At 41.4% G+C, this 144179-nt stretch overlaps 6 protein-coding genes and 1 non-coding gene across 10 annotated transcripts in view; 4 read left to right on the forward strand and 3 right to left on the reverse strand.

Annotated features, from left to right (window-relative positions):
• Positions 1–7842: 7842 nt before the first annotated feature.
• On the reverse strand, positions 7843–7914 carry TRNAD-GUC. The gene has a single exon. It is a non-coding gene; the product is annotated as a tRNA-Asp (tRNA).
• Positions 7915–8168: 254 nt separating this feature from the next.
• LTA4H (leukotriene A4 hydrolase) lies at positions 8169–24426 on the forward strand. The gene is made up of 19 exons (XM_033161996.1): positions 8169–8361; positions 10026–10156; positions 10678–10798; positions 12854–12922; positions 16093–16197; positions 16359–16411; positions 17272–17344; positions 17936–18076; positions 18293–18316; positions 19228–19298; positions 19416–19527; positions 20019–20163; positions 20251–20354; positions 21002–21072; positions 21777–21831; positions 22588–22686; positions 23030–23112; positions 23745–23849; positions 24009–24426. The coding sequence occupies exons 1-19, from the start codon at positions 8209–8211 to the stop codon at positions 24151–24153; spliced, it is 1860 nt and encodes a 619-aa protein (XP_033017887.1). The 5' UTR covers positions 8169–8208; the 3' UTR covers positions 24154–24426.
• Positions 24427–27025: 2599 nt separating this feature from the next.
• On the forward strand, positions 27026–45397 carry HAL (histidine ammonia-lyase). Its single transcript, XM_033162141.1, has 20 exons — positions 27026–27325; positions 28436–28496; positions 28648–28675; positions 29125–29199; positions 29453–29525; positions 29670–29736; positions 29942–29979; positions 30058–30183; positions 30765–30904; positions 32519–32566; positions 33388–33535; positions 34293–34388; positions 34999–35057; positions 35305–35385; positions 36192–36257; positions 36354–36519; positions 41633–41767; positions 43295–43403; positions 43520–43589; positions 45155–45397. Exons 1-20 carry the CDS (start codon positions 27079–27081, stop codon positions 45308–45310), a joined length of 1989 nt encoding a protein of 662 aa, XP_033018032.1. The 5' UTR covers positions 27026–27078; the 3' UTR covers positions 45311–45397.
• A 916-nt stretch (positions 45398–46313) lies between these two features.
• AMDHD1 (amidohydrolase domain containing 1) lies at positions 46314–55514 on the reverse strand. The gene is made up of 9 exons (XM_033161454.1): positions 55280–55514; positions 54715–54821; positions 53369–53433; positions 52648–52925; positions 51244–51469; positions 49594–49718; positions 49074–49167; positions 48074–48234; positions 46314–46656 (listed from the first exon to the last, which is right to left on the reverse strand). Exons 1-9 carry the CDS (start codon positions 55414–55416, stop codon positions 46551–46553), a joined length of 1299 nt encoding a protein of 432 aa, XP_033017345.1. The 5' UTR covers positions 55417–55514; the 3' UTR covers positions 46314–46550.
• Positions 54792–73751, forward strand: CCDC38 (coiled-coil domain containing 38). 3 transcript variants are annotated; one of them, XM_033161452.1, is made up of 16 exons: positions 54792–54866; positions 57355–57421; positions 58725–58807; positions 60188–60356; positions 61733–61800; positions 62420–62583; positions 63662–63742; positions 64457–64668; positions 65499–65612; positions 68151–68238; positions 68614–68686; positions 69236–69387; positions 71052–71199; positions 72336–72550; positions 73254–73347; positions 73590–73751. In XM_033161452.1, the coding sequence occupies exons 2-16, from the start codon at positions 57376–57378 to the stop codon at positions 73695–73697; spliced, it is 1815 nt and encodes a 604-aa protein (XP_033017343.1). In that variant the 5' UTR covers positions 54792–54866; positions 57355–57375; the 3' UTR covers positions 73698–73751. The 3 variants fall into 3 exon arrangements, with proteins under 3 accessions (XP_033017343.1, XP_033017342.1, XP_033017344.1); XM_033161451.1 differs by lacking the exon at positions 54792–54866 and adding an exon at positions 56175–56294; XM_033161453.1 differs by lacking the exon at positions 54792–54866 and adding an exon at positions 56176–56294 and having other exon boundaries at positions 71064–71199; positions 73590–73750.
• A 100-nt stretch (positions 73752–73851) lies between these two features.
• On the reverse strand, positions 73852–78457 carry SNRPF (small nuclear ribonucleoprotein polypeptide F). Its single transcript, XM_033161455.1, has 4 exons — positions 78330–78457; positions 77904–78029; positions 74960–75024; positions 73852–74045 (listed from the first exon to the last, which is right to left on the reverse strand). Exons 1-4 carry the CDS (start codon positions 78330–78332, stop codon positions 73979–73981), a joined length of 261 nt encoding a protein of 86 aa, XP_033017346.1. The 5' UTR covers positions 78333–78457; the 3' UTR covers positions 73852–73978.
• Positions 78458–104943: 26486 nt separating this feature from the next.
• Positions 104944–144179, forward strand: part of NTN4 (netrin 4) — a 39277-nt gene continuing 41 nt past the window's right edge. Inside the window, exons 1-10 of one of the 2 annotated variants that reach the window (XM_033163356.1) lie at positions 104944–105363; positions 111367–111896; positions 127957–128235; positions 134280–134406; positions 135133–135321; positions 138777–138990; positions 139902–140017; positions 140495–140563; positions 141769–141939; positions 142261–144179. The exon at positions 142261–144179 is cut by the window's right edge and continues 41 nt beyond it. In XM_033163356.1, coding sequence (XP_033019247.1) covers positions 105240–105363; positions 111367–111896; positions 127957–128235; positions 134280–134406; positions 135133–135321; positions 138777–138990; positions 139902–140017; positions 140495–140563; positions 141769–141939; positions 142261–142394 — 1953 coding nt within the window. In that variant the 5' untranslated portion in view covers positions 104944–105239 and the 3' untranslated portion in view covers positions 142395–144179. The remainder of the gene's footprint in view (positions 105364–111366; positions 111897–127956; positions 128236–134279; positions 134407–135132; positions 135322–138776; positions 138991–139901; positions 140018–140494; positions 140564–141768; positions 141940–142260) is intronic. The other variant, XM_033163357.1, reaches the window with a different exon arrangement.

Consider the following 144179-nt stretch of genomic DNA (forward strand, 5'->3'; position numbering starts at 1 on the left):
GCAAAATATGTTCAATGGTGGAATGGACTCCCTCTGGAGGTTGTGGACTCTCATTCAATTGAGGTTTTTAAGCAGAGGTTGGATGAGCATCTGTCATGGATGCTTCGGTTGAGATTGCTGCATTACAGATGACTCTTGGGGTCCCTTCCAACTGTACAATTCTATGATTCTCCCAGTGGCAAAACACACACACAAGTACCTCTCCTTTTAATGGGTCGTGAAAACTCACAAACCAACAAAATTATGTCTGATTAATGTCTCTGACCTATACCATTATGGGCCATTTCTGGAATCCATATGCAATTTCATCAGTCGTTCCCCCCACCCCACCCCCAGCTTCTTAATCAAAAGTGTTACTTTACTGGTTTCCTTTCCAATATACTTTGACAGTCAGGCAGCATGAAGTCTGTCTGGCACAACAGCTCCACTGTAGCAATTAAATGTCTGCCAGCCAGTCAGCCGACTTCCTGAGACATATTTCCAGTGTTGGAAAGTATACATTGTGTGGTATATTAGCACCTGAGTGTGCTGCTCCAGTCCGGTTCCTTCAGTGGTGCCAGTGTTTGTGATAACTGATACACCTGAGCAAATAAATGTGTGCTATTTTGTGCAGTTTTAAAATATATAACACGGTACCAAATGCATATGTAATGTTATACATTTGCCAGCCAGACACCTCTGGATTCTTTCTTCCAACCTGTATTGTTTTCAATCAGGAGTAGCCAACAAGGTGCCCTCCAGGTGTTGCTAGACTACAACTCCCATCAGCCCCATCCAACGTGACTAGTGGGCAGGGATGATGGGACCTGTAGTCCAGCCAATATCTGGAGGGCACCAAGTTGGCTACTCCTGTTTTAAGTGGAGACACATTTTGCAGCCTGGGGGGTGGGCAGGGGAGGTTCCTAGTAATGTTTACCTGGACTATTAGCTCTGAATTTTTATACCAGTTGTAGCTATGAGAGAGAAACTACTTCCCCAAACCCCATAGAATGGAGGCAGAAGGCCAGTGGGAAAAGAAGGTTGAGGTTGCAATAACAATAGAAATGAAATTTTCTTGGGGCAAACTTGGCTTAAATGTGGGTGTGCATATACCAGTAATGCAGGGTGGGGAGCTGGGTGACATCCAGATGTTGTTGGACTACAACTCCCATTATCCCTTATCCCTTACCACTGGCTAGGCTGACTAGGGCTGATGGGAGTTGGGTCTCCAACAATATTTGGCGGACCACAGCAGCCATTTAAAGCACATTCAGCACACCTTTAAGGCACATGGTTTCTGCCAAAGAATCATTGGAACTGTAGTTTGTTAAGGGTACTGTGATCTATAGCTCTGCTACATTTCCCAGGATTCTGTGGGGGTGTTGGGTGTTTTAAATGTGCTTTGAATGTATATTGTGGATCAGCAATTTTGCTGAATAGTCAGGTGCAAGTCTTTCCTGAGCTGTGGTCGGAAAAAAATGGCCGTGAGGAAATAAGTAGGGACAGGAAACCTGCTCCTCCTATCTATTAACAGAATCTTAGTCCACTTCCTAACCAAGATTTTTTTTTTTTAAGCTACTTAAGTCTGGTTAATTACATTAGTAGTGCAGAATGTACTACAGACTATAATTCACCCTACTAGCATAGTGACTTCCTTCATATATAAGCTTCGTTTTTCTTTTAACCACCTGCTTATGGGTTTCATTTACCTCAGTACACGCCACAAACTTACAAAACTGGCCTTATTTAACACACTTGCAGTAGAGATCAGACCTTACAACAAGTTTCAACTCTAACACTGCTTAGCTTGCCTTTTTTTTTAAACCGCCAGTTAACATTGTTTAAGTATTCTTGATGAAGAAGCTGATAGAAATGTGCAGGAAAACCTGTTTGCCTGGATAACAGTAACGCTGAAGAAGTATCTCTACCAGAAACTCAATAAAGTAAACAAGCAGCAAAGGGCTACAAAGGACAGAGAGTACAAATGGGAGCAAATTTGGGTGAGTGCGGCTTCCCTCACAATCTAGGCCAGCCTCCATGGATTTGTCATGGAGGGCTAAAATCTTGGTGACCCTGGGTCCTACCTCAGCACTGAATTCCATTTTACTGAAATTGCATATATTTATTATATTGCTAGGCTACTGGTCACCCCAATCTCTGTCGAGAGGTACGCAAGATTAAAAGAGGTCTTGGAACTCAGTTCCTTTGGTGGAAATGAGGTGTGGTGAAGTCCACAGTGTCTTTGAAATATGATTTATTTACACATATTTCCACTGAAAGCTTTCAATGGAGAGAGATTTCACGGCATCCACATCTCAGGAGGAGCCCAGCCTTCGCAGCAGCCCAGCATTATCCCCCAACCTCTAAATTTCAAAGGGACACGTTTTTCCTGTGTGACACCATGCCTTGCCTGTTAACCCTCGCAACCTCCCATTCTCAATTTTGCTATTGTCTCCTGTTGTCTTCTGCTAACTGACACACAGCTGGGGGAAAGACAGCACCCGCTTGGGGCTACTTGGAAATGCTTTTATTTCCCCCAACGGCCCTCATCCCTGCCCTGGAATATGCAAAGCCCTTTTCTGTTGCTATTGCTGTTGCTATTGCTTTACTGTGGATGCTCTTCTGCATATTCCATGGCAGAGACAAGTAAGCAATGGGCTATGAAAAGCAATTCCTCAGACTGCATAATAATAAACTTATTATTCACTTCAGATGTGGATGACTGTGAAAGGAATCTGACTTGAAATACAGAATTGTACACTAAAGATCTTTCCAGGGATACTAAAAGCTTGCCACATTATTAATATTTTTAAAAATTCTAATAGTCTACCCAAAGGTTTTAAACCTGGAACACAAATAAGAATTACTGCACATTCTAAGTTTACCAGATTCTTTTCTTACTGTTTCCAACTTCCAGCACAGAGCATCATTTTTAACTGTTGTGGATAATCAGTCCAGTCAGCTTCAAACCAACCAACTGCATAGCAGCCTGCTCTTAAGTGGAATAATCCCCCATTTGTGCCAGTACCACAAGATAAGGGCATTATTGCCTTACATTGTCTATAACCTTTTCTGACTCCCATTGTATTACTGGTAATAAATATGTAAGATTTTTGCTGGCTTTCCTGATACTCAGTTTGTGCTGTGTGTTTTTATGGTTTCATAGCTCACTGAAGGGAAACAATTTGTATTTCCCTGTGAAAATTTGCTTGCAGTGTTGTTTTTAAATACTGTATAAGGCTTTAAAATATTAAGAACTGATGGGGGAAATACTATTGCTGCATGTCACATTTGCTTATCAACTGTATATTTTGGCAAGTTGTTTGCTGTGCATTTGGACACCTCTTAAGATATTGTAACCGAATCTTGCCCGATGGTTGCTGATATCAAAGAGAAGATTTTTGCCTCCATTTGGATATAATTGGATGTAATTCTGCATCAAGATTTGGAGAACCGAAACTTTTAAAACTGTACTGATATATATATATATATTTATTTTGCTTCTTAGCCTTCCTGAGCAATGCCAGGCACTAAACTGCTAGTTTTTAATACTGGTAGTTGCATCTCATTCTCTTCCACATCACACATATCACAGAAAAGTGCCACACATTATAGCAGAGATGAAATTCACACCAGGATTTTGTTTTATTTCCTATTCCAAATTTATTTATTTTTTAAAAAACTGAATTAGTTTTGAAACTATTATTTCCAACTCTCTCCTCTATTTTCACAAAGTACAGTGGTACCCCGCTAGACGAATGCCTCGCTAGACAAAAAACTCGCTAGACGAAAGGCATTCGCTAGCGGAAGGCTGTCTCGCAAGACGAATTTTTCAATGGGCTTGCCTCGCAAGACGAAAAAATTTCCGATTTTTTTTTTCTTTTTTTCGTCAAACCGCTATTCTCTCGTTGGTGCTTCACAAGACGAAAAATTCGCTATACGACAGCACTCGCAGAACGAATTATTTTCGTCTAGCGAGGCACCACTGTATTTGTTTGTTTGTTTGTTTGTTTGCTTGCTTGCTTATTTGCTGAAGCATTGACAATGGTACACCCTACTGGTTGGCAGCCAATTTATGCAATGCAGACCGGGGTGAAAATGACTTCTTTGTAAGTGGAATTGAATCTGAGATAGTTGCTGTGTAGCCCTTCAAACAAGCCAGGACTGGAAGCAGCTGTAACAGAGTTATTCTGAATCTTTTCAGTTTCCTCTGCAAATAATAAATTGCAAATAATACTTGTGAAGATAATACCTGTGGTTGCAAAAGTCTCATGCAAAACATTTTGGACTTCAACTTTTATTATACTCTTCTAAATATATAAATGAACCGTGTCCTGCTCCCTAGCAAGTCTACCTTTGTACCTGGACTGCGAGGTGTTTAACTTGTACTCCTGCTTCTCCATTGCAAGCTGTCTCAAAATTAAGGTACTTTTTGAGTTCCTTGTTTCTATTTGGCTTTATTTGATTGTCATGCCATCCTGTTAGCTGGTGTCTGAAAGCCACCTTGTAGTTATAATTGCATTTGACAGTGGCAGGAGAGACAGGAAATAAAGGTGCCTGCCCTGGTTTGCTGGTTTTTAAATAAGACCTCTATGATGACATTCAGGTTTTTCTTATCCTCCTATTTTGACTGGGCTTGCATATAAACAGCAGGTGGTTAAGTAAGTAACAAACCTATTTTTGCTGCTAAAATTATCTAGCTTTTGTTTTGGGGGAGGAAGAAAGATGGAATGAATAAAGTGTGATGGTTGGGGAATAAACCAAATGTATGTACATATCTCCTTTATTTCACCAGCTTCCAACTTGGAAGACGTGGTTCTTATTAAATGCAAATAATATATTATATTTGGTGGAGGCTGCTGCAACCACAAGTGTTATCAATGTGTCTTCTCTCTCTCTCTCTCCAGTAAAGGTCTTGTCACATGGGGGGGGGGGTCAAATTTCTTTGAACCAATCAGTAACTGAAAGAATTAGGACACAGGAAACTGCTTTGGGCTTATAAGACTATTGAACTCTTTTGCTCAGTATTGTCTAGTGACAGTGACTTCCAGGCATTGAGAAAGGAGTGAAATTGCATTTTAATATTTTGACTAACATTAGCTTTTGAATTTCTTTTAAGAGCTTATGTCCCACTTTCCCCCACTAGGTGGACTCCTAACAGCTCACAATATAGTTTTCATGGAAGAGTTCACAACCAATACAGAATCTTAGAACTGTAGAGTTGGAAGGGACCCAAGGGTCATCTAGTCCAACCCCTTGCAGTGCAGGAATTCTGCTCCCAGCCATCCCTGGGTGTGCTTGAACCACCAACCTTCTGGTTAACAGCCAGAGGCATTGACACATTGTGCCGCAGGAGAATTTGTTATCCCAGAGGGGACCCAGAAGCAACTTTAGTCCACATTACTTTTTTAAAAAATGGGTTGCACAACGCAAATTTATAAGTGTTTTGTTGTATATATTTCAACAATCCCAAAGTTTGAGAGTCAGTAGCACAGCTGTTGTAAAGATGGTTGTGAACAACCCCACTAAAGAAACTAATAGTGGTTACCCAGACCTCATTGCTGGTTGCAAAGGGGCACCCATAAAAGCTTAAACTTCAGGGTCACAAAAATGTAGGTCTACCATTGTTAAGAGTGGTTTAAGTTCATATGGTGGTACACTGATGTGACTGCAGCATTGCCTAAAGGAAAAGTAAGATGAAATGTGCAGCAGCACCTAAAAGCGTGATGCTCTGATGCAATAGTAGTTCCAGCTTGCATGCAGAAATATTGATGCCTGCTTAGCACTGTTGTGGGGCTGCCCCTTACACTTCAGCATGGAGGACTGAGGTAGCCTAAGATTATGTGGAGCAATGTTGAACGTCTGATCCCTGTGAAGCTTCAGATCACGTCCTAACTGGTTTGCTCTTGTGTAAGCTTTCAGAGGCAACGGACAGCAGTGCCGACCATCACACCATGAGGCAATGATACGATCAGATGGAACTTACTATGGTGCCTCTTTATGCTTGCACAACACCCCATTGCACTAGCAAGTAGCCAGCCCCCAAATACTCTTTGCAATGAGAACGGGATGCAAATGTTAAAATAAGTGATTAGAAACGGACCGTACTATAAATATGCAAGTCTGCTTGAACTTGTGATGCCGCATGCTTAAAGATCAGCATATATTTTAATGCAGTGAAGCAAACAAGCTAAATACAAAGGGACGTACCACAAGAAAAAGGAAGCTATCCATAATTCTGAAGTCAGGAAATTAGTTCTGAGGAACTAAAACTAATGGTTTTGCAATGCATGGTCTTAGCACAGAAATTTCAACACTGTAGATGAATAATCAACTCATGCAGAAAGCAAGATTAAGTAAGCAACTGGCAATGAATATAATGCTTTTCATATAAAGCTAACACAAGTAAGCCCATTAATTTCTATAGCCAGATGCGTGTGTGTGTGTGTGACAGAGAGAGAGAGAGAGAGAGAGTTCCTTAATTTTCCTAAACTAGCATATCTTTGAACTGATAAAAGGGCCTTAAGAGAGAATAGGCTTCCATTTACAAGTTTCTCAGTACCCAACACCTAGGAAGAGACTCAGGTGCCCATGTTCAGGCCCTCCTTCCTCACAGTGACTTCACTTCAGAGAGGCATAAATAGCCAATGAAATGAACACATGACAGATAGAGCATTCTATTGACAGCTTGCATGATAAACTTTTACAATGTTACAAAATGATACAAAAATTACAAAATGTTACGAAATGATACAAAAATTACCCAAAGTCAAACAAAACCAGACTCAACTGTTTACTTGTGTGTGTGTGTGTGTGTGTGGCATCATTTTATTTCTTACACAAGGAAGCCAAAAGCACCACACAGCAACCTTCATTGCCCTACATCTCAATCTGGCTGCCTCGAGTTTTCTTCTGTGCTGAGGACTCCAGTATAACATGGATTTTCAGACCTGCTCACAGATGTACCTATACAGATAAAAGAATATTTTGTCTTTTGTTGTTGTTGTTTATATTTGTAATTTGTGGCTAAGATCAAGTGTAGAACCTTTCCTTAAGAAACAAATGAATATAATTTATTTAAACAAGCAGACCTGATCCAAAGATCCATGTGGTTATCTATGAGCTGGGCACACAGGAATCTCTGTATGTGCTAAAAATCAATGATTTTAGGAAAATTTATAAGGATTGATGTTTTTAGATATGTTGTAAGCTGCCCAGAGTGGCTGGGGAAACCCAGCCAGATGGGTGAGTATAAATAATAAAATTATTAACCATTATTATTATTATTATTATTATTATTATTATTATTATTATTATTATTAACAACGGAAGAAGAGTCCTCCTCTACATTCAAGTTCCATCCCAAGCCACTCCGACAGGTGAGCCACACAGTCCAAGTGGACAGTTGGAATCAACTATCCGTTTGCCACGATTGTGAATACTTTTAATAATTAATATTCCACAATTAATTTTCATCACCGGTCATAATTATAAATTTTGAAAACACAGTAGTCTTGCAAAATTCCCCCATCCCTGATGAAACAGGATGACACTTCTTTAATCAAGTAAAATGCGCTAGCACTAAATCTCAATCTAAAATATGAATTCACTTAATGATGCCACCGTAGGTTTCCTGTAATCACTTGAGGTATGAATAATGAACTTCTATTAAAAACCTGCTTTTCAGGTTAATATCATTAGCCATTGCTGTAAGCATTGCGAGTGCAAAACCGGCACTTACTCTACCAGCAGAGACAAGTATTAATAAACCAGTAGGTGAATTGTACATGTTCAAAATAGTTGCTGTATACTGTATTTTATATATATAGACAGAACAAGGAAAGAATGGAAAAAACATAGCACCTCCCCGTCGGGGAATCGAACCCCGGTCTCCCGCGTGACAGGCGGGGATACTCACCACTATACTAACGAGGAACCACTTGACCAGCCCTCTTCCTCTATCAATTTAAATTCTTCCTCCGGAGAATTCGCGGCGTGCCATAGGATAACCTATTCATCCAAACAGAAGCCATTGAACGAGGCTTTGCCGTAGTGGGTTGTGGGAGTAGTAGTCCCGCCCTCCGTATTTTCCTTAGGCTCTTCCCATCTAAAGAACTGACTTTCCCAGAATCCCTTTCCCTTGACCCCGCCTCACGGGGCGGGGCCTGTAGCCGGCAGACCGGCTCTTAAGCGCCGTGGGTCGCCTCGCGTGAAGGCGAGAGTGCAGCCATGGCCGAGGCGGACCCCAGCTCCTTTGCGTCGCCCGGCTGCTGCCGCACCCACCACCTCCACCTGCGCTGCCGCGTGGACTTCGCCAGCCGCTCGCTGAGGGGGACCGCGGCCCTCACCGTGAGGGCGGAGAGAGACAGCCTGCGCCGACTGGTAACTCCTTCCCTAGGCGGGCAGGGCGGGGCGCGGGGCTCTAGTTCTGGAGGGAGAGGGGAGGACCGGCCGCCCTCCGTCGTGGAGCCGGCAGGAGTGCAGGCCCCTCTGTGGGGCGGAGGGCGACGGCCGCCCCAGAGGGAAACCGGAAGGGACCCCTTGGAAGCCGCACCTGCCGGAAAGTTACTAGGTGACACCTTCTCCTTTGACGCCTCCTTAGTCCTCTCCTCCTCTTACCTGTGGGCGCGTTTATCTGGGAGGAACCCAGCGGAGCTTCCTTTGGAGCAGTGGTTCCCAACCTTTTTTTTGGCCATGCTCCTCCTAAGTATCTCTAAAATCCTGATCCCTCCTCCCGTGACATATATTTCTTATTATTCAAAAATTGAACTATTCACGTGGAGGAAGCCTAAAATGCCACTAGCTTGGTCTAAACAAGCTTCCAAATTGCCCCTCTCAAAAATCAAATTGCCCCCCCCCCCGTGGGGCGTGTACCCCACATTGGGAATCACAGCTTTGGAGGAAACGGGCGTAGGGGTTGTGTGCAAAGCTGGCTTGGGCTTCTGTTTTAAGTTGGTTTGCCTAAAGCTTAAAGCAGATGCTCTGAGGCTGGCGACTTTCTCTTGTGGCTGCAGCATTTGCATTTTGTTTCCTTGGAAGTTGTACTTTGTCACGCTGGTATGGTAGGTGCTTGCAAAAGCAAGTTCCTCAAGGGCTTGTCTCTCTCTAGAGAGAAACTTAAGTGACAGAGTCCTTGATAAAGAACAGGCGGCGATTGCTAAAGTCCTTCTGTTGATTTGAAGATTGAGAGATTGCTGGATGTTCTAAATTGTAAACAAAGATCCAAGCCAAGTTTCTCAGTAAAGGGAATCAAGGCTTGCATACCAGTCTGTCAGTTTCTGGGATATTGTCCCTATTGATTACACAATATCCTAAAAATACTTAATGCACTTCAGGGACTGATATACTTTACTTGGTGCTGCTGTTGTGTAAATAAATATGATTTATAATAGTTTCTTCTACAAGCTGACTCTCCTGGCCACAGAAATGGGTTACACCTGGCCAAAATAAACTTAAGCGTCTTTGTTTCATCAGCAGTTTAGTACTTTGGAACAATGCAAGTTTCTGTTCTTTGTAAGTACTTGAAGGCACAGAGACTTAAAGTTGTGGAATGAACAGAACATTTTAAGTGAAATACAGCTAACTCTACATACTGTGTTTTCCTACATCTTAAAAACAGATGTAGAAAACTGGCCACAATATAGCTGTAGTTGTGTAGCTCTGAAGCAGATAATTGTTTGTGTTGTGCAGATAAAGCTTTGCAAGATGCTTGTCTTGTATTCATATAGCACTTAGAGAGTGATACCACTGACTATTCTGAAAATTGAGCCGGACAATGCAATCAAGTGCTGCTCATTCCCCTTTGTCTTGTCAACGTAATCATTTTGTATGACTATGAGGAAAAGCCTGTTAACAATATGCAAGGAAAGACTGGACTACATTTTGGAGCCTTTGTAAATGTCTGCTTCTCTATTTCTTTTGGAATTTATGAACAGATATAATTTATATTGGCCATTTGGCCATTTAAAATATTGAATATATTGAAGATTCAATTTTCAGTATATTTTAGTGTGTTTGTCAATAATAGCTCATGAACTCATTTACAGGTTTTGGACACAAAGGATCTAAAAATACACAAAGTGGTTGTCAATAAACAAGATGCACAGTTTGTTCTTGGGGAACGTCATAGCTTCAAAGGAGCACCGCTGGAAATCACGCTACCTTTTGAGTTGGGAAAGTATGTGTGTTCAGTTTATCCCCCTTTTCTGGTCTCTGAATGAGCTTATCTTAAAATGTGCTAGATTAAGAGGCCACGTCATGCTAAACAAGCAGTTGTGCTTGTGTAATATTGTAGCATATGGCATTATTCCAGATTTGCAGAAATTTGCTTAAGAGTCTGGCAAAATATGCTTACTTTGGCCCATATAGTTTTTTTCTTGCTATTTTTCTTGTTATAAAATCTGATAGGACTTGTTCCTTGAGGTAGATATGACTCATTGTCCTGAAATTCTAATATACACCAGTCAATGTATTTGTGAGTTGGGGGGCCACTGTTGCTCATGCACGAACAACTCTGCCCACTACATATTCTTCATTAACATAATTAAATTGCTTGGCGTTAGAATTTTAAGAAAACGGCTGCCTAAGTTTGTCCCTAAATTTGCAGTTACAATTTAAAAGTTAGAACTTTCCAAAGATGATGCAGAGGTATCACATTTGACCTGTTCTCAGAAATGCACCCTATTGCAATATTCACAGGGGGCAAGATGTGGTTGTAGAGATCACTTTTGAAACGTCTCCAAGGTCTTCAGCACTCCAGTGGTTCACTCCAGAGCAGACATCGGGGAAAAGGCACCCATTTCTCTTCAGTCAGTGTCAGGTGAGCAAACGATTGTTTTCCCACGTTGCCTATAGTTTTGTGTATCCTGCACTGCTTCCGCTTGGCCAAACGGTGCCTGTCAACTGAAATCGCTTGAATCAAGACTGTCTGCCACAGACTCTCTTAAAGTATATATCACACAATCTTAGTGTGTTGGGGGAGTGAGTAGCAGTCTGTAAAGGCTCTCAGGATCCTGTTCTGATAACTTCCCAATGCATAGTGGATACATTGGCTGGATGCAAAGGCATAAATGGCCTTGGTTATATCGGAACTGAGGGACTTGCATTTCATCTCAAGAAATTGCACATTCTGTAAAAGAAGTTTTATGACCTGGTGGGTAAGAGAACAGGGTCATTGTGTCTTGCAAATCTTGTGTACTATCTTCTCAATGTCAGACATTTATGGTTCAACACATTTGTATGAACTATAATACTAAGTGCAACTGTTAATAGGGTTGTAATTTTTTACCAAAGGTAAAAAATAAGGTGATAATAGTGTTGAAAAAGATTTGCAAAATGAAATCGTTTAGATACTTATCAGTTTATTTCAGCTTTAAGCTCATAGCAAGACAAGACAAAAAACGCAGGAACAGCAATTACACTCACACAATTAAATTTAAAAGGAAATTGGTGACAATAAAATTAGTGGCAATAAAAGACTTAATAAATATACAAAATGTGCATGTTACTTCCAAGCAATCTCGATTTCAAATTCCCACCAACAATCCCTTACGTCTCTTGAATGTCAGAACGGAAGTTAATTTTTTTTGCCATTTGTAAGGTTACAGACTGGTCAGTATCTTGCAATAAAAAAGCAACAAGAAAGCCAGTCGGGTGCCCAGACAATTTTTGTATTAATGGTAGCACTAAATTCTTCCGGCCAGCCTCATATAGAGGGCAATTAAACACTACATGGTAAAGTGATTCTATCATTCTGTTATCACAGGAGCATAAAACCGAAATTTGACCCCTAGAAAATCTATGAAGAAGGCAATTTGAAGGGAATACATTAAAACACACTTTGATAAAAGCAAAACTGTGACTGGCGATAGAGAGGGATGATAGATAGGTTGGCACATGAGATGGCGCAGCAATTCCCAACTGTCTAGGGGAACATGTCCCCCCACCAAGCATATAATTACGTTGCCACTCTATATCGTCCAATCTTTGATTAATATATTTTTTGGCTGTAGTAAAGTCATAATTCAAGACTTCTATGGGCGAAATTCCAATAGATGAAAGGTTTTGATACTTACAACATCAAACCATTTAATTTCCACCAAAGTCTATTAATGATGGAGGTGTTGTCTAGACTTTCCCTGTGGTCTTCTGGAGATGAGCAGTAAAGGGAGAAAACTTCACCCATTTCCTAAAGTCCTTGTACTGGAGTATGAAAATAACTTAGTAGGACTATTCCTGTAAGGAGCTTGCTTTAGATTGACCCATTAGGTGCAGGATGAAGGGTATGCTACCAGGTAAATTCAGAGAAGCTCATAGAATTACACAGGAACAGATATGGTAGGGAGGGGAATGCTTGATAGTTGCTGAATTTTTGGATATAACACTTTTTGGGGGGGAAAGTCTAGGAGATTTCCTGTTCAGTCCCGTCCCCCCCAGTAGAAAACCAATATCACTAGTTACTGCCTTTTTATGATTACTTGGAAGCATGTATGTTGTATAAAGTTCTGGAGGGTGCTCTGTTGTGACATTTTTGAAGCAATGTTTATAATGTGGTGAGGCAATCACAAATAGTACATGTGCTTGTGATCTTACTGGTCCACTTGCCTTTCAAATTTCAAATTCCCTTCTAAACTAAGGGGCATTTGATTGGTGCACTGTATTAGGGAATGTAAAATGTATATATGAATTTGAAGCAGGCACATGAACCTAATAAATTTGTGCCTGGATGTGGTTACTTGGGGGTATTATGCTTTTAATGGTAGCAGTGTAGTGCAAAAATTTTAAAAAATGTAATATTAAAAAAGGTGTTCCTTGTGCATTACTATATCTGCCTGTAAGAATAGCAGCCTATAATCTGTATCACTTTGTTTTTTAGGCCACACACTGCAGAGCTGTTCTTCCCTGCCAGGACACTCCTTCGGTGAAGCTAACATACTATGCAGAAGTAGGTGAACCTGAAAGCTCTGTACTCCTGAGTTGCAAACTTGGCTCCCTTATTTAGCAGTCATGCATAATCTCAATTAGTGCATTGGTATTCATTAAAACCCTGCCACCAAACTGTGCAACTTGAGTGAACATGAAGACTAAAAAACTGAAAATGTATAGCGAAAAACTCCTGCATTCTTTGCATGTACCCAATTGTGTTATTTTGTTCGTAAAGCTTTGGTGCAAAAATATAAGTTCTCCTACTTTATAAGATTCCAGTTGGTTGCCTTATCATGCTCTATCTGGAAAGTGCCACTGTCTTTCAACAAATAGATGGGGTTTGGAGAATAACTAGGTGTTAGTACAGACCCGGATGCACCGCATGCTGATGTCACTTGCACATGTCGCAGGGCGTGTGGACACCCCATGGTGTGTGTGCAGGGCCACTGTAGAACGGGGGGGGGGGGGGCTCGGCCCCCATGGCCCTGCATAGATGGCGTGCCTGTACAGACCAAACAGTAAGATTCTTGCTTAATCAAACTTGTCCATTTCTATAAATCATGGCTTAGGAAGCCAGGATAGTTATTTGATCTGGAGCCACTCTTGAATATGCAGAAAACCAGTTGGTTAGCCTCCATTGTAAGAGGGTGCTATGGGATAGGTTTAGACAGATTGAATTTGCAATGTTGGAAATAAAATAATACCTTGTTCCATGGAGGATGGCCCAGCAGGTGAGAAACCCTGCCATCTAGTGCCCAAAGGCAGCAAAACTGACTTCTGGAAGCAGCTAGTCTTGTGTGTCCCTTTTCCTGCCTTTTGTCCATGGTGGTTTCTCTTTTTAGCTTCAATTTTTTTTCTTTCAAGTGGATTTTTTTTCCCTTTGACTGCTTCTCTCTCCTGGGTTTGGGTGAGTGTGGAAGAAATGTTTGTATATGAAAGTGACTGTTTGAATCCAACAAGCACTTGTCAAGCTTTCTGTTTGTTCTAGTACTTGGCAGAAACTGCTTAGGATTCATAACACAGGAATCTTAACAAATCAGCTAAAGTAAATCAGCTGAGTAGAAGTTTTTCCCACTATAAGCTTACGGTAAAACCAATTTCCATCTTCAGGGAAATCCCTAAAGAAAATGTTGCTAAATAAAGGAGGTTTGGAGATGTTTGTTTTCGCAGCCTGAGGAAGCCAAGCTCTCTGGCTTTGAAAACTTTCTTCTGAAATTGTGTTTATGCTCCATGACATAAAAGTCCTTTGAACAATTGAGCCATTCTGGGTAGAGCTTGTTCTATTTGCTTATCATCAGACTTGCATGGCAAATTTGCATCAGATAATTAGGAACATATGAAGCTGCTTCATACAGTATCAGAATTTGGGCCCATCTAGCTCAGTATCGCTTGCATCAGTTTCAGCCCATAGCCACATTCCTATCTGTACAACCTTCTGGCGGCCACATGCTAGTGATTGGCAGGGCTGGAGGCAAAAGTGGGCAGAACAATGTGAATGTTACCTTTGCACAGTAAGCTAGTTTCCTTTATACTTTTACATTCCTCTCTATCCTCCATCCATGAAAGCTTTATCAGAGTTTGAGGACACATTCCAGCAAGGCAAAAACAGTCAAGGAGGTTGCAGAGAACGTCTGGTCAGGGGTGTTGCTCAGGAGGGTGTGGCTTGGGGGTGGCTCTCCTAGCTCTCATACAAGTGACTCTCCCAGTCCTGCCTGGACTTGAAATTGTAAAGCATGTTCTCTCTCACTGTGCCACAACTTCTTCCCTAAAAGAATGGGCACACTGACAGCAGTCATGTGGCTGCATCTTCAACATCTCAGACTGATCTCAGGGCCCTGTATCAGTAGAGAATGGTCACAGACAGGTTCCATGTAAATTAGTTGGCCAAAGCCTGAGCCTCAGAAGCAGGAGCCATGGAGTGCCTTGAACTCATTGCTTTCCTGAACCTGAAAACAAAAGAGGATCTGGCAGGTGACAAGTCATGTATAGACTGGACCACATGACATCTCCCCAATCTGGCCTTAAGAAAAATCTGAGGAAAGCAGGCATGTTTTTCCAAGATCCATGCAAATGTTACCAATCAAAAAGCAGAGAACATTTTACAACCTAGTTTTGTGCAAACTGTCTATGCTGCAGCCTCAACCTAGCAACTTTTCAAGTTGCTGCGGTATTGTTGTTTGTGTTAATTGCACCTTAGGACACACTTAAAACATTCAAGGGTATAATTTACCCTTGCCTATAAAGAATGCTGTAAGAAAGAGATGTATATAAAGTTAAGTTTATTGGAAGTCAGAATCTCTTGCTTACCAGCCCCAGACACTTTATTACTCATAACCAGATGGCAAAGTGACAAGTTTTGCACCATTTGTGCCAGATTTGTCATGATAAGCACTGAAATAGCTGAAGAAGGAGGTTGTGAGAATGCAGCTTCAGCACTTAGAACTCCAAAATGTGGAAACTGCTGTGGCATTACTAACATAGCTGACTCAACATTTTCACATCAAATCCACATGTTCTCCTTGAGAGTATCTTTCTTCATGCATTGCAAAACATATCGGAGGTTACTTTTGTCAGAAATCTGGAGAGGGATATGTTGGTGGTTGGTTGCTCAATGTTGGGTGCAGGTTCCCAAGCCTCTGTCTTATGGGCTGTTAAGCCCTTGCACAGCTATTTTTGTTAAAAATAGTTGATAGGGAAAACAAAGCAGACCAGGACCATGGGAGGCAGTTTTAACCTTTTATCCTCTGTCACACTTCCAGTCTAATTTGGGGCAGAGGACCTGCAACAGTTCTTACCTGCCAGAAAGTGTTTTACTTTCCACACAGCACTGCTCAAAGTGTACATCTTATGGGTGTCTTTTTGCAGGAACAGTCACTGTTCATTCTCTCCAAGAGATCAGTATGTTACAGGGAACCAAAAGGTCAAAATTGCACATTGGCATGTGTTACTTGTGATCAAGTGACTTGATGTTTGTCATGACACTGGGGAATGTGTCACTTTAACACTTCTGAAAAACCCAGATGTGAACATGGCAGAAAATAGGGGAGCTTGCAGGTAAGGCGAGAAGTGAATTATTTCTGACCTGCACTGCTGCAGAATTGCCATTCTAGGGTATAATTGCCTACAAGTTGTGAAATAGTTAACATATTAAATAAAAACAAATACAGATATATTTTTGTACTTCACTAGATATCGGTTCCGAATGAACTGGTGGCACTTATGAGTGCCAAGAGAGATGGAGACTTGCCTGACCCAGAAGAAAGCACAAGGAAGATATACCGCTTCATACAAAATGTAAGCCGTTATGCACTTTCAGCCCACAATGGTTGGTTACATAATGTAGATATGCATCATTGCATGGAGCAATTGGATAACTTTGGCTTCAGCCTTTTAGGTGTAAAATATGTGACGTGTAGCACTGTTATTGTTTCTGTTTTTCTCTCCTTTGGGGTTAGGTTCCAATACCCTGCTATCTGATTGCTTTAGTTGTTGGTGCTTTGGAAAGCAGGTGAGTATTACTCAATAACTGTAGAAATTCCTTGATTTGTAAAATGTAGAAATTGCTTGAGCTTGTCCTCTCTCAAGGGCTCAAGAGTGGGCTGCAGCCTATTTATCAATATTACTACAGTGTCACTTTGGAGGATGGTAAAAATGATTCAGTAGGATTCATATCTGAACAGGAATCTGAATGCACACTTCATCTGTTCTACATTGGCTGCTAACAGAATATTATAGTTCAATCTAGCATGTGACAGGCAAGACAACTTTCTTCCTTGCCTTTCTAGCTTTTGTATGTAGTGATTATAGAATGGGCTGTTTTGGAAGCGATTTCTAGAATTAGATGGTATTTCTTTTGTTGCTTCCTCACTGAAGAATATAGTTGAGCTCCTGGAAGAAGTAGAAGTTGCAAGACAGACGTGCAGAAACTGATTGGTACATGCACATTGTTTGGGCAATGCATCTTTGCATCAGTGCTTCCAGGAGGTTACTCCAATTGTTGGGCTTCAGAATACTTAAATAAAGAGGAGTGTGAATATCATGACTAAGTATGACAAAGACTGGCAGGGAGAACTTGCTTGCAAAAGGTAAAGTGTTGAAGAAGGGTTTGATGAAGCCCTGTCACCTTCTCCTAATGCACAAACTGGCCAGGATATGGACTTATGTCTGCACCAATCTTTGGAACCAGAGGCAATTAAAGGAACTGTTCACATCAGCTATTACCTTTCAATAATGCTTTTTACAGCCACTCGCTTGCCCCAGCTGCTAAAATGTCCACAAACAGCTGCATTGAAATTTTCGCTAAGAAATAAGCAACCAGGAAATCCAAGATGGTATTCCTGGTTTTTCTGACTGAATTTTGTTCTTCAGAGAGATTGGCCCCAGAACTTTGGTGTGGGCTGAAAAGGAGCTTGTGGACAAATCGGCACATGAATTTTCAGAGGTTAGTGAAAATTATGATTATATGACTTTGGTATATTGTGAAAAGATGAATAGCTGGTAGAGGCAGTGACTATTTTAGGTACTGTACGTCTAATTTACATGTAGCTGCCGATGCACGGGTCCTTTGGGACCTGGAAGAAGGCAGAACGGGCAGGGCTCAGTTGACATTCATGGGGGCTGGGAATGGAGCCCCGGTGCTGACTGCATTCCTCAGCTTCAAGATAGTCTCAAATGATCACTCCACAACTGTCACCTGCATATAAGATGACTTGAAAGGGATTGTATCCTACCTGTATCCCAGTTGTGCTTGTATTAATTCAAATTGCCATATTTGTGACAAGTTTGTAAGTTCTTTCCCACTTCTTAAACTATGAAGCCATTTGTATTACCGCTATTTCCCCACTAATAATGACTTTACAGACTTCCTGAATTTCAAGTCAGGAGGGACTTGGTTTCTATTGTCTGAGTAAAATTCATTCTGTATGAACAGGTCAGCTACTATCCTGCCTGTGATGTATCTTATCTCACTAATTGGGCATTACCTGCATATATATTAGAACCTATCTCAGTTTATTGACCTCTTTGTTTTCAGACAGAAGCCATGCTGAAGATTGCAGAAGACCTAGCAGGTCCTTACGTATGGGGTCAATACGACTTGCTAGTGTTGCCACCATCATTTCCATATGGTGGTATGGAGAACCCCTGCCTCACTTTTGTGACTCCCACATTACTGGTAAGTGTGTCTCCCTCTCTTATGGATTACATTACGTAGCTTTCCTTAGGACATCAAATTAAAGCCATTTAGACTGAGACTTGCATGGTGGCTTTCATTTTGCTAAAGATTCATGAAGTAACTTTAACTTAGCCTGAATTAGAAAATGATAATATATTAAGCTTTTACCTGACATGGATTAGAGAGGTAACTTTTTAAAATCTCTGTTTGCTGCAGGCTGGTGACAGATCATTATCCAATGTAAGTATAAGTCCAGCTGTACTCAGGTATTTATACTGAAGGTGCTCTTTTCCCCTGAAATCTAAACAAGGTGCCTGAAACATTAGGTGCTGTGTATGTTTTCTAAGCAGTAATCATATTTGGAATAGATGTAGACCCACTGAAATGAATGAAATTTATTTTAGAATTTGACTAACATTGGAGATCACCTATTTCTCATTGTTTACTTGTCTTGTAAGTTTTTAAACTTCAGTATTAAGAAACTGAAAACGTTGCAGCTTTATAGAGTTCTGCACAATACAGACAATCTGCTCAGTTAACACTTAGACCAACTGTTCTCAAAACATTACATGAATTAAAAAAAGACAACAAATTATGGTGAATTAACAAGATGACAATAACAGCAGTGGTAGTAGCTGCTGGAGTGGAGGTTGCTGGTGATCTGGAAACAAGATCTATGGAGCCTCACTGGGATATTGTACATTAAACCTGCCTTTCTTGGAACAAATGTGGTTTTATTTTTATGTTGTAAGTTGTTTTGGGACCCTCTTCTGTGTGTGAGAAAGGCCAAAGAATGGATCATGGAGTTGTTGGTGCTTCTTTCTTTCTTTTTAAATAAAAAGGCTTCTCTATTGAAACCATAATAAAGCTGAAACCAAACAAATTTTAAAATGTTAGGTTAGATGCCACTAAAATGTGTAACAAATTCAACAGTATTTTGCATTTTGGGAGTTGATGATTAATTTCAGTGGAGGATAACCCAAATGCCTCCATGAAAACAGAAGCAACGTCTGCATAGTTATTACCATGTCTGCATGGGGACAGTTTAGGGCATCTTTGCCACCTATGTAGCATCCTCTTTTCTGTTACGGATATGTGTGTTTGTGACAAAAGAGACCACTATGTGCTTATGCCACTTCTAAACATTTCAGGTTATCGCCCATGAAATTTCTCATAGCTGGACTGGGAATTTGGTAACAAACAAGACCTGGGAGCATTTTTGGTAGGTGAAATCCAAGTGCTTTTAAGACATACTTGGCTTTTCTTTTGGCGTTTGTTTTACTCATTAAAAGATTTCTCTAATTTACAGAAATAATGACTTGTGCGCTTGGTGTTTCAGGCTAAACGAAGGACATACAGTTTACTTGGAACGCAGGATTGGTGGCCGGATGTTCGGCGAACAGTTCAGGCATTTCCAAGCTCAGGGAGGCTGGAGAGAATTGCAGAATACGGTGGGTGCTTCTGGTTGATCTGAAGATTAACTTACACATAACTTTTCTTCAGAAACACTAAGCACATGTAAAATTAAGAGCAAATTTATTGCTTTTGTCTGGTATTGCAGATAGAATTAATTTCTGCTCCATATTGCAGTAATTATCATTAGAAAAGTTCTATCCTGTCTTTTGGCCTCTAAGGCAGCTTCCAGATTAAAAAGCACAACTTCAGTAAAAATTGGAGGGAAATAAACAGTATATCAATTAAGTAACAAACCAGCAATATAAGCATGGCATAAAATCAATGGGTAAGTTTTAAAATACATTCCAGTGCAGGAGATGAATTATAGGGAGGGCAGGATACAAATATTTTGGTACCCTCCGAAAACACACAAGAGAAGCAACCTGGCTTCTTTTGGGAGAAAGTTCAGCAATCTGGTTGCTGACAGGTAGAGTTCTGTTACAACTTCCAAGCACATCAGTTTCCAGCAATATGTGTCTCTTTCTAGATAAACACCCTTGGAAGCACAAACCCTGTGACTCACCTGATCCCTAATCTGAAAGAAGTAGATCCTGATGTTGCATATTCTTCTGTTCCGTATGAAAAAGGCTCTGCTTTACTACTTTATCTAGAACAGCTTCTTGGTGGGCCAGGTATTGTTTAATTTACTTTTAAATATGTGTGGCTTTTTTCCTGCTGCAGCACTTTATTTCCAGTTAATGCATCTTATATGTTCCCAGATGTGTTCATTGGCTTCTTGAGGGCATACATCCAGCAGTTTGCATACAAGAGCATAGACACGGAAGACTGGAAGAATTTCCTGTACTCCTACTTCAAGGACAAGGTTAGGTGCTAATCTTCCAGTTCAAGATGCTGGATTGTAACCCCATCAAGAGCAGCCAGCCTCCGATCCCTTTGTCTATGCAACAAATGTCAGCAAGAGTTATAGTGTCATAGGAAAGTAAACTTCCACCTAGAAAAAAATTGTACTGCAGGTACCCCTCTCTCCTAGAAGTTCCCATATTGCAGAGATAGGTGTACCTCTCCTGATTAGCTGCCTGCTTGTGTTTATCATGCAACAACAGTGTTAATTGAAAAATTTAATCAGACAATGAGTCATTTCCCCTCCCCCCAAAAAGTCCTCTTTGCTGAATGATTTTTTGCGGGCTTAGTCTTCTGAAGTCTGTAGCTTTCAGTTTCATAAGGCCTTCTCAATTATGCCATCTTTACTCTGTCATCAGTGCGGCAAAACGCTGGTAGAACCACACATTACACTGGTCTTGTTATATGGAATTAAACATGAAAGGAGTAGAAGAAACCTCAGATTTCATAATTCAAGTTATTCAAATCATTTCATTGTAAATGTGATTCCCATTAAAATTATCAATGAACAGTTTAAACAAGTCTTCAAAAATATTGGAATCAATATGAGTTTCAAAGAAATAAAACAGTTCCAAGATTTTGGATAATTTTTTGGTGTGTTCATTTTAGGTTGACCTTCTTAACAAAGTTGACTGGAATGCATGGATGAATACTCCTGGCATGCCTCCAGTAAAACCAACGTAAGCACACAATCTTTTTTCTGTAACATTTCTATTTGTTTTGAAAGAGCACCTCTGTATATTTAATAATAATCATGTTTATTTAATTATAATACTTATAACATTTAAATTATTAAATATATAATTACAGCTATTTATATAACTGAATTTATTAGAATTGAATATTCCAATTATATATTTAATAAAAATATATCCTTGATTATATTAGATCCTTAATGTAAACACTTTTCCTATTTCTTTTTAATTTTTTTATTTATTTATAGTCAATTATATATATATTCTTCCTTTATTTAACTTGATTTGATCCTTTTGGACTGGGGTAAGAAATGTTTTAAGTATGACTATAGCAAATGATCTAAATGCAGCATAAGCGTGTCTCTTTCAATAATAAAAAATATTCCTCAAACACCTGCACAATTTTGGTTATGCCAATTTCTAAATGCGTCTGCTCTATAAAATGTCCCTTTAGACTACATTTTGTGTTTTCTACTGTGGCTTGTAACAGTAATATAGTCTATTCTGTTTCTTCAAAGCCAGATGTGATCAGTGAGGAGTATAAAAGAGAGCTGCTCATAAGCTATATTGTAGCAGCTGGCAAGATAAAATTTGGATGTGTGCTCTAGATACAAATGCATGTGTTCTGTGTATGTTCAAGATACAAACATTTTCTAAACAAGACATACTCATTTTTATGTCTTCACCAGGTATGATTCAACACTGTCAAATGTTTGTGTTGCCTTGAGTCAAAGATGGGCCAAAGTGAGTTAATGTCTCATGTATATAACATGTTAAACACATTTTGAGTGAATTGCTTGTAAGTGTTGTATTTTGCATTGTCTTTCAACATGCATAACTGGGGATTCAGTGCAATGTAGAATTTAGTAAAATCCATTTACAATTGAGGCAAGCTTCAGGTTTTATTGAATTTTTTATTTTATTTTTTTGTAACTTCAGACTTCATTTTTTTTTTTACATGAGCTTTCAAACTTCCCTTACATTAGAGGCATTAAATGTGGTATAGGGGGAGATAGGGTGTTGGAGGTTGGGCAGATCAGATAAAGAGAAGGGGCTATTGCTCAAAAGCTATGGCATCTTCTGAACCTTCCTTCAGGGTCATGGCTGCTGTCTCAGCCTGCCTCTCTAGTCTGGTGCTGTTTTAAGAACAAGTTAGTCATAATACAGTACCTTATTCATGACTTGATTATGGATCGGGGGATAGATAGAGGTAGGTTGGGCTGATTTGATCCACTTGTGCCCATCTGGGTATCTACTGGCACATCAGCTGAAACGTCACTGTAATTCATAAGGATTCCATGCAGATAGCATTCCTCCCAACAGAAAAGAATCCAGAGCCCTTGAGTTATTCTTTTGACTTTTATGTATCCAAATGGGGTTTTCTAAACAAATTAAATTCAAATCTTAACTTCTGGTGTTTAGAATCAAAGACAATTTTTTCCTGCAATTTCTTAAAGGCCTGCTTCTCCCAATTTCCTCCTAAGTCTGCTTGTCTTATAGGCCACGGAAAACGATCTTGGCTCCTTCAGCTCAGCTGATATAAAAGAGATGTCTTCACACCAGCTTATTGAGTTTCTTGCACTACTACTGCTGCTGGAGGTAAATATAGGCAAAAGGTTTTTTTTTTTTACCTTTCAGGATAAACGTTTGTGCCACCATCTTTCTTGTTGCGTTTCCAAGTTTGTAGAGTGAAATTTAGCGGAGGTTGGCATCCATTTGTCTCGAGAGACAATAGAGGAGTGCTGTTGGAAGGTTTGTTGCTTACAACTTTGGTCTGTGTATCATTTCAGAAACATGTCCTATTGTGCGGGCACAATGGCTTTTTGCTTCAGGGGTGAACTCTAGAGCTGGTGCAGTTATTTAGAAGTGAAGAGTCGTTGACTTGATGTTGCTTTTCTTCCAACCCCTCTGTACTTGTACCCCTCTTGTTTTATATTTTTAGAATCCTCTTCCAGTGAGCCATGTAAGACGAATGCAGGAAGTTTATGACTTCAATGCTGTGAACAACTCTGAAATTAGATTCAGGTTTGTAAAATGTAGGAATATTCTGAAATTTTACGAATGTAATGGATTGATCCTATATAGTAGTACATTTTATTAAATCTGCAGTTGAATTGCCTGTTATATATAAAATATAAATGAAAGCACAAGTACATAGAACTGAGCAGTGGTGTGTGCGCACATTCATACCTGAGGTTGTAGAACTGTGGAAACAAATAATCCTGTTCGTTCCTGGTATAGATCCCTGAAAGTAGTTTTGAATACTTTCCCACCAGGAACAGCTGGTTGCAAAGTTCTAAACTTACCTGTTTCTTTAGAGATACATGCAAGCATGTGGTTTGTGGGGCCCTAACATCTTGCCAATGAGATCCAAATTCATTGAATAAGCAATCTTAGATGCAGAATAAAATACGCAAGCATTTTAAATATATATAAGTTTAAAGATTATTACTTACACTCCACATTTCCTCCAAAGAGCAAAAGGTGGTATAAATGGTTTGGTCTTCACAGAATCCCTGTGAGGTAGATTAGACTGTGGCAGTGACTGTCCCGAAGTATCCCAGGTCTTAGTCCCAACTCTTTGGAGACTGCTTGTTGTCAAACTTGGATTTTCTTGATCTTGATTTAGCTAACTAAAGGCTAATTCTGCTTTTCAGATGGCTGCGCCTCTGCATTCAAGCCAACTGGGAAGAAGCAATTCCTTTGGCCCTGAAGATGGCTACGGAACAAGGCAGAATGAAATTCACTCGTCCTTTGTTTAAGTAAGACAATTACCTCAGCAGGCAGGCAGTGGTTCAATATAGGAAGTTCTCTGCATCTTACATGTTAAATATGTACAAAGTGGTTCTTCAAAGATAAGTGGTACTTATCTTGATTTTTAAAAAGTCGTTTTAAAATATATTTTGTGGAATCTATTTCAGGGACCTCTATAAATTTGACAAATCCCGTGCTCAAGCTGTCAGCGCTTTCCACCAGCACAAAGCTTCCATGCATCCAGTGACTGCGATGTTGGTAACCAAAGACCTGGGACTTGACGGACAAACAGCCCAACCTCTGCAGACTTAAGGATAAACTCTGATAAGAAAATGACTTTCTTCTTCCCACTCCCTCCGTGAAAAAGAATCATTGTAACTTGCATGTTTGATTACTGAACTAGCTTTCTGTTCTGATGCTGAATCAATAAGCCAGGCCTCCCCCCCCTCCTGATTATTCATGCTGGCATCTCAATCTTGTGCCTCATTTAAAATTCTGCAAAACAGGGAAAAAATAAGTAGCATTCATAGTTTTGCTACATGTACTGCTTTATTTGAAGCAATAAATCTTCTATGATAAATCGGATCGTCTTTCCATATATTTAATTGCTTCCAGTATACAGAGTACGGACATGCAAAAAGCTGCTGTCTAGCCCTTGCATTCCCAGTGGTGGGTGGGACCAGAACTGGTGTTGGGTGTGAAACACAAACATGCATTGCACATGCACTTCCCCCTCCATATATATATACTCTCATGCATACCCTTCCATTCCATTCCCTTCTGTCTCCATCCCCCACCAAGCACTCACCATCCAGCAAGCTGATAGCCTGCAGCAATCCAGTTGCCATAAGGAGAAAGAGACGAGGGACCAGGCAGACACATGCAGATGCTAAAGGCCTGAGTATGCAACACAGTGACTTTCCACCATGCTCTGTTGTGAAAGGGGGGGGGGCATGGCCTGAATCAGAAGGTTCTGCAGGCCTGATCTAGTCTCAAGGCTGCCCATTCTCCACCCCTCTCAGAGATCTTAACATTGGACGATAAAGCAGTTAAGTTTCTGAACTCCATTTGATCTCACTTGTCATGTTCTCGCCATGGAGGTGACTTAATCTGTTTTATTGTATGTAAGCCACCCTGAACATTCTTAATTGAAGTTTTATTTTTTAAAATAAATAAATAATGGCAACATCACTTTCCCACTGTTTTGGAAATTCTGCCATATTTGTTACTGAAATTTCCTTGTCTACAGAACTGAGTGGCTAGCAACAAATATGAAATAGCAATAACATTTAAGACCTGAAAGTGCTACATAAATGTTCAAGGTCCTTTACATGTATCACCTAGTTGTAACCGTTAACAGTTCTGTAAGGTAAGTCGGTGGTATTCCTTATTGCAGCATAAACACTATTCCCCCCCCCCCCAATGCATTGCAGAATAATAAAAGTACCAACAGGCATGAAAGCAACTTAGGCAATTTCTGACTAAGTTGTTTTTATATCTGATTAAGTTAAGAGCAGTTCAGTGAGAGCAACCACGTGTACTTACATAATACAGTGCCCAAAAGACACATCTGAATTAATGATTAATACAGTTAGCCCAACTACAAACGACTCTTGTTCAGGTTGCTGAAGTCTAAAGGTTGTTAAGTTGCCATGGTTGACTAGTGTAGATTTTGTAACTGGGATTGCAGTAGCTAATAGAAGTAATAAATTGCAGGTCGCATTTCTGCAGCTTGTCCCATCTTCTTGATAACAGTGTGCAGTGGCATGTATGGTTTGCTAAACGTGCTGGCTGCTGTTAGTGGCGCCAAAGGCTGAGAATCATGAGATGTGTCCAAGGGTAGCATCTACTACTGGGGACACAAGTAGTGTTGGCGATGGAACAGCAGAGAGAAGACACGAGTCCTTGAGGCTATTACATTTGTCCCTTTGTGATGAAAAGTGGAGTGCTGGCATGCAGTCTCTTCCACTTTCAAACTAGTAATGCACATAGCATGTAAGAAAGACACCCACCAGCTCTGACTTTGATGGTGAATAATGACATTCCCGTGCTCACTGACTTCTTTCTGGTGCACATGCAGAACCCAGCTCCAGTGCTGCCATTTTTGGTCTTGATTTTTTGAGATTTTTTCGCATTGCCAGATGCCTCTGCAGAACCTTCAGCATGGCTTATAACAAGCATGGTAAACCTTTCACCATTGCTTTTGCCTAGCTGGAGTGTGTCCTTGAACTATGATAATTCCTCTTGTTCAAGTGAATTGAGGTGTGTGTGTGTGTGTGAGAGAGAGAGAGGAGAGAGAGAGAGAGAGAGAGAGAGGCTTAAATGCAGTCTGCTCTGCAAGGGCAACAGATTTATTTGCCCGCTATTGTCAATGTGGTCCCCTGAAGACTTCCTCTAAAGCGGGAGGGGGAGGGGAATAACTCTTAAGCTGGAAAAATGATCCACATCCCTGACTTGCAATCTATGAATAAAAACAAAGTACAGTGGTACTTTGGTTTGCATACGTTTTAGATTACAAACACGTCAAACCCATAAGTCTGTGTCCTGGTTTGCAACCTTTTTTTGGATTACAACCTTTTTTTTCCTGGATTATGAACAATTTTTTTTGGAGGCCCCATTGGCAAAACAGGTTTACAAACAGACCTCTGGAACAGATTATGGTTGTAAACCAAGGCACCACTGTAATGGATAAAGGCAGTAGAGCCATATTTGCTATTGGGAAGCAGCATAAAATGTCATCTGCTGCCTAAATAAATAAATAAAATTTGGAAGGGTCCATGGGTCAGGTTCAATCATGCATCCTGCCCCCAATGAAAAACATCTGAAGCATCTTCCTAAAACTGAAAACAGCTTGTTTGCCGAACTTATCAGGAGATGAAGCTCTATATAGTGAACTTAGTAGGGCAAGGTTGGAGTATGGATGTGGGAGTGTGCAGCGTCCGGAATAAATGCCAATGTGTACATAGCTTTGGATCCGTCTTTTCCCGTTTCCTCATTGCTTTGTTGTGATAGGGGTGTGTCACCTGTGTGTGTGTGTGTGATTTGATATTTGGCTTAAATACACATGCTTGTTTGCAGAGTGAGGAAACTTTCGGGTGGGTAGGTGGGTAGCTTTTTGGCCTTTTCTGATTGGGACAGTGGAATTCAGTCAGATGGCATGTGCTGCAGATTGCACACCTCTGAAGTACTCACACCGACCCTCCGCAGCGGAGGGACAAGCCCAGGCGTAGGACAAGCATGCCAAGGTATACGGTGCATGTCCGAGGGGAATGGCTTGCCGTGCCTTGCCGGAGTGGCGCAAGCACAGTGAGGTGGCTGGGGAAAGAAGCCGTGAGGCGTTACATGAAAAACAAGCCTGACAACGGAGGCTTTGGTTCTGTGGAGGAAGTACAATTCTACGTTCGCCGTTGCAAAGGCCTTGGATTGCTGGATCACGACGATACTTTAGAAGATGCCCTCGAGGACAATGAATTTGTGGAAGTTGGTAAGTAAGCGGAAGACCAGATGCCACGAGTTGCAATGTTTGCACATATTAAGGAGAAGTTCATAAAGGGAAACGCTTGGCAGGAAACAATGAAAATGTTTTGATATTCTGATGGGAAGTCTCTCCAAACGCCATCAGTGTCTAGGGGGCACTAGCATGCATTTTAAGCGTGCAGTATTTCAGCCAGTTATTTTCACAAGGGTTGCTTAGAGCACTGTTTCCATTTTCCATGTTGGTAGGCTGAAAGAAAACTCCACATGTATCCAGATGTACATTGGACTTAAACTGGGATGTCTTCTGCAGCTCACTAACTGTAACATCCCAAAATCGAAAATTCTTTCTAGTAGCACCTTAGAGACCAGCTGAATCTGAAGAAGTGTGCATGCACACGAAAGCTCATACCAGGAACAAACTCAGTTGGTCTCTAAGGTGCTACTAGAAAGAATTTTCGATTTTGTTTTGACTATGGCAGACCAACACGGCTACCCACCTGTAACTGTAACATCCCAGACTTTGACTACAGCAAACAGAGGAAGAAAAGAAGCAATTGCTTCCATTTTGTGTTGTGTTATTCCTCCTCGTTTCCAACTCGTTGCCATACGTAAATTAGTTGATAGGGTCTTTGAAGCAGTAGCTTGTGGGTCTTTCTGCTTCTGCTGTAAAGCAGCAGGCACCCCCACTGATATGGATCATATAATAGATTGATCACATCCAGGCCTCGTTGATATGTTGCTTACATACTGGAGTTGCTGGTTAGAGATCAGAAGTGCCAAGAGACTTAGGAAGCTGCCTCACACCAAGTTGGACACTTGGCTCATCTTGCCAGGATTGTCTACACTGACCAGCAGCTACTCTTTGGAGTGTCGGGCAGTTCCCAGTTCTACTTGGAGATGCCAGGGATTAAACTTGGGACCTTTTGGCATGTAGAGCAGATGCTTTCCCATAGTACCACAGCTTCTCATGTGGGAAAATGGAATAAAGACGTTTAGGAGCGATTCCAAATGCTTAGCAAAATACACTTCTGATTACAGGGATAGCCTGTGAAAGCATAACTACACCGGCCAGAGAATAAACAAAATGTCATTGATGGTTGTCTCTCTTTCCTTTCAGTGATACAAGGAGATGTAATGTCCCCAGACTTCATTCCATCACAGCCAGAGGGTGTTCATATGTATCCTTGTTAAAAATGTGGTGGTGGTCTATTGTTTTTCTGATGCCTCATAAGTTGAGGGCACTTAGTTTTTGCATGTTGTCTCTCCTATACCCCCAAATGTGGACTGATCTTGTATTACATTATATATTTTTCCTATATTGTACTTCAGATATAGTAAATATCGAGAACCAGAACAGGTATGGAGCAAGAGTAACTTATGAAGAACTGGTGTTTGAATTATGTCTTTCCCTGTCCTTAATTCTCCTACCTATGTGTTAAGTTATAAGTCTGCTATATATACTATGCTAAATGCTATGTACCTGTACTCCTATTTAACATGGTGGGATTTGCTTCTGAGTAAACATTAGCAGGTTTGTGCTGCACAATAAATTGTAACAAAATAGAACTTTTTTAAAAAACAAAATCAGTTCTGTAATGCAACATACAACATAGTCACATATATTTCAAGTGCTGAAAAAAATTAACTGCAATGGTTCTTTTAAACACCTTTATCATATGAAAATGTGATATTCCCATTGTAGCAACACTGACTGTACAGAGACATGAATACTGTGTCCACATAGTGCAACTGGTTATTTATGTCTATCCATGTCATATTATCTTCTAATGCTGTTCTTTTATACAGTATATTTATTTAGATGGGAACCACTTGACAACACAGGATTTAGTCAATTTAGGAAAGGGGCTGTATAAGATTAAGGTGAGTATTGGAAAGATTATACCGGTAACTCTAAAATACCCAGGGGTGAAATTTAGATGATTTTAGACCCTGGACCTTTGACACCCCTCCTCTTTTAGCCAGCCCTATTGTATCTGGGGGCCCTTCTGCATGTTTTCCTGAGCGGGGCCCTAGACATCTGCCCAAATGTCCTACAATGACAGCACCCCTGTAGATACTATATTTGCACTTCAGCTCAAAATAAAAATATATATAAAGGCAATTTTATTTCTAGTTAACCCCTGAAGCTGAAACTAAAGTCAGAGAATCAAGAGATGTTATTGAAAGTATTGTAAAGGAACAGAGAGGTAACCATTAATTACTTTATTTTTTTTAATTGGGTGTGAGCAGTTGGGAATACTGCAATATATAAAAAAGAGATTGCATATATTCGATTAAACTTTTTTATTAAAAATGCAAGTAAAGCATTTGTTTTATCATTCTTCTTTCAGTTGTCTATGGAATTACTACAGGTTTTGGGAAGTTTGCACGAACTGTTATTCCAAACAGCAAGCTATGGTATGTGTCTTTTTTAAATTTACAAAAGAAACCTATAGAAAATGCAGCCAAACAGATTCTAAAATGTTTTATTTAGTGAAGTTACTTTCCATTGTGTAAAAGTTCTGTCTGAAATTTAATTTGTTCAGTTTTTGAAAGAAATTTAAAATTTTGCCTGCGGTTGGAACTAATTGTATTGTGTTCTTTCTCTCTCTCTCTCTCTGAGGGAACTTCAAGTGAATTTGGTTCGGTCACATTCTGCAGGTAAGGAAGAGCAGATCTTCCAGATGCTTTCCTACAATTTATTATAGGTTATACTGAGGTGGTTGTTTATCCTTGCAGGTGTTGGGAAGCCTTTGATTCCAGAGAGATCTCGTATGCTCTTAGCTCTAAGGATCAATGTCTTAGCAAAAGGATACAGTGGAATATCACTAGAAACTCTTCACCAAGTCATTGAAGCATTTAATGGTAATGTGATCTGTGCTATGCCAATTTTTTGCAGAGTTTAGCTTTCAGTGCAATGGGCATAATTTTGAAAGGGGATGAAGCTCCCATCAAAAAACAAATGCTGTCTCTTTGTGCCAAAAAAATGCAGCAACTTTCCCATTTGTACCTAGAACTGTGCAAAGAGAGGAGGTGACATCCTGCACATTGCAGTTTGACCTGAACCTGCAGCTTCTAAAGAGAGATTGATTTCAGAATATACTTTTCAAGAGGTATTAAGTAGTGGGTGGACATAGCAGACGACACAGTCTGCTCTGGAGCTTAGGCCGCAGTTGGGGACACAGCAGTGGCCTAGTGTGAGAACTTCAATACATAACACAAGGCCTATGCAATGTGTTGTGGATTGTCTCCTTGAAAGGGGCAGTGCCATTTGGGATATTGGTGGTCAATAGAGTGTTGTAGCTATGAAAGGGAACAGGCAAGTTTGGTTTGCATAAGGCACTGGGAGTAAAATACACTGCTAAATTTCAAGGGGCAGGGTGAATTGTGGTATGTGTATTTCTGTAACCAAGGATTGCTTCTCCCTCACCCTCCTGTTCTTATAGCATCCTGCCTGCCCTACATCCCTGAGCAAGGGACTGTTGGAGCCAGTGGAGATTTGGCACCTCTTTCCCATCTTGCTCTGGGACTCATAGGAGAAGGGAAGATGTGGTCACCAAAGAGTGGATGGGCTGATGCAAAATATGTAAGAGACAATGCTCTGCTAGTTCCTTTTGGTTTGCTGAAACATTCGTGAGAATGGTGGAAGGTGAAGAGGGGTGTCTTGTTCTGATGCTTTGCAGATTAATGATTTCTAATAAATTTAGGCTTCTTACAATGCAATCCTATAAGTAAATGTAGGGTCTCAGTCCTAGATTTTAATGGGGGAAAGTTATTCACCAATTATAACAGATGTGCAACAGGGAGACATATGAGGGCTTTTGTGTCACAAACTGAATGTTCAGAACTTATTTTTAATGTGTGCATGAGTGGCATGTGACCATCCACACACTGTCCGCTGCCCCGCCCCCCGGCCTCCCACAAAGTCTTAGAGTTTTCATAGATTGTCCACTTTTTCTTTGATGGAATGTTTCTAAGCTATATTTTCTGCCCTCTCCCTTCAACCACTGCTCCCCACTTTACGTCCATTCTGGGCATGTGCAATGGTATTTCTGTACCTGTGTACCTTTAATTCCCCCCCTCCCAAAGGAAGAGTGCAAGAGCAAAAATTTGATTGGGATTGCATCCAGTCTTTCGGTAGTCTAATGCTACTGATTGGTATGTATGGAGAACTGCAAGCTGAAGAACTGGAACAGACAGCAGTAGAAATAATCTATCCAGAATGTATTGCTGGCTTTGTAGCATGATGGGAGTGGCAAGGTGCCCTTCTGTTGTTCAGTGACAGTGACTGAGTGCTGCTCATGATTTTCTGGTAGCATGAGCAAATGATCCTGCACAATGTCTACCATAGTTTTAATATAGGTGTAGTAACCCATAGACAAAGCGAAGGATTTGTGTATTCTTAGCATGCAAATCCTGGAACTTTACTGAAGCTGAAATGTTCTGCCAGCAAAGGGTCTGTTAACTTCAAATGGTTTCAAGTGATGAACATAAATGAATTCTGACAGCAACTGTGGTAATGTTTCCTTATAAGCATGTCCCACTGATTTAACTGGGACTCACTGCCAAGTGAGCATGCACAGAATTGCAGCTCAGAAGGAAACATGGGGTCATGTTTTTAATTAATGTTTATGCTGGTAAGGCGATATAGGGAGAGGCTTCCTAAAATGAATATGTTGTTTCCGGCGCAAACTAGAGGAACTGCTTGAGCCTGAAAGGGCATGTTAAAAGAATGCAGAAGTGGGATTCAATGTATGGAACTGAAACTACTACTAATTTAAACCATTAGTTTTTTTAAACTATGGGTGTCGTAACATCCTTGAAACCACTTCTTCAATTCTGCTCGGGCATCTTCCTTCTCAGTAGAGTAGTTAAAAATATTTGTTGTTGTTGTTCAGTCGTTTAGTCATGTCCGATTCTTTGTGACCCCATAGACCAGAGCATGCCAGGCACTCCTGTCTTCCACTGCCTCCCGCAGTTCGGTCAGACTCATGTTGGTAGCTTTGAGAACACTGCCCAACCATCTCGTCCTCTGTCATCCCCTTCTCCTTGTGCCCTCCATCTTTCCCAACATCAGGGTCTTTTCCAGGGAGTCTTCATTTCTCATGAGGTGGCCAAAGTATTGGAGCCTCAGCTTCAGGATATTTATAGGGTAACAAAAGATAAGCCCAATAAGTTTGTTACTGATACTGTTTTACAGGTGCTAGAAGCTCATGGACTGAAACCAATTACATTGAAGCCCAAAGAGGTAATAAAATGCATAGAATCTCAGCAATGGTCCAGTAGGCGAAAGCATGTACTATGTAGCTAGACAATGTCATACGTACCCTCCAATATTCTGATGATTAAAATCGGGATGCACATCTTTTAGTGCCAAACGCACATGCGAGCTGGCTGGGGCTTCCCCGCCCCCGTTACCACCAGCAAGCTCCTTCAGCGAGCCCCAGACTGGCTCCTCCTCTTCCCCATCACCATCCTTGTCTTTGTCTTCTCCTGCATCAGCGGTGGTGGCCTGGCCTGCACCAACCAGCAGCTCCCTCTCCTCCCCCTCCATGGGCTCCAGCTCAGCATCCTCCTTTCGCGTGAAAGATGCGTATCTTTTGGTGTCACACTCTCATGGGAGCCAGCTGACTCTCGAGAGAGAGAGCAGCACCAAAAATGGAGCATTATGGGATCTAACCAGAAGCTGGGGTGGCTTCTATAATTCTGGGATGTCCCAGTCAAATTGGGATGCTTTGACAGGTATCGTATGGTGAGGGGAGCATTTCTAATTTGCACTGTTCCCTAGATGGCAATTTTACGGTGAAGCGGCTTTAAGTCAGGAGAATCTTTTTCACTCCAGTGGCCACAATTGTGGGCGGGGCCAGGGCAGAGCAATGGATGTCAACTCCAAATGTCCCTATTTTCCAGGGACTGTCCCAGAGTTACGAAAGTAATGCCAGCTTCTCATTTGATCCTGGAATGTCCCTATTTTTCCCAGCCGTTGCCTGTGAGGGGAGAGGGGGGGAAATGCACGTGTCTTTATACGGAGAGAGTCACTGAAAATTAATGCTTTCTATTTCTTTGAAGGGCCTGGCTCTTATAAACGGGACACAAATGATTACTTCTCTAGGATGTGAAGCAGTTGAAAGGGCCAGTGCAATTGCCAGACAAGCTGACATAGTGGCTGCCCTCACACTAGAAGTTTTGAAGGGCACAACAAGAGCTTTTGATACTGGTTGGTATTGCATTTTCTAAGGCTGCTAGGTCACTTTTACAGAACATACTTAAATCTGGGGCTTTGTGTATTTGCTTTGTCGCATCTCCAACATTTCTGTGATGATGTGATTCTGATCTTCACGGTGCCAGCAAATTGTGACCATAGGAAATACCAATGTCATTGCTTTTAGTGTCTGCTATGCCCTATGGAAAACGGTTTAATTGATCTATACTGCTTTAAAGCCCGGTCATATATACTAAGCTCCAACATCTCATTCTCCAAGTGTGGATTCTTAAGTAGCCAAAATGGTGCCATCCACACATAATAACCAGGCACCGATAGGCTTAGGAGAACCACAGAGTTTGCAGAACCACCCAAAACAATCTAAGTGAGAGAGACTGAGCATGTTCAGTGTCACAGAATGTTAGCTGATATGGGCTGAGAGGCAATAGAATGGAATATACTGGAAAGGGCATGGCTGGCTAGAATCCTGGCCACAATCACTCCACACTGTAGCATTTGTTGCAGGTGCTACTTGCACTATATATCTTGCAGGTCATATCTCTTCAAAGGAGCAGGGAAATGCTGCATATGTATTAAATGGCTACATTTTAGGGTTTTATCATTTGAATTTAAAATTTTGCTGTTATATTTCACGTAACTATAGTCCCAGGCTTAAAACACCTGTCTAAATGTTGCTTGCAAAGCTGTCCTTAATTTGAAGAAAGAGGGGATAAGTGTTATGCTGTAACTCTCTATCTTTATTTTGAAACAGATATTCATGCACTGCGACCACATCGAGGGCAGATAGAGGTGGCTTTTCGATTCAGGTCACTTTTAGATTCTGATCACCATCCCTCTGAAATAGCAGGTGAATGGCCATTTTGGGTGATACATACTTGGCATATTCGCTTAGAAAAGAAGCTGGAACAATCTGATAATTTCAACTCAGTTTATTTTTAAAATGCTGTATCTAGCCCTCAAAAGTATGTAAGAAAAAATAATTAAGTCTTGGGTATAATTTGCTAAAGGCCAAGAAACCAAAGGAATATCTCTTCTTCAGCTGGGTAATGGTTTCAGCCCCATCCACATAGTTTTCGGCACTGGTCCAGTCACAAAAAAGGCTTTCCTTGAATTTTGCTCCCCCATTTCTTACTAAAAAGTCCCAAATATTAAAAAATATGAAATTGTTCATTAAATATATCCAGCTGTCAGACTTCAGCCTGACAATACGCAAATCTCATTTCATTTTCTTTTTTAAATCTTGTTTTGTAAAATGTTTAAAACAAAATACACTGTAAGTGAATCCAAAGCTACAAAAGTGGAAGCAGATTGTAACATTTCACATTATCCAAACATGTGATACTCCAGGGCAAATCTCATATTTTGACTTGGCACTAGAGAGGTTTAGTATTAAAATAGTAACCTTGCTATGTTTTCTCCTTCTTAAAAGAATAAGTTTTCATTTTGCTGTGTTGCAGAATCTCATCGATTTTGTGACAGAGTACAAGATGCATACACACTGCGTTGCTGCCCTCAGGTAAAGCTGAATGTAAACTTGGTTCTGACACATGTAGCCAGGAACTCAATTATCACTTGCACATGTAAAGAAAATGGTTCAAATCTGTCAATGAGCTGAATTCTATTCTTGTTAACAAAAGTAAGAACTGTGGAAGGGCAAAGCTTGGAGGTCTCAGGAGCAGGACAGAAATAAAAATAGGTCTGTATTTAAAACATTAATTTACAAAGATGCAGGATATGTGGCTAATATCTGAAATTTCTTTTAGGTTCATGGCATTGCGAATGACACAATAGCATTTGTCAAGGACATAATCACCACAGAACTCAACAGCGCAACGGACAATCCTGTATCTTTTTTGTATAATTCTGCTGCCTGAGTCAAGTGTATGTTTCACACCATTCCACATGGGCCTGTGGCTTTCATTGTTTCTGTAGGAGCTGTCAGACAAAAGTAATCCTGCATACAGGTTGTAAGTTTTAAAGCCTATCATCTTTAAAGCCCTAACCTAAACAGCTTAGGACAAACAAAATAAAAAAATTCCTTCCAGTAGCACCTTAGAGACCAACTAAGTCTGTTATTGGTATGAGCTTTCGTGTGCATGCACACTTCTTCAGATACACTGGCTACCTACCTGTAGCTTAGGACAAGGATACCTTAAGGACCATCTCTTCCCATATGAGCCTATTTGCTCATTATGATCTACTGAGAGGTCTTCTCTATAACCTATTAGTATTGGAGTGTGATTGGCAGAAATGTGGGAGAGTGTGCAGCCACACCTAGCCTTTGGAACTCCCTGCCTCAAGAGGCTTATATCAACTCCCTCTCTGGTCTTCCACTGTCCCATATGAACTCCTTGCAGTTTGGTGGTCCAGATGAAAAAAAAAGTATTTTGTTGACCCTCTGGAAATATGTGTGTGTGTGTACACACACACACACACACACACACACACACACACACACATATATATATATATATATATATATATATATATATATATATATTATTGGTTTAAAAACATGTTTAAACATGTGCCTTTTTTGTAATGGAAAAGTAGAATAGAAATAGTTCTAACAAATTCAATAATAAATTAATAACTTGGGCTTTGCTATGGTCAACCTCACTACTGCTGAAGCCTTAATGTGTTCCTTAAGATGGTTTTTGCTGAGAGGAAGGAGACAATTTCTGGAGGAAATTTCCATGGTGAATACCCTGCCAAGGTAGTTAACAACATTCTCCCCCCCCCCTTTTTTTTTTTACTTTTTACAATTTAGGGCTTTAAAAACCATCACTAAAAACCAATATATATCTTTCAGGCTCTGGACTATCTTGCAATTGGGGTCCATGAACTTGCTGCAATTAGTGAAAGGAGGATCGAACGGCTCTGCAACCCATCCCTCAGTGAGTTGCCGCCATTTTTAGTCACAGAAGGAGGTCTGAACTCTGGATTCATGATTGCACACTGCACAGCAGCATCCTTGGGTGAGTACAAAATGGCTGAAGGGGCTGCCAGAGGGATTGAATACACGGACCTCTCAATATCCCAGAGTTAATCTGATGCTCTGACCAGTCTGCTTGCATTTCCCTCTCAGGTATTTGAGTCTTGGGCTATATACACATGGCCATTACACTTGGGGTGTGTCTCCTAATTCCTAGATCCAGCATGAATTCAATTGCTGGAATAGCCCGATCATTTCTAGAATGCCAAGGCATTTAAATTAATCACATGCAACCAGTACGTTACAAGACACTACAGGATAGCTCTAGATATTCCCTAATTTCCTGAGTAAGCAGATTCAAAATTTAGTGGAGGGAGCACACTGGAGACAGAGTTAACAGTAATGTGTACAGTGGTGCCTCGCAAGACGAAATTAATTCGTTCCGCAAGACTCTTCGTCTTGCGGAAATTTCGTCTTGCGAGGCACCTTTTCCCATAGGAACGCATTAAAATTTAATTAATGCGTTCCTATGGGGTAAAAAGTCCGGGGGCCCCTCCCGACCGGCACCGGAGCCAAGCCAAGCCGCGTTTTAAGACTGCAGTGAGCGAACAGCAGCGCTGCTGTTCGCTCGCTTCAGTCTTAAAACGCAGCTCCGCGGCTCCGGGAGGGAGGGAGGGGGCCGTGGGATGATGCCCGACATCGGGCATGATGCCACGGCCCCCTCCCGACCGGCACCGGAGCTCCGCGGTGCTGTGTTTTAAGACTGCAGCGATCGCTGCAGTCTTAAAACGCAGCTCCGCGGCTCCGGGAGGGAGGGAGGGGGCCGTGGGATGATGCCCGACATCGGGCATGATGCCACGGCCCCCTCCCGACCGGCACCGGAGCTCCGCGGTGCTGTGTTTTAAGACTGCAGCGATCGCTGCAGTCTTAAAACGCAGCTCCGCGGCTCCGGCAGGGAGGGAGGGGGCCGTGGCATCATGCCCGACATCGGGCATGATGCCACGGCCCCCTCCCGACCGGCACCGGAGCTCCGCGGTGCTGTGTTTTAAGACTGCAGCGATCGCTGCAGTCTTAAAACGCAGCTCCGCGGCTCCGGGAGGGAGGGAGGGGGCCGTGGGATGATGCCCGACATCGGGCATGATGCCACGGCCCCCTCCCGACCGGCACCGGAGCTCCGCGGTGCTGTGTTTTATTTATTTTTTTTTTTTTTATAAGAATTTATTGGGATTTTTCTATAACAAACATAAACCCACACCCACACCTACAATAAACAAATGCAAAACAAATAAAACAAATACAAACAGTGTCAAGCTTTCTTAATGCATCTTTCTAAAAAAAAAAAATTTCTAATTCCATATCTTGACTTTTGACTTCCCCTGCCTTTTCACCTTCGAGTTTGTATCCTTAATCTATTTTATAACCATTTCTCCTACAAAAAAAAAACATTAACTACAATTGTATAATTACATTCAATTATATCTTCAACAGTTGCTAAAAATGCATCATCATAATAATACCTTACCATTTAATCTTCTAAATCCATAAACTTAATCCACTTAAATTCACTTTGCTTATACTCCACCTCATAAATCTTCTCAAATCATTCACATCTAATCTATCTCTTCTATCCTTAAGGTTGCTGCTAGTAACATAAAAACTTGAAATATCTCCTTTCATGTTCAAATAAGAAATATAACAAAAGGTTGTTGACAGTATTCACCCTCCGATTTCAATTTACCATATCAGGCTGCTTAAAGTTTTACTTAATGCTTCACCCCACTCCCCCTCTGTCCATTATTCTTCTCCTAATGGCATCAGCACTGAACTTCCATATCTCTTCCCTCTCCAAGCGTCCACAGATCCAGGCACAGTCCAAACCTCTCCTTGCCGCGAGTTCAGAGGTGTCCATCTCATCATCTCTCAGCTTCTTCGGTTCTTTGTAACATTCCTTTTCTTCTTGTAGATACCTTAATTCTCTGTCCCTGGCCCCCGAGCTCACACCTCGGGGACTGGATATACGAAATCTTAACGTCGCCTTGGGGCTGCCACCCCCAAAAAGCGAATTTCTTCTCCGAAGTAGCTCATTCATTTCACTCCATCTTTGCATCCATCCTCTCAGCTCTTTGGCAAGGCTTTCTTCCAAAGTATCAAAAGTTTTGTAAGCCTCCTCTGTGGGCAATTGGTTCCATTTCAGACCCCCACACAAGACTTTGACTTTTCTATAAAGCAGTTCCACCTTCAAGGCAGTGAGTCTCTGTTCGTCCGTTAGTCCAGAGTTCAGTGCCAGTTCAAGGACGAAACCCAGCATACTGGCAGAGGAGGAGGAAACGGGTGTCATATTTCTACTCCCCTCTTTGTTCGTCGCCATTTTCCTGAACTGGAGCGCAAATACCGCAACTTTAAAAGGAGATATTTTCCTCTAGTTAACTTCCCAAAAAAAAAAGTTTGCCAGTCTCCTGTGTCAATTTTAAATACATTGTAACCAGTTCTGTAGCAGCAATCAGTCAAATTGGTTAGATTCTTGAGCTCGAAGGGAGGGAGGGCAGGCTGCCATTCTCCTTCCCCCCGGATCGTTCCAAAAGCACGATTTCTGATCAAATTCTTTACTCACGACCACCGGGTTCTTTTAGCTCCATTCTTCACAGGTAGAACTTGGACGCTCACCGCGGGCTCTGTCGCCGCATTTGCATCCCGGTTGGGGCATGTCCCCGAAGCCCGGCTCCGTTTGCCCTTCACCCCCACTCCCCCTTTACAGGGGGGGCAAGGGAAGGGTTCAGAGCCTCCGCGGGCGCAGCCGGGGAGCCCAGGGTGCGGGACGCTCTTCCCGCACCCCAACCGGAGCCGCGCGCTGCGGTAGCGCGGCTCCTAACCCCCGGGATGGACAAGGCGCTTCGGACCCGAAGCAGCCTTCGACCACCCGACGATGGCGTCGCCGCCGGAAGTCCCGCGGTGCTGTGTTTTAAGACTGCAGCGATCGCTGCAGTCTTAAAACGCAGCTCCGCGGCTCCGGGAGGGAGGGAGGGGGCCGTGGGATGATGCCCGACATCGGGCATGATGCCACGGCCCCCTCCCGACCGGCACCGGAGCTCCGCGGTGCTGTGTTTTAAGACTGCAGCGATCGCTGCAGTCTTAAAACGCAGCTCCGCGGCTCCGGGAGGGAGGGAGGGGGCCGTGGGATGATGCCCGACATCGGGCATGATGCCACGGCCCCCTCCCGACCGGCACCGGAGCTCCGCGGTGCTGTGTTTTAAGACTGCAGCGATCGCTGCAGTCTTAAAACGCAGCTCCGCGGCTCCGGCAGGGAGGGAGGGGGCCGTGGCATCATGCCCGACATCGGGCATGATGCCACGGCCCCCTCCCAACCGGCACCGGAGCTCCGCGGTGCTGTGTTTTAAGACTGCAGCGATCGCTGCAGTCTTAAAACGCAGCTCCGCGGCTCCGGGAGGGAGGGAGGGGGCCGTGGGATGATGCCCGACATCGGGCATGATGCCACGGCCCCCTCCCGACCGGCACCGGAGCTCCGCGGTGCTGTGTTTTAAGACTGCAGCGATCGCTGCAGTCTTAAAACGCAGCTCCGCGGCTCCGGGAGGGAGGGAGGGGGCCGTGGCATCATGCCCGACATCGGGCATGATGCCACGGCCCCCTCCCGACCGGCACCGGAGCTCCGCGGTGCTGTGTTTTAAGACTGCAGCGATCGCTGCAGTCTTAAAACGCAGCTCCGCGGCTCCGGGAGGGAGGGAGGGGGCCGTGGGATGATGCCCGACATCGGGCATGATGCCACGGCCCCCTCCCGACCGGCACCGGAGCTCCGCGGTGCTGTGTTTTAAGACTGCAGCGATCGCTGCAGTCTTAAAACGCAGCTCCGCGGCTCCGGGAGGGAGGGAGGGGGCCGTGGGATGATGCCCGACATCGGGCATGATGCCACGGCCCCCTCCCGACCGGCACCGGAGCTCCGCGGTGCTGTGTTTTAAGACTGCAGCGATCGCTGCAGTCTTAAAACGCAGCTCCGCGGCTCCGGGAGGGAGGGAGGGGGCTGTGGCATCATGCCCGACATCGGGCATGATGCCACGGCCCCCTCCCGACCGGCACCGGAGCTCCGCGGTGCTGTGTTTTAAGACTGCAGCGATCGCTGCAGTCTTAAAACGCAGCTCCGCGGCTCCGGGAGGGAGGGAGAGGGCCGTGGGATGATGCCCGACATTGGGCACGATCCCACGGCCCCCTCCCGACCGGCACCGGAGCTCCGCGCCGCCGAGTTTTAAGACTGCAACGATCGTTGCAGTCTTAAAACGCAGCGGCGGGGCTCCGGGAAGGAGGGAGAGGGCCGTGGGATGATGCCCGACATTGGGCACGATCCCACGGCCCCCTCCCGACCGGCAGCGGAGCTTACCTTTTCGCTGCGGTCGGGAGGGATGTTGTCCGCGTCTGCCATTTTGGATCGACTGCGCATGCACAGTCGATCCAAAATGGCGGACGCGGACATCACCCCTCCCGACCAGAGCGAAAAGGTAAGCCAGCTTACAGTGGTACCTCGCCAGACGAATTCGTCTTGCGAAAAACAGGCATAGACGAATTCGTCTTGCGAGTCAACTAAAAACTCGCAAAACCCTTTCGTTTTGCGAGTTTTTCGTCTAGCGAGGCATTCGTCTTGCGGGGTACCACTGTACATGGCCCAAGTCTCTGGTTTAAATCTCTTCTCTGCCCATTTATTCTCTAATTCAGTCTTGGCCTCTCTCCCATTGGCAGCACAAGGATACCTTGCAGGGTCGCTGTAAGCATTACTGTGATAAACATTGCTGAGATAATGTATAGGAAGCTTTGAACATGTAAAAAGAACCCTGTTAGGTCAGACCCAGAAGCTCATCTGATCCAGGCAGATGCTTATAGGAAGCACAAATACAGGGCATGAAGTACACTTCTCTCCCCTGTTGTCTTCCTCCTTGGCAATGTGAGCACTTTTGGAGTGTCCTCTACATTGGGGGAAAAGAAGGTTTATGGATCCTATATATTGATATTACGCTGCTGATCTGCGCAGAGCACTGTTACAAAAGCGTTTCTGGGTTCCCCGTTTCCCTTGCTGACGGCTGCTCAAAGTGGGGCATTGTTTACATGGTGGTTTGCCTCAGAGGCTACCATTTATTCAAACTGGACTTTTGCAGTTTCCGAGAACAAAGCCTTGTGCCACCCGTCTTCTGTGGATACTCTTTCGACCAGTGCTGCCACAGAGGACCACGTGTCCATGGGAGGATGGGCTGCAAGAAAAGCACTCAAAGTCATTGAGCACGTTGAACAAGGTAAAGTTATAGACACAATTGGATATTAACAGTGGTCACATCTACGCCACACACTGAAAGCATAGAGCTTCCCTCATAGAATCCTGGGAACTGTGGTTTGTTAAGGGTGCTGGGAATTGTAGCTCTGCGGCGGATAAACTACAGTTCCCATGATTGTTTGGGAGAAGCCATGTGCTTTAAATATGTTTTAAATGTAGAGTGTGGATGTGACCAGTGTTTCATACCACCTTAAGCACACTGACTTAGATGCAAGCTTCATGGAAATCGATGGGAATTGCTTGTATTTTAAAAATACATTAGACTGGATTTCACACTTACACACACACACTGTAGAAATAAGATGAAGATGATAATAAGTAGGATCAAATATAAATCATAAAGAACAAATAATTTCAGAAAATATTACAGAGGAACTGCTGTGGATTGTCAATAACAAGACCGAATACTAATAATTGCCTGCATTATTTCATGCCAAAGTGTTTAGGGTCAGAATGGAAAGAGACTTAATGCACGCCCCAAAATTATTTAAGAGATCAGGAAAGGCCCTGCAGTACAACAGAGTGGAGCAGCCTCCCTCGGTTGGCTTCTTGAGGGAAAGATAGATGAACGCAGGAATTGGTGTCAGTGCTGCTGCCTGTATTTTTAAACTAAATGTGGGGCTCTAGTGGATTTGGGGCATTTGGACTTCAACTCAGGCAACAAAAATTCTTAGACTGACACTGTAAGAAGCGATCCTGGTTCATTGTGCTTCACTGTATAGATCAGTGGTTTTCAACCAGTGTGTCGTGGCACCCTAGGGTGCCACGGGCAACACGGGCCTCTGTCCCTCTTTCCTTCCCTTCCTCCTTTGATGCTCTCTTGCGTCTCTGCCTCCCAAAGGTTTGCACAGCTGTTTGTTGCATCAGCTCTGGCTACAAGCTCCACAGATGAATGGTGCCTCTCTGGGGCTGGCCAGGTTGCCAGGAGCTGAGGCGACCTCAAAGCAAGCAAGCAGGCAGGCGAGGGAGCCCAGCCAGCCAGTCCACCAGCCCTTGCTGTTGGGAACGGACAGACAAGTCCTAGGCCCCTGTGGCAGTAAGGCAAACTAATCTGACTTCTGAACTTAGGAAATCCAAACCACAGAGAGATGTTAATTCTTCTGCCTTTGATGCATCACAATTCCCCTTTCCAAGTCTTTGAGTCCTGTCTCAGTAAAACTGTTCTAGAATCTTTGCATGCTTTTCATATCATGCTTTTGTGTATATAATCGTTCACATGTGCATATATCTCTGCACAGAGTGCCACAATATTAACACACTCCATAGGAAAGTAGATTTAAGTTTCTTTAGTCTTTTACTTGCATCTAAATTCATAGAACCATTTCAAATATAAGATTCTGCATTTCATATATCCAGTCAACCCATATTAACAATGTGCCCATTTGATGGTGAGCACTAGTCCTAAGATCTCATCCTCATCTGTTTAGATCGAACATTTTAAAAATGACCAGAATTTGCCATGGTTTTTTATGTTGTTTTTGTTTACTAGTATTGGCTGTAGAACTCCTTGCAGCATGCCAGGGCATTGAGTTTCTACGCCCCCTGAGAACTACGACCCCATTGGAAAAAGTCTATGACCTTGTGCGCTCTGTTGTCAGGTATGTCAAACAAACACTTGCCCAGAGACGGTAACTTCTGAGAACATTGGCCAAACATTAACCACTTACCACCACTACTAGCAGATTTAGAAGTTGTTCAATTTGTCTCCTTTCAGGCCTTGGATGAAAGATCGCTTCATGGCCCCAGACATTGAGGCAGCTCACAGACTGCTTGTGGATCAGAAGGCAAGTGTTGATATTGGCAGCTAATGGAGTCTGATGAGGAGACTCCATGATTTTTAAAACTTCTTCTGTGTGTTTAGTTACTTGCTGCATAATATGTGCCCTCATGCTTATGATTTATTCCAACATTCTATGTGGAAGGAAAACAAGCTTGTACCAAGAAGACTTAATTCGCTATCTAGGAAAACAGGTTTGAGGAAACCATATCTTTATGACACTTGTTCAGCACCACAAGTCTACCTCCAAACATTTGAGTGATTGGGGTTAGAGAAGCAAATCACGCTTATCATAAAGTGAAAGACGGATTGTAGCTGGGCAGGCGAACCATGTTTATTTATTCAAAATATTTCTTTCTCACTATTCAAAGCAGCTCACAAATCAAAGAAATTGAAAGCATGCAATAAATACACAATAAATAAATAATTAGCAGAACAATAAAGCCAAATATTAAGACCAGAGCCAGGTCAGATTAAAACAGCATCTAAAAAGCCTGGAAGAATAAAAGGTCTTCACCTGGCAACAAAAATAACAAAGCTTGGATTCAGGTGAATGGGGAGAATCTTCCAAAGACAGGGCAGGGTGGGAGGCAGAGATGATTGGTGGTGACCTTTGATTGATCCTTTTCAATCTCACTGATGATGGCAAAGGGACTCAAAGGAGGACCTGTTAGGAAGTTTAACATCTGGGCAGGTTCATGTGGGAGCAAATAGCCCTAAGGCACAAGGGGCTTCAGAGGTCAAAGCCAACACTTCAAAATGTGCTTCGTGTTGGACTAGAAGACTGCGCAGTTGTGTTACAAATGGGAAGTCATATTCTGTATGTCTGGCCATAGACCACATGGAATCCACAGCTGAATTAACATGCATGTCTGCATGAGGCTTGAGCTTCTGACAGGAAGTTCATATTAAAGAAATGAGAATATTGTTTTTGATAATTCTGTGTTGAGTGTGTGTTATTGTTCAAGAAGAACATGTTGCACGTTCTCCATCTGGCTAGTATACATACTGCAGAGCCATCCTTCAGCATATCTGAGTCCCCGACAGTCTTCTAAGGCCAAGCACAACCTCTAGATATATTTTTCTCAAGTTTCAGTTCCAATATGTGAGAAGGGGGCGGGGTGGGAATGATAGCAGCCTCTTGTGCTGTATTAGGCATTTGTTTGCTAAAGTGGGCCCACCATAAAATGCAGCTCCCTCTTCGCCTACCTCCCTTATAGAGCCACTAAATCTGTATGAAATGTGGAGTCTGTGTCGGTCTTGTGTTTCCTTGTAGAGTGTGACGGAATGGAGTATGGAGGCAATGTACATTGGACACACATCAGTCCTCTTCAGAAACCACCACCTGGGCATGCCCACAGGGCCTACTTTGTCCAGATGTTTGCACTGTATATTTCTACTGAAAGCAGTTTTTTTTCTAACTTGTACCAATGGATTTTTTTGTATATGATTAGGATCATATATGAGAAATGTTGTCTGCCAACATTTTGGTCCAAAAATCTAAATCTTTGCCTTTTGCTTCTGACACTTCTCTCCCTCCCTCCCTCCCCCCCTCTCTCTTCCTACCTGTAGGTTTGGGAAGTAGCTGAGCCATACATTGAAAAATACAGAAGGGAGCACCTTCCTGAGTCCAGGCCAATCTCCCCTACTGCCTTTTCCTTAGCAGCAAGTGAAAATGCTTCACGCTGTCGCCACCAACATCATAGCGACTCAGAAGAATTTGATTAAAAGCAAATACAATCAGAAACGAACCCCAGTACTTCAGTTGATAGCAAAACCTGCGCGTTTTTAAGAACTCCCATATTCTGTACTTTATGCCAAAGGCCAAAAAAAAAAAAAAAGATCCCAAAGCCGAAATATTCGTGGGCATTGAGAAAGTGCCATATCAGTTTGAATGATTTCACAATGGATGAACTTTGTACAAAAACAAGGTGAATGTTAAATTTATCTGTAGCAAATGAGTGGGTGCAACAAAACCTGTGCAGATGTGACTCATTTTGTGAGTTAAGTTAACCACACTAACATCAAACTATAATTTAGCCAACTAAAATTAGCTAGCTTAAAAAATTATAAGAACAATAAATCTAATGTTGCAATCTTTACAAAGACTCCTCTCCTTATTGCATTTATATCTCACCTTTTTCTCCAAGGGGCACAAGATAGGATACATGGTTTCTCCCCACAACAACTCTGAGAGGTAAGTTAGGCTGGGAGTCAGTGACTGGCCCAAGGTCACCCAGTGAACTTCATGGCTAAGTAAGGATTTAAACCCTGGCCTCCCAGGTCCTAGTCAGAGACTGACAACTACACCATACCAGCTTTGGTCTCTTACAAAACAAAAATTAAAAAGCCTGATTCCTGGGCCATATAAATCTTGCTTTGTGAAGTCATCTCTATAAACAACATATCATGCTGTGGAGAGGAGGTTGTTACTCAAAGGAAGCACATGTTCATAAACCACCTTAGGTAGATGGAAGTAGCTGGGTAGTTATTCAAGTCCAACCCACTACATAAATGTTATCTGTGAACTCCCTGCAGTCATCGGGGCCTGCATCCCAAAGGCCTACTGACCACTGTGAGAACAGGATGCTGGACTAGATGCAGCAGAACTCTCCTCATGTTCTTAACTCTCGTTGTGAAAAACTATGAAGCGTATGTAGGCACACTGCAATGCAGAGCTTTGGTTTCTTTATACAAGAGGACCTTCATTAATGAAAAAAAAACCAGTTAATTGTTTGCATACATGTAGGTTTATTTTCTAGTGTGCCATGAAACTACCAGGCAGATGAATATGGCCTAGTGTTCCTCATGCAAATACAAAGAAAGAACTAAAATAAAAACCGGTGAAATTATTGAGCTTTGACCAGTAAGGAAGTATGATCTTATAGATGTGAGACCCTGCTGATTATCATCCCGTGTTTGCTTCAGGGAGTCTGGCAACTGCTGTATTTCTTCTTTCTGGAATTCCTCAGTAGCCCAGAACACTGTCGTTTTGATAAACAACTTTTCCTTTAACAATTACGTATTCAATCAGTTCTTGATGGCCGCCAAACTGGTAAATCAAGTGTTCCCATCTAAAGATTTTAAAAAGGTTACAATTATATTTTAGAAGAAAAAAAACCAATCTCTCATGTGCATAGGACTAAAATAGAAAGCATGAGAGATAAGCTGCATGTTCAAAGTAAATAAACAGTACAGGCAGAATAGTGTCAACCATGCCTCTTTGCCCATTTGGCCCTAGGTGCACAATAGGGATTTTTGTTGTTTCATATACCAGAGTTATATGCTATTATCAATTAAACTTGATAACTTAAAACTGGCATGCAGCAGTATCTTTTATAGCAGGGGGCGGGGGAACTGGATCTAGCTGGTGGGATGGATCCCTAATTCCTCACTCTCCATAGGCAAACTTTGACAGGTGGGTGGGACTGATCACTAGACAACCACCAGATAGCATCAGGTGATTGACACCTGCAAAATTTCAAAGGAGCTCAATCACTGTAACTGTTGATTGGCAGTTACAGGGACCCCCATTGAAGTCAGTTTGGGTCCTCCAAACAAAACAATTTTACCTCTGCAGTGGAAGAAATGCTGTATTTGGAGGAAGCAGTTTGAATCAAAACAGTTTCTTCTAAATTGAGATAGTAAGTCCTTCAGCTGCACAAGGGTTACATGGCAGTGATCATCAGCAGGGAGCCAAGCTTGCAGAAAGAATAATTGGGAGCTCACATTAAGCTCCTGGTGGTTCTTTTGTAACTGCCCCACACATAACATCACCTTCAACATCAGGAATGTGGCAGGAGGAGTGTTTTAAAGCATCATGTGTTTTAAAACATAATGTGTTGAACCATTAATAGAAAGCAGGAGCCAACTGCTATCAATTCATATGCCTGTTTTGTAAAGACATTGTGAATGTTTGTAGTCATTTATTTATATGCCTTCTTTTGGGGGCACAGCCCACTCAAGGTGACTCGTGGCATATTAAAAAGCACAATAAACACAAATAAATCTAAAACTGACAAGTGCATCAACATTAAAACATACTTGAAAATATAGATCAGTTTAAATAAATAACAAAAACTGATGATATGTTTAGTTTGCAACTATAGATGATATGAAATTTGGACTCTGGCATGGTGCCAGAAATTGTTTCCTGAACAATTCAATGTTTATTTTTAACGAACAACTTTCAACTGACATGGCTATAAGAAAGACTGAAAAAAGTCTGAACTGGGATTTTAAAAGCATATAAAAGTATGACTTTAAAAAAAAAAAAAAGGATTGAGGTTTCCCTTTACGTCTGGTCAACATGTTCTGTATTGGGAGAAGACTCGAATACTGCACTTGGATTGAGTAATTATTGCTCATCATAATGTCCCAAACATTGCAGCCCAAACTGCATGATGCATTTAATTTATTCCGAATGTTAGATTTTCATTCCAGCTTATGCAGAGCATTAGTTAGGCCTTTCAGAGCTATTTGCATCCTCACCTTGGTGAGTTGATGATAATGAGGTCTCCTTGCTTGCCAGTTTCTATGGAGCCATGCATGTGCGATTTCCCAAGAGCAAAAGCCGCATTGATGGTGGCAGCAGCTAAAGCCTCTTTCATGGACAACTTCATGTTTACACAGGCCAGGTGCATAACCATGAGCTAATAAGAGAGAAGTAGTTAAGCCTGAAGTTACAACGTAGGAGCATAGAAACCAACAGTCTGTCAGCCATTGCCATGCCATCTGAAAGCCTGAGTTCACTGTGACAGGTAAAATTAATTTAACTGTAACGTTCTTCAGCTGTTCTAACTGCAGGTGGGGCTGTGGAGGCAAACTCGCTAGCTCCCTGTTGCCTTCTGTGATCTGGAGAACAAATTCCATGGACTTTTGAGAATCCTGGTTCCTCAAGGTTTTAAAAATGAGTGGGTGGACTCCACAAGCGCAGAAAGCCTCTGCTGCAGACAGTTTCCCTCTAAAGATAAAGATAAAGGTACCCCTGACCGTTAGGTCCAGTCGCAGATGACTCTGGGGTTGTGGCGCTCATCTCACTCTATAGGCCGAGGCAGCCGGCATTTGTCTGCAGACAGCTTCCGGGTCATGTGCCCAGCATGACTAAGCCACTTCTGGCGAACCAGAGCAGCGAACGTCTACAAGTTGACAAATGAATGGAAAGGTGATGCGCATGTCGATGTGGAATGAGTATGCTTGTTTCTGCTGTCCCTAGGGCTCATGTCTGCAAGAAAGACTGGGATTATCTGTGCTGAAAGCCAATATCCTGCTTGATAACCATCTGCTCCAAGCAGAAGCTGCTTTTCAGTGGCCAGAGTTCATGTGTGAATTCAATAGTGTGTCTATTTAAATTCACGTGGTCTACTCAACTGTCCTGCTAGTACAGACAATTAAATAGCATTCCCAAGGAATCAAGGCTCCAAACCTGACGCTCAAACTGACAGAAGAAAATTAACATTAATTTTGCGTCTGCTCTAAAGAAACATCTTACCATGGAACAGCAATAAGCATTTGGGTTAAAATCACTGCCAAGAGCAACAATCACTCCTTCTTTTAACATTTTTCTAGCTTGAGGCTGCTTTAATCTGCAAAGTAAAAAACAACAAAACAATGGTTACTACCATTTGAATTGCAATGTAAAATGCAGCAAACCACTTCAGCAATATTGTATGATTCTATCAGAATCCAGGAGAGGGAGATATGAAAAGAGAGAGATGAGACTGTAGGTCTCTCCATTAGCTCTGTTAAGAGACCAGCTCCATTAGGCTCCTCCCTAAATTGTCACCTATCAGCAGCTATCCCATCAGGAGGGAGAGAGATTGAACTGCAGAGCATCTCCATTGGCTCCACTAAAAGACCGGCAACTTTTTGCAGGCTTGGAGAACCACTCTTAACAGCAGTTGTTCAGTGAATGCATTCTTTCAAAAGATAATACATTCCGGTATTTTCCCAAAGGCATAGCAAATGACAGTAAAATACAGCCTAGCAATACATATTAGAATTATGATTACCTCAGTATATAGGCAGTGGTTGGTAACAGGACAGCTGCACACTTTGCCTGGGCCATTGCAGCAATACCTTCATCGCTGATTTCTTCTAGATGACTGACAGCCTGAGCTCCTAGTTCAGCTCCAAGCTAAACAGATGCCAAGGCAAGGTTTGAATTAAAAGTTAGTCACATAAGAACCTCCCTTATCCGTAAGGCTGCACACACAACAACCTTTTTATATAGCACAAAAATGCAGTTCTCCTCAACCCAGAATAATTTATGCTCATCTTCAACTTGCTGCTTTCAATCTAGATTGAAGTGGGGCTTAAAGCAGCAGTGTAACCAGAGCCCCGCTACTCACACCAGTCAGAATGGAAAGGAGGGTTGGGGAGAAATCTATTTGCTGCAACAGCCCATGCAGCAAAGAGGCTTGGATCATGCCTGGTACCATCATGTGACAGCAGCAGGTCTGGCTCAGGATCCAGCAGATCCTGTGCATGCTCAGCACAGCCACTTCACTGCCCTGAAACACCCTATTTCAGGGGTTACCACTGGTTACCGCCAGTAGCAGCTTCCACCTGCCTGGGAAGGAGCATTGAGGCATTTATAAATGATACAGCTCCCCACCCAGTGGGAGCAGGCAGGGCTGGGAAGAGGGATAACTATGACACTTCCAAATCCCCTCCAGCATCGGGTTTGTTCATCCTGTCTTGACAGAGTGGCTGGGGCAACCCAGTAAGGTGGGCCAGGTACGAATAGTAAAATAAATAAATAAATAAGAAAAATACTATAGAAATATTAGTTATAAATACATTGTAATTGCCACTGGTGAAACAAATGTCCTCCATGCAAGATATTAAAGATACAAACATTAACTATTAAAATGTGTGTATGCGTATCTAGCAATGTTACCACTAATGAAAGAGGTCGTCAGATGCTCCTCTTTTTATTTTACATCACAAGGAAAAGATAAGCAAAGTCAATGTTTGAATGGATGTAAAAAAACAAAGGTCAGAAAGTCCATCTCGCTAACTCATCAACCTCACGTTTTCTTTTAGCTTACTGCAGAAATAAATAACTGTGCCGTGCTGCTTCCAATACGCTAAGCCCAAATCAGAATTCGTGTAAGATTTTTTTCTTCAGTGAAGACAACCACCATGGCTGTGAGTGCTGGAAGACCTGTTCCCTGCCTTGCAGGTCTTTTTCCACCTGGCCTGGGGGGCAGGGCCCTGATTTACTCCAGCTACAAAAGCTGAGGCTGCTGAACAGATTCTTGGGGTGGGGTGTTGTTGCTTTTTGGGGCCTGTTGCTGTTGGGTGAGGTTTTTTTGTATCTTTATATTTTGTTGTGATTTGTGTGGTAATTATTCAGTTTGGTTATGTGTGTTGTTAATGTTTTATTTATTGTTTATTACTATTTTGGTTATGTTGTAGTATGTATTTTTCATGTTGTAAGCTGCCTAGGGCAGGCATAGGCAAACTCGGCCCTCCAGATGTTTTGAGACTACAATTCCCATCATACCTGACCACTGGTCCTGTTAGCTTGGGATGATGGGAGTTGTAGTCCCAAAATATCTAGAGGGCCGAGTTCGCCTATGCCTGGCCTAGGGCATGGTTTGAGCTGTGGAAAGCTGACCTACAAATAAAATTATGTAATGTATCAATATAAGTACCTCAGCGCTTTTCATTGGATGCAGTTCATCCCCATGGAAGTTGATCTGTAACCCTAAATCTTTCCCAGCCTGAAGAATTCTTCGGGTCGAAGGCAGATCAAAGACTCCCTTCTCACAGAAAACATCTATATTGTCAATATGAATTTCACCATTAAGCTCCAGTTGCTTCAGTTTAGGAAGGTGGACGCTAACAATGTCATCTGTGGCTTCAATAGCACTTTTCCCCCTATTCAACAGACAATGCAACAAAAACCAGAAGATTAAGTTTTCATGTGGCCTGCACATGTTTTGGGGTGGTCTCACTGTTTCACTTCTAAGCAGTGCATATCCCATATAAAAATCCTTTAAAATTTTACATCACAAATGTTCTCATTTATTTTTGGCCTGGATAGCAATGTGGGAAACCATTGAAGCACAAACTAAAGCAGAATAAACCCACGACTAATGCACTATTATTATGCTAAGAATATGATGCAGGATAAGGTAAAGGTAAAGGGACCCCTGACCATCAGGTCCAGTCGTGTCCGACTCTGGGGTTGCGGTGCTCATCTCGCTCTATAGGCCGAGGGAGCCGGCGTTTGTCCACAGACAGCTTCCGGGTCATGTGGCCAGCATGACAAAGCCGCTTCTGGCGAACCAGAGCAGCGCACGGAAACGCCGTTTACCTTCCCGCTGGAGCGGTCCCTATTTATCTACTTGCACTTTAATGTGCTTTTGAACTGCTAGGTGGGCAGGAGCTGGGACCGAGCAACGGGAGCTCACCCCGTGGCAGGGATTCGAACTGCCGACCTTCTGATCAGCAAGCCCTAGACTCTGTGGTTTAACCCACAGCGCCACCTGGGTCCCTATGATGCAGGATACACCCACATAAAACACCAATCTGGAGGGGGAGCAGACTCTGGCCCTTTGTGGATAACTTAGTTGTTTAAAGGGCCATTCCCCAACTGTGAGAAATAGCTGGACTGGGGCAAGGATTTATTTCCCCCTTAACCAATACCTTTCTCTTTTAAGTCAAATTATTCAAGATTCCCTTTCTATGTTCCGGCTGATTTCGAAAGAGGTTAGGGTAAAACTGCAAACGCAAGTGGTGCCTTAAACTTCCTCTCGCTGTGTTCTCCTCCGTCACATCTGAATTAATTAATAATAATTCTTCTCCCTCAGATGCTTTACAGGAAATGTCAGGCACACCTCAGGCTTTCCACTCTTCCTCAGTGTTCATTATGCTTGAATACTCTCTCTTGGGGCATTTCCACACATCACTCTAATAGTAGATGGCAAACAGAAACACTGCAAGAATTAGGTATGTTCTGTTTTGCAGAAGAACTGTTCAATGAGTGACCCAATTAATCTTCAATTGTGTTCTAGCGCAGCGCTTAAAATGACAAGACAGAATAGGTACATTACTTAGGAACAGAATGAGCTCCGCAGTAAGTAGAGGAAATGCCTATGTCCAATTCCTGCCGAGCCCGTTCAATCACTCTCAGCATCTTAACTTCCGTTTCCAGGTTTAACCCATATCCACTTTTGCATTCGACCAAAGTGGAGCCTGCTCTGAGCATGCGTAGCAGCCGGTGTCTGAAGCTGCTGAAGAGCTCATCTTCTAAGGCATTCCGAGTGTGCTCCACGGTGAAATGTATCCCTCCTCCTGCTTGATGAATATCCATATAGGAAGCTCCTGCCAACTTTAAAACAAAGTTATCTGTTAAACATGCGTTCATGGGCAAACTATACCCCTCATGCAATGAAATCCCAGTAGTCCAATGGCTCTCCAAAAGTGCCCTGGTAGCGGAAGGATCACAGCTCAGTGGCAGAACAGTTGCTTTGAATGCAAAAGTTTCCAGGTTGAATTCCTAGCCTCTCCCAGTAGAGACAACCCTTTCTGAAACCATGGAGAAACAATGATGGTCACATTAGACACTACTGAGCTAAATGAGCCAATGGTCTGGTTCTACATAAGGCAGATTCCTTCCTATGTTCTTATTAGAGATCAATTTGCATCAGAGAAGGGGCTGGAATGAAGGCATTTGTGCTTTTTACAGAAGAAGAGACTTTATGGAAACTTTCATCTACAGTAAGGGAAGGTAGATGGAGGTAAAAGAAAGCCTTTCCAATTATGTAAGTTTACCTTCATCGCAAACTCATGGACTCTGTCACCAGCCCATACAGGATGTGTGTGTGCATCTACCAGACCTGTTTTTTAAAACAAACAAACAAAAACAAACGAACACAGCAAACTGCACAATCTCAAACATATCCACTAGGAAACAGAATCAGGAAACATTAGCAGTTAATAATTTTATCTATGTGTCCTTGGAGGAACATTATCAAAAAGCATGATCCTTCAGTATATAAAATGCTATTATGAGCTAGTGTGGTGTAGTGGTTAGAGCACTGGACTAGGTCCTGGGAAACCAGGGTTCAAATTCCCAGTCAGACATAAAGCTCACTGGGTCGTTCACCATCCCTCTGGCTAACATACACCACAGGGTTGTTGTGATGATGAAAAGAAGAAGAAGGGGGGGCACATATGCCACTTTCTGCTTTGAGGGCTGCTTCATTGTATTGGGCTGGCTTCCGAGAGAAACCCAGACCTGAAATCAGATTCAGCAGGACTCTTCGCATACTCTTTCTCTTGAGATTTCCTGGAATTTTGACTGAAATGCTTCCAGATGGGAGCTTGGTCTTTTATTTTATGTCATTGACCCTGTGCCTTCAAAAGCTGCCTGAAATGCAAACATTGGGCAACAGACATTTTCTCCACCCCTCACTTCCACCAGGCAAACAATAAAAAGAGAGAGAGAGAACATCAGATGCTTAACTTCTGCGTGCAGTACTGCTATTGACATGCACCAAAGCAGGATCAGGATCTGTTAAATTGCACCTTTCCTGCAAGAAACTCAGCAAAGCGTATGAAGGCCCTTCCCCTTTATCTTCACATCAACCCTGTGAGGTAGGAATTTAGGAATTTAGAATGTTAGGCTGGGAGAGACTGTGAGGCAGCAACTGAAGGTCACCCTGAAAGATTTGTGGATGTAATTGCTTTGCTTAAACTTCAGTGGCTAGTTGTACTGATTCAGCATACCCATTACTAGCAAATTGCGTGGGGCTATCCTTGTCCATGCTAGATCAAACAGCACTTTGGAAAGCAGTAGGGTCATAGACTTAAGCCTCTCAAAATCCAGGCTAATGGCTATGTACACACCATATGTTTAAAGCACACCCCTCCCACAAAGAATCATGGGAAGTGTAGTTTACCACACACAGAGCTATAGTACACAGTCAATACTTATTTTCTTCAGAAGCTCCCCAGCTCCTTGTCCCCACTTGTGTGCTAAAGGGGAGCCATCACATTTTATTCCAAAGGAAAATAATTCAGAGGATGTTTGACTAACTGAAGCTGAGAATCTCTGCCTATGCAAATATTGCATCTTTCTGCTTGGTGTGTTGAACTCTGAAATACTAGACACCAACCTGGTAAGATGCATTTCCCTGAACAATCAATGATTTTTTCAAAAGATGCTCCTGAAAATTGCTTGCGAATGGCTCTTGAGTCGCCCACAGCCTTTATACAACCATCTCTGAAAATAAACAGACCGAAACGCTTACCATTACTTTCAAGGCAGGTGAGACAGAATAAATTCTTTTCTGAAGCAAGTGTGCTTAAAATTTAAACCAATGTCTTCTTTAGTAAGTTATTTGTTACCATTGTTGGATTCCTCAGGAAATTAAAATTCATTAACTGTCACATTGATTCTGATCCAAAGTAACTAACTACTTAGTTCATCGGCTATAAGAAAGTGAATCGTTTTGTTTATTTCAAGAGTACCGTTCTGGTCAGCTGGTGACTGTCTGAAGAGAGACAGAAAATAATTTTGTTTTATTTTTTTCTGTAAAAACTTCGTTTATTTTCCTGTCGTTAGAGAAGGTCAATACAAAAACAAACTAACAAAAACCTTCCTATTGGAGAGAGTTTCTGCTGGACAGACTCCCCCCCCCCCCAGCAAGCAACCCCCCTCCTCCCGGGAGATTAACTTACTTGCCAATCACCACGCTGCCGTTTTCCAGCACGGCCAGATGTTGCATGCCAGCTTCCAGGAGGTATTTCTCACCTTTGGTGCAGACAAGCACCAGCTGTTGGGCGCCTTCAAGCAGGAGCTTATACTCACCAGCCATGTTGCTCTTTCCAGAGAGATACAAAAGAGCTTGGAAAGTCTGGGACTGACCCAGACAGCCTCAGCAGGGCAGGGAGAATGCTCACGAGTTTTCCAGGGCAAGGTCTTTCTCTTTCCCTCTGGAATCGTCATAATTTCTCTTAGTTGGCAGTTTTCACCCACAACAAGCAAACACACAAAGAGTGGGGCGGGGGCTTGGACTGTACAGAATTCAAAATGAGGTGGTGCATTCCTGAGGTGGTTATACAGAATGGACCCTAACTATTTCAATTACAGGTAGGGGAATCTCGTTTTTAATGCACCCCAATAGTCCAAATGATGCTCCCATCAACTGCAGCCAGAATGGCAAATGACCAAGGATGACGCAAGTATCAAAAACATCCCAGTGGCGGCCGGGCATCAGCTTGGGGGAGGCTGCAATAAGGTTCAGCTGGTGGGTCACATGTCAAGGTGTGAAGCGTGCTTGATTGCAATCGGAAGAGCCTGAGATAAATTTGCATCGGGCAGTAAAAAACTAGGCTTGCCATACGTCAGGAAAAGCTTAAAATCTTTAATTTTGGGCTAGGGTTTTTTTTTGGGGGGGGGGGAGGAATATGAAAGTAGATGGCAATTACTTTACCGTACAATAACATTCTGCACGTGTTTGGGATGGCGCGAAGAAAAGTCTCGCCAAGACCCTAGGGAGCCGCCAAGGCGCGCGCGGCCCCGCGCAGGGGTAGGCGGAGCTGCGCCGGAGCTGAGCGGCGTTTGCTTCCCGCCTCGCGCTGCCGGGGGGCCTCTTCTCCCCAACCGCCTTTCACAGTCCGGGAGGCGCCGTTGCTGCGGTGGCGGCTCTCGCATGTCTTTAGCTACCTCCTCCGACTGCCCGAGCGCTCCCCGGTAAGGAGGAAGTCAAACCTCGAAGAAAGGGCAGGAGCTGCATTTGGGAAGGTTTGGGATGCAACCGCTGTTTTTGCAAAACAAAAACAAAACCCCCACACATAAATAATTAAAAAAACAACAACAGGTGCTACCAGCTTACCTGGAAGAAGTCACTTTCTCCTCCGGAAACCTTTAGACCTCATCTCAGAAGCGGAAACTAGCTGCGCGTCACATCTAGCGCTCTGCACATGCATCAAGGCAACTTCGCCTTTATTACATTCCGCGGATTGATTGCTTATGTATTTACACACACCCGCACAGTCGTGGGCGAAATTTTATTCAGTGTACCCAAAATAAAATAACTCTTTGAACCTGCTGTCCATAACCTTCTATAGATCTGGCTATGAATAATAGGTTGAGAGAGATTTCAAAGAACAAATGAAGGGTTGTACTGGTACATATATTATTTCCTCAGAGCAACCCCAGTGAAATAAGTGGACTTAAGGCCATTGATTTTAATGAGTCTGTTCTGACTAAAATGGGATGTCATCCAAGGAAAACTGTGTACAGTAGAAGACACATGTGTGAGCCCAAAGCTTGCTTTTTTATTTTCTCTCAGAAGAAAAAGGTTATATCAGCGTCTATTGTCATATAGATGCATGTCTATGGCCATTTCCCATTGCGCCTCATTTAAAACAAAGCTAAGGAAATGTAACATTGGAAGTGGAGGGGGGCATTGTCCAGCTTCCCCATTTATTTGCTGTGTAGTCCCTTCTCCCCCACCCCAATGGTAATTTAGCATTACCTTGAAGGCAATAAATATTCATTATAATACACAGGCAGATAAATGTGAAAATGTTTTACTGATCTAACATCTCTGTCTAGCAAATTTCACATTCATGCAATATATCTTAAATTTATATGCTGTCTCTTTGTTTCATTCAACTACTGCTGAATTTTGTCAGATTAAACAGTCATTTGCCTTTGTTCATGCTGTTGTTTATCCCTGTATTGAATTTTCAAACAGCTAAAAAGCAACTGTGATTTTAAACTTTCTTGCAATTATGTTTCTTTCTAGATCTCGGGAGGGTGTTAAAGTATGGAGATGGCTTCAACACAGTGTTTGGGATCAAAAATTTCTATGGGTAATTCAAAATATCAAATAGCTTTAGAAACTGTAGGTTGAACTGTCAGGGGCTCCAGAAAATCAACATCCTGAACATGGGGGAAACAGTGAAATCTGTAATGGGCTCTGCGTGGTATCTGGGCATGCATTGGACCCAACTCTAATGAGGTATTCAGATGTGGAGGCGATGATCTTTATAATGCAAGCGATGGCAGACCAAGAAGTTCAGGATGGCCCTACACATGCTTGGTGCATCTAGGAGTTCCCCTAAATAGGATGACCTTGGATACTTCTGCATTATGCAAGAGTGAAGTGGCACCCTTCTGGCTGCAGGATTGCACTTTCCAGAATGGAGTGATGTCAGGAACCTCCAGGTTGGCAGCAACAGCCCCACATGAGCACATGCACCTTCTAGGGGTAATGCTGCCAACCCAGAACTCCCCCCCCCATCTGACTATCACCACATCCCTATCCGTGGTCCAACTAGTACAGCACCATCACTAGAAGAGCATCACTACCACTTTGTCCCTCGACGTGCATCACTGCTGCTGCGGGCAGTGATTTGTGTTTGTTTTCTTACCCATCGTTCTACACATGGCACATGTATTTAAATTGTTCACTTATTAAATTTCTGCTCCATAACTCATTTTAAATTAAGCTCACAGAAGTTACTGCCCCGCACACTTTTTTTTTTACTAACCTGCCAAAAGCCTAGTACACTGTGCTCGCTTCTATGCTGGCCAGAGCGGAGGAAGCGTGGAAACGGCAGGCTAAGAAAAATATTTGCCTTCTTCCAGGGCAAGGAGGAAGAATGTGCTCTGTTCCTTCTCTGCCAGCCTGATGTGCTTCTTTGCTGGTTGCGGAGGAAGAGACTTTCCTTTCTCTGCCGGGAACGTGGAAAACAAGCAGGTTGGCAGAAGAGAAGAGACATCTGCTCATTGACTTTTACTGCTTGGAATTCCAGGCACTCACTGGCATGGAATTCCTAGGTGCCTTTGACGGCTAGTCTGGTACTTACCGGTAAATATAAAGCAGCCATAAACTTCAGCACAAAGTGCTCCCAGAACAGATAATATATATATCATTTTATGCTTTTTTTTCTTTTAAAGGGATGTGGGAAACTCACAGAAGTGATGAATGAAAATCAAAAACCATTCTCATTCCTGCTCGATAACTCTTTAGCTGGTTTTTCCTTGAGTTGAGATTTGCCATTTTTAATGGTTTGGGATCATGGGGGGGGGGGGGGCTGGGATTTGAATGCTAATATTGCTAAATGGTATTAGAAAACCAACAGTATTTTCTTTCATATTTTATGTGGCAAGATGGCAAACCAAAGAACCCTTTCAAAGCCATGGCTGCTGAAATACATCTTTATAGAGATATTGAGTGCACAGAAAAAGAAAAGGTATGTATTTCCAATTGTCAAATATATAATTGACTATAGTTGCCATTGTAATTGTTTTCATCAGTTGTTTATTTTTATTTTTCAAATTCTCATTAAATGAAAAAATCAAGCATAAATGAAAATGAAAATACCACAGGAAACAGAAATATCAGAGCAGAGACACAAAAGTGGGCCAGAGGTATCAGTAATACCTTCCAGACTTTTAGTATAATAGAAATTATAACAAGTCTAAAACATTTTTAAAGACTCAATTAACACGGAGATCCCTTATTTTCCAAGGGTTTGTGAAGCTCTACAGATTCTTATTTTGACTCATCCATAGCCATTTAAAGGCCGGGAGAGCAGTTTGATTTTATTGTTTTCGTAGATAATGCAGAACACAACCAAACAGAAATTTACGCTTTTTGCCCTCTAGAGGCTCTTAGTTTATAAGGCACTTTTTCTGGTAGAATTCCTATACCTTCATGTATTATTTGTTATTTAAAACATTTGCCCTTTTAGGTTGGAAAATTGGGACAGAATGGTAGTTTTGTGTAGAGATAGTACATACTTCTCCCAATACAGTGGTACCTTGGTTTAAGAACAGCTTAGTTTATGAACAACTTGGATTAAGAACGCTGCAAACCTGGAAGTAGTTTTTTTTGTGTGTGAACTTTGCCTTGGAAGCAGAACATATTCCGCTTCCTGTTGAGTGTGTTCCATTTGTAAATTGAGTCCCCTGCTGCTATGGGAAAGCACGCCTTGGTTTAAGAACGGACTTCTGGAATGGATTAAGTTCGTAAACAAGGTACCACTGTAATTCATATAATGGCAACAACTGTAAAACAATGTTATGAGATAAGCTCTTCTAAGCATGTAAATCTGTTAACTGGATGTGTATGGGTGGCTAATTTTTATTTTTATTTTTTGCATGAGGCTCACTCTTTTGGGTGAAATGCCCACACTCATGTGTACATGCATTCACTCATAGTCACACACACACACACACACACACACACACACCCCTTAGCATCCTCAAAAATTGTTCAGAAGCTGCAACTTTGAGGGCTTGGAATTAGAAAACATATTAAACAAAATTTTGGCCTGTTGTATTGGCTGTCATTTAGCTTCTGGCATCATTCAAAGTTCACATTTGTTTGGACTTGCATAACTTAGAGCCTTTTCAGTCAGTGAAATGATGTGTGAAGAAGAGTTCACACACCCACACCCAGCATGGTGACTTTGATCCATTTTTTCCTCCCCCATGTCTGCTTTCATACATCACTTAGTTGTTCCAATCATGGGTCTTGGGTGTCTCATCTAGTTCAGTTAAGTGTGAAGTTTAAATGAGAGAAGAGATTACCTTTCTCAAAAGCTAGATAACATGGATTTCAATTTCAGGTTAGAGCAGCTCAACACGATCTGAAGGTGCATGAAAAGAGCACATTTTCATCAAGAGCTAGGTCTCGAAAGGCTCTCAAAAAGCTGGAAGAAGCCATTGAACGAGAAACAAAACAAGAAATAGAGAAAGAGACTTCTGCTCTGGACTGGACTCTTGCTTTTGCAAAGTGTGAGTAAAATGAGTTGTTGTTGTTGTTGTTGTTCAGTCGTTCAGTCGTGTCCGACTCTTCGTGACCCCATGGACCAGAGCATGCCAGGCACGCCTATCCTTCACTGCCTCCCGCAGTTTGGCCAAACTCATGTTAGTAGCTTTGAGAACACTGTCCAACCATCTCATCCTCTGTCGTCCCCTTCTCCTTGTGCCCTCCATCTTTCCCAACATCAGGGTCTTTTCCAGGGAGTCTTCTCTTCTCATGAGGTGGCCAAAGTACTGGAGCCTCAACTTCAGGATCTGTCCTTCTAGTGAGCACTCAGGGCTGATTTCCTTGAGAATGGATAGGTTTGATCTTCTTGCAGTCCATGGGACTCTCAAGAGTCTCTCCAGCACCATAATTCAAAAGCATCAATTCTTCGGCGATCAGCCTTCTTGATGGTCCAGCTCTCACTTCCGTACATTACTACTGGGAAAACCAAATGTTCTATACGGACCTTTGTCGGCAAGGTGATGTCTTTGCTTTTTAAGATGCTGTCTAGGTTTGTCATTGCTTTTCTCCCAAGAAGCAGGCGTCTTCTAATTTCGTGACTGCTGTCACCATCTGCAGTGATCATGGAACCCAAGAAAGTGAAATCTCTCACTGAGAAATGAGTTACAAAAATATAAATCTGAGTTTACCAGATCTTGTATTTACCAAGAATTTTCAACTATTCATATGCAGGATCTTGTGATTAACTGGTTTATAGATAAATTTATATACTATAGGACCTGTAGTACAGGTCATAATTTAAGATATATATTTAAATTCAAAAGAAGGTCCACAACTTGTGATAATATAGTATTGTCCTTTTTTCTTTTATTTCATTATTAAATGATGTTTCAGTGACACATTTAAGTCCTCATGCCAAATCATGTTTGTGCCAACTGTGGTTTAGAACCCAAACCATCTGAAAAATCATGTTTTGTCTGCTTTCATTTTCAGCACTTTTGTTTCTAGATTCCTGCACCTTAGAGCCAGAGCAGCAGCTGTAGCTATGGTTTGTCAATTCAAATATCATGGCAAACCTGTTTCTGATTCTAGTTTGCTGACTCATCACAAACCATGGTTCATTGATTCAGGTATCACATCAAATCATAGGTTCGTTAACCATGGTTAACCATATTTCATCCTCGAGAGGGCAGCTGCGGGGTCTCGCCACGCAACCATGGTTTGGCATTGGGTCCAAATTGAGATAGTATGCAAAACTAGTGAATCTAAGATACCCACATAATGTCTGGAAATATGGTTATACTTCAAATATTGTTTATAAATTAGTACACATTATGTTTATTTAAACCTACAAATTGCAGAGGTTTGAAGATGGAATCTAACAATTCTAACTGTCTTAAAGGTATTCAGAGTGATAAGCAGTCTGTAACAGATTACATCAGTGAACAGAAAGAGTTGTTTCTACTGGAGGTAACCATTTTGTTTCTTGTAGTTGGTGCACTTAAAAAATGGGAAAGTTCTAGTTACAGGAGCTTCAGCTATACACTGGAACATTTCTGTTTAGTTCAGAACAGATCACTAAATCAAAGCAATCGAGCGCTAAACATGGTGGCTATATGGCACTGATTTTGTTTGGACTCACTGTCTTAATTCTCAACTATCCCTTCAATATTTACTATTTAGTGTCCTGACTAATTATATTGGTTTAGTGAATAAGCCTGAGTATTCCATTCTGACCCCATGCACAATTAACAGCATAATAAACCTGCCCAAGGGAAGACAGAAAAAAAGTTTCTGACTAAAAACCCAGATTCCATAAACCCCGATTTGCCTTTAAGTTAAGTTAATGAGAATATGGTTTCTCTGTAGCATGCGCTAGCTGTCTGATAGGACTATTAACTTTACAGTATTGCTGTTAGGATGAGAATGCTCGATCAAAAAGCCTTCAGGGTAATAATCTGAAAGAGTTGCGACCAGGCCTTGCATAGCCCATTTTGCTGTTGGAATGGCATTCAGCTTTGCAAGGCGCTTGAATACGAAGATCCTTTTGTGCTTACCGGTAACCTTTTGCAATGTTTCCTCTTCCCAGTACGCGGTTAAAACGAAACAACGCACCATATCCAAGCTGGAGGAAATTATATCAGAAGAAGAGAGGAGGGCCAAACTCGCAGAAACAAAATTAGAAGAAGATACAGTAGCATTTGATGAGTTTCTCAAAGAAAACGACAGACGTTCTGTTGATGCTCTTAAAACGTTAGACACTTTGTTGCAATTTCTATTATTAATAACAAGCTAGATGGTTTGACTGCAGGGCCTGCACACGGAGAATTCTCACAGGGCTTGGTAGTCCTGTTTGTGCCCTCCTACCTTCCCACGCAAATGTGCTGACACAGGCTGCCCCGGTAGCCATTGTAAAGAACAGGAAGGCCACGTGGGCCCACTGTATCGCTGTAGCAGACATTCTTCAAGCATGATGTGACCCAGCCAGTGTTTTCTTTTTTTGCTAGTACGCTCACAAGTAAGAAACCTGGCTTTCGACCACCCCAGATCATTCTACTCTGCCACTAGATTGTCCCCATCAGATCCCAGCATCATGTCTGACCAGAGATTACTTTTTGCTGATGTAGTTGTCGAAATGTGATGTCTCTGCCCCAGTTGTTGCCAATATACCTAAGAATAATGAATTGGGGGTGTGTGTGTCATTATACCGTACCTACAAATAAGGAACTGACAACGGCATCAGACTAATTATATATATATATATTAAACAGCAGTTCATCCAAATGTTAGCAGCTCACTTGAATAGTTTGGTTTTCAGTAACCATCTGTGTGCAGGGAGAGGGCAAGATGAATGGGTGTCAGCAGGGAGGGTGTTACAAGTTTTGGTGGGAGAGAGCAGGGTCTCTACCTCAAGCTTGGGCAGAATCGTTTTGACGAGATGGGTTGGTGTTTGCTTCATTTTCTAATGTTATTTCCTCTAGATATGTATCTGTTGAATTTTAAGAGGTGAGGAATTTCTGGTTGATTCTTATGGCTGCAAGTTTCTATACTGACATTGAGAGGTTTTTAAATGTGCTGTGCAAGGTGTGAGTGACTGTCACTGGCGGAATAATTCGTCAGTCTGAAAATGTTCATTGGTTTTGTGATGCACTGATTACTAAGGTAACAGTTTGAAACTGGTTTTCAGAGTGATTGCAGATTTGTGCTACTTGTGGACAAAAGCAAACAAGACTGTTCACCTATTTTCTGGGGGGTGCAGGCAGAAAAATGTGTTTCTATTTTAAAATCTGCCTATATGCACCCAGAATTACAACATCTATATTATTTTTAGTGCAACTCAGGAAGCAAAAGCTAAAATGGAGGTGACAGCGGAAGTGAAGTCAGCAATGAATGAGCTGTTCTCTCTTAAAAGGTGAGTTCTTTATTTCACATATTTAGCAAAGCATAACCTAGGCTGCTGCCAGGTTTTTTTTGGGGAAGTGGTTATCTTGATTTGCTTGCAGGGTGTTTATATATCTATGTGTAAGTCATTTACTTACTCAACACTTCTTAGTGCAGTTCCTAATTGGTTTTCAAACTACAAGAAGTCAGATATGGGATAACTTCTATAGCAGTTTTTATACTGCAGCTTGCACAAGCGAAATACTAGTTATGCATTTATTCTTTTTTTATTGCTCAAGGCTTGCACATAATATGTCAAAGCCCTTCTCTGAATGGAAAATACCTCTTGTAGGCAGGATAGCTATGGATCCAATACTTTCAAAATAATAGAATTCAAACACTAACACACAATATTGTTGCACGCTGCTGCCACTCCGCACACAAACAGCAGGTAGAGAAATAAATTGTGTGTGTGTATGTGTGTGTGTATGTGTGTGTGTACATATATACAGTGTGTGTGTGTGTGTGTGTATATATATACAGACTTAGAGTTAGCATTATAGCTCAAAATTTTAAGATCAAACAAACTTTAATGTGACTCCCATAATTGAAAAAACTATTGTTCATTTGCTTTTGCATTATTACAATAATGTCAGTTTATTTTCTTTATAACATTTGGCTGCTGTACTTCACTAAAATATGACTGCCTGCTTGCATATAAACTATCATCCTTTAATGTCTGCAGTGAAATTGCAAACAGTGAAGATAATCTGAGACTGTATTTATCCTACGAAGCTTTTTTGTTGAGTGTGTCTCCTAAAGAGTGGCAAGAACAACAGATGGCAAAAAAGAAGCTATTGAAAAAGGATAAAAGAGAAGTTTCAAAGTCTTTGCTTTCTTTTCCTTCTCGTGAGAAAACCAAGATGTCTACTTCTTTCATATTACGCCAAAAATTAAGTATGTCATTTTGGTACTGTCCACTAGAAACTTATATTGCACTGTGCCCCTGCATGTTAGAAGACACTTCATTTCCCCTTTTTTCAATTCTCCCAGAGTGGAAACTGAGAAACAATGTCTAAGGATCAATGTTGTTCCCATATCTGCTCCATTGATGTATAAAGTGCAGACCAGTGAAGCAGTATTCTAGTTTGCTGGATGATGCAAACTAGACATTCCCAACTGATGGGATGGCAGTCCTTGTTAGCTTTCTACCTTCTCTTCCACCTCAGGGACTGACCAGTCCTGCCTAGAGTCAGTGAAGGTTGGGTGTGACTGGTTGTTGTTGTTTTTTTGGAGCCTTGGTTTTTCTCATCTTTTACCTCGTGGTAGAGAGATTTATTTATTTTTAAAAAAAACGTTCTAGCCTTTGTTTTGTGTCTATTGTACTGTTTCCCTCCAACTTTTACCTCACAGTGGTGTCTCTGCTCTCTGTGAACCTTGCTCCTTCCTTCCTTTCCCTCCTTGCCCACTCCTCACTATCAGTTTGGCTCTGGTATTCGAAGGATGTGCCTTATTATGCCAAGTTAGACCATTTGTTCTATCTAGTTCAGTAGTTTATTAAATGCACTGGTAGTTGTAACTCTGTCAGAGCTTGCTAACAACTGTCTTAACAAATTAAAGTTCTGGGATTTTTTTGAGGGAAGCCATGACTGTTAAACCATGAGTGCTTTAAATGTATGGTGTGGGTGTGACCTACTCTGGTTTGGATTTAGAAAGCTGGTGTACATAGATAGCCTGTCAGTTACTTACTACCAAATATTTCTGTGCTGTTTGAACCATGTCTTTAGACAAATGGGGACATGCCAAAGGGCAACACCATCCCAAGAAAATGCTACCTTCACGATCAACGTCAATAGTTTTTTCTGAAACTGATGTGAAGAAAGACCATCAGAAAAGCCAAGGTAAGGAGAGGAGCCAATGGGAAGGAGGACTTTCTTGTAGGAATATCATCTTTGCCTGCACCAGATATTCCAGGCAGGACCGTATTATGAATGGAGCAAGGGCTGCAAGAGCCACAGTGGTGTGTAGTGGCTAGAGCAGGGGTCGGCAACGTGTGGCCCATGGACCGGATGCAGCCCACAAAGACCGTTTTACCGGCCCATGAGCCGCCCCGAACCAAGCCGCTCACTCGGTGAATTCCCCCGCACACAGCATGGTGCAGGGACTCAGCGAGCAGTGCCGGAAATTGTGTCTGCGCACTTGCAGATACCGGAAATCGCGTCTGTGCAGGTGCAATTTTCAGTGTCTTGGCATGCGCAGATGCGATTTCTGGCATTGCGCTGCGCCAGTCTGGCCCAAGGACGATTTCTGTGGGATTGTTCTGGCCCATGGCCGGTGAACCTTGCCGACGCCTGGACTAAAGATTCCACCAAATGCCTTATCCACCATTGCCAGGGCAGTCAGAAATGGGGCAGGCAATGGAGCTTTCCCCTCTAACTTCTGTATGCAGCTTTTGATTGCCCATCACCACTTCTGAAGTTGGCACAATGTTATGCCAGTGTCGGGGATGGGATCAGTTACCCCCTCCCCACTACATTTTGGCCACTCTGCCAGTATGTAGTAGTACTGGTATATCTGTGACGTTCTGCTGGCATACCATCATTGGGAAAGTATTCAGAGAGAGACACATATTTGGGCTTGTGATGGAATACCAGGGCTTCTCTAATTCATCCCACCCGCCGCCACCAAAGTACCGTATATACGTGAGTATAAGCCGACGCAAATATAAGCCGAGGCACCTAATTTGACCACAAAAAACTGGGAAAACTTATTGACTTAAGTATAAGCCGAGGGTGGGAAATGCAGCAGCTACTGGTAAATTTCAAAAATAAAAATAAATACCAATAAAAGGCTTGGAAAGAAAGGGTCTCTTACAGGGAGGGCTCAGGGGGTAAGGGGGCATATTGTGGGTACATTTCAGGGGGCAAGGGGAATATTCTGGAATGGATTAAGGGGGAAGGGGGCAGATTCTGGGAAGGTTTCAGGGTGGGTGGGGCATATTTAGGGAGGGCATGAGAGGCAAGGGGGCATATTCTGGGAAAGTTTCAGGGTGGGCAGTTTCTAGGGTGGGCAGAGCTGGGATGGGCAGGGGTTAAGAGGGAAGGCTTGGAAAGAAAGGGTCTCTTTACAGGGAGGGCTCAGGGGGAGGGGGCATATTCAGGGAGGAATTAAGGGAGCAGATTCTGGGAAGGTTTCAGGGGTGGGTAGTTTCAGGGTGGGCAGTTTCTATGGCGGACTGAGCTGGGATGGGATGGGGGCAAAAGCAACAGGCTCTCTGGGGCTGAGCCGGCTCGCACGCCTGCTCGATACTTGTCCTCCTCCTGTTCCCGCTGCCCCCGTCGCTTCCTCTGTTCCCCTTCGGGGAGAAGGGACGGGAGGAGGAGGCGATCCTCGCACAGAGCAGTGACTGCTCTGTGCAAGGCATCGGAGAGGAAAAAGCATCGAGGAGCACTTTCTCCCCGCTTTTCCCTCCCCGATGCCTTGCGCAGAGCAGGCACAGGACGAGGGATCAGAGAGCAGGCACAGATGGGGGATCGGCAGGGCAGGGGAGACAAGCAGCAAGAAAGGATCCCTTTCTTGCCACTTGTCCCTCTGCATCCGCCCGGTTCACCTGAGTATAAGCCGAGGGCGGCTTTTTCAGCCCAAAAAATGGGCTGGAAAAGTCGGCTTATACTCACGTATATACGGTATATTGAGAATTGGATTGTGTCCCAGCTGTATATGATCTAAGAGCCTTAAATTGTGTGCTGTGAATCATACGCCTCCCATTGCCCATCTTCACAGCAACAGTTTGGGGAAATACATTGCTCTTTCCACCAGGGAAGCTTCTGCTCTGTAATTCAAGTGTTGACTGGAGCTTGCACAGAGAGTAGCCGAAGGAAGGCAATAAGGAATTTCAGCCACTCACACTATGGCAAATGGGATCAGGGACCACCTCTTATCTAAGCAAAACTCAGGAAGTGATATATAAGAAATGACAGGACGAAAGAAGTTAAGGCAGACAAAATACCCCCACGCCCTTACCTCCCCCCCCCCCAATGGTAAATGCTAGTGGTAAGGATGCCTTTCTAGTTCTGAATACAGGCAACAGTTCATTTGGGCAAAGTTTATCAGGCACAAGCTGCACAACGAATACTTGTATGCCGGATCCTGATGTCTTTCTTTAAGGCAGTGCCTCTCTCATGCAGCTCCACACCCTGTCTTTAATATAAGGCATGGGTTGGCTAAGCTGTGGCCCTACAGATGTTGCTGGACTCCAGTTCAGATCAGCCCCACCCAGCATGGTCAGTAGGGACAATTAGGAATTGTAACCCAGCAAAATCTGGATGGCCATAGCATAGGCACTCCAATATTAATGAAAATAACGTAAGATATGTAATATAGTTCTTATAACCCTGTTGCTGAATAAAGGTAGTAATACAGACTGTCAATTTTTGAAGGAGGAGACTACAGGTTTTTTAAGAGGGCATCGAGAATATCACTGAACAAAAGATTATCAATGGAAGGGAGAAAAAGATCGCTAGCAAGGTACGCTACGAAATTTAACTGCTTTTAAAAGTTCCCTCCGTTTCGGGTTGTAGATGTAACATAAAGAGCTTCTCTTCAAGAAAGAGAAGCGCTAATCCCTTTGGAGCATATGGAAGTAGTTGTACAATTCCGTTCTTGGGCGCCAGCTGTCCCATCTATCATCCCCCTGGCTACTGGCATATGAACTAGAGTGTCAGCGGAGAATGCTGGGAGTTGGAATTGCAACATCATTGGGAGCACTGCACATTGGTAAACCTGGGCTTACAAAGAACAAGGCCTCAATTTTATTGAACACAACATTCCTTCCACCACTGATCACTGACTCGGCAAACTTCAATGTATAAACACAAATCTCAATTTTTCCTTTTATAACAGCTGTTCAAGTGACAAAAGTATTTCTGCCTCTTCAGACGATGAGATTTCACTTGAAGATCTAGACAGTGAAGAGGTGATGAATTAATCTTTGTTAAATACAACAGCATCCTATAAAAATGGGACCTTTCGTTGCTTTTCATTCAATTGTACATCTTCACAACCTCTGGGCCAAAACTGCTAGGAGGTAACCACTGGCTGCAAGCATGGCTGTAAGATTCCTGCATGTATGGATTCCATCCATATGTTGAAATGTAGTCTCCATACCTAAGGGAACTTTCAGTGTAGATTCCAGTGTTCTTGGCCCTCTAGATCAAGAATTAGCATACTCACATTCATACCTGCAATTATGCTGTGGACTTGTATAAGGGAATCTGGCTTCAAGGCAGTGTTCTGAGATTAACGTGCAGCAGAAAAAGAACTTGTGAATTGGCCTTCACTTGGACAATAAATTTTTAACATTTTTTTGTTAAAATTTAGTAGCAAGGCAAGTGCAATCTGTCGTACCTAGTGCAGCAGTGTTAAAAATTCCCCCTCCCATTTTTAACAATTTTTATTTTATCAAGAACTGCATTGATGAGACTCCTTTTTCAGCAACTCGATAGTATTCCTTCTCCTGCATTAGGAACCAGAGATATATTTCAAAGATCCGGATGAGTTGCTTCAGCTGTACAGGCATCTTGAGGAACAAAATCTATCACTGTTTCAAAATATTCAAGATCTCAGTGGAACACTAGAAGACGCACGGCAGAGAGAACACGCCATTGTTCAGGGAATGTAAGTTATTTAAAAGTGAAATGTTTTGAAATACGCCACTTCTGTTCCTCCTCAGGTACAAAGTGGGTCCCCTTCCCTTCTACATATTTGTTTAGTGAAACCAATGTGTTTGCCACTATATAGAAAACTAACATGACTTTGTAAAAATAGAAGTAGAGTTAATGTGTAGCAGAAATCTCATCAATTCAGGAAATGCTTTGCTGGGCTCTGAAAGAGGAGAGTGAAGTGGCTTTGATGGAATGAGATGGGAATGTTCTGTTCCCCACCACAACTGAAGACCATGGATTAGTTTAGGCTTGAGGTTGGTAGCAGCTGAAGCACCATAGCAAGTCATAGACAAAACAATTTATCATGCTGAAAGCCAGAGCAGAAAAGCAACACAGACAGGAATAAAAGAAAATCACCAAGTTATTTAGCAGCAGCCTTTACACCGATTCCTTAAATCGGAGATAACCCATATGGTACTCTTCAAACCCAGTTGCACAAACCTGGATTTGGCCATGCTTGCTGGGGCTGATGGAAGTTATAGCCCTAAACATCTGTAGGGCACAAGGGTTAACTATGCCTTAAACAGAACACCCATGGCTTCTTAATGGACCAGTTTGAACAGCCAATCAGCAATTCTAGGAGACTTCAGCGTGGACTAGTTCCATAGTGGAGCATACAAGATTGGCAGTGTTAGAAATTAGCCAGGCACCATGTGTGTTTTGCAATTGGTGTGGGTCCAGTTGTGACCATGTGGGGATCTGGTAACTGGGGAAAGCAAAGTGTCCCTTAGAGAAAGATTGCAAATAATTTTCCTTGAAGCTTGAATTTGCTTTATTCTGGATTGTTTTATTTGATGTTTTAATGTCTTGCAAACTGCTTTGAGATCTGTTCTTTAAAATATAAAGCAGCATAGAAATGAAATGATTATTAGATTTCATTGCAAAAAAAAGGCACCTAGACATTTCATTGTGGTGACTGTAACCTAGGTTTAAGGTGCCATTTGGCGATTAGATCTGAGTTTCTGACACTGGATATTGGTGGAACATAGTGCAATTGATATTGAAAATATCAACGTTATTGGAGAGGCGGGGTTTTTTTATTCAGTGACTAGGAGGTAAATACTGCTGGGGACTGTAGGTGTTCAAGCTGAGGGATAGTACGTTTCAACTTTCAGTTTGTTGTTGAAAGCATCTGAACAATTTCAATGCCATCATCAGTCTTTTTACATCTTTTTATTTAAGATGTATATATGTGTTTCCATGCTAAACGTTTTCTCCAATATCAACATCATTTGCACAAGTATGTCCCTGTTGTTTTACAGGTATCTTCAATTTTTAAAAAAAGAAAAACAATGGTTTTTCTAGTCAAGGAGGAGTGATTTTTAATGAGCTCACTCCCCTTGAACCTATTCTGTTTATACAAGTAGGCCACTTACAAGCGTTAACCATCTAGTAGGATGGTTAACAATAGCACAAGCTCTCAGAGATCTTTGTCCTTCATCACTGAACTATGATTCTCAGAATTTCCTGGGGAGACAGAAATCCTATTAAACCTGTTAAAGTCTGTAGAATAAAAATGCTGCTTTGCCTAGAACAGCCAGAATATGAGAGGTGGGTTATTGCACAGAAAAACTAATCTACAACATAGTTATGAATACTAGTTACAACTTTTCACAGCCTTTTTTATAGGGAAAAAAGGATAAATGATATAATAAATGAGAAAAAAGCTCTTACAGCTGCTCGCATCAAAGAAGAACAGAAAAGTGCTGAACTGGAATTAAAAATCAAAGTGTTTTCTTCCGGAGACTATAATCCAGTATCCATGGTAATTTTGTATGTTTATACAATCTTTATAACATAGAATAGCTCTCAGTTCTAAAAACATTGACAGGCTACATACAAGACCACAGCGCCAGTGGTATTCTGTGCTTCTCTTACTCAGAGTAGACCCACTGAAATTAGGGTCATTAATTTCAACCGGTCTGCTTTGAGTAAAACTCAGTTTAATACTATCCCTAACGACTTGGGTAGAAGTATCACAATTTGTCTATGTCAGGGGTGGCCAACTCCCAAGAGACTGCGATCTACTCACGGAGTTAAAAGACTGGCAGTGAACCTTTTGGGGGGTTCAGCTCAAAGTTGTTGAGGAGGAAAGCCCCAGTTTTTTGGGGGTACAGGGCAATAATATTTAGGGGAGCCAAACTTCTTTCTTTGGGGGGGAAGCCAGTGATCTACCACAGACACCTATCACGATCTACCTGTTGGACGTGCCTGGTCTATGTGATACCACATTACCTATGTGTAGCGGTTTGAACCAGGGCCAGTATAGGTAGGGGATACAGTACCAGGGAGCCCAACACTGGCATCCTACCTGGTGCCAAAAGTGGGCACAGAAGTAGTGGTGTAGGGATATACTGGAAACAGGAATGTGCACCAGCTCCCTATGTGATTCAGGGGGTTCTCCTAGTTCTGACTTGCACCCTGAGCTGGTTTAGTTTCTAACTGCAGCAAGTTATTTTCCCAGGGTACTCCAGTGACAATGATTTGGAGGAGGGATCTACAGGAATTATGTCCCTATAGTATTGTAAAAACACTCCCCCCCAGGAGAGCCCCCAAAAGCTCAAAAACACATTGAGATTTATTTGTGCCTTTCTTAGATTTCATCCTACTTGACACTCAACACTGCATTGACTTAACATTGCAATCCGTGTGCCTTATTCTGCCAGTTCTCTTATGGTTTTGCCTTACGTGCTGAATAAGTGCCATCACATTTTTAGGACTGTTTCACTTTTTAGGATTGTAGAATGAATTGTCTACATTATATTTAGAAAATGGTTATATCTTTTATATTGCTTGCAAGTTCATCTTACTTTAAAGTTTCAGTGTAGACTTTTTGTTTTTGTTTACTATAACGTAAGCATTTGCTGTGGTTTACATAAAATACCTTTCTTAAATCTTAAGGATAAAATGCTGAATACACTTAAGAAAAAAATAACAGAGGTGTATAGGGCTTGCTGTGGAACGATTGAAGTATCCAGCATGACCTCCTTTCAAATGCTGAAAGCAATAGAAATCAGAGTTTCAGAACTGTGTGAGATGTTGGAAACACTTCCACCGGAATACCTTGAGACTGTTGAAGCTATGGAGAAACAACGATCAAAACAAAGACGGCAGAGGTAACGTTAATGCCAGTGCTTAAAGAAGTATGCCAGTTATGTATTCCCATCACTTAATCACATCTGAGTTTGCAACACTATCTTCCGGACCAAACTTTTGAGACAACAGTCACCAGTTTATAGCCTATGGGCATTAGAATTTCACAAAGAAGTGAAAAAGATTTCTGTTTAGATGGACATCCCCACCCTAGTATTATAAGTATTTTATAAATGACTATTAGTTGCCCCACCTTCTTAGGGCCAGACTAGACATAACATCATTCACATAATTTAGCAATTACGTAGGATCTGGGTAAATAGCAGACATGGAGGTGTCAATCCAGGCCCGGCCCCTGGGGCCTGCTATTTCTAGCAATACAGTTATCGCCAGTGCTTTCCTCTCGATTCAAATGGCAGACATTAGTGCAACAATTCAGACTAAGGCTGGAGCAGGAGGGAAAGAATTGAAGCGGATCAGCCACTTTTAATCAATTCACCAATTGCTCACAGTGCGAAAGTTGTTGCAACTAGTTTATCCCTTAGAAATTCTGTGCACAAAACTGTCTCTAGCTCCCTCATTTTTGTTACCACAGTAATGCTGAATTTTACAAGCACAGGCACAATTCAGGGCTACATCACTGGAGGGAGATGATGTGGACACTTCCCTCTCACAATATACTAAAGTCTTCTAATTCCTATAATCCCTCTCTCTGATTCTTAAAAGAGTTCGCGAAGATAAATTGAAAGAACTGAAGAGAATCCAGGAAGAACGGCTGAAGCATGCTCTGGAAAGAGCAATTGCAGTACCAAAGACAAGGGTTAGTAGAAGTGCTTAAAAAAAATAAAATATTAGGCTGCAATTCTAACCTTAGGCTGTAAATCCTACTGAACTCAGTGGTACCCAATACTGAGTAAAAATGGTTAGGGGCATACTGCAACATGGTGATAGTGTGCATGTTAAAAGAATCCAGAATATGTATGTATTATAGAAAAAAGTTTACAAGGAAAAACTTTCATGCTGATTTAACAAGTAGGTTTATATTTTCTGGCTTTATTTTAGGTGGGAAGAAAACTGGTTTTCCGCTCCCGGCCTCCAGAAGCTAAACAAAAAGGGGTACAAGTTGTAGATTTAACTACAAAAAGTGAAGATGACTACTATTTCAGTTGAATTCTTCTTGTTTCATGACATTTCTTTTTGGAATAGCACTACACCTCGATTCTAGCTCTGTTCAGCAGTTATAGTAGGTAAACTGTGACAGATGTTTGATCCAGTTTGCTTTTAAAATACCTATTTGTTTGACTTAATTATCCATTAAGAACTGTCAGAAATAGTATGATTATTTTTCTTCCATAGTGGTAATTTTTCTTCAATGACAATGTTTATTTTTTGACCATAAAAAATGTTGCTTGACAAAACCTTTAAAAAACAAACCAACAAAACCGGACAAGTTATTCTCTCATTTCTCCATCTTCTTCTTCTTCTTCCACACCCCTTATATAAAGGACATTATTGCACCTGCAAATCAAACCAAAAGTTACTTAGTTCTGCTGTGATCCACATGAGTTTGGAAGACTGTTTCTAAAGCTAGTTCTAAAGCTGCTATGTTCAATTAATTAGTAATAAATAAAAAATTACCTTTGTTCATTGCATACATCTTGTCACAATTTTTTTCCAACTGCTATCAAGGTTTAGGTTTAAATACTAAACTTTATAGGTTTACTATTACACAAATGCTTCTCTTTCAGTTGCATAAGAAAGAAATAGTAAAGCAACTCTACATACAGGAAACATTCAGTACAGTGGTACCTTGGTTTACAAACTCAATCCGTTCCAGAAGTCCGTTCTTTAACCAAAGCGTTCTTAAACCAAGGCGTGCTTTCCCATAGCAGCGGGGGACTCAATTTACAAATGGAACACACTCAACAGGAAACGAAACATGTTCTGCTTCCAAGGCAAAGTTCACAAACCAAAACACCTTCTTCTGGGTCGCAGCATTCTTAACCCAAGTTGTTCATAAACTAAGCTGTTCTTAAACCAAGGTACCACTGTACTGTCTTTCTACTGACAGAAGTAATCCATTGGTACAGGGAACTGAGACAATTTTCAGTGCTCTCCGCGCCTCACCCATCACGATTACACTGTCAGTGAGATAGGAAACCCACTGCAACATACTGAGAGGAGGTGCAGCAATCTGGATAATTGCTAAAAATTGCCACCACCCTTCTCTTCCACTGAGATTCCTTCCATCACCAGAAAGATGGCACAGATTTCAGAGAACACCTGAAATAATTTCTTCTGCTTCAAGTTGCATTTTATGTAGTATAAATTTTTCATATCAATATTTTAATATTCTAATTAATGGATTTTAACATGTGCGTGCACACACACACAAGCTGCATGTAAATACCGTTAATTCTAATGTTAGTTACCTTATCAGAACTTCACCAAGGTGTCCAGATAATGCACCATCAATATATTCTTCTGTATTTGCAAGCTTTAAAAAAAATTGACACAATTTTATAAGGAAAAGAAGCTACAAAGGATAGCATATGTCCCTATACCAATAGAGGTTTTCCACAAGACTTTCTTACATCTAATATAAATTCAAACATTAAATATTTGCTTCCACTGGATCAGAATCCCTTCAGCAAACAAAAAAAACATGCCTTAATCCTACTCAGTGTTAATAGTTCTCTTTAGTCATGAATATAGACCATTTTACAAGTCGTTCAGCAATAATTCTAACACTTCAAGCCTTGACTTCCCTCTCCCTCTTTCTGCGGTTCCTTAAAGTTATTGTTATCTTTCCCTGCATATCCTAAATTATCTTGTCATAATTCTTTTTAAATATAGCACTGTTTAAGGACAGCCTCTTGTTTTCACATAAACTTTGCAGACTGACAGCTATAGAATCCTAATAATGGAGCTAAGGTTCTGGTTACTTGCAAATCCAGCACTCTATATTTTTATTTATTTAATGCATTTTTATCCCACTCTTCAACCAAAAAAAGGCTTTGAAAGTGACTTACAGATAACTTAAATGAGGCAATCTGCGTGCTCAAGCAATCTAAAAATATGAGCACAAAAAGAAAACAGATTTGGAAGGAGGAGATTAATAGTTATAAGTTATTCTGATGACCAGCTGGGTAGGAAAAACTCAAGGAGAAGCACCAAAAGCCTAAATCTAGATGTGCAGACAGATGTACAGCCAACTGCTTGCCCAGACAGAAAGCATCTATTGTAAATAGCTAGAACTACACTGAACAGTTTGAAATACAATAAAGTATCCGTTTAAAGTCCATATTTATTGCTGCAATTAGCACAATACATTAAGTCTTCCCTTTGTTCCGCTGTTATTTGTGCAGCCCAGTCCTGTGTGGCTGCAATGTTTATCTGAAAGCAAGCCCTTCTGAATTAAGTAGGACTTACTTCTGCATAAAATACATAGGACTGGGATACTAACCTGCTTTCCCTAGTACCCAATCAAATGTGGGAGGCCTCTCTCTCTTTTGACCAAGCAGTTATATATAAAGGCACAGAAATGAGAAGAGTGAGCTGAAGAACAAGTAAAACAAAGCTTCTAAATAAAGACTAGAATGATGACTTCTACAGAGGAGTAGAGGTTACAGCAGTGTTAAATAAAAACATCTTAAAGGTAAACCAATTAAAGTTGTATGAAAAGTCACTTTTTAAAATGGCCTGTCTGCTTTTAAGTGAAACCCAAATTTAATACAAACATGTCAAATTTGTACAATTAAATTCTAAAAACTATCACACACTGATTTAAAGTCAAAGACTATAGGGAAAGTGTGGTTGGTGTCAAATGTAATATCGTAGCTATGAAACAACATAGGCAAAATTAGTTTTGTCTGCTTTACTTCCTTGAAGATAAGGCAGCAATCTAGTTTGGAGTTATAGTTATGGGCAAAATGGTCAGAGTTTTTCAAAAGAAGACTCCCAATCTTGCAAAATCCTTGCACATGCATAGAAAACCAGATTTCAGAATTTGTCCTTTCATATACAAAATGATGTAATGCAAAGTAATAAGATCTGCATGATTAGAAATGTCAGATTATACTCCTAGGTAGAATAAAGGCTTGTTTAGTAAAGTTTCAAATCTATAGAAAACCATCTTACCATCGGAGCTTTTATTGATCCAGCCTAGTATTATCCACATTGAACAGCTTCCCCCCCCCCCTTAACTTCTACCCAAGACCCTTTTCATTGAAGATGCCAGGAACTGAACCTTAGACTTTCTATATGCCTAACAGAAGCTGTACTGCTGAACAGTGGTACCACCCCACTAACGTTCTATCAAACAATTAAACTGCAATCCTTATACACACTTACCTGGGAGTAAGCCCCATTGAACTTCAGAGTAGATATGCATAGTATTGCACTGTTGGTATGCACTCTTTATTCAGATAATCAGCCTGATTAAATCATCTTTATTTCAAACCAATCCACCCTGAGTTAGCATTAGACAAGTGAAAAAAAATTCCTTGCTGACAATGACAGTAGATGAAAACAGTGAGTAGGCTGGAAAATGGGGGGAAGCAGTACATAGTTTTGAGTTTGAGGGGAAACTGTGTACATGAAATTGTCTTTCCTTTTAAGTAAGAACTTACACCTGCGTTTTATACTGCTGTTTCTTTGTTAAAGGAGAGTATACTGAAAAATTATACTGCCAGCGAGCTAGAATGGTCAGAATGCCAGACTAGGCCCCTGGGTTCAAATCCCCACTCGGCCATGAAGCTCACTGGGTGATCTTGGACCAGACACTCTCAGGCTTCAGTTAGATATAGCATTTAGCACAGGGTGACACGAAGAGTACTTAGAATAACACTGAACATCATGACTTACAACATCAAAGTTGAAAGTTCCTTTAATGTCATCAATATGACAATTTGTGTTTCCCACTGGGGTTTTCCTTTCAATACCACATATTCTACAATCTTGGGTTGTGGTTGTTGTTTTTTAATACACAGGCATAGCACATCAGTCTTTTCTCCCTGCTGCACCAGCCAATAAATACCTAAAAATGTCCAAAGCATATGCCTAATGGCACAGGGGCTACAAAATAGCCTCCCCAGACAGAGGCACACTGTTGATGGGATTTTGTGTGCATGCACCAAGCTGTTCAACCTTTTTTCTGTAAACTTTTTATGCTGTAGGGGGGTGCTTTATGTCCAATGCCGTGAGGAAAAATTCTTTTTTTTTTTAGCTGTCTGCTGTGAATCGTCACCTTGAATTACATTACTACAAGTTTTTCAACCTTGTTCTAAAATGCTCAAAGAGCATCTAATTTAAAGCAACAGTGCGCGTTAATTAAAGAGCGATCGTGCAAGCTCCCCGCCAGCCAACCTTGCTTACCTGCATGTTCATGTAGCCATCGACGGAGACGAGGTAGCCTTTGTATTCCATCCCCCACTTCAGCTTCACCATCACTGGCTTCCCAGTCAGCCCGTTTAGGAAGGGCTTTGGATTGAGAGGCAGACTCTGCGCGGGACAGGAAAAGGAGCATCATCGAGGGGGGCTTGCGACGTACAACCTCCTCGTCCACGCCGCCCCCCCCCCCCAGAAGCGGGGAAATACAAGGACGACATGGCGACTTCTGAATGCCAAACACGTGCCCCGTCCCGACGACCCTTCCTCCCTCCCAAGGAACTGCTCTCCTTTTCTCGTTCTCCCTCGCCTCCCGCCCGCAGACTCGCCTGGGACTCGCGAGCCGCCAACCTCCCCCACGTCGCGGCTCAGCTCACGCGCGACAGAGACACATCACCACCCCACTTAACTTACCATAGCAACCAAACCAACCTAAGGGCGGCTGCGGCAACAAAAAAAATTACTCGGAGGCAGCACGTGTGCCCGCCAAAGCTCTAAAAAGAAAAAGCACGGAAGTGACGAAGAACGCTTCCGCTTCCGCTTCCGCTAGTCTGCGAGAGGCTTTTCCTGCTGACATTTGACCTTAACGACGGGTCATTCGTCTATTGCCGCCCATCGGCTCATTCGTTCCTATCTCTATGGTTCCGGCGCCGGTGTTTTCTGATTGGGGAGTTTCCCAAGGGAAAGGCGGGTACCAGAGTCGAGGAGGAGAGATAGAAATATTAGAGTGATACTCCGCGTGAACTAGAGCGTCGCTCTAGGTGGAAACTCTATAGTACTTTGCCTTGGAATTCTGAGTGGGAAACGAGTTTAAAGCAAAGGTTAGATAGCGATGGTGGGTAACTTTCTGTCTCTGTGGTTCAGGGTCATTCCGGCAGGATGGCTCCTCCTTCCTCGTTGTTTGCGGGTGTCTGTTGCGCGGAAAACAGAGCCGGCTGTAAACCTCCTTGCTGCGCCCTTTGGTTGAACACTGTGATAACAGAACTCTAGACTAAATGGGCCACTGGTCTGATCCATCAGCCTATTTGATTGTTGCATGAGAACCTGTGGGGCAGAAGGAAGAAGCCAATAGTTTGGCTCTAAAAGGGGTTGGGGGTGAGAACTGCCCTCCAAGTGCAACTATCCAGGCAATCTGTAGTAGTGATGGAGACAAAGGCTGAATCATTCCCCTTTGGGTTTGTTTCCTTAATACACTACCTATTCTTTAAGGCTTTCATTATTATTTTTTTATTATAATGTGACTTTAAATTAGGAGACTGAAGCAAGCTGCTGTTATCCTAAACACACTTAACCAAAGAATAAACACACTGAGTTCAGGCAGACTTACTTCTGAGTAATGCTTGAGGTATCACTATTAATCATACAAAAAGGCTAATAAGATTAAGGGTTCCATAATTTAGGTATAAACATAGGTGTCTTTTACAGTAACAAAAAGTGTTTTTTACAGCCTGCTGTCTTGTAAGATAACAGCCGGGCATGAGATGTAGCAATAATGGAAGCAAATTCATTTGAACCCTTGATCTGCAGGCTACATTTGATTTTGTTTTAAAGGTGCCAAATTATTTTGGCACAAATTACATCCTAATAGATTTAGTTCAGTTGGTTATATAGCAGTCAGAACCATTTTTAAGAATATAATTGTCACTGGATAATTTTTAGATGTTTGAAAATTATTTTATTTTCCATCAGAAAATGGCTTTTTGTTTTTTTGACCACTAGGTGGCAGGAACTGGTTTATATCAGAATGTTGTAGTGCACAGTAGACTTCTCCAGTGAGGAAGTGCTATAAAGAAAACTTCTCAGCTCACTTTTATTCATAAAGAACAAAGTACCCTATGCTGAATTCCCTGGGTCCATTAAAAAAAAAAATCAAGTAGAAACTGAAAGTTGTCTGATATTTGCTGCATCACAGACTGAATACCAAATAGGGGTGCCATGAAACTGACAACATCGGAGAGGAACAATCCTCATAATTGGGGCACTATGAGGACAGTGCATCTGAAGACAGGCATCAGAGCATATGTGAATAAATGAGCTAGGCCTCTGATTTCCAGAGTACATGGAAGAACTGACATTAGATCCATGGGGCAGGGAAGATAAAGGGCTTTCTTTCTAAGGAATACTGTAGCAAGACATCTTACAGTAGCTTCACTCATGGAGGCAAAGACTACTATATTACAGTATTTGACTTGTGTAAATGCAAGCTTCTGACATCATGTGAAGCTCATAAATGTTTAAAGTCAGCCTACGAGAGATAATTCTTTCTTTATGAGAGTTTATATACCATTCCACTCCTGAACTGTTACGACTGGATACAAGGAAACTACCACTGTTGCAGCAGCATCACAGGAGTTCTGCTGCAATTGCTATTCAAGAGAAACCTGTGCAGTACAGAACCCTACTTATGCTACTGTAACATCACAGAGAGGTCAGGACAGGAGCCAATGAAACACATTTACACTACAGCGGGGAGCGGGGCATAGCTGTCAACTTTTCCCTTTTCTTGCGAGGAATCCTATTCAAAATAAGGGAATTTCCCTTAAAAAAATGGAAAAGTTGACAGCTATTGGGGGGGGGGGCTTGGCTACACTGGAACGGAGTAGGTGGTTTTCCACAATAAATCATAGGGTGGGGAAAAGAAATATTCCATTTCTCCCCTCTAATTAAGGACTTCTCTGGGTTAGAGCAGTAGTTTTGATATCAGTTTTTAGTGTTCGTATTTTGTCTGTCCTCATTAATTGTAAGTTTGTGTTTCAAATTACTCATCTGTTTAGACAAAAAAAGTTTTAAAGGTAAAATCTATCTTTGTCCTAGTGTCATTTTATTTTTAACTGCAGCTCTTCAGTGAAGCTAGACACCCCAAGGGCAAACTTTGTTATTGTGCTTTGTGGAAAAGCATAATTTGCATATGGTAATAACAAACACACCAATTTATGTAGCCATCCTAAAGGGAGGCTCTTAAAATATGCAGCTCTGAAAACACTGTAGATTGTGCCAAGAAAAGAAACCCCTGACTCTCTTCACATTCAGCTGTCCTCTTTGGTCCTGACCAAAAGAAGAAGAAAATCATTGCCTTCTATGTAATTGTTTCTTTCATATTTTTTTGACGTTAATGAACTGGAATTGAAAGTATGTGCTTAGAGAAAACAAAGCCATTTGTATTAGGAATAACATGTTGCTGTTGTACTGTCAGAAAAGAGGAAGAACATTGCCACTATCATAAAGGAATTTGGAAGCTCCACTTTCACATCAATGTTTTTTCAACCGAAACTCATTGCTGGCTTTGAATCACAGAAATTACTCAAAAGTCAAGTTGCTGCCAAGGGAGATTAGAGGAATGGATGCAAAAATAGTATTATTTAGGGAAACCTTTTTTAGGGCCAAACAGGGCCAATCCATTGGTGAAATAATATTTTTAGACTATTGCTACACAGACATACCCCAAATTCCCAGTGGTGAGAACTGGAGGGTTACAATGTGCATCCAGATGTCTTTCTTACAGAGAGCAAATAACTGCCCCCTGAGTCTCTATGCCTCTTTCAGTATGTTCACCCCTGCCACCCACCCAAACTGCAGTCTCAGTTCACACAGAAACAGCTGGATGACATCACCCCCCACAGGGAGGCGAAATGAGGACATGTCCCCTTCTAGAAGGAATCTCTGGCCATTTCCTTAAGTTAGGCAAAGGCCAGTGATTCGGCCAACAAAAGTGAATTTTCCAGGTAACACTTGTCCAACTTGTCTGTCCCACTCTAACAGCCATATATGTGTGGCTGCTAGAGACCCACAGCTGCTAGAGTGGGTTAAACTAGTTGGACAAGTACACACACACACACACACAACCAGGATTCAGATCACCCTCCAATCCATAACTATAGTTTTTTAGGCCAGGCTGTGAGGATTACAATGCACAATCTGCACTGGGAATCACTAGAATTTATTTTTGAAAAAAATGTATCAATGTTGTTGGTTAGCAAAAATAAAACTTTATGTTTCATTATTCCTTCTAAGCAGAACTGTGTGATGGCAACGGTAGAGATGGTTCATAGTTACAGCAGTGTGTCTGGTTTGAAATGCAGAGCAGGCCTCTGGTCAGCACTCGGAGATTGAAGTTAGCCCCTATTTCCCTTTTCGAGCTCAAAGCATTGGTCTTTGTAAAAAAATAATAATACCCAACTCCCTCTAGTAAGAAACAGAAGAAAACAGAGGTCACATCCACAGCATACATTTAAAGCACTCTTATACCGCTATAACAATCATGACTTCCTCCTCTAGCACAAATCATGGGAACTGTAATTTGTTAAGAGAGTTGAGAGTCCTTAGGAAGACCCCTCACGGAGCTACAATTCCCAGCACCCTGCAGTTCCCAGAATTCTTTGGGGGAAGATGCCATGGGCAACATTCACACCATACCTTTAAAGCACTATTATACCACTTTAAACAGCCATGGCTTTCCCCAATGCAGTCTGGGAGCTGTATGTTGTTAAAGGTGCTGAGAGTTGTTGGAAGACTCCTATTCCCCTCATTGAGCTAGAATTCCCAGAGTTCTCTGTGAAGAGAGTTTGAGTTCTGGAGATGGATAGACACTCCAGCACTGAGAGGTTTCTTTCCATATTATGTGTTATTTATAGGAAGGGCCAGCGCGTCCATTAAGGCAAACTAGGCAATTGCCTAGGGCACCAAAATGGAGGGGGTGCTGGCCAGGCTTGGGCGGGGGTGCGGGACGGGCTAGCAGCAGCTTCTCTGCTGTAGTGGAGAGGTGCTGCTTGCCCCCTACACCACCCCCCGGCTCCCGCTAAAGCAGGCTTTGGCGGGGGGCAGGACGGGCGAGCAGCAGCTTCTCCGCTATAGCGGAGAAACTGCTGCTTGCCTCTCCACCCCCCCACCTCCCGCTAAAGCAGGCTTTGGCGGGGAGGCGGGGGGCGCCAGAAGGTGGTCTCACCTAGGGCGCAAGAAAGCCTAGCACCGGTCCTGTTTATAGGTTGTTCAGCACAAATCAGTGCATATTTACTTAGAAGTGTCCTGCTTTCATTTGTGGGGCCTAGTCAGTGCAGTGTGTTTTGGATTGAAGCATTAGACTACAGTGCTATTTTTTCTTGGCAACAGATAATGGTTCTAAAGAAAATAGGCACCATCATTTACATTCTTCTCCCCACCCCATTTAATAATACTTCAGAAAACTTTGGGGATTCTCCCATTAATATTTTTAAAGTAAAATATCAGAATCCCAGTATAGAATGTGGCCTTCCACACACAATTCCAGTTTCTATGCATTTAATTATACATGTTGATGCTACTTTTCCACTTTTAACAAATGTGCAGTCGTATACAAATTAAATAAATCTCTTGATTCAACAGTAGCTCCACAGTTTTACTTCAATTAAACAATTCTGCTGGAATAGAATGGACCAACCTGTTCTAAAGAATGAGTCAAATCTATGATCACCCTGCCTAAAGAGAACACTTACATGCTAATTGCCTTACTATCTTGCCATTAGGTAAAGGTAAAGGGACCCCTGACCATTAGGTCCAGTCATGTCCAACTCTGGGGTTGCAGCGCTCATCTCGCATTACTGGCCGAGGGAGCCGGCGTACAGCTTCCGGGTCATGTGGCCAGCATGACAAAACCGCTTCTAGCAAACCAGAGCAGCGCACGGAAACGCCATTTACTTTCCCGCCAGAGCGGTACCCATTTATCTACTTGCACTTTGAGGTGCTTTCTAACTGTTAGGTTGGCAGGAGCTGGGACCAAGCAACGGGAGCTCACCCCGTCACGGGGATTTGCACCGCCGACCTTCTGATCAGCAAGCTCTAGGCTCTGTGGTTTAACCCACAGCGCCACCCGCATCCATTATAGGTAGGCAATTGTTCACCAAAATCAATGGAAGCTTTGGCCTTGGCATTATACTGGCATAGTGGGATGATACAGAAGTATACCATGAAAGCTGGGACATAAGCCATTATCAGTACTGATCCAAATGACAAGAAAGGGAACATTGCTATGAAGATTAAAATAGCTTTCTTGGGTGTGACTTCCTCTCTGGCATTTAGAGTAATGGGCTGCTGCCATGCTTTGTGCTGAAGCCTGGTCCAAGTGAGTCCTGCTTGCACATGCCTGGGTATCACATCCTCCAGAGGATTTAGTGTCGAAACTTGTTTCCTTTCATATTGTCAGCCTTACCTCCGCTTGCTGGGTTAAACAGCCAGTGATGCTTTGGGTTGCCTCTCAGGTCACTTTCAACCTCTCCAGGGATATGGAGCGACAGTCTATTTCATTCTATGCTGGGTGGACATGAGGCAATGTCTTCTGGATAACTTGAAATGAATCCACACCCAGAAACGGCATTGCCTATACCACCAGATTATAGGTGTTATTCAACACTAGTCCTACTCAGAGTAGACCCATTACTAAATTAGTTTATTTCAGTGGGTCTCCCCTAAGTAGAATTTCGCTGAATACCTTCACTAAGTCCAGTGCTGCTCAGTCTGATTGGCAGTTGTTCAGCTGGAGATGTCAGGGATCGACCCTGATCCCTTTCGCATGCAATGCATGTTCTCTGTCCTTGAGCTACAGCCTCTGTGACTATTATTAGGTTCACATGTCGGACAGTCCAGATCACTTTGGGCTGCTGCTCTTGGCGTGTTGTTTGATCCTAAAAAGGAGCACCTCAGATTTTATGACTATTGAGAGGCAATTCCGATGTTAGATTAAACATAAGCCTGGTGAGAGTCCTTCAAAGCAATAAAGTTCACCTGAGATAAGATAGAAGCCATGTATGGAAGAAAAGTTAAATGGTTCAAGGAAAAGAAAAGGCAGGGGGAAAAGTAGTTCTGGATCTATTCTGCTCCTTTATTACATCCATATCTTACCTATTCTTCAAGAAGCAATGTATATTTTAAACTCATAACTATTCTGAAGTTACATTCCAATTACTTGCACAAGGCCACCTACTGAGCTGAACAACTATTTGAATTTGGTTTTCTCACACTGAACCAAGAAAATATAATGCCAATAAGGCACGCAGAAGATACTAAACCATTACCTGCAGAGCAGCTGATTAGCAGGAGGCAACTGTTTGCTCATTGGGCAATATAAGGCATTTTATTTCCCATCTCCTTGTTGTCCCCAAAATTATATCCTCTTAGGTTACAGCTCTCTTATCTGCTTTCTTCTTCACCTATGTGGAGCTGCTCACAATTTTAATCTTTTATTACTTGGATTCCTCTCTGGCCAGAATTAACCCGTTTCTGTTCTCCATGTATTTTATCTGATACAGGTAACAATCTTCTCTGGTCCCAAACTTGATTAGATCAGCCACCTCCCAATTCCTGATGGGTGGTAGTTGCTGTTTATTTCCATAGGGTCATTTCACATAATTGTCACCAAACAGGAGGGCAATACCTCAAGTAACAGGGAGAGCTGGGTCTGATTTATATACCACCTTCCCTTCCAGGAGTATGGCACAACATCTTAGCCTCACAACAAACCTGTGAGGCAGGTTAGGTAGAGACACCATGTTTTCTTATGGTCACCCGGTACATTGGATTGCTGAGCAAAGGTTTGAACCTTTGTTAACCACATTCAAGTCCAGCACTCCATATACCACATTGACTCCACAGAAGCATTTTGTAGGTCACCATATTGCCAGTAGTACAAAAAGTAGGATAGCAATAAGGGGAGAGGAGTTTAATTCATTGTTATGCACTATTCATTTTCTGCAGAACTCAGAAATATCAAGTTGAAATAACCTGTTATGAAACCTCAGGGCCTATGAAATGTGTTGTTTCCTGTTAGACAGTACGAATCTAGAGGTTCCTTTAGATTCATGAACCTTCCCAGAAAACCTGAATCCAATTTGAAACAAGCCTGGGCCAAATTATTGGTTTCATTCTAGGTTCATTTCAACACGGCACAGCTGCAGGGGGCGAAACTCACAGAGCATGCAAACCATTACATGCCAAAATGAACACAGCTCCAAGTGTGTTATTTTTAAAAGTTTTTGCAAATAAATACTTTCAGAGTGTTTATGGGTTTCCAGTGTGCTAACTGCTTGGCTTTGTACCAGCTCTGAATTAGAAAAGCCAATGGATTTATTTGCTAAAGACAGTAAAGTGAAACTCAAGATTTTGCAAGCAGAGTCTAATTCTGTTTATATAATGCTTGTCTGATCTAGTAATAATAGCAGTATACACCTTACAGCTAATTCCAGATATACATAGGAATAGAAATTACTAACGTGTTTGCATATGAACATTACAAGCTTGCCATTTTTGATATAATTATCAAATTAAACTCACAAATTATGATGCTTCTATAATGTTTAATAAAAACTAGACAGAGCTGTAGCATATAAAAGTAATTTAGTTATTGATTTATTTAATTTTATCTCGTTAGTAGATCAAATGTGGCTTACAAAAACTTAAATGACGTTATACAATAAAAGAATAACAATGGATTTGGTAAGATCCTGAAAGAGGAGTCCTGCATTGCCAAAGGATTGGAAGTTGGGCAGATATTTCACAGAATCAGAGAGCTAGTTTTCAGTGTTCTGCTTCACACAAATTTGGCCTCACTAGTGGAAGTGAAAGTAGCAGGCCATGTTGGAAAGTATGGGCCAGATGGCTCTGGGGTGGGACCCCTCCTCCAGTTCAGTGTCAGAGGACAAAAATAAATTTGAAGCAGAGTTTAGGATGGGTTTTTTTGTAGTCTGAAAAATAGTGGCAGTCTGTTAAACGCAGGGACAGAGGGCCATGGTTGATTTCTGCTGGCATCCAAAATTGTGTCCATGTGAGAAGCAAGAACCTCTTGGAGTGTTAACACTGTGAGTCCCTCCATCTTAGGCTCAGGTTGTGTATATATGCAAATAAACCATATATCATAAAGGCACCACTGTCTCCACTGTGCCTCATTTCCAAAAGGAAATACAGACCCTGGATAAGCAGGGGTGCAACTCCTGGAATTTTACACTGCTTGGAGATTGGGATAGTGTGCCGTAAAAAAATTGCTTAATCATCAGAACCTCTGAGCAGTTTACATAAAGCAAGATAAAATATTTATTAAAAACACCAGCAATCTTACTAATAATTTGTTTCACTGATTACAAATGCATGGCCATTTGTGCCAAGGGGAAGGCAAAAGGATATGTTACCGCAAAAAGTTGGAAAATCGAACGCAAAAGGAATAAATTTGTTTTGCTGTGAGATTGGGGTGGGAAAAGAATGAGATCATATTCAAACCCGTGTTCTGCAGCCTTACAGCTTAGTGAGGGATCCCATTTGTCATAATCAAAAGCAAATCTGCATAATTTGTGGCCCAAAAGCAGATCAGCAGCCACATACAGTAGCCTATTATTTTTGCTCTGGGACTGCAAAAGCATGGTATACCCAGCATCTTACAGGCCACACAACATGACTTTGGGGATCAGTTTTTTGCAGACCTGGTTGCAATACAATAGAATAGTAAGAAGCCTACATAAAATTCCCTCCATCAGAGGCATACAGACAGAGAACTTGAGTTTGTCCTGCCAAAAGTGGAATGTGGCAGAGTCCATAAGAGAGGATGGAGGAAGGCAGCTGCCTGCACAGAATATTTGGAAAGTGGAAGGTATATTGTGGATCCCTGAACCCATCTGTCTGTGTTTCTATGGAGCCAGGGTTGATGGAGATGGAGAGGGCCCCTTCGGTGGGCAGATTCCCAGGACCTTCCTTCCTAAACACCAGGTGGATTGCCTTGCTCTTTGAATCTATAATGCACATTCCAAGTGACCCATTTATAAACGTGTCAATCAGGATAACTTTCTTGGCTCAGCCAAATGTAGACACTTTCACATGGAAATAATGCCACAGCCATAATGTGTTATTTGTGCTCAAACTGGATTACACAAGCAGGGCACTCTGCCTGGCCTGATATTATTATATCAATAGGACATTCCTTTTCCTTCCAAAGCTTAAGATCTGTCAAGAAGCCTAACAACAGAGTTGCCAGCAGGCAGTCTGAGTGAAACTCTGATGGGTTTTATTGGAAAGGGCTGCAAATTCTGATTGGCCTGTTATACTAAAGTATCAGAGGAGCCACTTGGCCAAAAAAACAACACTCACAATCCAAAACAAGCCTCCTCAGAGATTTATTGTTCCATATGCCACTGTTTAAAAACAGCATCACATTTGCATCAGACTCCCTCTGAAAACAGTATAAAGGCTTTTGCTGATTTCAGTGAGCTGCCAATTAAAAATGTAAATGGTCTTTCCAATGGTCTCTTTGAAGAGCAGCTGTTTAGATTTCCATTTAAAGCTGACACTTGGCACCACTGCTTTCAAGGAGTCTATTAGCTGCAGCAGAACAATGGCAATATTCAGGGATGAACTTGTGCTAGTCTTGTGGACCCCTCCTGCATATGTGGTTTATAGTCCCAGGGGTCAGGGGGAAAATCCAGAAGGTACTGAGGAAAAAATAAAAAAAACACATACTAATCTGCTGAAGCAACTTATTCATTGGCCACAACACCTGGCTTTAATCATCTCTGGAGTGGGGGATGGGAGAAAAGCACCCCTAAGCAGTATGCAGCTAATTCCCAATATTCTGGCATTCCTCATCCAAGTCAGTCAATCACAGTGCAGCCCTGTGCATGTTTACCTTGATATAAATCTGTCCGATTTCTTACTGCTACATTCAAAACAGTTCACACACAAAATTAATTCATCAGTAATACACTATTATCCATAAATACAACATCCCTACAAAAGACAATTCAAAACATGTTCATAATAAATATCTGATAATTCTACAGAAAAATAAAGAATTGATAATTCTTTCCTGACAGAGGGAAAGCAAAGGCACTCTCTGGCCTACAAAGTGATAGCTTTTACACTGCTGCAAAAAGAGGTGGGTCCAGTCCCATTTGGTCAGGGCCATCTTACCCATAGGGGCTAGGGGTGCAGGGCTCTTGGGGGCGCCAGGCTGAGAGTCTGGGGCCCAAGAGTTGAGTCCGGGGAAGAGCCCGCCTGTCAGTCGGAGCGCCGCGGCGGGCTCTTCTGCTGTGGGCGGCTCTGCGCCGCAAGTTTGGGGGTGACCGAGCCAGCGAGACGCTGAGGCGGCCAGCTGGCTCCACCCTCCCGCGTGCCTGGGACTGGGAAACCTGGGGGGGGGGCACCGGGCAGATCTTTGCACCCTGGCACCGCATATGCTTAAGGCAGCCCTGTATTTGGTGTTGCAGGAAGAGACTGAGGCAGCCTCTGGTCTAGATGTTAACTGGCAAAACCTCTGTGGTGATGGCCATGGTTTCTTTCCTGTGTGTGCCAGTTAATGAGAAGTAAGATTTATCCCATGACTGAGTCTGTATACATACTAACCCATTTTTGGCACAAATATGTAGTTTTTCTCAATCTGGAACTGTTCATGCTTTCAACATGCTCCTTTCAATCTAGATTGATTCTAGATCTTGCTGTCCACAAAGGTGGTGTGGCTACTTGCTCCAAGTTTGAAACCTCCCTTTGATTAGGCCATCCACACATTTTCCTCCCTGCATATGCCCCAGGTGAATGAAGAAGGAAATGATGCTTGCAATCTTGGTGTACACCCATCTGCAATGTCATTGGGCAGGTGTGGATATACACACACACACACCTCATTGCTGGGACTGCCTACTTGTTTTCAAATAGACACACTGTGCGGTAATGCAGAATTGATCTTCAGTGAGCTTTTATTTTGGGAATAAAACCAGTTTCTCAAGAAGTACTTTTCAGGTGCAAAAGATATGTGCGGATTTATTGATGATAAGCAAACTATTGCTATGATTAAGTATCCAGAAACACCCCCACTTTTGTTTGTCACTTGGGTGATACAGAAAGAATGTTAGTAAACAAATGACTCCATAACCTGCTTCTATTGTCTCTTGAAGCTTACATTCTACTATGGCAATCCCAGGGAGAAGACAGTGGTCCTGACTGATGGCTCATGCAAACAAACGCTGCAAGATCAGCTCCTGATTCAGCATGTCACTGCAAACCCATCATTTTTCCTCTCCCTCTCTGCAATAGCATGCTGAATGAAAATAAAAATTAGTAGTTTGCACACAAAAAGTGGAAAGGTCTTTGTAACATAAAAATTAGTTAAATTTAAGGTTGTAGAGTGCATTTACGCTGCCTATTAACTAGTGTATATCAGATATACAGAATGTACCATGAATTGGGATTTATTTATATTTACAAAAGCATAGAAAAAATATGTGCAGTTGGGGGGAAGGAATCAGTTTAATTGATAAAACACACTTTCCCATTGTGAACATTCTGGCATAACTGACCAAGTGAATATATGAACTTCATTATTGATTAAAGAACATGCAATGAATAGAAGGATAAACAGGTGTTATTTCCATTTTTATTTGCTATATTCAAGATGGGATTGAACAATGACAGAGTTTTCTAGCTGAATAAGCAAAGGATGAAATATTTTCATTTGTAGAAGCGCTAAGAACATCACACTTAAATATCAATTTAAGAATGGATGTTGTCTCTTAAAAGACGTAAAACAGTCTCTAAATTATGGGATTAACAAATGATCCTCTGAGCTGTTTGTTCCACAACTGTCTACTGTGGGAATCCTTATCCATCCCCCCCCTCCCGCCACCATTTGGTTTCATACTATATGCAGGTATAGGATATTAAGTTAAATGAACAGTAGTATATGTCTTTAAAATTTTATTCTTTGATTCGAAGAAATAAGGCCCTAGAAAGGAAGAAAACTTAAGACTGTGTGTGGGTTTTTTTAAAATGAATCATCTGGAATTTAAATAGGTTTATACTTTTAAAGGATTGCAATCTCGATTGTAGGCAAAATCCTTAAAAACATTATTAAGCGATGAGATCATGAAACATCTGGAGTTATATGAACTCAATACAGAATTGTCATCAGGATTTCAAATGGGATAAATTTAGCCTGAGAAAACTAGTGGAATAGTTAGGGTGAAGGCAGGGTGAAGAAATGGAGCTTGGCATTTTGGAAAAAAAACAACATAGGCCTGCTTCAGACAGATTAGCTCTCCATTTGTAAACCATGTCTATCTAGAAAAACATGTGCACTATAACATAGGACAAACACACGTGTGTTTTGCATTTTTACATGCAGTGGGAGCCACCTCCCAGTTTCTCAAAGTAAGTTCAAATAACATTCACGTTTAGCTTGATCGTTGGGCAGTCTAAAAAGAACCTTGAGTAGTAAGAAAGTGCTGCAACTCAGTTATGGCTCGTTTAGCTGCCCACTATTGTGCTGTCCTTCTCTGCTTCCTGTTTTGGAACAAGTCATATGGCATGGGTCAAAGGACTCAGCAATCAAATCCCAGGGCTTTTTGCACCTTGAGTGCTGTGGGTCAATGCAAAAAATGAGCATGCATGAGCAGCACCAGTTTCACAATGGGCTTATTCTGGAAATGCTCAAATAGGACAGATGCATATTCCTGCATTGCAGGAGGTTGGACTATATGATCCCCAGGGTCCCTTCCAACTCTTTGATTCTATGATTCTATGAAAGATGAAGAAGCACTTGGAACTGCAGAAGAGAATGTTTGCATAGACCAGCGCTAATAAGATTAAGCCAGGCATGGCAATGAGAACTTTTGTCCTTAGATATGTGTTACATAACTGGGTTTATGAGTGAGGGCAAAATACAGAATACAATCATATGTATCAACCCCTTCTGCCCTCTGGTTGACCTTCTAACTATCACTGTGGCACTATTCACAAGAGCTGACTTTGGAATACATGAAAACACAGTATAATTGCTACACATTCCTAAGTAGCTAAATTTATTTGCCTCTTGGATTCATGCCTTAGAGCACGAAGTAAAACATGTAATAATTGCTCTAAAAAGAACGGTTTGACATGCTTTAGTGTCTGCCTTGTTATTTAATTGTTTTGTATTCATTTGAGATAATTTCTCCCGCACAGTCTTTTTAACAGTTTGATGAAAGAGGAAAAAACCCAAAGGGCAGGAAGGGGTAAAGACGGTGAGTCGGGAAAAAAGCATACACTATGCAGGCTAATGGAAAAAGAAAGAGGGTTCAGTGAAAAATGGGGCAAATGCAACCAAAAATGCACTGGAAATAAACAGAGTTGGGGAGGAAGATATAAAAAAAGACAGGGCTAATTATGAGAGAATGGATGAATTAGAGTCACAGAAAATGAAGTTAATTAGAACTAAACATTTACTGTGAACTAAAGAAATCAAAAAGCATAGGGCTGCGCCAACTAGCACTTTCTCTGATGTCATAGGTGTTGTTGTTTAGTCGTTTAGTCGTGTCCGACTCTTCGTGACCCCATGGACCAGAGCACACCAGTCACCAGGCACTCCTGTCTTCCACCGCCTCCCGCAGTTTGGTCAGACTCATGTTGGTAGCTTCTAGAACACTGCCCAACCATCTCGTCCTCTGTCATCCCCTTCTCCTTGTGCCCTCAATTTTTCCCAACATCAGGGTCTTTTCCAGGGAGTCTTCTCTTTTCATGAGGTGGCGAAAGTATTGGAGCCTCGGCTTCAGGATCTGTCCTTCCAGTGAGCACTCAGGGCTGATTTCCTTAAGAATGGATAGGTTTGATCTTCTTGCAGTCCATGGGACTCTCAAGAGTCTCCTCCAGCACCATAATTCAAAAGCATCAATTCTTCGGTGATCAGCCTTCTTTATGGTCCAGCTCTCACTGGGTATTGACTAGCTGTTCCCCTCTGGCTATATAGCACAAATGTCTGCAGGTTGGGGGCTCTGCAACTGAGCTTACCTTCCCATTGAAGTATTTTACTGTCACTGTAAATAAAGCTCAGGGGATGGCAAATGTGCTGTGTAGGAAGATTATACTTTTGACAACCTTTTTCTGATAACTAAGTTCAAGAAATGTGAAAATTACCGTAATTTCCGGCATATAAGACGACTGGGCGTATAAGATGACCCCCAACTTTTCCAGTTATAACATAAGAGTTTGAGATATACTCGACCGCAGATTCTCTACCCGGCGTATAAGACGACCTCCGAATTTTGAGAAGATTTTCCTGGATTAAATAGTAGTCTTATACGCCAGAATATACAGTAATTAACACATAAAAGAGAGTATGGTAATTGTAAGACAAATCCTGAAAGCTCCATAAATCACTGTTGTTGCACCCCACCCCACCCCAATACTGAAGAATCAAAACCAAATCACTCCAGGGTAACTGTTCCAGTTTCCCCCTTGGTTATATTGTATCCTTACCCCACTAGCAAAATTGGCAAGGAACCAAGTAAGCTGTAGCCATAAGCGACAGCAAAGGCATTCTTAGCATTCTTCACTCTTAAAGTATACATGCCAATATAAATTCTCTGTTTTGAGGAACAGCTTAAAATTACCAAATGACTATTTTGGTTAGCAAACTATATGCATTGGGTAATGAATAACAGAAGGTGTCTGTTAGGAGCAACTAGTAACATATTGTTTGCACGTTTTAACCTAAAATGGCAGTACCAACTTGGCATATCCCCCGCCCCAAATGATACATGTTTTCAAGCAAAAGGCCCTAATACATGTACCTATTATGTACCTATTCCAGTTATCACGAAGATCAACAATTGTTCAATAGAAATAGTCTTTAAGTATAGAATAATGCAGTGTTCCAGGCTTTATGTATATTTATAATTTTAATTAGTGTTTTGTTTGAATTCCTGCATTTTGCTTTTATTTATTTAACAAAATGTATATTTTGTAGTGAGATCGCTAAGTGGTTTATAAGAAATATTAAAATTATCAGTAAAAACATTTTAAAACAATTAAATTTAACAGCAAAAGAGATTAAAACATATCAATGGGTCTGGATAGGCTCGCCTAAACAAAAATGTTTTAAGCAAGTGAAGAGAGTACAGCAAAGGCCTGATGTTACTAGCAGGGGTGCCAACTTGAATAAAATATTGTGGGGGCCGAGGTAAGCCCCGCCCCACATAACTGAACACATGACACAGTGCGCACACACCATTCGAATGGGAATGCACATCAACTTTGTGGGGGTATGCCCCCCTCAAATGTTTTATTGTGGTAGCCGAACCCCCCACAGCCCCTAGGAGTTGGTCACTAGGTAGGGAGTTGCAAGATGTATTTGCTGCCATATTAAAAGATCGATTTCTTACAACAGCAGAAAAAGTATGTAGTACTCAGTTCCACAGATCAAAGTCCTTGAGTTGGCCAATATGCTGTAAGGCAATCCGACATATATTTTTAAGAGAATTGTTTAAGACCTGTGAAAAATTATAACTTAACAATATATGCTACCTGAAATCCTAAATGTTTCATGATTCACACCTCCCTGAAGATAAGAAAATACATGTCACTTTCTTTCAGGATGCAACCCTAAAATAAAAAGACTGTTCTATGTAATCTTATGTACCTAGGATTAACCCTATAGGAGTAAGTTCCATAGAACTCAGGGACTTCCTTCCAAGTAAACATGCATAGGACCAGGCTAAAGAACACTTAGTTTCCAGCTGGAGTCCACCTGTGAAGGATGTAGTTGCTCTGGCAGCATGACCCACCCCCACGGTGTGCCCCACTCCCACAATGCATTGCATGTGCCCTGGCGCACATGCACATGCCCCAAGTGCTGGCAGGGCACGCTCCGCCACTGCCAAAGGGATCAATATAAGAGGGCACTTTAGTTAGATGACGTCCTGCTAATCTCTTGTCCAGCCTGCAAGACAGAATTCTATAAAACCAATCACCAACTGCTGTAAAAATTGTACAGCCTTTTATATCCCAGTACGTTTCCGAGCACAATTCATAGTGTTGGTGCTGACCTTTAAAGCCCTAAATGACCTCAACCCAGTATACCTGAAGGAGCATCTCCACCCCCATCGTTCAGCCCGGACACTGAGGTCCAGCTCCGAGGAGCAAATATATTTGTAGAGAAACAGAATATATGTACTGAATATTGCAGTACAATATATGATCAGATTGTCTCTTTAGATGTACTTTGGGGGTACTTTATATGTGCTTTTTGAGACTGGTAAACTTGTATGATTTATGTATGTTGTTAACAGAAATGTCAAGAAATCAAAATAGATGCTGTCCACCTTCTCTCACTACTTTATCCTGAAGATATAACCAGAACTCCCCACAGCCCTGGAATATGTAATTACTGCCCCTAATTAATGCTATCCTAAATTTTGTGAGTCTCATTTAGCTTAGAACTTCAGTGTAAAGTTTTGCAAGTCAGTGAGAGGTATTTTATGTATGTTACGGTATTCTGTAGATACCAACACCATTTTACTGCTGTATAGTACCGGTAAACCTGCAACTTACACACATTTAACTTGTGCACATTCAGCTTTACACGCTTGGCCAATGAATGAATGAATGAATGAATGAATTAAAAGTGGGTGGAAAGGGGGCAGGCATCCAAGAAAAAAAGACATTGGCCATTCCATTCACCAATTGAACCAAATGTGTTTTGACGCAATTTTGGCTTTAGGCGCAATCCCCAGAATGTAACCCCCACATAAGTTGTGGGTGTACAGCATTAGTAAGGTACAACAGATGTGAATGAGATGTAGTATAAAAAAATCAGCAGATAATTGTTGTTTACAAAGTTTGGAGCAGAAGCACAATGGATTTAGACCTAGAATTTAGCTTACAGGGTTCTTTTTTATTCTAAACATAGGATCTGAATTTTGACTTGTTCACACTGCAAACTGACACTAGATGTCACTTTCTCTCACGGATACTGATAATCACTCCTGTAGTTTTCAGTTAAGTTTATACTGCCATTTGCATTTACTTGTTACTTAATCAGTTCATTTTGGATCATGGAGACAGCACTGTGGCAATGACAAGATACTGTAGCTTTTGTAGTTTTAAGAACAATAGTCAGTCACTGAATCTGCTTTCCCTTCTCACACCAAAGAGGAAGAGGTGTGGATATATTTCCTAGCGGGAACCTTTGAAAAGACAAGATTGTTGAGTTCTTTGCTTTTCCTTAAATTCCCAAAAGGTCTTCCTGATTATTCTCTAACTCCACATCTTACTCCACTAGTGAATCTTGTTCATTTCTCAGGGATATAGAGTTTGTGTTATCAACAGCATAAACCTTTTGGATCATGATTAGCAGTTATTCAAATTATTTTAAGTACAGTTCGAAACATCTTTGACTATAAAAGTTTGTTGTGGAGAGAAATCTGAAAGCACAAACACTTTGATTTTGTTCATTCGTTTGTATGTTTCCAAAGAAGAAGGAAATATTTAGGCACTTCTTCTAGCTCTGCATTTTTAGTTAACTCACAAAGGAAAAGCAACAGAACCAAACTCCACAAATGTGGAGGGTTCACTGGATGATGTCCAACAATATCATATTGTTGGACAATGGCACTACTCTGAGTATGACTAAAGTTGTGCATCACCAAGTTTAATTTTTTTTAACAGGGCCCTTTGCAGTCTGTAAAAGCAACAACAAAAGCATTTATGCAAAAGGCTTGGTAAATTTCAGAGGAATGAATTCACTGAATGTAACACCATTCATAGACATTTAAACAAGAGGCGAGCAGTACATATGACAAGAATGGCCCCCCTCCTTTTAACCATTTAGCAGGAGGACATGGCCCAAGGTGACTGTCTCATCCCACCCCCCACCGTGTGGCTCAAAAGTATCCCATCCTTGTTGCCAGTGAAAAATATTATGAAAAGGCCATACAGAGGACATATGACAACAGTTTTCAAAATCTAAAATAGTTTATGGAGGGAACAAAACATGAAGCAGTTTGCTGCTTATAATGTGGAACTGAAAACTAAACTGACTCAGAGGTTGCCAGTATGAAAAGCCAAGAGGGACCTTGTGGTGAGTTCATTCCAGGGTAATTTGGGATCAGCCTCTTACTCCTGTCCCCAAACAGTACAAGTCTAGAAGTCTCAAGCTGTGTAATATTACCTTCTAGTCTGACTGCAATTCAAACTGATAAGATAATAGACACCTATCACCTGACTATTATACTAATCATCTTTACTGAAGCTGAAAATCTGTCCAATTGCAATCAAATGTCAAGTACGGCATTTAGGGTCAGGGTGTTTTTCTACCCCCCCCCATTATTACTTCTGTTAGAGTAATTTTGTATTATTTTTGCATTAGAAAGCAAGGCGTCCATTGTATATCAGAACACTTAGTATAAGATTGAGTTTCAAGTTCAGAGAGTAAAATAATCAAGACATTGGCAGAAACAAACTAAAAACACATGACACTACTTCAAGTAGCCAAAAGAATCTGAATAACTGAACCCTGTGCAAAGACATCTTGTTAAACAATAACAAGAATGCTGCATACCTATACAAATACCAATATATAAAAAGTGATCTTTGATCAGACTTGTAGTTAAAAAATAAACCTTATTGTTCCCATTTTTCAAATTCTTCTCAAAAATATGCTTACAATTCAAATCAACTTAAATGGGAAAGCAATTAAAGTATCATAGTCAAACAGTTGCCTCTAAAATTAGGGCAGGATGCACTTCTAAGCAACACCAATTTCAATGACAGAGCAGCCAGGCAATCCTATTGTTCCTCCATCAACACAATACAGGTGGAATATGGTGCAACTTAGGCTCCACTTACACTGAGTTAAATAGGACTTACTTGTGAGTAGACATGATTAGGATTACAGTGTTAGTCAGGATCCTACACTCATCCACACAAAAGCTGATGAGAAAACAAACACAGAACAAAAAAAACAGAACAAAGCAACTCTGCCAGCCAGATCCCTAGTATGGCAACATCACCAATCACAGAATGGCATGCCAGTGACATCTGCACATCAGCCTGGCACAGAAGGAGTCAATCTACACATGATGAAAGGGAAAAGCCCTCATAATATCAACCTAACTGACCCCATCCCAACCACATGCACAAAGACACATGCACAGGAGCCACTGAGATACCACCACCACCAACAACAACAACCATTAAGCATGCACTGCCATAAGAACATACTGCTATGCCTGTTCTGTGACATGAAATTGTGGTGAAGTAGCCCGTGTGCTGCTCTGGTTTGCCAGAAGCGGCTTAGTCATGCTGGCAACATGACCCGGAAGCTGTACGCCGGCTCCCTCGGCCAGTAACACGAAATGAGCGCTGAAACCCCAGAGTCAGACACGACTGGACCTAATGGTCAGGGCCATTGGCCTTTACTTTTACCTTTAGCAGCATGTCTTGCCATCACCACATCCTCAGTTAGTCATCCAGCAGAACCTTTCTGTGTGGTTCAGAGCCCGCTTCAGCTAAGAGTCTTCAGAAGCATACCGTGACATGGTTTGCAATAAGGAATCAAGTGTTACAAAATCATAAATATAGAGGACACCAAGTGGCCAGCCTGCCCAATTTTCTACTGTGATGTGTGACCAGTCCTCATTCAGGATTCTGATCCTAATGAATCCTAATTGCAGTATAGCACCATTCGCAAACGGGTGCAGTAAGGGGCCTACTGAGAAGATTGTTCCAAATGATTCAAGCGAGCAAGCTGAATTGTACACTTTGGGGAAGCAATATATATAACCATCACAGTGAGCATTCCCAAGTAATTATTCTTAACAAAATAAATAAAAGTCTGCAGAACTCATGGGAAAGCACATCACGGGTCAGCATTACATTGCCCTAGATTTATTAATTTCTTTCTATTGTATGGTTATGTAAGAAACCTCAAACCACCTAATTTGGAGACTTTAAAATGACATTCAACAAATGCTGTAAAATAATTATTAACCAGAGGACCAACAAGATCTAGCGTATTTAGCATATGCTAGCATAAAGCAAAAAGAATGTTGCTTGCTAAAGTTTTGTTTCTGAATGATGCTACTCTGGGTATATAGAATACTTTCATTAAGGTAAATAAGGATCCACATTATTAATAAATGTTGGAAATATGCCAGTATTCACCCAAGCCCTCTTATCATATAGGTTTCCACAAATTATCTTTCGGACTGATCAAATATAAGGGTTAGAGCCTTAGATCTTACTGAAGACAACAGAAAAACTTCAAGCAACTTCAGTCATGAAGTGCATTTCTCTATAAGCTGTAAATAAATAGTGGAAAAAGATATAGCTTGATTTATGGAGATGATGCACTTTCTGACCCTAGTTTTATTCTCTTGAATGAAAGCTTTATTAATACACGCAGTAAAAGATAGTTCTAATTTAGGCAATGGAGAAGGCACCAGTGATTATGGCTAATCTGTCGAATTGTACACTGATTCAAGGTCAGTTTAAAATACTTCTCATTCTTTCCTGAATTAGTCAGCCTGAAGAATGAAGCATGTTTCTGAGAAGGCAAATACACAAGCAGAGCATGTTATTAGTTATTAGCATGGAAACTTGTGTGGGAAAGTGGAAAACTGACCCTTGGAAAGCAAGGGAGTCGAAGGTGTGCTAGAGGAAGATAAGGAGATTGCAGAGAAGCTGAATTAATTCTTTGCATCTGTCTTTACAGTGGAAAATGTACGGCAGATTGCTATGTCTGAACTAACTTTTGTAATAAGGGAGTTCTGGTGAACTGCTGCAAATAGTGGTGATGAAAGATTAAGTTCTAGGTCTAACAGACAAAACAAAAATCGACAAATCTCCCACTCCGATGGCATGCATCCAACAGAAATTGCTGCTCTTCTCACAAAATTATATAACTTGTCCCTAAGAGCAGCCTCCACACCTGAGGACTGGAAAGTGGCCAATGTAAAACCAATTTTAAGACAGGGATCGAAGAAATGACAGTCTGGTTAAATTAATTGTTTGGGGAAAACTGGTGGAAAATATGGCTAAAGATAAAATAACCAAGCATAGAGAAGAAAAAGCCTTGGCTTCTGTAAGGGTAAGTCCTGTCTCACTAACCTCTTCGAGTTCTTTTTGAGGGTCTCAGCAAACATACAGAGGTGACCCCGTTGATATTGGCTAGGAGTGCCTATTTCCAGTTGTGACTGGTTTGCTAGTTACAACCCCTTTTAGCCACAGGACTCTATACTCTGGTAACTCAACAATTAGATTATTGCAATGCACTCTACCTGGGGCTACCCTTGAAGACAACTCAGAAATTTCAACTGGTCCACAATGCAGTGGCCAGAACTCATATAGCCCTCTTCTAAAACAGCTGTATTGGTTGCCAGTTTGTTTCTGGGCCCAATTCAAGGTGCTCATTTAAAGCCCTGAACAATGTAGGCTCCAAATATCCAAAAGACTGCCTCATTCCCTACAGACCCTCCCAGGTGTTAGCATCAGCAGAGGGGGCCCTCTTGGGAGTTCCACCTCCCTCAGAAGTGGTCTGGGAGAGGGAATTCTCTGTGGCAGCACCTAAGTTGTGGAATTAACTCTCCACAAAGGTGCATCTGTCTTATTCACAATACAGCTTTTGCCAAATGCTGGAGATGCACCTCTTTATACTGGCCTTTGACACCTGGAATGTGTGCCTATCTCACTGTGTACTTTCTGGGCTACCCTACACCTGTGATTGTAATTGCTTTCAATTTTAAATTTTAAATTGTTGTAAGCTGCCCTGGGGTCTGTTGGTGAAAGACAAGTAATAAAACAACAACAACAACAACACACTAAAGCTACTTTGCACCTTATTTAGCACCTTGAAACAAGTGCTAGAGCTCAAAACTGAAACACAGAAAGGTGACCTGTGTATGCACACCAACTTTCATTTCCAGATCTTGATGTTCAAGCTAGATATCACATTTGGGTGTGTTTTGCATATTCCGCAAGCCACTTGAAAACAGGCCTAGAGGTCAGTGTGAGATTCAAACTAGAAACATATGATAGTGCTGTGAGCATTCATCCTGATTTTCATTCTGCTGTCTTGAAGTCAGATATATCATATTGTTGGTATGTTTCACATTTTTTGCTGCCTCCTGTGAAAATGGTTGTGGGTTGATGTGGTATTTGAACTTATATGTTCTGAAGTTGTACCCTAAACTTCATTCTAATGTTCAATGGAGTTATCATATTCCAAACATCTTGGCAAATCAGGGCCAGCCCAGGAATAAGGCATGCACAAGAGGGGTGAAAAGAAAGATTGACATCAAGATCTGCTGCTCTGGGTGGACAATTCCCCCAAACAGAGCTGTGAAACTGGCTATGGGGAAAATAAAACTGGCTATGAGAAAAATAATCCTGGCTATGAGAAAAATGGTCTAGAGGGAATTTGCATGGCAGGGGAAGTGCCCCTCTATCTTATCAGTTCTTCCCTCCATATCCCTCCTTCATATTTTCACATGAGTTTAAGATTGCATGTAATTTTGCCCTCTCAGTGATGAACCACAAAAGCCAAATGCATTTTGTTTTCTTTCTCCACCCTCTGAATAAGTCTGGATTCAGGGACTAGAGGAAAATTTGTTAAATATATCATTTATACATTTAACAATTTAAATCTTGCCATGCTTGTGCTCATCATATAAATCACCGAAAGAAGAATGGTATTTTATGACCATTTTTTCAAGCACTCCAAATTTTAACAAAATTAACAATTGTTGTATTATTTTAGACGCACACCCCTGCCCATTGTGCCTATTAAGAGCTGACTTCATTAGCATGGGCCACTTTTTATATTTTGTCACTATTAAAAAACCTTCCAAAACCTAATCACTACGATAAAAAGCAGCCACAATCCTATGCCTCCAATTTCTATGAGAACTATGCCCTCTCATAATAGTATCGTCCATATTTTTTATAATAATTTAGCATTAGTTCTATGTTGTTTGATTATATTAAATTAACTAGAAAACAGCTGAGATTATCATTTCTGCATATCTTATTTTCATTACACACTTTCATAATAAGAGAAAGTGTTTTTTTCCTGTCATTTTCTCTAAACATTTAGGCATGTAAATATGTGTCTATGTCTAGACAGGAACTTTCTGCCACAGAACCACATATCTAATCTCCTCCTCTTTGCTAGCTACTGTTTTTGACAGTCTCAGCCATGAATGGTTGACTGTCACATCCTTAAGAAGCCTAGTTCTATCTGTCACATGAACTGAGCCAACTGATGCTCCTAATAACCTCAATTTCAGCATAACGCCAAGGTGAATGGCAGTCACTCATAGATACATATTAATTTGTATCCGGCTTCATATTTGAGAGCTTTTATTTTAGCACCATACAGTATGCATCACAAGGTGTGAGAAGTGACTACTAGTGACACTGTCATTTGGCTTTCAATGTAATACTTTTCGAAAGAAAGTTGCTGAAAGGTCATATATTTTTCTGACAGAGCACCAGAAGAAACTGAAAAATGAGATGTTATATTAATTCTGAAAAAATGAGATGTTATAATTATTTCACTTGATAAATATAGGGGTGATAAGGGACAACACACATAAAATTACCAACATGTAGAAGAAAGTGCTGTAAATTGCTTCCCATAGTAGTTGTCTCTGTGTGTATTTATGCAACAGCTCACTGTGAATTGATGTTTCCCAACCCACTGCAAACTTTGCTGGTAGGCTTTTATAGATGTGTAGAACTTCTTCTGATCCATGTAGTAAATTGCTGGACATCAGTGGCTGCTACAGGGAATTTTGCAAGCCCTTAGCTTCATGTGACAGCTTCTCTCTCTCTCTCTCTCTCTCTCTCTCTCTCTCTCTCTCTCTCTCACACACACACACACACACACACTGCTTTTCTACATTAAAGTGGCTTACAGATTTCTACAAATTATGTATTAAGGAGGAGAAATATGAGCCAGGTGCCTGGAAAGAGGTGGACTATGGCTTAGCACAGGGGTCAGCAAAGTTTTTGTGGCTTGGGCCAGTTCACGGTCCCGCAGATGTCGCTGTGGGCCGGAGAGTTGTGTGCGTGTGCACACATGTGCAAACACTATTTCCAGCACTCCTTCCAGCATCGCAGAAGGTGGTCCCCATTCTGCTCTGCGCCAGTTTAGCGCAGCGCACGGGAGCCGACTGAGCAGGCGGCGGCAGTCCCCAAGTGGGTGGCGGGGGTCCATGGGCCAGTTAAACGACCCCCATGGGCCGCTTGTAGCCCATGGGTCTTAGGTTGCCGACCCCTGGCCTAGCAGAACTATTACATATTAGCAATTGTTTAGTGGTAGGAAGACTGTCCAAAACAGGGGTAGGCAACCTAAGGCCCGTGGGCTGGATGTGGCCCAATGCCTTCTCAATCCAGCCCGCGGATGGTCTGTGAATCAGCATGTTTTTACATGAGTAGAATGTGTCCTTTTATTTAAAATGCATCTCTGGGTTATTTGTGGGGCATAGGAATTCGTTCACCCCCCCCCCAAAAAAAAATAGTCCGGCCCACCACATGGTCTGAGGGACGGTGGACCAGCCCATGGCTGAAAAAGGTTGCTGATCCCTGGTCCAAAAGAACAAATGAAGGCAGTAGATACATGTATTCATTTCACTTTATGCACTTGCAGCAGGGATGTGGGTTTTGTAGGATAACCAGCCTCATATAACCAACATACAGTGGAACCTCAACTTACGTATGGCTCTACAGTACTTAAGTCTAAGTAACACACGAAGGGGTCAAGACCATATAGTAGTAAGCTGTCCTAATAGGCTTAGCTTGGTCACTATCCCTCACTTTGGAAGGAAGGTAATCAAACCTCAGTCTACCAGAGCTCTGATGGCAAAGAAGTTTTAAACTGGTTGCTGCAGCTAAGACCACATTCTTGTATTTCTATACCAATCATTTAGGAACTTTCACCACTATAACTAAGCCAGGTTTTACTGCCTGTGTTTTCTGACTGCTGTGTGGAAAAGCACATGAACCTGACCTTTGGAGAGTTTGTAAGTAACCATTTTCAACTTCACAAACATGTGATATTGTTCTATGCTGGGAGAAGAGGGGAACTTTGGAACTCACAATGGCATAGGGTACTTGCCCCAACCCTGAATCTTGGCACCCAGGGATTCTTTTTATATGCCTATTTTTTCCTTGCCACCAACAGGTTCCTCAGCAGGTGAAATAAATGTATTCTACCAGTTGATACAGGGTAGATACCTTGGTACATGTTGTGTATCTTCAAATTCTGTGGTTTCAGATATCTGAGAGATGAGCACAGTGCTTTTTTTCTAGAAAAATAGGTGCTGGTACTCACCATGAAGTTGTTAGAGTACATGCCACACTTTTTAACAACAACAAAAAGAGGTGTGCTGGTACTGCATACCCTTGAGTACCCTCTGAAAAAAGCACTGGAGATGAGAGGAGAGATGCTGGGACTGAGGGGGTGAAATGGCCAAAGATATCAGTTGGGTGGTTTTGAAATACTCTTATAGCAGGATTTGGTGGGGGGGAGGGAGAGATAGAGAGAGGTATAGTGGAAGGAGAGGGGACAACAGATCAGAGGAGTTTGTCAGATAGACCATCTGGAACATGGATGAGGGATGTGGTTCTCTGGCGTGTAGTTAGTATTACCAGTATCTAAAGCAAGTGGAAGTGCTATCAGGGACAGAATTTGGAAATGGAGAGGGGAGGGCAACCCAGGTGGAAATGTGTGTGTCTATGTGTGGACAAGAATGCCTTCAGGGAAGAAGGCAGCAGTGCCACACACTTGATTTGGGGGACAGGAAGGTCAGTCACCCCGGCTGGGGGTGTGGGGGAGCTGAAGCGGGAAGAGAATGCTGAGCGGAGGGGGCGGGGGGGGCTGGGAAGCAGCGAGGCGGGAGACTGCCTGATCCTTCTTCTCCCGAGCTGTCTCCGTCTGTCAGGCTGAGGCACCTTCGCGTGGCGCGATGGAGCAGCGGTAAAAAGTCAATGGTTTTGAGGAATGCTGCGAGATGGGATGGCGGGTGAGGGGGGGGGGGGCGCCGCCGCCAGGTTGTTGCTCCTTTTGCCTCCCAAAGACTGAGAGAGACGAGGGTGGCTGTGGTTGTTGCCAGCTAGAGAGGGAGGTTGAAGGGCGGCGAGGTGGGGGGCACGAAGGGGCAGGCTCCTCTGTTCCCCACCGCCGCCGCCTCTCCCTCAGGGGGGTGGGGAGGGGAGCAGCCCGGCCCTTCCTTCTGCCGCTGCTGCAGTACTATGACCCGCCGCCGCCACTCCCCTCGCAGGGCTGTCATCGGGGACAAGGAGACAAGCCGGGAGCGGCGGGAGAGCAGGGCCGGCGCCTCTTCCGAATGCACCTGGCCGCAGCTCCCGGGCTTGGCGGAGGAGGCGGAGGCGAGCGGCGGCGTTGAAAGGGACTCGGCAGCCCGGCTCCTCGGCGACGGCAAGGCGCGCAAGAGATGCCCGCGGCAGGACTCGCAGCTCTGCTCGGCTCCAAAGGTCCTCCGGTTGGAGCAGCAGCACCGCGGGCGCTTGCGGCGATGGAGCCTCGCCGCTGCGCTTAGGGGCCAGGAGATGCAAGGCGCAGCGCCGGGCAGCCTTAGACCCTGGACTCCATGCGCGTCTTGGCCCGGGAGCTCCGCCATGGGGAGCCCACTCTGGCACCTGGTGTTGCTAGGCGCCTCTGCCCTGGCTGCAGGTTGGTCTCTCGTGTTGTGCGCGCGCGATCGCTCGCGTGCATGTGAATCCTTTTCGCTCGCATCCTTTTTCTCTTCTCCAGTTATTATGATTAGCAGGCCTGCAGGTGGTAGAATAGGATTTGCTCTGAAGAGCTGATCCCGACGACAAAAGTTAACGTGCAAGTTAAAGCCTGGAGTTGATTCTGTCTCTCTCTCTCCCCCCCCCCCCCCCGCCTCTCTCTCACACACACTTCGCTCGCCTCGAACAAAGCTGCAGGGTTGGGACGCCTGTCAGTAACCCAAGAAGCGCCTCTTGTTGCCTGCGAGAGAGAGAAAAGGGCTCCTAGTCTTAACTCGGATCAGGAGCGCTTGTCTCCTCACCTCCCCTTTTAAATGCCTCCAAGGTAAATGAGATAACACATTCGCTTTTCAAACAGTTGATGGCTCTTCCGTGACTTCAGAAGAAAGTGTTAAAAAGTCAAGCGCGGTGCAAGAGAGGCTGAAAGCCACACTGGTTCATGATCCCACAGCTAATTAACACATATTGCACATACATACACCAAATCCCGAACATTTTCAGCACTTGGCTCAGAAAGCGTCATCTTGAGAAATGGAAATTTAAAAACACAAAACATAGAACTATCCTAAAAAGCAATTATAGACAGGCTTTGTATTTTTCCTTCCAGATTAGGGGGGGGGGGAGTGTAAACTCTGGTGCAATGGGCATTTGTCTTATACATCTAACACAAGTCAGTACAAGCTATAATAAATAATAATTGGTATCTATTATAAACGATTTCCCATTTTGTTTGGTAAATCAGCTGCTCAAAGTAAGCACCTGAATTATATGGACTTTTAAAAAAAGCTAAGAAGTTAATCTATTTTAAAAACATAGGAGGGAATTTGCTTTTCTTAAAGAGCATGTACTAAATAAATTGTTTAAGGAACAGCAGGGTAATTCAAGGCGAATGTAGGTAGCATGGTTTGTGGATGCGGATGTGAACCTGTTCCCTGATGGTCTTGTGAATAAAAATGGTCTTGAATTCAAAGCATCCATGGGTGTAGCTGGGTGGTGGTGCGGGGGGGGGGCAGTTGCCCCCCCTAAATCAAGTAAATAAATAAAAAAAACTAAGTGACCAATTCTGTTGCAGATAACTCAGTTCTGCTCCCCCTAAAATAAAGTCTGCCCCCCCAAAATAAATCCTGGCTACACCCATGAAAGCATCCATGAACAACTTGTGCTTTTGCACCCATATCTAGTCACAAAAGTTAAATGCCACTGGTTTGCCCTTAGAAATCATGTGAATTGCTTCTTAACAGTTTCAAGAATGAGACAAAGTTAAGAAAGCAACTTTTGTGCAGCAACGTTGCTTTGATCTATTTCCCCCCTATCCGAACTAGACAGGACAAGGACCAGATAACATGTTGCAGAGGAAAACCATGCACTAGCATTTCCACCTGCAGTTTATTTTACTATCATTTATCGGCATCTTACTCTGAGGGTAAAGCTGAACACATACATTCTTTCTGAACTGATTGCTACTATTGTTTATGTAATGTGAAAAAAGAGCTCACAGATCCTACAAAGAGATAAACACCTGGACTGGACTGATCCTCACAAATGCCACCCCATGGTGTCTGGGCCTAGAGCAAGGAGAAGATGAGATAAAAAGCAGAAAGGTAACATTCATTCACTCTTCTATGGAAGGAATGGGTGTTGATTGGCCTTAGGATAACCTAAAGGTAAAGGGACCCCTGACTATTAGGTCCAGTCATGTCCGACTCTGGGGTTGCGGCGCTCATCTCACTTTATTGGCTGAGGGAGCCGGCGTACAGCTTCTGGGTCATGTGGCCAGCATGACGTAGCCACTTCTGGCAAACCACAGCAACGCACGGAAACGCCATTTCCCTTCCTGCCGGAGCAGTACCTATTTATCTACTTGCACTGCGTGCTTTTGAACTGCTAAGTTGGCAGAGCAGGGACTGAGCAACAGGAGCTCACCCCATCGCAGGGATTCAAACCGCCTACCTCCTGATCGGCAAGCCCTAGGCTCTGTAGTTTAACCCACAGCGCCACCCGCGTCTCCTACTTCTTAGAACTATTAACCACCAAATAATCTAGTTTCAGCTATTGTCAATGGAGAAAGAGAGTTCACTTCCAGTGACTGAGAGGTTAGGGATAGTGTGCATTACATGATATTTCTATTATCTAGTAAAAAAAAAATCATAGAAGCCAGTGATGAGGAGATATGCCTATTTCATAGGTGTTTCTTTAGCCTGAAATGCCTGATTATGCATATTATTAAAGTAACATTTACAGTCAAGTATTTTATTTCTGAATTTGTTACATTTTAATATGAGTATCATACCATCAATTTATAAAATGGATAATGAGAAATAAAGGAGGCAAGTATATTTTGGCTGAAAAATGCTGCAACAGGAAACATATGATTTAGCTCTGAATGTTTTACAGGTGAGTCATGCCGTACCTTGTATGCTCTTGTCCATTACTACAGATTTTTGTTCAGTGGCATGTGTACTAACATAGGCTGGGAGGTAGTGTGCAGTTAACTATAAATATTAAGAGAAAGAGAGGCAAAGAGCACAGGACAGAAAATGCCTTTAATGATCTCCTGGCTGACAGTGTAAATATACTTACTTTCTAATATCTAAGCTTATTTTCATTTTGCAAAGTTCTAATGACAGTACTATACAGAAAAATGTCACACAGCATGGACTAAAGTTATCTATGTCTTTATTTTTTTCTTTTTACTACTTTTTACAAAACCAATTTACATTGTAAAGTTTCATAGAAAATAGTGTTAAGTTAGACTTAAATTGCCTCCACATGCAGTTTTCTCATTGACTCCTCTGCAGTGAAACCCACCACCAATTAGGAAACTAAAAAACAGAAATAAATGAGGGTATATTTAGACTTGGAAAATACTATATTTTCCTGATAGTATGAGAAGATGATTCAGCATTTTTGGAAGATTTCAGTATAATTAAAGCAGAGCTGTCAGACGAATCCAGCACATTTCCAAACTGTAATTTGCCACTTCAGGAGCTAGATATTTGGCTCAGAAAGTTTCTCAGAAAGTTAAGTTGTATCCCAGATGCACAGTGTACAGTACCTGTTCAGACTCATGAATATGCATGAATGTTGTTGTTTTTGTTTTTTTAAAAAACAAACTCAAAGCACTTTTCTCACATCAGTAGTAGAAGCATAATGGAGAAAATTGCTGCAGTAAACATTCACCAGGTAACTTGACTACATTGCATAATGAGACTGAAAAATCTTAGCAGCCAGCATGCAAATCAAGCCAATCCATCTTGGCCTAGCTGATAAGACATATTATAATAATACTTGCTTCCTTACTTCTCAGGGGAGCTGTGCAGATTAGTTAATGTTTGTACAGCACTTTGAAAAGGACTCAGTGTTACTATGTGACTTTTACAGTTGTATTTATTTACTTTTGTTGGCAGAAGTGTGCATTATACATTTGAGCTTACTCTGCAGCCTAAAAATACTCTTTTTTTATTATCCTGATCCTAAACATGTTTACTTAGAAGTCTCATATATTTCAAATGAGCTTACTGCATACTGAAAAGGACAAGAGTCACAAGGTGAAAGCAACACATGAAGAGGGGACTAGAGGAAAAAGACCTCTGCAAATGTACAAATAGAGGAAATAGTTGGTCCATCCTAACGTCACAAGGAAGGGAATCCAAATAAAAAGAACTGAAAGAGGAAAGGGAATAAGACAAAAAAAAGCTTAGGTTTGTAGATCAAAAGGATAAATTGAAAAGGAACATCTGAAGAAGAGGGAACCAGTGGGATGAAGCAAATACTGGTGACGGTATGTATTAAGAAAAAGAAAAGCTGAAAGATACACCAGAGCGGTACTGTAGAATGTAAACATTTGTAAACCAAAAGAAACTTAAAATGAATATGTTGAAGAAAATGAAGGCAATGGGGAGAGGCAAAAGAATGAGAGTGATATGATCAAAATGAAAAGCAGAATAAACAAGCAGAGCAGCAGACTAGAGGCTGCAGATAGAAACAAGAAAGAAGGACATTACAAGAGAAGGAAAAGTAAGGAATTAAGCATAGTATAGCCTAGAGAATAAGCAGATGAAATTACAAGAACTAGTAGTGGTGTGAATAATGGAATAAAAGCACAGAGCAAGTGTGGCTGCTGGTCTCCAAGCAATGCTTTTTTATGGCTCTCAAAGATACCACTGGATTTTGTAACAACAGCAAAAAGATTTTTGTAAAAAGTAGGCACAACATGGCAGTGGGCAGAGTTCAGAACCGTAATGAGGATGCAAATCGTAACTTCCCTGGTCATCAGATTGATAATTTGATGAGTGGAGAGGGAGTGATAACCTCATCAATGGATCTGCTCTGATGGGGGCGGCAGCTTTGTGCCTTTAGGTGCTGTGTGTGTGTACAAGTGAGTGCAAGCATAGGAGCCAACTCCTAGGGGCTGAGGTGCCTTCAGCCCCCCCCCCAATATTTGAGGGTGCTGGAACCCCCACAAGTTGATGAGCATTGCCATTCAAATGGTGTGCATGCACCATGTCATGTAATCAATTATGTGGAGCAGGGCATACCTGTCCCCCCAATATTTTATTCAAGTTGGCACCCCTATGTGCAAGTGTGGCGTTGCCAAACTCACTTTTGGGCAAATCCACCACTGGCATGTGGGTCCCAGAAGGTTGGCTACCTCTATATATAATCTGTATACCCAAGAAGAAGGATTGATTACTTCACAGCCTAGCAACAGATAAAAAGATGAACAGCAGGAGGCATGGAAGGAGCTTAATTCAAGAAAGTGAACTTCAATGGGGAAAACAGTTTGAAAAATTGAGCGAAAATATATGGAGTAGGAAGATATGCATTAAAATTATAGTCAATATTAAACTGATGGAGAATGGCTAAAAAGTGACAAGTATCAAGAGCTGAACCAAGATCAAAGGAGGAAATAAAAGAACCAGAAAGAGAACCTGAAAAAGAATGCCTTGAGAAACGGGAATGAAACCAAGACAGAACATTAGCACAAAATCTTAAATGATATAAACAACAAATAAAACAAGACTAATATATAGCATCAAAACAAAAAAAACCAAATATAAAAGAAGGGGCATAAAAGAAATACCCTGAGATTTAGCATTCAGTGAATACTAAATAATAGCTCTCCTTAGGTCTATCCCACCTTCTTTTGCACTGGGTCTTGCATGTTCCACCAGAATATATTCCCTTGGGCTGTGTCTCAGGATTTTATTCTGCTGCTACCTGCCCCTTTATAACAAACTGTTCTACTTCTGGGTAAGATCCACCTGTGAACATATTCCTGAGGGAAGTATGTCTTTGGCTGAGGCCTTTTACACCTCTATGATTTTTAAACTATTCAGAGTCTGAGTGTTTGATGTAGGGTAGCGCCTTGCTCCCAGTATATTTACTCACTTGTGTGTTTTCTTTTAAACGATCCACGCTTATTCAGTTACAAAATAGCACTGTGCATCTATGAGCCTCTTTTGAAGACAAACAACTGCCTAAGGCATGGAGTATTAAGGTCCTAGAACTAAATAAGTTATTGAGGAGCAGGGGGAAGTTGGACAATTCTTCAATATTTCTGTTTACAAAGAGCCGCTAAATAGTTACACTGAATAATTTGGTCCAAGCCCTTTGTAGACACTCAATAGCACATTATATAGTACCTTTCAAGTGTTCAAAGTGTTTCACATAAAATAGCTCAGTAATCCTTAAAGAAGTGCTGTCAAATAGGCCAGTATCATTATCCCTATAATACAGATTCAAGGTGTGCCTTTGTGTTGTCCTGAGGCTCAGAATATAAAAGCTTGCCTAAGGTGTTATATCCTTTGTGGGTCCAGTAAAAATTTAACTGTGCCTTCTTGTTTTATTGCAAAGTCAGAATTTTAATTATGTGTTAGGTACAGTTGGTTGATAATAATTTATGCTAACTTAGTTTTTAATTATTACACTTTTTCCTACATAGGACTGAGCAGTGTTGTTGAAGCTGGATCCCACTGTGAGAAAGCATGCAATCCTCGAATGGGAAATTTAGGATACGGGCGTAAGTTGTGGACAGATACAAAGTGTGGGGACAACTCCACAGAGTTTTACTGTTCCTACAGTGAGAATGCAGACTTCATATGCAAGCAGCCTAAGTGTAGCAAATGCAACTCCAAGCATGCCCATCTGGCTCACTCACCCTCTGCCATGGTTGACTCACCCTTTCGGCTGCCATACACATGGTGGCAATCAGCACAGGGGGTGAACAGGGAGAAGATCCAATTGAACTTGGAAACTGAGTTTTATTTCACTCACTTAATCATGGTGTTCAAGTCACCAAGACCGGCAGCCATGGTCTTGGAGCGATCTCAGGATTTTGGGAAAACATGGAAACCTTACAAATATTTTTCCACTAACTGCTCAGCAGCTTTTGGGCTGGATGATGATGTAACCAAGAAAGGAGCAATTTGCACTTCTAGATACTCCAGTCACTTCCCCTGCACTGGAGGAGAGGTGAGTTAATTAAGGTATCAAAAACTACAAACAACTGAAAGTTGACTCTAGATTTATTTTGACTCTAGACTTTAGTTTGCATGCCACGCTAAACCAGTGGCCCTCCAGATGCAGTTGGACTACAATTTGTATCATCCCTGCCCATTGGCTATGTTGGCTGGGGCTGGTGGGAGTTGTAGTCCAACAACATCTTGAGAACCACAGGTTCCTCATCCCAGCACTAAATCATGATTTAGTTTTAGCATGATGCGCACAAACCACAATTATCGTTGGACTTGTACACTCCCCCCTTCTTGTGCAGCTGAGAGGAGGAGTTTGTAAGCTTTCACTCCTGCATTTCAGTTAACCACAGCATTCTGTGCCATCCAAAGTGGGAACTGTGGTTAACCATTAACTATAGTTTATTTCCCAAGTCAGTTTCAGAAACCAGAGTTTCTTCACACATTGCATAGTTAAACTACCATGAGACGTAGTGATGGCCATGGATGGCTTGAAAAGATTAGACAAATTCATTGAGGATAAGGCTACTAACTAATGAACACTGTGTACAACTTCAAAGATCAGAGGCAGCATGTTTCTGGATATCAGTTGCTGAGAAACATGAGCAAGGAAGTACTACTAAACTCATGTCCTGCATATGGCCTCCCATTGGCATCTGGTTGGCCACTGTAGGAAAAAAGTGCTGGTCTAGATGGGTCTTTGTCCTCATTAAGGAGGCTTATTTTTATGTTTCTAATGCTGTCTACAGTTACTGTTTCTTCTGTGTGTAATAAATGTCTGTGTCATGGGCCATAAGTGTTTGGAAGCAGTGGATATACCGGTAGATACAGATGGAGTATAGTGTTATGTTTTCCAGTATATTTTTGGGTTTGTGGCCAACAGAAGCCACCCTTTCTAAGAATGCAGCTTGTCCCTTGTGAGGGGAATACAGGTCTCACCTGCAAGGATAGAGTTATTGCACAAATGTACTGTTTCCCATCATCACAAGGGATGAGAGTGGGAAGCACTATATGGCTATAGGTGTTCTTAGTGCTAGACACACACATCTTTTTCCTTGGTACTATGAATGGGGGTGTAAAGGAACTACTTCGAAGCATGTTCTCCCCTTCCCTGATGAGCCACCTCCATTGCTTACCTTTGTCCTTGCAGCCCCAGTTGCATGTGTGGAGTTGAGGATCCTCTGGGTGATGGCATCTGGTGGGTGCTGATACAGTATCTGTACAATGGTGAGGAGTCAGGAATTAGACATATTACTTGTTTATAAATTTAGTCAATTGATTGTGTTCATCGTTTGTGCAACTTCGATGCAAAGTGCTCCCTTTGTGTAAAATGCCCATCATAAAAATCCCAACTTCGGTGTTCCTAGTTATGTGCTCATGGATATAGGAGATGGAATCCCGACTTGTACACCTTGTTATCAAAAATCTTGCTCACTTGCTGGGTCCTCTAGAATAATTGGCTCCAGACTTTGTTGAAATCCTTTCCTCTATTGTGACTGTGGAGGAAGAGAGGGAAGCTATGGGCAGTCATCTGGGGATCTCTGTTTGAAATGTTATGCCACTCTCCTTTGCTGCACAGCATTATGCCATTGTTACATGGTTGGGACTGACCCCTGCCCTGAGGGAACATAGGACTCTGACTAATTTCCACGCCTCCGTGACCACAGGTGTCTGTTCCGCCACTTCAAACTTGTGCCAGTGCAAGGGTATTGCTATGGTGACATAGTGTTGTGATCTGCCAGCATGAGAAAGTTTAAGACCAACCTCCTCCTGCCTAATGCGCATAAGCCATGCCACAAACTGTTACAGAAAGATGTTCATTTAAGATGTCAACATTATTTCAAGTTTTCAGGAAGTGTTGAGTGCAGGGGGCTTGGAGATCACACAGATAACATATTAAAGCACTCTGCATTTTAACACTACTTGTATTTATTTGCAAAGTAGTAACAGAAGCTTTCTGGTGACCAGATGGCAGGACTGCAGATTTCACAAACATCACATTTAATTTATTACAGTCAGCTATATTCAAGCAATTACTTGTAACTGCCAATAGTAACATGTACCTCACATTAAACAACACAAGAGGTTATTGAGCTGTTTTGAGTTATGGAGGACATACTCCTACTCATAGTAGTACCTAATTTCAGACATCTGGAAACAGTCATTCATTCCAGTTTAAAATGCACAGTTATCACAAACTGTCCAGCTAAAAATGGTCTCATGCACAGGTATACTCTGTTCATTCCATGTCTAGCAAAGTGTTGGCAATATATAAGCATTAAATTACAGTTTCAATAATAATAATAATGATAATGATAATGATAATGATAAATCTTTAACAAATAACTAAGGTTGGTTTTAGGCAGTAACGGCAAGGCATGTATTTATGCTGCATATAAATCCAAATGCAGGACCACTTTCCCCTGGTTAGTTATATGGGTGTTTACCTGTACACAGTTATAAGGCTTGGAAACATAGGCCATTAGGTATAAAAGTAAGAAGAAAGAGAATCATAGCTAGGATCTAGAGTAGCTGTTTATTATTTTTTGCAATAAATTAAAGGGGATTAGGGACCAAAGCATTAAACACATATTAAAAGTTTGAGTGTTATTAGACTCCAAGCAATACAAAAATTAGAGCCTTCCTCTTTCCCATCTGTCAAAGGAAAATTAATAGCTAAACATATTTTACTCATTCTGAAACATAGTTAAAAGAGAGTATAATTATTTAATCACCTTTTGCAAGTTCTATGCAAGTAAAGTTTTTTTTTGTGTGGAAATGACGGGAATGCAGGATAAAGTTCCTCAATGGATAGCTATATTTTGGGAAAAGTTGATTGCTTGAATCATGTTGCTGCTGACATGGAAATTCAGAAGGCTGCAAAATATTTAGCTTGCGAAAGTTGCTGAAACTTGTAACATTCTAAATTATACTACTGAGATGTACAGTAGTATTTTGGCATTTTTGCACAAGTTGGTAAAGCAACCCTGAATTGACTGGATCACAACAAGGCTTTAAGTTGGGGGATCCTTATAACACAGAGATACAGAGGTGTATTCATATAATGGAAATATGAACTTGCTTCACAGTCTATTTTTGAGGCATAAAGTACTTCTTAACCCTCCTTCTGTTTCCTGCCACATCACAGCAGCAGGAATGGGAAATGCAGACATAATCTGAATGAATTAAACTAGTCACAGAGGCAGAACCAGATCTTTTGAAGGTATCTCCTGTATTCTTGTGAAGTCATGAAGTGACATGAATGAATCACTTTTGATTGTAGATCCCAGTCCTGAAAGTGCCATTTTCCTGCTTGTGCCATTAAAAAAAAGCCAAAGCCAGATTTTCATTCATGGAAAGGGTAGACCAGGGGTTGGCAAAGTTTTTGTGGCTTGGGCCAGTTCATGGTCCTGCAGACGCCACGGTGTGTGCGCGCGCACACACACACATGTGAAACGCTATATCTGGCGCTCCTTCTGGCGCAGAAGAGGCGTGCGCAGCTTCCCATTGGCTGTAGGAGCTTCCTGCACCCAATGGGAAGCCAGCCAGTGTTGCGGAAGGTGGTCCCCGCTCTGCTCCACACCGGTTTAGCGTGGCGCACAGGAGCCAACTGACTGGCCGGCAGGGGTCCCTGAGCAGGTGGCAGGGGTCCATGGGCCAGTTAAACAACCCCCATGGGCCGCTTGTGGCCCATGGACCTTAGGTTGCCGACCATATCATCTTTTCCTTTGATAACTGCATATATGTGTGTGTGTGTGCGCGCGCATATCATATATACAATCCTAAATGAGTCTACTCTGAAGTAGTCACATTGAGTCAATGAGGCATACTCCCATACATAAAGGTCTGCAGACTAAAAGTGCAATCCTATCCATGTCTACCCAGAAATAAGTCCCATTAAGTTCATTGTGGCCCAGTGTTAAGGTTACCAGATTTCTTTCAAAGGATCCGGGGACACTTTTTTTAAAAAAAGAGGGGGGGGAGTTATTTTTAAAAAGTTATTTAAAATAATAATAATTAAGAAGTAATATCTTCTCTTCTGTGGTCTCCTCTTTCACGCAACCTTTCTCTGGGCCCCAGCCTGTTCTCTTGGAGCGCTAGCTGCCGTGGTCAGGTCGGTCCTGGGCTCAGCCATGTGTCCTTGCCCTCACGGTGCTCTCCTACCTCTCCTCCTCAGTGGCGGCGGCAGCAGTGGTGCGGCAAGGTCAGGGCTCCCCTCTTTTTTCTCCTTCCTCTTTCTCTTCCTTCTCCCTCTCCTCTCCTCCTTCTCCCTGCTTTGGCTCCATGGTTTTCCTGGCCCTGGAGCACCACTGGACAGTCGGCCAGGTGGCCAGGCACTCTCATTCCCGGCTCTATTTGGGTCATGGGGTGGGGGGTTCAGCGGTTCCCCCAGTTGACACACTGGGTGTCCCTGGTTCCCCCTTGGCAGTGGCAGTGGCAGCAGCAGTCTCAGCAGCCCGGAGCCATCCTGGTAGCGCAGTTGGCTCTGGCTGGCTTCAGGAGCTGCTCACTGCTGTGGTGCCCATCATTTTGCCTCGCCGGAAGTCTCCATATGATTTGTCTTGTGCCGTTGAACCAAACACGCAACGTTCATTCCCTACTAATAAATCTACAACACTTAAAATATAAATCTGGGGACATTAAATGAAATCCGGGGACATTTCGGGGACGGATTTTGTCCAGGGACAGATTTGTAAATCCGGGGACTGTCCCCAGGAAACGGGGACATCTGGTAACCATAGGTATGTACCAGCTATTTCACTATATGTATAGAGATCATTGCTTCATAATAGCAATTAGGTTGTTTGAGTGCAAGCTTGTCAGAGACCACGTTTCAACAAATTTATGCGTTGTTAATTTCATTCCCTCCAGCAATTTTCTTTTAAAGTCTTTTGTTCTTGAGAAATAGAGGAAGAGGCTTTTATTTGGGATGGAAGACAAATTGAGTTAAGTTAAGCCTTAGTTGTGTTTAGAGAAGCACCAATTACATAAATAGAAAATCGTAATCAGTTAAGTTCCATTGATTTCACTGGGTCTACTCTTAGCTCCACAAATATGGATCCAACCTATTGTTTATTTATATAGTATCACCAGTGTGCATAATGCCTTCCAGAGTACAAATTCCTACCCCAAGAAGCTTGCAACCAAAAATTAAACACAGGAAGCGAAAGCAGTAGTGTCAGTTGTACATGCATATACTTAGCTACAGGCTGATGCTGCAGTCCTATACACAGAAATGTGGAATCTTTTTCTACCCAAGAGCTGCATTCCATCATGGACAACCTAATGGAGGCCATATGCCAGAGAGAGGTGTGGCCAGATGCAAAAGTAGGCACATCTGACTCTTGCCTTGTACAGTAGGCTAGATTTCAGTCATGCTAAATTTCAGCCATGCCATAGATATGAGACTTAAGTTTCATGAGTCAAAACATCCTTAGTCACTATGCCACTTGAGATCTCTCCAATAATTTTGTTCTCAACAGCGGCCTTCCTTCCATGGGAGTCCAGGATGGGATGATGAACATAAAAATACAGTCCATACAATAATTTAAAAAACATCTTAAAAACATCTAAAACCAAGCATACACAAAACAATGCCAGCTGCTGGAATTCCCATTGACATCCATGTGTCAAAAGACAAGGGGAACCTTCAGTGCAGAGGATAGACGCACCTCCACTGGAAGGGAGTTCCACACCTTGGGAAGCACCAAGGAGAAGGCCCAGCCATGAGTCATTGCCCTGCAAGTGATACCCATCAGTGGTCTTACTAACAGGGTCTCCTCTGCAAACCAAAAAGCATGGGTTGGCGTGTGTGCGTGTGGTGAAGATGCTATTGTTGCAGGTCTATAGATTCTCTGGAACATTTACCTCTGTTGTGAACAGATCATAGTCTTTTATTTTATTGACTAATTTATAGACTCCCACTTTACTGAAAGGCAGCCAACTTCAGACTATGATAGCAACATACAAATCTATAATATTGCCGAATAGTTTACAAAAAAAAAAAACCAAGAGAATAATGCCACCAAACAAGAGAAACTCAGGTAGGCAGAATTAAAATATCCAGACTGACTGGGATTTCAGCCAATGCTCAAGACACTGGGAATAATAGGTTTACTCTCGTGGAAAGTGCCTTGGAATGCTTAATGGCTGCAATATGTTAGACTCTTGGCTCAACATCTCATCACAAACATGTTGCTTGGGAACAAGTTCAATGCTCAGGAAAAGTATGTGATGCTTGTTGACCTGCAAACTGAAATTCCTGCAACACCTCATCTAGTTCTGAAAGGGTCTTTAACCTGATGTTGTACAGGTTTCAAGATCCAATAAAGTTCTAAATAGCCCAAAATGACTTGCTGTTTTAGCCCTGGGGCACGGAGCTGTTAGGATCTCTGCCCTCGCTCTTGATGAAGTTCCAGTTGCAAGTTTCTGGATATGATGCAGACCTTCAGAATGGAATAGTGAGATATTCGAGAACCAACAGCTGTTCCTGGAGCATGGTGGGATCTTTGAAAGCTTTCAGACAGGTCTGCAAAACCAATGCTTAACTAGTATGGCCAATATTGTTGCAACTTGCTGAGTAAAGGAGGTTATTTGACCAGTTACCTGAATTAATCTATTGACACATGGGTCATTCACTTCGGCTAGCTATACTACTGCATGCTTCTGGTATGTGTGCCTTTTTCAAGCCTATTTACCTAGGCTCAACTTGAAGGTAGGTAGCCGTGTTGGTCTGCCGTAGTTGAAACAAGTGTGTATCTGAAGAAGTGTGCATGCACACGAAAGCTCATACCAAGAAAAAACTTAGTTGGTCTCTAAGGTGCTACTGGAAGGATTTTTATTTATTTTGTTTCAACCTGAAGGGTTCTTATATGCATTTCTACTTTCCTATGGTTCTATATAGGGCCCCTACTGTCTTGAAATATAGGGGTGTGACCCTGGGTATGATACATTGCTGTCAATTCACACATGAAAAGAAGGACATTTGTGCATTTGTAACATCCACATTCTCACACCAATAATTACTACCTAAGAACACACAGCTATCCTTTATACACTGTTGGAAATCTATTCTCCCACTTAAATGCCCTGCACATTCTAATCTTTGCTCTCCAATCTCCTGCGTAGCACTGATTTTTAAACCAGGGTGTGCTATTAAATCAGCCCCTAGAGTTTCTTCACAGAATGTTTAATGTTACAGTAGGTACAGTTGTATTTCTGCAAATAAAAAAAACTCTTGGAACAGTTACTACCCCCAGAGGTTATGGGCCATCTAGGTGTGTGGAAGAGAAGTATTTGATATCCAAGTACATGACTAGAGTAGATGATGTACCCATTCTCAACTCATTCATCAAAAATCCAAGGACAGGACAAAATCTGAAGAATCCCAAAGCAAAACTGTGCACACAAATGGGGTTATAAAAAGGCAACTCAACACCCTCCACAGCAACATCTTCCTAAAAATGAAAAACCAGAACAATAAAGCAACAGTATTTTACAAGCAACAGAAACAAGGAAATAGGGGGTGTGACTAGCTAGAATACATGAAATAAAAGCAGTACAAAAACATTCAAGCATTTTATAAGTGAACTTATAGGTTATGAAAGGTCTTGCTGAAAAAAATGTCAGCTTTTAAGGTGCCACGTTTGCTGCTGCTGTTGCTAGCTACATGTCCATTTTGCCAGCCTCTGCTGCTGTGTGCTATGCTCAGAGGTGTGGGGGATGTTCTGGGGAGTCAGCCAGTTTTTTTCTAATGACTTTGCCTCTGAACAAGAAAGCAAAGCAGCTCACTCGCTCTCCTGCTCATTCACTCTTCAGCTTAGTTTTGGGATGAAGTTCAAGCTTTGTTGGTCTGACATATATCAACAAGTAGTGAAGGCATGCCAAATCCAAGGACATAAATCTTTGGGGAAGGGGGAAACTTGCCTGAGGGTAGAGTATTTAAATATCATCTTTCTTGCTGATGGACCAAAAGGCTTCTCCATAGTTCAGGGTAGAGTGTGTTTACTGCTATTCCCATGGAGCACAATTTCTTTGAAAAGAAAGGCACATGATTAAAGTGCTATTTGAAATGAAGATTTTGCTTCTAAATGTGGGTACCTTGTCTCTATCTACAAAGATTTGTCGCAAGGAAACACTTAACTGTATTTGTATATGCATTAATTAAGCATAGTAAGCATATGGAGACACTTTAAAATGCTTTTTATCATAATTAAAAAATGGATAATCCAGTTAAGCCCTCTGGCAAGCATAGTTCAGCAGGTGCAGATTCCCCGTCACTGTGGCTTCATGCCAGGAAAGTCTGCCCTTGTGAATTGCTGCCTGTCACACAGCTGTTAAAAGGCATAAAGACTCTCTGTGTAAAATTTAGCAATGCTAGATGTAGAGGGACGCAGGTGGCGCTGTGGGTTAAACCACAGAGTCAAGTGCAAGTAGATAAATAGGTACTGCTCCGGCGGGAAGGTAAATGGCATTTCTGTGCGCTGCTCTGGTTCGCCAGAAGTGGCTTAGTCATGCTGGCGACATGACCTGGAAGCTGTATGCCGGCTCCCTCGGCCAGTAAAGCGAGATGAGCGCTGTAACCCCAGAGTCAGACACGACTGAACCTAATGGTCAGGGGTACCTTTAACTTTGCCTTTAGATGTATCAAAATTCCTTATTTTTGTGTGGTAAATGTGAGCCATGTAATCTTAATAATAGATTCATGAAAGATATACCGGTAGTTTTAAGAATGTAAAAAACTACTATTGGTGTGGGGCAAGTGTCATCATAGTTTCAGTGAAAATCTCACAGTGAAGCTGCTTTTAGGGCTAGGAGGGAAGTTTCCATTGAGCCAGACTACATGACCCTGAACTGATGGCAAATTTATCTGTGTACTGCCATTGTCCCCTCACCAACCATCAGAAAACCTGCAACTGACCACCTATGCTGTGTGATTCATGAGAAGTCCATAATATAATTTGTTATGACAGATGCTAAGGAGTTCCATTTGTTTTCCAGTGTGCTTTGTCCATTTGCCCACTTCCTTTCCATTTTTTTCATTCTCAATAAAAAAATCATATAATTTGGCTACTTCTTGGTTCAAGATATAGGGGTATAGGATTGAGGCTGATAGAGAGAAGCAGGCTGTTCCTGGTATCTTGGAGAGACAGAGAACTGGGGACAGGCTCCATTCCCTGAGAAAACTGAGCAGGGTCTGAGTGAGAAGAAAGCAGAGTTCAGCCACATCCACACCCGAAGCTTCTACTAAAAGCAGCACAACATGAATTAGAGATTTCTAGCCCTGGTGATGGGACCAAATTGTGGGTTCAGAACAATGTCAAAGCACCTGGGGGGGGGGAAATATCCATTTACCTCTCATAGTATTTGTTTTATAAACATTACTAGAATGGGAAATGCAGTGTCAGCAAGACACAAGTGGCAGCTGTCTCAATGGTCCTTTTGTCATATTGATTGACTGCCATAATGGATATAAAATACGTAATTTCAGAGAGATTTTTTTTTTAATGCATCTTCTGATTTGAAACAAATTGTTCACTGATTGATGTGACTGACTAAAAAGTGATTATTTCTCTGTAGAAATCAGATGGGTTGCATGATTTCTTATTTCTGTAGTTTCCGAACTCAGACAAAGTGGGTGCTGAAGTGCACAATATGTCTATATAAATGCAGATGGAATACCGTTAATAATTTTCACTACAAAGACATTTGTCACTCAGAAGCCACTTGATCTGATAGCCAGACAAAGATACTGTACAGTGGAAGAGGGCTGTAAGCAATAGTGGTTGACTTAAAGCTATATACACTTCCTGTGTCTTGTTAAGTATTTGCAGCTTCTGCCAAGAAATATATTTGTGCTACAGGCATACTATATGTAGGCTTGTATTTTCATTTCATTTAAGATTTGAGAGAAAATGTGCCAAGCAAGCCAGATAAATCTTTGATAGTTGCAACAAGAAAAGGTTAATTAAGATGGATGGATTTCAAGTATTTTATTACTAATAATTTTACTTACGTTAGCAGAAATGTTTAGGGTAGATTTGTGATAAGACCATACATTTCAAATTGGAAAGGCCAAAGGAAAAAAATATATAAATTTTAGCTGAAGGCTATGTAAATGTTTGAGAGTTTTGTTTATTGGATTTCTTGCCCGTTCTTCACTATGAGGTCCCAGGGTGGGTTATGATATAAAAATACAATGTTAAAATCATCACAAACAATTTGCTGTGGCGATAGTATTCCACAACTTAGCAGGTATCACAGCCCTGTCCTGGGCTGACACCTGCAGAAATTCTGAGGGTGGCAGAACCAGCAAGAGGACCCTTCTGCCAATCCAAGAGGATCTGTATTGAACAAAGTAGTATTTCTGAAATTTAGTGAATTCCTTTCCAGAAGGGACTCCCCTGGCACCTTTTACATATTTTACATATTTTACTTACTTAGAAAAGGTGTTTCTAATAATAGTTCAGTCTGGCATTTGGGAGGTTGTGGACATAGCATGTTAATAACTGACAAAATATTTAATGATCTTAGGTTAATTTTATGCTGGCTGCTTGTAAAGCACCTTGCATATTGATGCTGCTATGCAAATGAACAACAACAGCAATAATAAATTGAATGTACCAAGTGCTAGGTAAAGGTAGGTCCAGTCGTGGACGACTCCGGCGTTGCAGTGCTCATCTTGCTTTATTGGCTGAGGGAGCTGGCATACAGGTTCCGGGTCATGCGGCCAGCATGACTAAGCCGCTTCTGGCGAACCAGAGCAGCGCACAGAAACGTTGTTTACCTTGCACTTTGATGTGCTTTCGAACTGCTAGGTTGGCAGGAGCAGGGACCGAGCAACAGGATTCGAACCGCCGACCTTCTGATCAGCAAGCCCTAGGCTCTGTGGTTTAACCCACAGCGCCACCCGTGCCCCGTACCAAGAGCTAAAGTTCTCCAAATAGAGGTACTGGGGATCAACATAACATGGGAAGCTGCTTCCTACTCACAGATGTGAAATAATTTCTTAGTGGTGGGGGAAATCTACTTTACACATGCTCAAAGACACCCTGTTCTTTACTGCTACTTCTTATGACGGTAGGTTCGATATCAGTATGGAAAACATATAACATTCTGCACATCTGGCAAATTGACAGTCAGATACCTGGGCTTGTTTCCTTTCTTTTATAGTTACTGTGATTTGTGATTTTAGTCAATACTTTGAACTTCTCTGTCTTTCATAAAGTGTAAATATAGCATGGAATCTGTAGTGTCATGCATGGATGGTGTGTGTGTGTTTCTACGGGATACTTGGAGTGGGTGTAAACAAACCCTAGCTAGCTATAAATCATAGCTGTGACTGTGTTCTTTGATCTGTTTGTGGATTCAGCGTGAAAGTGTAGAATATTAGCTAGCAGATTAATATTCTGTGAAACTGCATTCATTAAAAAAAGAAATTGAACATGGTAGTTGAGCTTTCTTACGGCTAGTAAAGTTACTATTAACTGGTGGTCATTTCTTAGGCACAGAAAACCACAACTTCAATGGGAAAACCATCTCTTTCTCCTGAGATGCTGAGACATCATTGTGGCTACTCATTAGTGAGGAAAATATATTCTGTATAGTGGCAGAGGAACCCACTCTGGCACCCGGGGCGGTGCAGCCCGTACGGATGCCCGTACGGACAGCATGCGAGAGCGGCAGCCTGTACGGACGCCGCACAAGCGTGCGCCCTTGGCCACTCTACAGTTGGGGGGAGGCAGGGACCATCTTGTCACCCCTCCCAGAGTGGAACACGGGGCGGCCCGCCCCTCCCTTCCTACTCCCCTGATTCTGTATATTCTCAATGTTTATTATTATTTCACATTGAAAGCCCGACAGGTAACAGACAAGGCAGGTAACAGACTTAGCCGGAATATCTAATGTAGGATTGTTCCCTTGTCTAGGAAATTTATATGGTACAATCTAGTCAACTTGGTCTAGCTGGATAGTCAACATCTTGAAGAAGTGTCCAAGTTATGCTGGAATTGCTGAATTTCTAGAATAAAAAGTACAGTATTGTCGCTTCAACAAACCAGGAAGTCAGGCTGTGTATCCTGGAACCTTTTATGTTGTGTCCTAAGTATAAGAGTTGATTCTGTTTTACTCAGTATTATGAGAAAAGCACTCTGCACATGCTCATGGCCACCATAATTGCTTACCATGTACAGTTGTCTTGACTACAAGTTCTCTGGCTAAAGGTTGCTGGCTTGATGAGCAGAATGTTTTAGGATTTCCTAGGCTTCTGCTTCTATAGACATGAAGGACAGTTTCTAGTTGTGTAGGTGCTGGAAGAGAAAATTTGAATAATTTACTACACTAAGACTTAACAAAGTGTGAGTAGAAATATATATTGTTCTAGGCCTGTTATTTGTGCGCAGAGTTATGGTGGCAGAACACCCTTTGAAGTAGAAGTGTAGAGCTTTGACAGGTCCCACATTTATTCACTTAATGTGAGATGTATATTTTACTTTAAAACATTTAACCAGTCTGGTTCTTAATACATATATTTTTTATTGCTACCAGTTCAGTTTCTTGGAAAAAAGTTGAAAGCATCAGCCACTGTTGCAGCTTTTACATTATGGAAATTCTCCCCTTGGGCACATATGTTTTACCCCCTCCCCAACCACAATTTCTACAAATCAATGCAATTGCCAGCTGCAGATTTCCATAACAGTTACTGGGAGAGTGATTGCTTTTAACTTTTACATCCCACTATAAACAGAGCTTAGTTGGCCCAATAAAATCTCCCACTTGAGCTTTTCATATAAGAATAATAAAGGTTAAAAGCTCATCGCCATTGTGGGTACTTTCTATAGGAAAACTGTGCAATTAATGGGTAGAGTTGGGTGCAGAGAAAAGAGGGATGTGTGTGGCTGTGGCAAGTAGGTGGTCCTTAAGGTATGTATACTGTGAACCTTTTGCCCAGTTGTGCTGGATTGTTCAAAGATCCAACTGAGGTCAGAAGTAAACTATATTCCTTATCCATGTACAAAACTGAAACAAAGCCCAGGAAACTAGAGTGGAAATAAGAATGAAGCAGTGTACTAGACTATGGTCTGTTTTAATGAAATAAAAATGAATGGGCATACATATGCACATGAGCCACAGACAGATTTGGAAGAGATTGATTCCCTAGTGGGACTACTACTTTAGATAATTGGTTCCCAGACCTTGAACTAAAAGGACTTTAGTTACAGGTAGGATGCCGTGTTGGTCTGCCATAGTCAAAACAAAACAAAAATTAAAAAAATCCTTCCAGTAGCACCTTAGAGACCAACTAAGTTTGTTCTTGGTATGAGCTTTTGTGTGCATGCACGCTTATTGTTGTGGTCCCTCCTTTTGTCCACACTGCCTGACCTGAGCATTCCTAACTCATTAATCACTTGTACTGTATTGTTCAATAAGGAACAGCCAAGGGCTTCATGAACATACCTGTACACATTTTAGATTCTGTGGACTATGAGCATACATATAAAACTTGCAATTCCAGCCAATTTGTTTTACTAGTTTACTTCATTCTGCATTTTTTTTTAGGTTTGAAAAGTGCTAGTTATTATTCAGCCAGCGCAGTAAATGCACTATTCGTGTCAAGGACGATATATATAATCTGCAGACAGGTCAACATTTTAGCAATGCACTGGTATATTCAAAATGAATTATTTCATTTCTCAACATTCTCTTCCCTGAAAATCTGATCAAAACCAGAAATAACAAAGAAATCTAAGATACCATTTTAGTTTATCTTTAATCAAAGGAAGCTAGGGTGCTACTTTTTATTGCACTTTTCTCAGCCTGCATTTTCCATCATCCACCGAAAAGGAAATGAATGTCTAGAACTTGGATTGCATCCAAGCATTTTTCTTTCATATCTGAAGGCATCTCATGTTCACAAACTGCTAAAAAGTCATTGTGGTCAGGGCTGTACGGCACTTAAATTTGAATAAATAGAAGAGCCTACAGATGTACACAAGTTGTGGCGCTGGGATTCTTTGAGTTTGTGTTCATACCTGCCTGATACAGCCTTATTCCTGAATAAGTTTAAAAGGTTTGGCATGTTATAGAAAAGGAAACAAAAGCCTTTTGAAATGTGTTACTAATTATTTAGATCCTCCATCAAAGACTCAACACTTTTACTCATGGCACTCGTGTGCTCTGTTCTCTCACTGCCTTTCCCAGCCTAACTTCAGTTTTAATGGTCCTTTAAAGGGAGGTTATTATACTGACAATCTGTGGAACGTGTATCCAATTTCATATACGTACAGATGGATACTTGATGGACAGAATACCATGTAGTTATGCATCCAATGAGGGTTTTTTTTATTTTGCACGTTTTCTAATGCCCTGCTCAAAGGCACTGAAACATCCAGCTGCAGTTGTCTCTGCCCAATTGGCTGCTGCCACTTTTGGCATGCTGACAAGGTTCACAAAGCAGACTGCTTCCATTCAGTTCAGAAATGTAAATGCTCCAAAACCTTTTTCTGTTTCCTTATAACTCCTCCCCACCCTGACTGCCCCAATCTCCAAGTGAAGTCTGGAAGTTCTGGAAGGCAGAAAAAACTTGGCCAGGAGAGAAGCTTGGCTAAAAAGTACAGTGGGTTTAGACATGATGGTCCTGGAATCAATACCAGAAATCAGTGGCAGCAAAAAGATGCAAAAATGACAGTCCAGTAAGGTGGACTCAAATAACTAATTCATCACCCTTAATAAAAGGAAAGGCTTTTGGCAAAAGATTATCAAAGCTCTGTACAAGTAATATCTCTTATTTTAAAAGAGTGGAGCTGTGGGTTAAACCACAGAGCCTAGGGCTTGCCGATCAGAAGGTTGGCGGTTCAAATCCCCGTGACAGTTTGAGCTCCCATCGCTCAGTCCCTTCTCCTGCAAACCTAGCAGTTCAAAAGCACGTCAAAGTGCAAGTAGATAAATAGGTAACGCTCCAGCAGGAAGGTAAATGGCGTTTCTGTGCGCTGCTCTGGTTTGCCAGAAGCGGCTTAGTCATGCTGGCCACATGACCCGGAAGCTGTACACCGACTCCCTCAGCCAGTAAAGTGAGATGAGTGCTGCAACCCCAGAGTTGTCCATGACTGGACCTAACAGTCAGAGGTCCCTTTACCTATAAATGATTTTTACTCCTCCCTCCCCCAAATACGTTGGCTGTGAATAATGAAAATAAGAAGCAAATATATTTGCTGAATGCCTTTTTGCTACTTTCCTCCTTTCCTAAATTACCTCTGTGATTGTCACTTTCAGAACTGCTTTGGAGTGACCTTTTTAATATGCATGACATGAGCATTAAACATTTCCATGTTTCAAAAGCAAGATGTTGTTGCAAAGTTTAATACAGAGTACATGTATATCCAGTTGGATGTGACATCTCACTGAAGCTTCACTGCCACGTGTCAAATGAACTAGTATACTGTAGTTTGAACATATTTTAAGTAACTAAAACCACCTTGAGACTCATCTGCACTGTACTGCTTAGTAGAACATTAAAATGGGTGACTGATTTATCTTTTTTCTGATCTACAGCCCTATGGTTTTATAATATGCCCAAAGAACAAGAAAATAACAAGAGAAAAACCTGTCAATAGTGCACAGTAGAGTCATCACTAATCAAACGTTTGCTCTGTAATGAAATTATGCTCCACAGCGTCATAGACAGAATAGCATACAGCTGGAGTTTACTCCTTGTTTCATTCACAGGTGTTTCCACAACAGCACTAGCAGCCTTTCCTTGGGGGTAATCAGGTTCTAAAATCTTCACATTGCCAATTCCAGAGGTCAAGTCATATATTTTTCAGTCAATTAAATTCCATGAGACCTCCCAGAGCTTTATGTAGTTTCATAGAATTGTAAAGTTGGAAGGGACCCTGACGGTCATCAAGTCTAACCCCCTGCAACACAGAAATCTCAAGTAAAGCATCCATAACAGATGGCCACTTGATAAGCGATGCCAGCACCCTTATGTAACCATTTTTTAAGACTTCCAGTTGGCACCCCTCTTTATTATTCACTTACTCTGTCTTGTATATTATTTCCAGGTTATATACCGAGCTCTGTCACCACCCAATTCTGCTGATGATCCTTACAGTCCTGAAGCTCAGGCACAGTTGAAGATCACTAACCTTCGCGTGCAGCTGCTTAAGCAACAATCCTGCCCTTGCTATAGCAATGACATGAATGCAAAACCTCCAGAACTAACCTACTATGCAATCTATGATTTTATTGTAAAAGGAAGCTGCTTTTGTAATGGTCATGCAGATCACTGTGTGCCCATCAAAGGATTTAAGCCTGTTAAAGCAGCAGGAGTCTTCCATGTGGTAAGTTTATGTTGAGACAAACCTTCCACAAAGTCTCAAGTATAGAGATCAATGTTCCCAAAATAAGGTGAATTGTTGAGCTTGGTGTATGTTCCATGGGGAATTACCGGTAGTCTCCTGAAGACAAGAATAAGTCTCCTGAAATTCAGAAAGTTAGAATGGGAACAGACAATATATTATGACTATCCTATAACTAAGGAATATCTAGAAGTTACCTAAATTAGACAAAAGTTTAGGCTACTTTAATTTTGAATTAAGCTGTGAATATGTACATGATGTAAATTATAATGTTGGTTCACAATGTGAAAAGAAGCTAACAGTATGTATATTTTGGCAGTCAAACACAGCTCTGATACAAGCTTGCTTCTATGTATTGTCTTTATATAACCTGATTAGTGCATGTGCTGTATACCACCCATCTCACAAGTTTTGATTTCACAGGGATGTAGAACCTGAAATAGACCTCTGAAAAGAAGCAATAAGTTGCAGGATTCAGCAGAGGTGAGGGAGAAACTGACAGATGAGCTGTTTTCAAGGACAAGGCCTAAATTATACCTGTATTGGTGAAATGATTTGGCACCCAATCTGATCTATTTTGGAAAACACCCAATCTGAGATCTGCTTTATTTCCCAATGTGAAAAACAAACATATTACAACATGTATGCAAATGCACAAATATGAATGCTTGCAAATCTAACAAACAGTGAAACCTTTAGTTTTCATAAGATGGTGGAAATTTTTTCAAACTAGCTACATAGACTAGATCATTTCAGCTGGCAATCCCCAAGAATGCTGTGTATGTAACATAAATTGTCCTAGTTTACAGTATATTTCTCTTATGTACTTGTTCTGCAAGAGTTGTAGCAGAATGATAACAAAGCAGGATAAACAAAAACATAGTGTGGCAAGACTTAACAATCTAGCAAATCAAATCAAAAGCAAGGCCAGTGCATTACAATTTAAAACTACTGGTAGTACAGTGAATTTAGCCTGCATAGTGCTCAAGTAATACTGGTAGGACACAGGGAGAAGAAGTGTAATGGCAGTTGTGTGTTGTTTACAAGATATAATTATAACATATTTCCATTTAGGCACCCACTTTGATCATTTTAGCTTTTTGGTATTGCTGACAGGTACATTGCAAAATCACCTTACCCCATATATGCCTAGTCAACCATTTCAATCAGTGGAACAGGTACAGGTGTCCCTTAATACTTGTTCTGCACTTTCAGTGTGGCAGCACCTATGCTTTAAAACTCTGCCTATTTATATCAGGCACTGATATCACCGTGCTGTATTCTTTTTGTGTCTGCTTAAATCATCTTTGTTTAGGCAAGCCTATCCAGGAATGCAGACACATAGAAATTGCATGTCCTTTGAGTATTTTAAAACATTTTTTGACCTTTCCCCATCAATAATTTTAATGTTTCATTTTATTTTATTGTAAACTGCTTAGAAGTGGGGGGGGGGTTTCCCCTCTACAATCAAGTGCTATATAACTTTTTAAAAATAAAAATAAATTAAATAGATTAAACAAACATATTCTCCAAAAAATATAGAGTAGGGTCAATATGAGAATATATGAACATGTTTTAGTCAACATATATTTTACTAAAATCCAAAGCCACCTTTATTTTATATACTCTCCTTGTGGTTTGTTTGTTTTTTTACCCACAGTAGCATTTTGCTGTTTATTTTGTTGGAAAAAAGCTAATATAACAGCTACAATTTAAAAACCATTTTCTAAAGACTAATTCCTCTTTTATCTTTTCCATATTGTCCCTTGTGGGAAGCTTTACATTCTCTCAGTAAAACCCCCCTATAATATCTACCATAATAAAGCTGCAATAGTAGTGTAGAACTCAAATCATTATGCAATATAAACAATACTAATCAAAAGGGAAGTTTCAGGGGAGGGGGACAGGTCTTCTAGTGCACAAGAGCTGTTGTTAGTTGCTTCTTTCTCTGTATAGTATATTGAGGAACGTAAGTCATGAAGTATTTTCTAAAAACCCAGACAATTTGAAAAGAAGTAATTGAATATATTAATTGAGGAACAAAAAGGTAATGGGAGGAAACATGCCCTAGCAACTGTCTTCATGTGTGAAAATCAGTCACTAATTTATCTTACACAAGTCAACGTTTGTAACACTGTTTGCCTTGCACAGTATAATGAGCGACATTACCAGAGAGCTGTCAAGCTAAGAAAGAAAGCAGTCTGGAAGTGGAGTAAAATGGAAAGGGCTAATGACAGAATGAAAAATAGCACGGGGAAAAAAAGAACTCTGGTTAAATGAACTCACTTGTGTCAATTCACAAAACAGTGAAACATCCTGAGAAATGTGTCATTTAGCTATGCCTCATAAAGATTCAAAACGGCAATGCTTGAATAGTATGGGGGTAAATGGAAATTGCTGGAAAATATTTACATTCTGGTTTAGTCATCACAAATGCATCATGGCTGGCTGAAAATTAAACTGGAGCCATGTATATGATCATTCTCGTGCAAAAGTATATACTTTGTGGTGGTGGCGGCAGCAGCAGCAGCTGTTTCTTATGGATTTAACTCCCGCAACTTCTTTAGATCTTTTTTATTCTGAAAAGCTGCTTTCTCATTTTTTGTAGATGACTGTGCAATCCTATATCAGTGTTTTTCAACCACTGTTCCGCGGCACACTAGTGTGCCGCGAGATGTTGCCTGGTGTGCCGTGGGAAAAATTGTGTTTATTTGATTCCTATTCAAGAGAATTACTTTATATATAGTCAATATAGGCACAGAGTTAATTTTTTTAACATTTTCTAATGGTGGTGTGCCTCGTGATTTTTTTCATGAAACAAGTGTGCCTTTGCCCAAAAAAGGTTGAAAAACACTGTCCTATATATGTCTACTCAGAAGTCATTCTCACTAAGTTCAGTGGGGCTAACTTTCAGGGAAATGGGTATAGGATGGCAATCTCAGTGACAGAAATATGTATATATATATACCGATTATCAAATTGGGACATACGAGAGCCAGAAAGGATGTGTTTGGTATGTTGTTGTTTTTCATGGCCAATGCCATGTGAGTGACAAGTTGCTGGCCCTCTTTTTACAACTGACTTTCTTGTACGTCATCACACACACAGCCCAACAAGACAATGACAAAAATCTACCGACAGCATACAAATCAAAAACACTAACCCACCCCACTCACACAGGAAACCAAAGACCACCACAGCCAACCACAAATGAACAATCGCACCCTACGCCAACCCCAACCTCTCTCGCCACCAAAGGAGCACAAGTGAACAACAGAGAACCTGCACAAACCACGCTGACACCAAACCCTACATATATTAAGTAAAATAGAAACATCGCCACCCCACCCCACCCATCTCCCCATCCCGCCCACCTCTTTTCCCCTTTTCTTCCTAATGTCTCAACAAACGAAATTGATTTGTAAAAATGTTACATGGAAAAAATACGAGAGAGACATTGCACTACCTTTGTAAATCAAGAAAACCTTTAATAATAATAAAAACAACAACAGTGATGGTCAGGAGATCAGGCATGGCGGGTGTTAAGAGACCAGTTACTGCATTATTTATCTGTTCCTGCCATTTATGGGCTGATCCATAATTCGCTGAGCAGCTTACAATAAAAGCTTGTTAAAATACGAAATACCTGATTTACATACATACCATCCATAAGTATTTTTTTCACCACCCTCCCTGGACTTCCAGTTCATACTTTGTATCATGCTGGCTGCCCATTCATGCAATTCTTACAACCTATTATTAGGTTTGAAGCACCATGTGGCAATTTCTGACTGGAGAAATACCTGTCAATGTATTTCATTCCTTTTACAAACCTGGACTTATAAATCTCTATGATAAAGCTATACGACACTGGTCTCTTTCCCAAATAGCTTGTAGTATTACATGCAGCTGTTCTCATTAGTTGGCCTGCTACTAATAAGCAGACTTATGCAGGCTGTGGTAGATATTTATTCCATGAAGCTCTAAGCAAACTTGGCACCTACTTTAAGCATATACCACAGTCCTTTTTTTTTCTTTGCCTGTTATGAAGTTAGATAACAATTTCCAGAAAAAAAATCTTCCTGGATGCTCACTTTCCCCACTCTTCCATTGCCAGGAACAGATTGTTTTATTCAATGTAAAGAGTTTTCTTCCTCTGGTTCATTCTTCAGCTTGAATATTTTATCCTTCTGCAACCTTCTCAATCAGACACTGTTATATTCTGAGTAAGATGAAAAGCAACACCAGTTCCCTCTTGACATTCCTTGCTCATCACTAGCTTTTCTACAGCGCCCGTTTATGATTCAGTCCATATTTTTATTTAAGAGGAGCCAAAACACTCCAACTGTGATAATAGAATCATACAGCTAAGAAGGATCAAACAACTATCAATCTACCACTCCTCAAGGACCCCTTAATATAATAAATCTCAAGCAGAAAGTGGGTGTTGGCAGAACAAATAGCTTCAAGGAACTTATCCAATTCAGATGCTGCAGGGGAAGTCAGAAATTACTAGGATTATTGCCCAGTTTGACCTGGGGAAATTCCTCCTGGATGCTAAATATGGTGTGCCATGAGACCCAAAACATTCCACATTATAAAGAACTTCACATTGTCTCTCACCAGCAACTTTGTCTGGACAAACAAGCTCAAAGAGTCTTTAAAAAGCCCTGTAAATATAATGGAAGCAAAGTCATTCAGAAGGGTATTCTGAGCATCAGCCTATTTGTAACTGTAGCAAGAGTTTCTCTCTCTATCATCTATCTATCTATCTATCTATCTATCTATCTATCTATCTATCTATCTATCTCCTTCCCTCCCTCCCCCTCTCTCTTATGAACTTTTTATGCTTTATAGTTACCAGTACTTTATTGATAAGAGCTGTATTTTCTGGATGTCAAGTACAGATTAAAAAGTTCAGTGCAGAGCTACTTAAATGTTTATATTTTTGCTATGTATGTCATACTAACGAGCAAATGATAGGCTATCTTGCCTACACTGTTTACTCTCCCTAAGTAACCCACATTCTGATAGGAAAATCTAATGGGTTACTTTACCACAATGAAATAACTCATTGTAAATAAAACTGAGTAAAAAGATGTGGAAGAAATTCTCAAACAATCAAAATTTTAAATGCAATTTTTTACATCAAAATGAAGATGCTCACTAGTGTCTAATCAAGAGAGGCCTACGGCAATTAAGCAATGGCATTTTAGTACAACACAACAGCAATATATATGTGAGGATAAGGGTTAGATGTTTATTTGTGGGAGAATTCTAAAGCTGTCATAAAACACAAAGTGGATATGGAAAGGGGTTCAATACAATTTATAAAATAAATGTTTGGCAATAGAAGTACAGGTTATCCAATAACTAGGGGGAAGCATAATAGGTGCATACTGCTATTACCATGATTAATGGTTAGCACTTTTATAGCACATTTCAAATGTTCAGAGTGCTTCATATACATCATCTCCATAAAACTTACAACAGCCCTGGAAGGCAAACAAGTATCCTTGTATTGTGAATGTGGAGCTAAGGCTGAGAGATAGTTGGCTCCCTAGGAGGAGACTACAGCTGCTTTGCTGTTCATCAAACGCTGTTGAGAACAGCTGCTTTGCTGTTCCTCAAATTTGCTTCTAAAACAACTTCTTACCAGTCTTAATGAGTGTTGATTATATGCATGAATCCTTGGGATTTGTTGCATAAACCTACAAGCATACAGCCACGAAAACTGGGACCCTGTCTCTACACAAGGATGGTGTGTGTGGGCTTGATACAAGATATATTGCAGTGGTTCTCCCTCCTCACTCCATGCATTCAGTGTACCGTTTCATATATTCTGAACAGGACCCCTATTCAGTGCAGGTGTTGTGATATTGCTGCAATGCTGGAATAATTCCATGCAAGCAAGCAATCAGGTTCAACTGAAAAGAACAATTTTCTGTTCAGTTAGCAAGTAGTTAGCGGGCAGACACATTTCCAAATTACTAGTGATTTCACAAAGTTTGTTTCCCCTTTGTTAGGTCCATGGAAGGTGCATGTGCAAACACAATACTGCAGGAACGCATTGTCAACATTGCGCTTCTCTCTACAATGACCAGCCATGGCAAGCGGCAAATGGCAGAACAGGAACTCCAAATGAATGCAGATGTAAGTAACAAGTTAATGGCAGTTACAGGTAGGTAGCCATGTTGGTTTGCCATAGTCAAAACAAAACAAAATATAAAATATAAAATATCCTTCCAGTAGCACCTTAGAGACCAACTAAGTTTGTTCAGTGCTTCTGGGCTATCAGGATATGCAGAAATGGCCCTGGGTAAACAAATTACAAAGCCAAAACCAATGCCACTATCCACAACATTTTAAAACATTGGTAACACCTTAGTTTACAAAGATGTTCATTCATTTTACCAAGAAGGTGACATTTATTTGGCCTCCTTCAATTTTCCAATTTTGAGCTATTCAGGTTCTTCTCAGGGCACCTAAATAAATTATACTAGACACTGAAACACTAAATATTTTAAAGTTTTAAGTTATAATACAGAAGATACAGAAACAACAATAATTATACTGGATTTGCGTATCTGTCGTAGGATAATCTGATCTGGTCTTCAAAATATTTGATTTGATATTTTCTTATTCTACCAAAAACATCATTATGGAAGGCCTGTGGTACCTTGTAGCAGATTCACTCTAAATGGGTACATTAGAGTAACTAAGCACTGATAACTTGCAGATATTGGAAACATCTTCAGGCTGATATATGCATTTCATTTTATTATTAATCAGCTCTCATTATGTGTAAGGGTTTTTTCTGCATTCTTTTTAAAAGAGCATCCTTAATTTGTCTTTTTGCTTATCTTGGCTTTGTTTCAGCCTGTAAGTGCAACGGGCATTCTGACTCTTGTCACTTTGACATGGACACATGGCTGGCATCAAGAAACCAAAGTGGTGGGGTGTGTGACAACTGTCAACACAATACAGAAGGGCAGCACTGCCAGCGTTGCAAACCAGGCTACTACCGAGACCTCAGAAGACCCTTTTCTGCCCCAGATGCCTGTAAATGTAAGCTAACATGAATTTCTCAATATGAATATTTAAATACTAGATCATTCTGTTGCTCATTCTTATGCCAAGGTAAAAAAAAAAGGTTTGGTATCTTCACATTGTAAATGAACGAACTACAATCCTCAAATATTTCATTATGCAGTATATCTAACTAATGGCAGTTTACCAGTCAAGGAGCTTGCTGTGGAGTTCCACCCGTTACCATTCATTACTATACGTACTTCAGTATAGTACTATTCATTACTATACGTACTTTAGTATAATGGTATTCTCTTATACAAAGTAGATGTATTATAATTACTAATAATATCAACAACAAAACTTCACCTTTTGCTTTTGTTATAAAGGGAGTTTTGGAAGGTCCAGCTTGTAATGTGGAAATGAGAAAATCTACACTTGCTGAAACTCCTCCTACATTTTGACTTTAAAAAAGTCCATGTTCAAGATGGCTAACAATTATTGTAGATGTTGTTAGTTTATATTCTGCATTTTGACTTTGAAAAACAAAGTGCTCAAGACAGGTAACAACAATATCTATAACAATTGTTAGCCATCTTGAACACAGTATTATTATTTTTTAGTCAAAATGTAAAGAAGTAGTTTCTGCAGAATATAAACTATTTTATTAAATAAATTGTCCATACTCTTAGCGTACCTTTGCAATTTGATGACTCCTGTTTCTGGCATTCAGTGTAATGCCAGTTGTGGCAGCTGTAGTTGTAGATGCAGTGTTCAAATCATGGCAGAAGATGTAGCAGAAAATCCTAACCTGCCTTAAGCAGGAGGCTGCAAGGTACAGTGGACACTTGAGTGAATACCAGGACTTAGGACAGCTTGAAGCAGAAGGTTTGCTCCTATAAAGTCTAGAGTTCCTTTATTTCCCTTGACCCTGACTACCCTCCCAGGTTCCACACCTTCCTGAAGATTGGAGGTGCTTAAAAGGGTAGTCCCCTGGCATAGAGATAAGATTTTTGCCAATGTACAGTAGTACAGAGGAGAGGAATAGCATTGTTGTCTAATATATTTTCCCTTGAGCTAAATATGTAAAAATACATTATTGGAATTCTTCACCCATTAGATCCACTAACAATTCAGTCTCATTTTACTGAGTAAAACGTTGCCTACAGAGAATATTTTATTTGGATTGACAGTGGTGACATTCAAATCCCAGATTACCTATGGACTGTAGAATCACGTGGGGTAGGGGGGGGGAGAGACTATTGCAGGCCAGAAAGACAGTTTTTCACGGAACACAAATATTCCCAGGCAACATATTCTGGAAGAATATTGTGAGTATACTGGATGGCAGCAGTTTTCCTTGATTGATCATGGAAGTTGCCAAAGAATGTTGGAACTACTTTTGTGTTTCTTTTTAAAATGTGCTTGTGGGAGCAAGTGGGGGGGGGGTTTGTTTTGTTCTTGTTCTTTTATTTATTATGCATTTTGTGTTTTTATCTCATATTTTCATGCTGTGAACCACCCTGAGATCTACAGATGAAGGGCGGTATACAAATTTAATAAATAAATAAATAAATACTGCTAATATATAATAACAATAACAACAGCCGTCCAGTCTCAGCTGCATTTCTAAAAATACAGGAAATAATAGGGTTTTGGGGAGGACGAATAAGTATTGTAAAGCACTTTGCATACAATCTATAGAAATGGTAAAAGCTTCCCCCATAACAGCAATCAATCCTTCAAGTTTTCCTTTCTGACTTCCTCTTCCTGATCAGCTTACTTTTTTCTTTTATTTTTTTTGCAAAATCTATTGATACAAAGCAAATTCCTCTCAGCTGTTGCCTCCAAGCCATAATGAGTTTCATTCCTGGGCAGCCATCCCAGTTTCATCTTCAGCTGCTATCATTTGTGCAAAGTCCACAACAACGGAGTCAGAGTGATACATGATAGAGCCAACAGAGGAGACAGATATTTCCTGCGTGAAATTGTTCAGTCACAGCTTTTCACTTGCTGTGTAAAGTGTGAGGAGTGTTTTGGATAGCTCCAGCTGAACAGAAAGCTTGTGCTTTGAGGGGATCAAGCAGAGATTACAACCTCGACAGAAAAAGGCCTTGTGTCTTGCATAGTTTGTGTGGATAACGACATGTCTGATAACCTTATTCATATACAGTAGTAGACAATGGAATTCTGCAGATATTGCCAGCTCACTCACAGAGGAGCAATGAAAATGGAAAAGCTCCAAGGTCAAAGCAAATGAAGGAGCTGTTAAACCACAAATCCTTAAACTATGCTAAGCAAAGTGAACAATGTGTAATATTTGTTCAGGAGTGTGTATGTACTAGATAAAGCAGGGCATACTCTTATTTAACATGGTAACTGTAGCAATCTGCTTGAAGGTTACATAGATTCTCCCACCTCTTCTTTTTTTAACAACCTGTATGAATTTTTAAGACTCTGCTACAATGTCACTGGGGGTGATAAAAAGGTTCATAACTGATTACAGTTATTAAATTTAAAACACTTGTATTCCATACATAGATGCTTGTAACACTTGGATCTTGTTACCCAAGACTGAACTGAAAGTTCAAGTAATCAGAGCTTATTTGCTGCATTCTAAGTTTTGAGGCTGTTGTACAAAAGCAGTTAAAATTTGTTTAGAGTTGAGAACTGCTTTTAATACTCCAGGACCATGGTTATATTGAATTTCAGATTCAGTTTTAAGTCAATTTATCCAATAAGCAAGAGATCATGTGTTTTTAGCATCTTACAGCTAAAAGAGAGCTGAAAGGTGAAATTTTCCACTCAACACTTTTAAGGAACGGCATAGTGATTGGTATGGGAAACAATACGGGGCATTTTCACATGTGAGACTTCAATAAGTCTGCCATGTATCTGTAAAATCCACAGTGGTAAAAACTGTATGGCACTATAATAATACAGTACCGCAAGGAGAAAACATACATTTGCAGGGCCAAACTACAAATGGCAGTGGTAGATTCATGTATCTATACCTGGATTTGTCCCAGGTGCACAGAGGAGGCAAGTGTCAGGTGTAAAAGGAAATAGATTGCATAGGAAAGAGTACAGCAACCTCTTCTGCCTGAAGATTTTTCCTGAAATGCTCTTGTCCCAGCCCGTCTTACTACCAGTATTGGAGCTAAGCTGAGAAGAAAAATGTTATAGGAGGCTGCAAATGTGAGGTTTTAGCACTGCCCACCTTTGAATCCCATTTGCTTCTTAAATTGGGTCATTGGAACAAATCTGAGTTTAAATACATAGATCTGCCACTATCACATTTACTTTAACCATAAAGGGAGCATAATTTCAGGGAGAAAGTGGGGGGAAAGTTGTTGTCTATGGAGAGAGATGTTTTCCATATTTCTTGAACCCTTGAATGTAAAACGAGAATAATACTAAGGCTGGGTGATGCCTTTAGGATAGTACTCTCTCCCCATATACATTCATCTCATATGTATGTTTTAATATTGCAGTGTGCTCCTGCCACCCTGTTGGATCAGCTGTGCTTCCCTTTAGCAATAGCACCTTCTGTGATCCCAGCAACGGTGACTGTCCCTGCAAACCTGGAGTGGCTGGTCCTCAGTGCGATAGGTGCATGGTAGGATACTGGGGCTTTGGAGATTATGGCTGCCGAGCATGTGATTGTGCAGGAAGCTGTGACCCACTAAATGGAGACTGCATCAATAAGTGAGTGGACAAACATATTGCTAACTATAAATGGCTAGATAACATAAGCACAGGTTCTCTACAATAAATACATGTTTGAAATAGAAGTAATAAAAAGGTTAGAGATGTAGAAGAACCTCTTGAGCAGAGCTGGACGACCTGTGACCCTTCACATGTTTTTGGATAAGAACTCCCATCATTCCTGACCACTGGCCATGGTGGTTGGGCCTGATGGGAGTTGAAGTACAGCAACATCTAGAAGGCCACATGTTCCTCATCTCTGCTCTAGAACAAAATGTTGTTGTTTTATTGTAACACCTCACATGAACCACACATTATAGTTGGATTGAAAGGATTAAGTGCTAAATTAATCTGACTTGGGGGGGGGGTGCATCAGAAGTAGGAAACCGTTCACTTTTCTAACTCTTACCTTGAAGATATTGAGACATAGCGCTTCCCACAAAAGAAAGAAAGAATTGGGACAAGAAAAATATATTGGAAAGGCATAGGTATAGCTCAGTTGGTTAGAGCATGTTGCTCATACTATGTTTCTATTGTTCTATTATTCCATATTCCCCCTCACATGACTAGTTTAGAAGGAGGGGACAGAACTTCCCTTCCTGCAAGAAATTAGCTATGGGTGACTATATCATAATCCTAAAAACTCTACCAGGTACTACTAGAAATCTCTTCCAAGCTCTGAACTTGTGTGAGATCCATAAATGAATTGCAAATAAGTAAGTCCCTGTTCTGATAATAGAAAAAAATGTTTGAAGCATGGAAAATTAGCACAATAAATATTTTCTTTTAATTTTGCTTCTGAATACTTAAGCTTTGTCAAGGTTTTTTGTTTGTGTGGAGGGTTGTTTACAAATGAACTTGAATTGAACTGAGTTTGTATGAAACATATCACCGTGTTCCTTTAATTTCAGCAGTGCAAACATAGATTGGTACCATGAAATCCCTGGCTTTTATTCTCCCTATAACAAAAGTGAACCAGCATGGGGGTGGGAGGATGAACAAGGATACTCTGCCCTTCGACATTCAGGTAAGAATATGAATTTTTGGATTTTTTACAGAAAGATAGGAGTGTCTTTCAGGTGTTAAACATATGTGCGGATTACGTTTCCCATGCTATTAGGACCCCAGGGTTCCTGATCATAAGGAGGGAGCCCTCTGTGTATAAAGCTTTTTTGTGTGTGTGGTGGGGGGGGGCTCTTTCAGTTTTTATAATGAACATGTGGAGGTCAGATATGTGTGATCTCATTTTTCCTATGTGTTCATATAACATCTGAAATGATCTATAGATCAAGTGGAATTATTTATTGTAATTGGTTAGGTTCACTGTTTGAATATCAGATATGTAATCTCAGCTGATATTTTCCATCAAGCTAAAAATAAACCATACTGAACACCCCCCCTCTCAATATAGCTATATCTATGGTGAATACAATATGAAATAATGGTAACAAAAATATTTCATCAAATAGTGCTTGAAGAGAGAGGTATTTTTTTGTTTCTGTAGGAAAATGTGAATGTAAAGACCAAGTTTTAAGAAATTCCAAGATCTTCTGTGGCATGAAATATACATATGGTGAGTTAAAAATCAAATATATTATTCAAATTGCCTAGTGCTGTCAACAGTTTCATTTATCAGTGTAAATTGTCAACAGAGCTACTATGACTGGGAGATATGGTGGTATTTATATTAGGAAAACTAGAGGTTCATTTAAGTGGTGCACTAGATATAGCAGGGATGGGATACCCACCCCCTTCCAGATTTTGTTGGATTTCAACTTCCATCAGCTCCAACTAGCATGGCCAATGGTCAGAGACAATGGATACAGAAGACCAACAATATCTGGAGTGCCACGGTTTCTGACCCCTGAGTTATAGACTTTTTTTTTTTAAGCGAAACTGAATCTTTGCTTGATTGGTAATACAAGTTGCTTTGCCTTGCAAATTTATTTCTATTGGACCTGCATGGCTGCATGCATATTTTGTCTGCTATGTACAATTTCTGCAACATATTTTATCTTCTAATAAATGGTCCATTTGCCTAGAAAATGTGTCCTGGGAGAAAACCAGCATTTGATATGTAGACAAACCTCTTTTTTCTATAAATTATCACCAATATAATGTCCTTTTTGTGATGCCAATTAGACTACTAGTTCTCAAAGAGAGACTATCAGTTTAAATTCATCCATGCATGGCTTATGGGGGATGGCGGGGTGGGGGGGGGAAGAGAGAAACTCCCAGGCACTTTTTAATTTGTAAATTTCTAAGAACCAAACTATGTAACTCTAAATGGCTAGATTATTTTAAACTGATTACTTCTCTTTGCCAAAATACATGTATTTTAAGCCTATAATGGGAACAGGCAGCCGGGCTACAGGAAACCATTGCTGTATTTTGTAGTTTTGTGAAAAAGTTTAAAACGACAGCTTAGCAGCAGTTCCAAGTAATTCCAATGGGAAGAAGCAGCTGTGTATGTGCTCAGTATTTCCTAAAAAATCAGGTCACTGAGCATCTCCCTGCACCCTGTCTTTGGCAAAGGCTGAACAGGCTCATCAAGTAGAGGATCTGGCACAGTTTATTTTCGACTAAATCAAGAGCTTTTCTATTTGCATCAGATGAAATATATAGAAACATCTCTATATCACACTAGCAGTAGCGACAATTATACCCACCCTGGAAGTACAAAGAAGCTCAGTTTGCAGTGCACACATTGATGGTGCCTAAGAATAATCTATGTACCAATGTACTAGTATGAAAACAGAAGTTATATTCTTTATTCAGTGCTGAAGGCAAAGATTTTATCTGCTCATGATAAAGGCTCCCATGCTGAGGTCAATGTGAAGATCCAAAAAGTACTGAAATCTACAAAGCTTAAGATTTTACGAGGGAAGCGGATTCTGTACCCAGAATCATGGACTAACAGAGGCTGCACTTGCCCAGTACTTAATCCTGGTAGGTATTTATTATGAAAAGCAGGTCTTTATCATCATCATTTATTTATTTTTACTATTTATGTCCATCAGAATCACTCTTATTATACACATTATACACATACATATGCGGGCATGCACACACATGTACATGCATACACGCACAAAACATATATATGCACACACACAAGTATTTTGTTTTGTTTTGTTTTGTTTTATTTATTTATTAATTAAAGATCACAGAGTAGTTTACAGTATAAAAAGTAAATTCCCTTTATGATTGCATACTTGGATAGATATGAAGTACTGGTCCAATAAATATCTGACTATTTTGTTTTCAAAGGTTTGAAATATCTTGTGGCTGGATATGAAGATGTTCAAGCAGGCAGACTGATAGTCAATATGAAAAGTTTTGTCCAGCAGTGGAAACCAGCTCTGGGGAAAAATGTCTTGGAAATTTTAAAAGATTGTAGCTGAAAGTGCCAAACGGGGCATTTGTTTATGCACAAAATGCAAACGCTATAGAAAGAAGACTCTCAAAATGAAAACTGGAATGGAAAGGAATAGTGCCAAGTATGTGTGGAGGTATTCAAAGTCACAGCCTTTCACTTTGATTCTTAAACACTTTGGTCCCAATTGCAACACTTATGTATAAACAGTGTTTGTGGGTGAAACCCTCACAAGATAAGCAGAGCCCCCACCCACCCAATAGCTCCAGCTGATTGTATAGGGGGAGTAGAGGTCTTGTAATAAGTGAGTCCAACAAAAGCCTGTGCATGCATAGCTGCACTTCTGCAGTTCTCCTACCCATATTCACCTTTCCACCAATCATCTATTTGGTTGAGTAAAAGGGTCTCTGTGGGCAGAACTGCATTCACAGACCTTGTCTGTATTAGACTAACCTGCCTGGGAATAAGTTTCGTTTATTCAGCAGAATATGGCTTATGTCACAGCCATTAAATTAAATCTTTATAGACAATACTGCTTTAGGGTCCAGCTGTACAAGTGTTTTGTTTAACCCCCCCCCCCCACGTTAAAATATGTGGGACTGGCACCAACTGAAGAATCTGAAAATTGGAACCCCATTCTCATGTTCTTTGGGAAGATAAATATACACTAGTAATGGACAAAAGGACTACCAATTTAGAGAGAAGGAATGGTATGTGGGGTTTTTAATATTGGTATATTAAAACTAAGAGGAAGGTTTTGATTAAATGTCTACTGCAAATCTCTAGAAGTATACATGTATGGAAATATCACCAATATCGGTGGGGAAACTCCATTGGAAAACATATAAAGTCAGTAATACGTAATAACTAATTAGGGCATGCATTTAACCAACAGGGCTCTGTGGGACATCCCTAAAAAGGAGTTAAGGAGATGTTCATTTGGGGCACTTAAAAAGATTCTGGATAAAATTTTCTAGTCAGTGAAACCAAGGGGAATATGTTGCAACATCCAAGTTGGACTCTGGTTTGTTTTTGAGCCAGCACAGATGAAAGTAGAACCTATCCTTTCATCAAAATTTTGGTTTTAAGAAAAGACTGGTTCCATAAGGTATAAATGGGAACACTTCTATTTTATGAGGTATTATACACATGTATGCATTTGATTGTATAAAGCACTTTATTGCCTGCCCCCTTTCAGTGTGAAAATTCTAATACTGTATTGTTGGGGAACAGAGGTGGCACAGGAAAATGAATATTGGAACAGAAGCACTCCACGACTATAAAGGATAAAAGGAATAGTTTTCATTCATTTATGCCAATGGCCACTCAGTAAAGTTCAAGGATAATTTTTTTGCAATTAATATATTTCAGATGAAGTCCTAACTTCAGACTAATGGGTTAATTCTATAAATATCAGCTATGATGAGACTGTATATACCACCAAAAGAGGAAACAAGGATGGGGGGGGGGATGCTTTTTGAAATGTCATGGACTTGTTCATAATTCAAGCTGGCTTTGGCCTTTGTTTTATAATATTTAAACTCGAGCAGCAAGTTTCTTTCTTTCTGTTTCTACACAGAACTTTCAAAATTGTGTAAATTTATGGAATATCAATGCCATATTCATCACTAGATTCTATACTTCTCTGGTAAACAGACACAAAATATATCCCATTTATATACATTAAAAAATAAAGGAAGAGCTACTATACCATTGAAATAACAACACTTCACTGATCCATGGTTCATAGGTATGTTTTCTATTGTGGTCCTGTGGATTCACAGAAATGTTACTGTTTTGAAATTTTGTTTTT

The sequence above is a fragment of the Lacerta agilis genome, chromosome 10 (assembly GCF_009819535.1).
Source record: "Lacerta agilis isolate rLacAgi1 chromosome 10, rLacAgi1.pri, whole genome shotgun sequence".
Classification (NCBI taxonomy): Eukaryota; Metazoa; Chordata; class Lepidosauria; order Squamata; family Lacertidae; genus Lacerta; species Lacerta agilis.

Coding starts and splice junctions, on each gene's coding strand:
- LTA4H (XM_033161996.1), top strand. CDS start 8,209: ATGGCCGAGGCGGACCCCAGCTCCTTTGCGTCGCCCGGCTGCTGCCGC. Junction 12,923..16,092: donor AGCTAACATACTATGCAGAA/GTAGGTGAACCT, acceptor GTACTTCACTAG/ATATCGGTTCCGAATGAACT. Junction 20,355..21,001: donor ACTCCTACTTCAAGGACAAG/GTTAGGTGCTAA, acceptor TGTTCATTTTAG/GTTGACCTTCTTAACAAAGT.
- HAL (XM_033162141.1), top strand. CDS start 27,079: ATGCCAAGGTATACGGTGCATGTCCGAGGGGAATGGCTTGCCGTGCCT. Junction 29,980..30,057: donor GGTTCGGTCACATTCTGCAG/GTAAGGAAGAGC, acceptor TTATCCTTGCAG/GTGTTGGGAAGCCTTTGATT. Junction 36,520..41,632: donor CTGCACAGCAGCATCCTTGG/GTGAGTACAAAA, acceptor GGACTTTTGCAG/TTTCCGAGAACAAAGCCTTG.
- AMDHD1 (XM_033161454.1), bottom strand. CDS start 55,416: ATGGCTGGTGAGTATAAGCTCCTGCTTGAAGGCGCCCAACAGCTGGTG. Junction 54,822..55,279: donor GGCAGCGTGGTGATTGGCAA/GTAAGTTAATCT, acceptor GTTTATTTTCAG/AGATGGTTGTATAAAGGCTG. Junction 49,719..51,243: donor ATCCAATGAAAAGCGCTGAG/GTACTTATATTG, acceptor GCATCTGTTTAG/CTTGGAGCTGAACTAGGAGC.
- CCDC38 (XM_033161452.1), top strand. CDS start 57,376: ATGGAGATGGCTTCAACACAGTGTTTGGGATCAAAAATTTCTATGG. Junction 61,801..62,419: donor AAGAGTTGTTTCTACTGGAG/GTAACCATTTTG, acceptor TCCTCTTCCCAG/TACGCGGTTAAAACGAAACA. Junction 68,687..69,235: donor AAGATCTAGACAGTGAAGAG/GTGATGAATTAA, acceptor CTCCTGCATTAG/GAACCAGAGATATATTTCAA.
- SNRPF (XM_033161455.1), bottom strand. Junction 75,025..77,903: donor ATGGCTACATGAACATGCAG/GTAAGCAAGGTT, acceptor TTTTTTTTAAAG/CTTGCAAATACAGAAGAATA. Junction 74,046..74,959: donor CTTGGTGAAGTTCTGATAAG/GTAACTAACATT, acceptor TTTGATTTGCAG/GTGCAATAATGTCCTTTATA.